At 36.3% G+C, this 144,179-nt stretch overlaps 1 protein-coding gene across 3 annotated transcripts; it reads left to right on the forward strand.

The window, feature by feature from the left end:
- Positions 1-6,860: 6,860 nt before the first annotated feature.
- On the forward strand, positions 6,861-107,569 carry LOC131164565 (probable DNA helicase MCM9). 3 transcript variants are annotated; one of them, XR_009139283.1, is made up of 21 exons: positions 6,861-7,089; positions 7,161-7,263; positions 7,357-7,456; positions 7,565-7,703; positions 15,194-15,260; positions 15,695-15,869; positions 28,688-28,787; positions 38,259-38,356; positions 39,353-39,418; positions 39,527-39,619; positions 46,478-46,594; positions 60,406-60,478; positions 76,952-77,018; positions 85,323-85,404; positions 85,710-85,977; positions 99,913-100,022; positions 100,106-100,153; positions 100,228-100,380; positions 102,641-102,739; positions 102,857-102,969; positions 107,501-107,569. XR_009139283.1 is itself a non-coding variant. In XM_058121850.1 (21 exons), exons 1-20 carry the CDS (start codon positions 6,950-6,952, stop codon positions 102,718-102,720), a joined length of 2,001 nt encoding a protein of 666 aa, XP_057977833.1. In that variant the 5' UTR covers positions 6,861-6,949; the 3' UTR covers positions 102,721-102,739; positions 102,857-103,313. The 3 variants fall into 3 exon arrangements, 2 of the variants coding, with proteins under 2 accessions (XP_057977833.1, XP_057977832.1); XM_058121850.1 differs by lacking the exon at positions 107,501-107,569 and having other exon boundaries at positions 85,710-85,831; positions 85,910-85,977; positions 102,857-103,313; XM_058121849.1 differs by lacking the exon at positions 107,501-107,569 and having other exon boundaries at positions 102,857-103,313.
- The last annotated feature ends 36,610 nt before the right edge of the window (positions 107,570-144,179 follow it).

The raw sequence follows: 144,179 nt of genomic DNA on the forward strand, positions 1-144,179 counted from the left end.
AACCGGACGTGGGACTTGGTGGAGCTTCCATCTAGGAAGTGGGTAATTGGATGTAAGTGGGTATACAGGAAAAGGAAGTAGTTTTAGAAAGGGAAAGAGAGAAGTACAAGGCTCGATTGGTAGAAAAGGGTTACTCACAGGGGAACAGAGTAGATTACAATGAAATCTTCAACTTTGTGGTCATACACACTTCCATTAGGGTAGTGTTGAGGCTGGTGGCGCAACATGTTCTGCATTTGGAGCAAATGGACGTAAAGATGATGTTCCTTCATGGTGACCTGGAGGAGCTGATTGTTGGACGGATTCATCCAACTTGGACAGGAGCATTTAGTATGCAAACTTATCAAAGTCACTGTACGGGCTAAAGCAGTCTCCAAGGCAGTGGTACAAGAGGTTCGACGCCTATATGACCCAAATTAGCTACAGGAGGTGAGTACAATTGCCGCGTCTATGTGAGGAAACTTGTGGACAGGTCTCTTATTTTTCTACTGCTATACGTAGATGATATACTAATTGCTGCTAAAGACATGACCAAGGTAAATTGGTTGAAGACTTTGTTGGGAAAATAGTTTAACATAAAAGACTTGGGTGCAGCCAAGAGAATACTTGGCATGGAGATTCGTAGGGACAGAGTTGTAGGGAGACTATGATTATCTCAGGGCGGCTATGTGGAGAAGGTGTTGGAGAGGTTTAGCATGACCAATGCTAAACTAGTGAGCACGCATTTAGCGAGTCATTTCAGGCTGTCCACCGCTCAATGCCCAAGTACGGATGATGAGGTTCGAGATATATTAAGGGTCCCCTATACTAGCACAATGGGGTGTTTGATATATGGCATGGTGTGTATGAGGCCAGGCCTAGCACATGTTGTCAGCGTGGTGAGCAATTTCTTATTGCATCTGGGTCAACAACACTGGGATGCTGTGAAGTGGATTCTTAGGTACTTAAGGGGTACAATTGGGTGTGACATAGAGTTCAGAGCACAACAGAGTGATCCGACAGTGGTGGGGTATGTGAATGCTGACTACGAAGGAGACCCGAATGATAGGAGGTCTACCACGGGGTACGTATTTACTCTTATGGGGGGGACCCATTTGTTGGAGGTCTATGGTATAGTCGCTCGTGGTGTTGTCTACTGTTGAGTTAAGAGTACATTGCAGTGGCTAAGGCTGCCAAGCGTTGTGGCTTATGGGATTGGTTAGAAAGCTAAGTGTCCAACAAGGTGGGGTTCGGTTGCGGTGTGATAGTTAGAGTGTCATTTACTTAGCGAAGAATTAGGTGTACTGTGCGAGGACGAAACACATTGATGTGCGATATCACAGGGTCAGGGAATTGATTACTTCAGGGGAATTTTTTCTTGAGAAGGTCTATACATCTAATAATGTGGTGGATATACTGACGAAGTTGGTCATGACAGACAAGTTCAAGCATTACTTGGACTTGATCAACGTCTCCAAGTGCTAGAGGAGAGACAGACCCAATCTACAGGCTCGGGAGGAGCAGTGATTGTGCTTTTAGATTTCCAAGAAAGTGAATATTCGCCAAGGTGGAGATTGTTGGAGACGTGGCTCATATTCAAAGCGAATCACATGTATTAGAGAAAGTTACATGAAGCGAGGGACAATTGCATGAGAGGAGTATGCAGCACTGGGGCAAACCGTCGATTTATTGGGCCAAATCGTTGACGGTTTCAGGCAATATGCAGGAGTTTTTTCTCAGCACCAAATAGTTGACTGTTTGGCCTAAATAGTTGACTATTTCAATCGACGTAAATTACGTGATTTGAATTCGGGGGCTTGTACATTGGGCTTATCTAGAGGATTTTCCTCTGAGGGATCACTATAAATGTAGTTTAGTTTTACTAGAACTCTTCTATAGGCATTGGGTTCGTACTTAAAACACTATTGTAACCCAAAGATGTAAGTTTTGACATTGTTCATAGTGAAAACCAAAGTGTTGCTCTTGTGGACGTAGGCTATTGCTGAACCACGTAGATCTTGTGCATTATAGTTGTGTTTTGCATGTTCTTATTATTGTTTGATTGCTTCTTTAGTATATTTCATCATTAAGTGTTTGCATTAGTGATTGTTGAGTGATTCGTGATTGATTGTGTGCTTCCGCTACATGTGTTCAAGTTAAATGAAACACCAACAAATTTGTCAAAAAATATACAAACATCTCCTTATATTTGGTAAAATGATAAACTTTTTAGGGTATAGGTGTCTCAAAAATCAAATTTCAAGGAAGATTTATAAGATTTTTGAAACATTTTGGAAGGTTTGTCTTTTTTTCAAACCTTAAAAAGGAGGTCAATGTTTTTTGCCCTTTTTATAATTGTGAAACTTTGTTTGTTTGGTTATAAATTAGAGCTAAAGATAAAACTTGAACATCAAGTAGTTAAGCCAAATATGGTTTCTAACAAAATCATAAGTGGGAACGATTAATATGTTACGTGAATAGTAAATTTTATGCAAATAATTAATCTTTTACTTATAAAAACAAAACAAGCAATTGTATTTATTATATATTTACTTTACTTTTAGGAATTCAAATTGAAATGTTGAGAAAATAATAATAAGGGAATTAAGGTAGTATATTTTATTCAACTACACGTGAATAACATTAATTTGTACATTAGTAATATATTTAGAATGTTGATATGTCGAAACTAAAATAAGTAGGACTAATTATCTTTAAATAATTAAATTTACGGGTTTTATGTAATTCTAATGTTTCCTAGGACTTACTAAGTGGATTAGTGTGAAATATTTTTAAATAGGAACATCTGAAAATATGTTTGGGAAAAGTCTAACTTTGTAAGTTGTTAGCATATAATTGGAAAATAAAATAAAGATTTGCGGTTGATTTGTAGTTATTGTGAAAGATACATATGTATGTGTGTGTGTATATATATATAATAGTTATGTTGTTTCATTTTCCTATCATCTTGGTATATGAAGTCAAAAGTTGATTTTGGGTAGCATGGAGTGGTTGGAAAATCCAGAGAACTATAACTGGTTGATGATGGGTATGATATGTAGGATCCTACAGTAGTTGACTAGTGCATAGCAAAATCGTTTATTAGTTCATATGAGCATTTGATTAGTTCAAGGCACGTGATTGATGATGGTCCTTGGTAGATTTATAGCTTAGTGATTGGTTCATGGCTGTGATTGATTAGGTCATGGCTAAACGTTATAGTGCAAGGCTTTACCAGCCCCTAAGGGTGAGAATGGTATGGGATGTACTTCCTTAGCAAGGATTTCCATTAATGTGAGATTATTGAGGATTAAATAAAAAAAGAAAATAATTAACTATGGATTTGTTTTATGTACTTTGATTGACTTTTGTTGTACCACTCTATTTCACATTATATATGTTATTTTCTTGATCTTTTAGATGTTCTATCCTTGAGAATGGTGCCGATATGACTTTATTTTTTATATATGTATGTATTCAAATTACTTCAAAAAGATTGAGAAGGTAAGGAGTTTCTCAAGAAATCGATTCAGTGACTGTAGCTAACTCTTTCAGACTATTTTGCAAACATTAAGGAAAAGAAAGAAATGAAAAGACTTCCAAACTTCAAAAATATTTTATGAGGTCAGGCTTTGTTAAAGTTTTTGTGTTACTTATGTTTGTATGTATATAAAAATGCTAAGATATTGAATAAAATGAGTTTTATTTGAAATTGAATTTTGAATCTTATTTGGACTCATTTTTGTTTCGACTCAAATTGATGGGACAAATGGAATGATAGTCCTTATGATTCGTGATAATGTCAAATATGAAAAAAAATAATTAATAGTCTGCCTATACCCCTAAAGGAGTTTAATTTTAGTTTGGTCTCGTACCTTAGTTGGATGCACTTGGCCATGGTGTGGTTGGTCACTTTTGTGGTTATGAAGTGTGACAGAAATGGTAGCAAAGCAAGATTTCAAGGATATATACTAAGGGAACAATTAATAGTTCTCTGTCTTGAAAGTGATTTTAACATGTGCCGCGCTTCATTGTGACCAGTCATGTATTTTAAGAACAATGACAACTTCCATCCTTACATGTGCAATTTTATCATATTTTTCATCTCTAATACTACAAAGGGGATTCTCCGGTGTCTTCTTTCAAAAAGTCAAATTTATTTTTATAACTATCAATTGTTATTCCAAAATAGTTTAACTATTGACAACTTGTTGGAATTGGTGTGATTCCAAGAGGGGGGTGAATTGGATATTAAAAAATTTCTTTCTAAATTAAACTAAATGACAAAATTAACAACAATAATACACAACCTAAGGTCTGTCTAAACACATATCAATTCAACAGATAAATTACTGAGCAAATATTAAAACAAACAAACAATTTTCAGTAATTCACAATCATTCAAACTACGTATGTAAAATAATTAGATCATTAAAAAATGACATATAGGCGTGAAAAATAAATTGCGGAAATATAAAGCTGACATTATATGTGTTATCGGGGTTTGGCCAAAACTGCCTACGTTCCCGCCTCAAGCTCACAAGCAAGAGGATTCACTAAATATGCTCACTTGCAAGTGGAGCGATACCGTTTACAACCTCCCTCTCCTTATTGGGTAAGGGAATACCCAAGGTTAGATTAACATGATTAACTCCAACCTTTACAACTCCTTACCATAATACTGCACCTAGGTGCTCTCTTAATTGAGTCATAGCAATTCGGGACCATTCACAAAGCTAGTTTTCCTTTTCTAACAACTCGTCGAGAATACAATAGATAATTAATAAAATATTTTCGTACAACAAAGATGCTTCTAAACTAAGCAGATGTGTACAACAATTACATCACAATGCCTTTACGTGTGATATGAAATGAAACTCAATGTGGGTGTTTGTATTTTTCACTCAACAATATTTTTCAATAAAGATTGAAGTGTGAAAAATAGTTTTCTCAATACTAAGAGTAAGTTACCTTTCAAACAAAAATATTATAGTTTAAAATATGCTCAAGGCTCTTCTCAATAACCCATATAATTTCCCAAAAATGATTTTTCAAAACAAAGCCGAAGGGAAGTAAGAGTTTTTGCTTTCAAATGAGCTTGCAAAAATAATGTGTGTGTGTAAGAACGATTGCAATAAGACTTTTCTAGTACAAAATATATGTGCTCAAGTCTTTCAAAATAACCAATATTAATTTTCTCCCAATAGTATTTATCAATAAAATATAAAGGAGATTCAAGAAGTTTATTCTAAAAAAGAATGATATTCAAAGTATGAATATTGAGAGTAAATGTTTTGAATAAAAGTGCCCTAAATAAAACCTCTCTTCCAAAATAGATTTTTCAAATAGAGAATGAAAAGAGAGTTAATGATTTGTAAAAAATAAATGCCCAACTGAATGCTAAAAAACAACGTTCTCTTGTAAGATTTATCAAAAGAATAATAAAAGAGAGTAAGAATTAAGTATATACTTTGAGAGAATTTTTGGGGTAATCAATTCCTTAATTATGAGTTATGAGAGGGTATATACAGATATTGGGAAAAATATGACCGTTAGGGACATAACGGGAATAATTAAAAATGTTTAATTAAACTTTAACTCTAATTACCGTAATAAAAATTTGCTAACTCAAGAGGTTCGGTTGACCATATACAAGATTCGGTTGACTATGAAAATTTTGAATTGTAGGTTTGGTCGACTGTCTCATGGTGATTTCGAACCCTTTGTAGATTCGGTCGACCATGGCTAGAGGTTGGTTGACCATTCATGAGGTTTGGTCGACTAAGGCCAATTTGAATTACAGAGTTGGTGAACTAATGAAGGTAGAAAACGGTACTTTTGAAGTTTGGTCAAACGAGAACGCTCAGTTAAAAAATGGATCGGTCGATCGAGCCAAGTCAAATATTTGACTTTTACCCGTTGGGTCAACCGAAGAGTTTATAACGCAAATCAGTCGGTCGACCGAGGCTTTGTCAAACCACATCATGCATGCAATGCATTATTATAGACCAAATAATAAACCAAATAAAATATAATAAAATTAAATGTCTTCTTCTTGGTCTTTTGCTCTTCACTTCATGGAGTATGTCGAGTTCATGTGCATTAAGATCCGTCTTGGTTTCTATTTCTTTTAATCCTTATGTGTGTGCCAAAATATGAATCTGTTCACATACTAAGCACATACGTAAGATACAGATGCTTTGTCAGTATCAAAATAAGGATCAGACTGAAAAAGTCATAACAACTATGCCAAAATGCTCTTATAATTATGTCAAGTTTTTTCCTACAATTATTTATAATTATCCCAAAATACCAATATAATTATCTACAAATATTTCAAAATGAACCTATATTATTTAATTATTTATTATTTTCTCTAATTTCTAATATCTAATACTATACTCTTCTGTGTCTTATTTCAAAAATGTCAAATTTATCTTTATAATTATCAATGATTATTCTAAAATACGTTTTTATTTACCCATAACTATCCCAAAATATCCCTATAACTATGTTAAATTTATCCTTACAACTATTCATAATTATCTTAAAATACTTTTATAACTATTTACAATTATTTTAAAATGTTATTATATTATTTATTTATTATAATTTTTTTTAATAATTTTTTTTAATAATTTTTTTTAAAAATAGAGAGCTGTGGAGTGCACACGCATAGTGCTTCGTTTTCTTCTCTCATCCCAAACCTAACTTGACGGTAAATGTTTGTTGGATTTTGTTTGCCTTTTTTGATGGTCTTGTCATTTACCACCTTCACCTCTGTCACGATCAAATTAACTAGTCTGGAGTTTACCCCCGTCCTTGAGATGAAAAATGATGCTCGTCTTTCCTTCCTCAATTTCCCGCCAAGTTCTCCCTGGAAAACCCAGAGCCGCAAGCTGCGAAGCAGTCTCCCGTAACAAAAAGAAAAACAAAACCAGTCTCTTCCCCGCTTTTGATTCTGAAGGTCATGGCCTCACAACCGCCGGAAGTGGATGCTCTCGCGTCCAGGAAGGCCATGGCGGACTTCCTCATACGCCACTACTCCTCGCAACTTCGCTCCCTCGTCCGTTCCCCTAATCCTCGCCTTCATTACCCTCTCTATGTCGAGTAATACTTCTCCATGTTCAACAAACTCATCCTCTCTCCATGCGTTCTCTCTCTAAATTCTCTCTCTGCAGGTTTGCGGAGCTGTTGAACGAAAATCCTTCTCTCGCTCTTCTTGTTTTCTCTGAACCCGCAAAATATTTGCCGCTCTTCGATGAAGCGGCCGTATGGGCTCAGGTATCAACTATTTCGGAGAACTTTCTATGAACAGCCGTTTGTTTGTTTGTTTTTAAACAAAAAAATATTGTTTCTGTGTCTCTGGGCTCGTAGAAAATCGTTTTTGAGCACTTTCGAAATTGCGAGAACGCTAGTTTAAAGGAGCACGCCCACGTTAGGATCGACATCAGTGGTTCCCCGCTGGAATGCCCCGGTTTGTTTCTTTTTCGTTCCTAGAATTCTATACGTTGTTTTTCTCCTTAATGAGCCTTCGCATTTTGTTCTGGATTGTATGCTAATGTGAGTGTTCGGGTGTTTGTAGAGACTTTTCCAAGCATTGGGGGTATAAGAGTGAAGCATCGCGGGATTCTTCTCACTCTGAAAGGGACTGTAATCCGATCTGGGGCAATCAAGATGATCGAAGGGGAGAGAGAATACGAATGCCGGAAATGCAAGGGCAGGTGGTTGTTTGACTTTGTCTTTTTCCAACACGGTGTATTTTTTTAACATCTCAATTTGCTTGAGGCCGGACCTTGAGTCAATGGTTAGGCTGCTCCTTTGTGACCCGTCGGTTATATATTCGAGTCCAAGGAAACAGTTTCTTTACTAAAAACTGGAGCAAGGCTGCATACACTTTGATGATCCTCTTCCTATCCTCGCTAAATGAGGATTCGTGTGGCCCAGGGATTTTTTTTTTTAAAATTTTAATTTGCCACTGCAGCAACATGAAAAAAAAAAGAAGAAGCTTTTGTCACATCTATGGTTATGAATTGTTCCTAGAGTTTGTTTTTGCCGCGTAGATGGTTCATCTTTCATTAGCATTATGATTTGTTTTAGTTTGTTTACCTCCGATTTCCATGTCATCTGCTGGCCAAGCAGTGTTCTAGCTATCTCTTGTTATGATGGTATTGTTATATGTTAGGAGCTTGATGCCTTGATCAGTTTCTAGCTTGGTGCTAGTTGTTTCTAACCCCAGATGGTTATGAGGGAGAGGGGACAGACACTAAGATCTGATTATTGCTCCTATTTGATTAAAAACGAACGACCTAACTTCAAGATAGGTCTCTCCCTCTATTTATAATACAAATTTAAATACATTCTAATGACAGTAATACCCCTACTAACTCTCACTAATTAACATACTAACACACTCAATAATAATAATACTAAAATACATATATAACCTCTAACATTTCCTCTCAAGCTGGAGTATAAATGTCATAAGCTCCTAGCTTGTTACAAATGAATCTAACATGAGCACCCCCAAATGTTTTGGTAAACAAATCGGTAAGCTGCATGTGACTTCACATAAGCGGTTGTAATGAGCTTTTGCATAAGTTTCTCCCGAACAAAGTGGCAACTTCAATGTGCTTCGTCTACTCATGAAAGATTGGGTTGGAGGCAATATGAAGAGCAGCTTGATTATCACACATCAACTTCGTAGGCTGAGAATGCGGAAAACCCAATTCTTCCAACATGTTCTTCAACCAGACAAGTTCACAGCTAGTGTGAGCCATAACTCTATATTTTGATTTAGCACTTGACCTTGCCACCTCAATTTGTTTCTTACTTTTCCAAGAAACAAAATTACCACCAACTAGTGTTTTAAAAGGCATTATTGAGGCGCGCCACTTGAGGCGATTTGGGCGTAAAATGCCCTAAGGCGTAAGTGGAAATGGGCAAATCCAAAAATGCGTACGCCTCAAATGTAAATACTCGCCTTTTACGCCTTAAATGTAAAGGCGTACGCATTGCTCGATTTAAAATATAAATTAAAAAAAAAAACCCAGAATGAATCTAAAACCCTTTTCTTTCTATCTTTGACAAAGCTTATTCTCTCAACGAAGCTTCTGCTCTCTCAACAAAGCCTCGATGAAGCCTCTAGCGACGTCTTCTCCTCGACAATACCTTCTGCTCTCTCGACAAAACCTCCGGTCTTCTCCTCTCTCGATGATTCCTCTTGACTAAGCTTCAGCTCTCTCGACGAAGCCTCTAGTCTTCTTGAGCTGACACACTAAGCTTGACTCCCCTTGAGCAACAAACTTAGGTGGTTGCTCCACATAAACCTCCTCTTCAAGGTCACCATGCAAGAAGACATTTTTAACATCTAACTAATGCAAAGGCCGGTGACAAGTTGTAGCCAAGGAGATGAACAAACATACCAATATGAGTTTGGAAATTGGAGAAAAAGTATCAGAATAATCCAGACCATACACCTAAGTGTATCCCTTAGCAACAAGACACGCCTTTAGAAGAGCCATAGAATCATCAAGGTTGACTTTCATAATGTAAACCCAGCAACAACTAACCATAGGCTTGTCAAGAGGAAGAGGTACCAAGTCCCTAGTACCATTGTCATGTAAAGCATTCATTTCGTCAACCATAGCATCCCTCCACCAGTCCACCCTGAATGGGCTAAGGCTTTTGAAACAAATTTAGGAAGGGTAGTAGGTGACAAAATTGTGACAAAATTGTAACAAAACGATAATAGGAAGCTGATAAGAACTCATAACAAACATAGTTGGAAATTGGGTGTTGAGTACATGTGCATTTACCTTTCCAAACAACAATAGGAGGATCAAAATCATAGGAAGTATAATCCTCAGATGAGGAAACCAAAGGCGTGGTAGTAGAAGCTAGAGAGGACTCTTCCTTGGTGCCACCATCGTGAATACACCTGCAAGTTAGGATGGTCAAGGCGATGAGAAGGATTCAAACTACATGGAGACTCGGATGGTTGGTTGGGCAAGGAGATCAATGTAGAATCTGGAAGATTAGGCAAAAGAAGAGACTTATTGAGCTCAGAAGCGCTTAGTGACTTGGTGTAGTAAGGTGTAGACTCAAAGAAGGTAACATCTGTAGAAATAAAGAAGCGATGCAGCACAAGACCATAGCAACAATATCCCTATTGAGTATATGAGTAGCCCAGAAAGACACATTTTATAACACAAGGATCCAACTTATCCACCCCAGGAGTTAGTTGATTAACAAAGGACACACACCCAAATATACGAGCAAGAAGAGAAAATAAAGGTGAATTTGGAAAGAGAATGGAGTAGGGAATTTTACCACTAAGAACAAAGGATGGCATTCTATTGATCAGATAACAAGCAGTAAGTACAACATCACTCCAAGACACTTAAGGTACATGTGTTTGATAAAGTAAAGTGTAAGTGATTTCAAGAAGATGTCTATTTTTTGACTTTGCAACCCCATTTTGTTGAGGAGTGTAGGCACAAGATTTTTGATGAATAGTACCAAACTGAATCATATGAGTAGTTGATTGTGCACTGAATAACCACAAAATTAGGGAAGAATGTCACTAAACAATTCATGGATTTAGTAATTTTGTTAACGGACATAAGATTAAAAGGAAATTTGGGAATAAATAAAATCGAAGGAAGAGAAATAGAAGAAGTGGGATTTATAGTCCCAATTCCCTTGACTGCAGTAGTGGATCCATTAGCAAGAGTAACACAAGGTAAATTTGCAGGATATTGAAGAGTGGAGAAAAAGCTAGGTATACCTGTGATATGATCAGTGGCAGTGGAGTGTATTACCCAAGGATTAGGACGAGAAGTACTAGATAACAGGCATACTGTGTGCTTACCAGATTGGGCAAGAGATGCAATGGGAAGAGAAGCTTGCTGTCATGCTTGATATTGCTAGAACTTGGAATACTCTTCCTTTGACATAGAGACAATACATTGCCCCCCACTTCGACCCCAAAGGTGAGGAGTCGGTGGTGGCTGCATTGGCTGTCCCCAAAGGTGTGAAGTCAGTGGTGGCTGCATTGGCAAGACATGAAGGTTTGCTGCGAAGATCCCAACATTGCTCAATGCTATGATTATTCCATCCACAATGAGTGCACTTGCGAGAAGTACCTTTGCCTCGTCCGTCTCTACCACTACGACTACTTGAAACACTGCAATAACTTTTGCGGTTGTTTGGTAGAGAACTTTCACTCTGTGTAGCAAAGGCTGTCCTCTCAGAGCCAAAAAGCAAGAAAAAGAGAATACGTGCTAAAGGAAGCACGAAGGACATGAGAATAAATATCTAAAAATGATGGCAGCTCAGTACTACTGAGTATCTGGGTTTGAACTGCCTCAAACTCAAGTCTCAAGCCTGCTAGAATGCAAAGAATTGTCAGATACTCCTTGTGCTTCTACATCTCACAAAGATCGACAGTTTTGGTTGCACGACATTAAGCTCCTCATGAATATGCTCCATCTCTCCAAAATAATTAATAATGCTCCTATCTCCTTGTTGTAACTAAAAGTATTCCTGCGATAAATCATACATACGTGTAATGTTACTGGAGTAAAGAAGTTTGACATAATCCCAAATCTCCTTGCACGTATCTAGATGCATACACATCCGTGCAATCTGTGGCTCCATCAAATTCCATAAAAGGGAAACAATTAAGGCATCTTCCTGAATTCACGTCTTTTTTCTTCTCATCAGAAGACTCGGATTTGAGCAAGTGGTCAGATTTCCGTAATCCTGCTAAATAAATCCGAACAACTTTAGACCATTGAACATAGTTCTTTCCATCCAACTTTTGAGTCGTTATTTGCGGCAGCCATGTAGGAAACAAATTTTTGGGATTCATAGATTCCATCCAAACACTGATAAATCCGCAATCACAGCAAAAACAAGAACACTCAAAACTAATCGGAACAATCACAAACTATGTGAAGCATCGACACAACAACGGACAAGGTGAACAACTCACCGATGGATATAGCGCTGCCACAGCATTCACAAACAGCAACCACACCAAAAACAAGAAGAACAATCAATAATCGAAACAATCACAAACCATGTGAAGTACCGACGCAACCATGGATAAGGTGAACAACTCACTGATGGATATTGGACTGCGACAGCCTCACAACTGAACATAGGAACGCTGCCATGACTCCAAAAAACTCACAAGGAAGCCTTCACAAACCCTGAACAGAAATTAACGGAATACCGCGAGTGCATGGTTGGAAAAGGTTGAATTTTTGAGCAAAAAACTGACCTAACAGCTTGATAATATAGTCTAAAAAAGGAATCGGAGCATGGTAGAAGAAAATAAAGGAAAAAAGTGGCCAAAACTGCTCTCACACGCCAACATGTGGGGTTGGCTCTACTGGCATCTGGCTGGCGTGTGGGGCGGCCCTCCGGCGATTGGGTTTTGTGGGGTGGGTCGTTGTTGGGGGGGGGGGGGGGGTTTGATTATGGGTATATGGTTGGTTTTGTGATTTAGTACGGGATGGAGGTGGATTAGGGAAGAACAGCCGCGAGAATGGTGTTTTCTAGTGACAACTGAGGAAAGTAGGGTTCAGATAGGATCATGCTTTGATACCATGTTAAGATTTGATTAAAAATGAATGACCTAACTTGAAGATAGGTCTCTCCCTCTATTTATAATACAAATATAAATATGTTTTAATGACAATAATACCCTTACTAACTCTCACTAATTAACATACTAACACACTCTATAATAATAATACTAAGAGACATATATAACCTCTAACAGTTAGTAATTAACTTTATTTATTTAATCAAATATTATCATACTCTCCTTCACCTGTGGGCCTCATTTCCTTATTAATCAAGTGGAGTCGAGCGCATGATTTTTTCAGTTTTATTTGGGAGGTGATGTAAGCCAGTCTGCATAGATAGCATGTTAAGTCACCACTTATCTTTTGGGGCTGATAAAGAGTACCTTAGCATGATATGAAATTCTGGTTCAAGAGGTCCGGAGTTTGAACCTATGTTACCTAGAACGTGGAACAACAGGATCACAGTACAACATTTGCCCTAAAATGTGGAACGTTAGGGTTATACTTAATTAGATATATTGATGAAATATGTGTAAATGTCACTTGTATATTTTGGAGAGGATTTTGAGCTGTATCTAAATCTAGAAGAGAGTTTCTGTTGTGGAATAGATTAATAATGACAAAAATACAATTAAAATGTGATGATTTCTCACTTTTAACCAAGAATAAGTAGTGATATTTGAAAAATATTGAACTAAAACTTTGGATTGTTAGATTTAGCATTCTGGAACAAAATGTACCATGTTTTGGAATGTTCGTATCAATATGTGGTTTGCTAGGGTGTTAGTGTTTTCTGGTAACTACTTTGAACTCTAATCCTCCTTGTCCTCATGAATCTTTTTGTGCGCAATGTGGCTACACTTAAGAAGATGGACAAATGAACGGACATGGGCAATGGAGTTTGAACTCAAGGCAGCTGGAAAATTTGGGTTCTAATACTATGTTAAGCTACCATTGATGCTAGAGGCTTAAACTCTTGGGACTTGTAGTAAATTCACTTGTTGAATGGTTAAAGAAAAAAATTGTTGAAAGCTGTAGAAATTTCCAATTTATTGTGTTGATTTAAGTGTTCTTGATGAATTCCTAGATATTTGTTTTAAACATAGTTGTCAAATCGAGATTCAAATCATTAATTGAAATTCGAATTTGGGAATTGAGAGTCGAGTATCAAATCGTAAGATTTGGTACAAATTTCCAGAATCAATTCTAAATGACATGCAATATCTACATATGAACAGCAAGAAAAATAATAGAGTACATCTAGATTTTGACAAATAACAAATCGTATTTCATGCGTATGTTTTCCTAAGACAAATGAAAAGTAAGGGTGTTTAAGAATATCAATAAAAAAATGAAGATTTGCTGCTTAAAGGAAGGAATCAAGAAAGAATAATAAAAAAAATTGAACTGTTGGTGTTTATTGAGTATTGACAATTTTTTTTTTAAAATTCCATGCATATTTTTTCTTGATTTAAGAAGGAAAAAAAAAAAAAAAAAACCTAAAATGGATAATAATTGAACAAATTATTGAAAAACCAACTTTTGAATCTTAATAATACAATGAAACATGGGTACCACCTTAGCTGACTTTTGTTCTGTCCCTTCTTTTCAATTGCAGAATACTACATTCCTCCTAGAGATGAAGAATGGTTTTGTGAAGGCAACATAAGACTTAAAGTTCGGTGTGTGTGTGTGTGTGCTTTGTTATTTTTTTTTTTTTTTTGTTTTTTTGCACAAAACTTACATAGACAAGGAGCAGAATGTAATCATGTAAAAATAAAAGAAATAAAAAGAAAAGAAATGTTGTTTTTGTTTTGAACTAGTCGGGTTTATCATGATATGATAGGTCCAGAATCGTATGAATTGATGGATTCAGATTGAATCATTAGATTCATGAGTTGAATTGATAGATTTGGCAACGACTCGATTGTTTTTAGATTCTCGAGTAAGATTCAAATCAATTTAATGTGCATCTGATATGAATTGTATGAATCAAATTGAGAATCATAAGATTCTTACAACTATAGTTTGAAATATCTCCAAACATTTTGATGGAACATTTTATTCTGGAGAAAATTTTAGCTGAACAATTTGACATCAATGTTCCTGAAAAGTAATAATGTCGAAGCTTAATGATTGAACATATTATTTTGCCTAGTATTAATTTAGAATTAATATTACTGCTAACTGATTTACTGAACCTAGAAATTAATTTGGGCACTGGTTTGGGATAAAATTCAGATTTTGGCCTCACTGTGGTGCACTGGATTGAGATTTTTCAGAGGATTAGTTTCCACAAGTTACAAAGAGATTGGAGGAACCTATTGGGATGTTGATCCTTTATTTTTTTGGTCTTGAATTGTTCCAGGCCTTTTTCAGCAGATGTCTCATTCTTCCTGATGTAAATTCTCTTCCTATTAATGAAATATTCTTTTTGTTTCTGAACCTCCATAAAGTGCATTCAGCTACTTTTGCTGTTTTGCAACCTTAGATCAGGTGATGAGTACTAATGCATTCAACTAGTGCCTTTTCCTTTTTATTTGATTCACTGCGATATATGATGTTATTTGTCAGACAAAATTTTTAGCTGATCGTCTGTTGAATTGATTGTATAGGTTCAAGGTTTGTTCTGAGGTGGAAAATAGAAATGCCATACTGCCTCCATCATCTTGCCATGCCCAGGTTTTTTCTTTACTCTATCTCACGTCATATCCTGTAGTCCTTTTTTAGAAAGAAACAATTTATGTAGTTCGAAGATAACAAAGTAGATTATAGATAACTACAGTGAAATTGCTCCACGAGGGTATGCACTATAAGAAAAAATGAAATTCATCTAGTTGTGATTTTTGAGCCCCTTTAGGATTTATGATTAATTTATTCTGTGGCTTCATCTTCTGAATGAAATAGATAGTCCTCCAAATCTTTATGATGAGAAATGTGAGAAATTTAGAGTTTTTGACTAATTTTGATGTTTCCCTCCCCCCCTTAAAAGTAGTTTTAGAATTCATTTGTGTTTTTACTGTTTTCACGGTTATGAATTTGTAAGCATGTTGCTAAATGTGTAGATTCTACTTTTTTCTGAAGTTTGATGACTAATCCATTTTCTCCAATGACAGAAGTCCAAATTCTGTGAAGGCACAACTTTCAAGGTTCTAGAAAACACGGCAATGTGCCATGATTATCAGGAAATCAAGATTCAAGAAAGTACGCAAGTGTTAGGTGTTGGGGCTATTCCTCGTTCAATTCCTATTATTATGAAGAATGATCTTGTTGATATTGTGAAAGCTGGAGGTATTGCTGTTGGATTTATATATAGATGTATGATTATTACATGGATGTGTTTGTGCATATAATTTAATTAATTCAGGATTATGTATGTCTTGGTTCATGAAATAATTGGTATCTTAACCAACTATATAATGTTTCACATTGTAATATATATAAAATTCTTGAATTAGACTAGGGAATATGTTTAATGTATATGGGAAATTTATTATAAAAATAAAGGATATAGATTTAATTTTTAATTTGGTTAATAGTGTGCTATATAATTACAAATTCAGGTACTGTATTTATTGGATGTACATGATATAATGACCAAAGTCATCGCTCTTTAATTATTAATGAATAGTCTCCCAAGATACATCGGAAGAATAGAGATACATTGATCAAAGTCATGTCTCTCTCTTATCAATGTATCATTATGGAATATACCACATTAAATGAAGGATTAAGGAATGTATCACATTAAATCATGGATAATTAATTGAAGGTGCATTCACCTATGAAGGGAAAGACCATCTACATATGATGACTCTATGATGGATTGAGTCACTTGGGCAATTGTATAAAGGGTTCTAGGTCCATACCACCAACTAGGTTTGATAGAATTTCCATCGCTAAACCAAAGAGAGTAAGGGGAGACAAGATGGAGTAGTTTCTGCATGTTTGAGACTTGATCAAAGAAGAGAGGGAAAGAAGATTGAAGGTCTTTACTTAGAAAATATTCTAACTATTTCATCCTAGGAAGTTTGTGTTCTTATTTCTAACTGAACTTTGACTCCTTAATCATAGTACATTTTATCCTCATTGGAAAAATTTCAAAAACTAGGGTTGGAGTAGAATCTAAGTTAGAATTAGGAAGAGAAGCTTTAGAATCTAGAGCTTTTAGGATAAGTAGAAATAAGACAGAATATATGAAACATAATTTTAGTCATAGTAGGAGAAATATTGGAGAAAAAGTTAAACATGATAGTCAAGAAATCAATAACGGCGGTAGATTGCGATATCTTGGATCTATTATGCAAGTTGAAAGAAAAATAGAAGAAGATGTAATGCATCGAGTTAAAGCTGGTTGGTAAAATGGAGAAGTGTTTCAAGCATGTTGTGTGATCATAAAATACCCTTAAAATTAAAAGTGAAGTTCTATAGGACGGCTTTAAGGCCAGCTATGCTATATGGTAAAATGTTGGGCAACCAAGGGACAACATATTTGAAAAGTAAAGTTGCTGAGATGAGAATGGGCGAGCCAATTATCCTTCCTTCAAACAAAGAAGAAATTACACCAAGATAACTTTTTTGCTAAATTGAGAATATCTTGGAACAAGAACTTTGCAGCCCGAGGTTGTACTATGCTTATTCATATCTTCCAAAACTGCTTTTGTTCTAATATGACGGTTATTTCCTTCCACATTAAGGAAACAACCATTTCATTTTTTGTGAAATTCCCCAAGTCTCTGCCCGCTTGGAAGATCGCATTCTACCTTTCCTTCCCAGCATCATAACTTGGTCACCATCCTTGTTTCTAAAAATCAGTCCGGTTGCTGCTTCCTTGGCTGATTGCAACAATGCAGGGTTACACCAAAATGATCTGTCTTGCACCTTTCTTTCTTCAAGTGGTTTTCCTTAATGTCCAATGGGTCATCTTCTAATGGTGCAACCTGTAAGAAAAGTTCTTTACAAGCAGAAAGAAGATGATGTGCTTCTATGAAAAATTTCTTTTCATATCATCGCCAATTATTAGATTGCTTTTTATTCTGCAATCCTTTGGTTCTGGAAAAATACTGCAAACACTGTCAGAACCTCTATCATTCATTATCATGTACTTCAAGAATTTCCAAACATTTCCAGATTGACTCTGGATTGCAGGGGAGAACTGAACCAAACTGTTTGGGCCCTACTCCACTTAAGCAAGATGTGATCAGTATTTTCAATACCATCTTCAAATATATTCCATAATTTTTTTTTATCAATTTATGCATTTTTATCAAAACATATTTTTTGGTAATTCATTTGTGATTGCTCTACAAAGAAAGAATTCAATCTTTGGCATCATTTTCTATTCCAGATGATGCCAGTGTCTTTCTCGCCTTATTATTTTCATTTTGTTGGCTATGAGAAACCTCTGCATTTGGATTATCTCTTCTAGTTCCTTTCTTCAACTCGGAGGGATCATATTTTGTTGAGAATTCACCATTGATGCAATATCTCCATATCACACTGCCGTTTTCAGCTATTGGTAATACAATGTTCAAAATTTTTCCTTGCCCTCTTCATTAATGAAATTTTGAATTGAGCTCAGCTTTCTGGATTCCCTCTATTTATCTATGAATTCTCCTACTTTCAAAGGCTCTCTTGAACAACTGCATTGATTCTATTTGGCAATGATTTCTCCCCCAGCTCTGGAATCTAGGGATCATCCCAAGGAGGCAATTGCTGGGCATTTTGCTTCCCAAATTGATGCCTTTGCAAAATATGTTGAATTGCATACTCTAGCCCATAACCTTTGAGGCCTAACAATTGATCTCCAAACTGCTTCGGCAATAGGGCTCTATTAAAAAGATTATGTTCCCTAATCACCAAACGTCCTGCTGAAGCTGGTTCACAAAATTTTCTCCATTTCGTAAGGCATGTCATTTCTCTCCATGTCTTTTTCTTTCCCGCCAAAATTCTCCACATGATTTATCCATTTACTTGCACACATTGATAGGTACTTTAAGATGACTCATGGGAACTCCAATTTCTTAAAAATTTTCTCAATCCCCTTCTTTCTAGGCCGTCATAACCAGCTCATAAGCCTTTCTCACATCTCTCTTTAGAGCCACCCCTCAATCTCTCTCCCTCTCTCTCTCTCTCTCTCTCTCTCTCTCTCTCTCTCTCTCTCTCTCTTTAAATGTATCAACTCATGTGTCAGTAGAATATTATCTGATCTCTCTTCTTGATGTTGGTACTAGGACAACCGAATACTATCATAGTTGTCATTACTAAAAGTACGCATTTTTGATTCTTATATCTGATTACTAAGAAAAATTTTTTATTGTTTTTTTAGTTGCAGAGAAAATGTGGTTTCAGGAGGATTCACTCCAATAGTCATGTTCCTTTTCCCCCCGACCCCACCCCACCCCAACCCAAAATCTCTGCTTTATCTTTTAAAAAAGGGTAAAAGGTAGAGAAATGTTCCCCCCCCCCCCAAATGAATGCTGTGGTCAAGGCCGATAGGAAATTTTTTCTCCCTTCTAAGTGATCTTTGCCTCACAGGCAATCAAGATTGTGGAGAAATATGGGAGCAACGAGTTCAGGTGCTTATTGTAAGCAAATGAAGTTAAATGGATTCAACAACAAATATTTGAATTTTGATCACAAAAATCCAATTATTCTTGGGTAAAAATGATGAGTAATCTAGGAGGGTCTTTGATCATTCAGTTTGTGTCTAATAATTTTGGACGGAAGATTGTAATCGAAAAGCTTTCGTAGATCTGTGGGCATAGTTGTTGGAATTTGTATCAATTCCATACTAAATTGATTTAGCATTACTAGTGAATCTAAAAATAACTGAATTGTTGCCGAGTCTATTGAATTAGATTACCTCGTGAATCTAATTGTTAGAGGTTATTTATGTCTTTTAGTATTATTATTAAGTGTGTTAGTATGTTAATTAGTGAGAGTTAGTAAGGGTATTATTGCCATTAGAATGTATTTGATTTGTATTATATATAGAGGGAGAGACCTATCTTCAAGCTAGGTCATTCATTTTATCAAAATCTCAACATGGTATCAGAGCATGGTCCAATTGAAACCCTATCATACTCGGTTGTTGCCGGAAAACACATTCTTGTTGCTGCCCTTCTCAGATCCACCTCCACCCTTCATTATCTCACAAAACTAACCATATAGCCAAAAATAGAGCCCTCTGAAGCCTACCTTCGCAAAACCCCATCACCAAAAATATCCCCACGCGCCCCCACGTTCTAATTCCTTCTCTAGACAGTATTGTCAAGTTGTTGCACTCATGGTAATTCGTTAGTTTTTGTTCAGTGTTTGTAAAGGCTTCTTTGTGAGTTTCATGGAGTAGTGGTAGTGTTCGTAAGTTAAGTTGTGAAGCTGTGGCAGTGCTATATCAATTGGTAAGTTGTTCACCTCGTTCGTGGTTGTGTTGGTACTTCACTTAGTTTTTGATTGTCCTGATTAGTTTTGATTGTTCTCTTGTTTGACATTGGTGTGGCTACAAGTTTGTGAGTGTTGGGATGGAGTCTATGAATCCCAAAAATATGTTTCCTTCATCGCTGCCATAGATAACAACTAAAGAGTTGGATGGAAAGAATTATGTTCAATGGTCTAAAGCTGTTCGGGTTTATTTAGTGGGATTAAGAAAATTTGATCATTTTCTCCAATCTAATCCTTCTGATGAAAAGAGAAAAGATGTGTGGATTCAAGAAGTTGCCTTGATTGTTTCCCTCTTGTGGAATTTGATGGAGCCACAAATTGCATAGATGTGCATGCATCTCTATACGTACAAGGAGATTTGGGATTATGCCAAGCTTCTATACTCTAGTAACATTACACATTTGTATGATTTATCCTAGGAGTACTTTCAATTACAACAAGGAGATAGGAGCATTGCAGATTATTTTGGAGAGATTAAGTGTATTCATAAGGAGCTTAACGTCGTGCGACCTATAACCGCCGATGTTCATGAGATGCATAAGGAAGCAGATGACAGTTCTTCGGGTTCTAGCAGGCTTGAGTCCTGAGTTTGAGGTAGTCCAGTCTTAGATACTTAGTAGCGCAGAGTTGCCATAATTTGCTGATGTTTATTCTCATGTCCTTTGTGCTTCCTTTAGCAAACATTCTCTTGATCTTGCATTTGGCTTTGAGATGTTAGTCTTTGCTACACAAGGTTATTCTAGTTCTCTACCAAACAACTGTAGAAGTTATTGGTGGTTCGAGTGGTCATGGTGGCAAAGATGGATGAGTTAAAGGCACTCCTCGCAAGTGCACTCATTGTGGATGAAGTAATCATACTATTGAGTAGTGTTAGGATCTCCATGGTAGAACTTCACGTGTTGCCAATGCAACCACCACTGACTTCGCACCTTTGGGGGCAAAAAATGCAACCACCACTGACTCCACACCTTTAAGGCTGAGTGGGGGGCAACATACTGTATCCATGTTAGAGGAAGAGTATTCCAAGTTCCAGCAGTATCAAGTGTCACAACAAGCTTCTCCTCCCATTACATCTTTTGCCCAAACAAGTAATCCGACAGTATGCTTGTCATCTAGTACTTCTCGTCCTAGCCCTTGGGTCATAGACTCCGCTGCCACTGATTAGGTCATAGGTATTCTTGATTTCTTCTCTACTCTTCAACATCTTACAAATTTACCTTGTGTCATTCTTGTTGATGGATCCACTGTTGTAGTCAAGGGAATTGGGACTATAAATTCCATTTCATCTATTTCTCTTCCTTCGAATTTTATATTCCCAAGGTTTTTTTTTCTTCAATCTTATATCCGTTAGCGAGATTACTAAACCCATGAATTGTTCAGTAACATTCTTCCCTGATTATGTGGTTGTTTAGGATTTGAAAATGAGGAAGACGATTGGAGGAGGGTGTGAAGCTGGTGGATTTTATCACTTTGAGTTGATATCTCCTTCTATCACCTGCACTGTTGCTGCCACACCTATCCAATTTCATTGTCATCTTGGTCATCTTTCACTGGAAAAGTTGAAACATTTTGGTCCAGATTTGAGTTTTATGTCTAGCCTTGATTGTGAGTCTTGTGAGTTGGGAAAGCACCATCGCATCCCTTTTGCTTCCCAAGTCAATAAACAGGCTGTAGACGCTTTCATGTTAGTCCATTTTGATATTTGGGGTCCTAGTAGAGTTGTGTCCAAGTTGAGTTTCTGGTACTTTGTGATCTTTGTGGATGATTATTTAAGAATGACTTGGCTATTTTTAATAAAAGATCGTTTCGAGTTATTTCATATATTTTATGCCTTTTGCTCTGAAATAAAGACTCAATTGGGTTTGTTAGTTCAAATACTTCGAAGTGATAATGTTGAAGAGTATTTTAGTTCACAATTTACTACTTATACGACTTAGTTTGGTATCGTTCATCAATCATCTTGTGCCCAAACTCCTAAAAAAATGGGGTTGCAGATAGGAAAAATAGACATATCCTTGAAATCACTCACACCTTACTTTATCAAATGCATGTACCTAAAGTGTTTTGGAGTGATGTTGTACTTATTGCTTGCTATTTGAACAACGGGATGCCATCCTATGTTCTTAGTGGTAAAATTCCCTACTCTATTTTCTTTCTTAATTCACCTTTATTGTCTCTCACTTCTCGTATATTCGGGAGTGTGTCCTTTGTTCATAAACTAACTTTTGGGGTGGATAAGTTGCATCCTCATGCTATAAAATGTGTCTTTCTGGGCTACTCATATGCTTAAAAGGGATATCGTTGTTATAGTCTTGTGTCGCATTGCTTCTTTGTTTCTGCAGACGTTACCTTCTTTGAGTCTATACCTTGCTACACCCAATCCTTGAGTGCTTCTAAGCTCAATGAGTCTCTTCTTTTGCCTAATCTTTTGAATTCTACTTTGTTGTCCTTGCCCAACCAACCATCAGAGTCTCCATATAGTTTGAGTCCTTCTCATCATCTTGATCATCCTAATTTGCAGGTGTATTCATGACGGTGGCTCCAAGGAAGAGAGTTCCCTCTAGCTTCTACTACCACGCCTTTGGTTTCCTTATCAAATGATTATATTTCCTATGATTTTGATCCTCCCATTGCTGTTCGGAAAGGTAAATGCTCATGTACCCAACATCCCATTTCCAACTATTTTTGTTATGACTTCTTATCAGCTTTCTATTATTGTTTTGTTACTGCTCTATCATCTACTACCCTTCCTAAATTTGTTTTGGAAGTACTAGCCCACTTTAAGTGGAGGAATGCTATGGTTGTAGAGATGAATGCTTTACATGACAATGACATTTGGGACTTGGTATCTCTTCCTCTTGACAAGTTTGTGGTTGGTTGTAGCTGGTTATACATTGTGGAAGTCAACCCTAATGGTTCTGTGTCTCGTTTAAAGGCCCATCTTGTTGCTAAGGGATATACAATATACTTAGGTGTATGGTTTGGAATATTTTGACACCTTTTCTCTAGTTGCAAAACTTACATTAGTACCTCTATTCATCTCCTTAGCTATTGCTTGTCACTGGCCTCTACATCAATTAGATGTGAAGAATGCCTTCTTGCATGATGATCTTGAGGAGATCTCTATGGAGCAACCACCCGAGTTTGTTGCTCAAGGGTAGTTAGGCTTAGTGTGTTAGCTCAAGAAGGCACTATATGTTTAAAACAACATGGTTTGGTTGTTTCAGTGTTGTAGTACTTGATTTTGGTCTTTGACAGTGTGCAGTGGATCATTTGGTGTTTTATCGTCATACTTGATTGAATAGGATCCTTCTTGTTGTTTATGTGGATGTTATTATTGTTAGATTACCGCTTTACCTAAAAGTTTAAGTTATTAGGTTATGGGCCAACAATGTAAATCATGCTTTAACACTCCCCCACACGTGCAACTTGACAATATGTGGAGAGATAAAGACACGATAATATCACCCATTATAAGGAATACAATAATTTTTTAAATACCACACAATACACGAAGGCAAAAGGACTAGAACCCAAGACCCCCAGGTAACCAGCTCTGATACCATGTTAGATTATCACTTTAATAATGCATATCTTAACAATTGTTATTACACGTGATTGATGATAAAGGTATTTAGAGTCTCAAACTTTTTCTACAGACTAAGTTTCAAACCAAAGATTTGGGACTGTTGAAATACTTATTGGTTACAGAAGTATCTAGCTCTCGTATGGGAATTGTTGTCATAGAGGAAATATTCTTAATCTATTGGATGAAACTAGATTGTTTGGATCCAAACCGGTTGATACACTCGTGGATCCTAATAGTAAGTTAGTGTCGGATATGGGTGATTTGCTGACTAATCCTGGACAATAATGGAGATGTGTTGGGAAGTTGAATTATCTCACAGTCACTAGGTGGGATATATCTTTTGCAACATGTGTTGTGAATCAATTTCTAGATTCGTTGAGGACAAGTCATTGGGACGCAGTAGTTTGCATCTTGAGATATCTCAAAAGGGCATCTAGGAGATGTCTTTTATATTGTGATCAGGGTCACGCTTATATTCATGGATATACATATGTAGGTTGGGTTGGGTCGCCTCCTGACCGGAAATCCACAACTGGGTATTGTATGTTGGTTGGTGGTAATTTGGTTTCTTGGAAGAGTAAGAAACAAATTGTGATGGTCGGATCAAGTGCTGAATCAAAATATAGAGCTATGCATCACTCTACTTGTCAATTTGTCTGGGAAAATGTTGGTAGAATTGGGTTTTTCACACTCTCAGCTTATGAAGTTGATGTATGATAATCAAGATGGTATTTGTATTGCCTCAAACCTTGTCTTTCATGAGCGGATGAAACACATTGAAACTTGTGTAGAAGCTCACTAGTACCGCTTATGTGAAGTCTGATATACAGCTTGCTGATTTGTTTACCAAATCTTTTGGGGGTGCTTGTGTTAAATTTATTTTGTAACAAGCTAGGAGCATATGAGATTTATGCTCTAGCTTGAGGGGTAGTGTTAGAGGTTATTTTTGTCTTTTAGTATTGTTATTAAGTGTGTTAATATGTTAATTAGTGAGAGTTAGTAAAGGTATTATTGTCATTAGAATGTATTTAATTTGTATTATAAAATAAAGGGTGAGACCTATCTTCTAGTATGGTCATTCATTTAATCAAAATCTCAACACTAATGAATCGATCTGAATCCATTAATTCACATGATTCTTGACATATCTTACCTTGAATGATTGGACATATTTAAAACCCTCAACACAACAATTGTCTTTTTTTTTGCTTTTGTTTTTACACGATTACCTTTCCATTCCTTGTCTATGTTAGTTTTGTGCTAAAAAATGAGGAGAAAGTAGAAGTTTAGGTTTTATGCTGCCTTCGCAAAACCATTCTTCACTCTTGAAGCAATATAGTGGTCTGCCATTGAGAAGAAGGGGCAGAACACACCTTGGCTAAGGTGATACTCATGTTTCATTGTTGTTAAGATTCAAAAATTGGGGTTTTTTTTTTTTTTTTTCAGTAGTTTGTTCAAATATTTGCATTTTTTAAGTTAATTAATTTTTTTTTTGTTTTTAATTCGAGAAAGAATATGCATGAAATATTAATTTTTTTGATTGTTGGTAAACACCAAAAGTTTAGCTTTTTTTTTTTTCTCAATTCCTTCCCTTAAACAGCATAAAGTTCAATTTTTTTATTAATATTTCTTGAGTAAATTCCTTAACCTTTCATTTGTTTAGGAAAGCATAAATATGAAATATTATTTTTTATTATCAAAATCTATATGTATTTTACTATTTTGGTTTTTGTTCATATATCAATATATGCATGTCATCTAGAATTGATTTTGGATGTGTACCGAATCTTACAATTCGATTCAATTCAATTCTCGATTCTCCATTCCTAAAACTAGAATTTTGATTCACAATTCAAATCTTGATTTGATAACTATGCCGATGGGAGATATTCCTTGAGAATTCTGGAGGGAAAGGAGGCCTCAGGCTGGTGGTAATTTTGCAAAGCATAGAACAACGGTGAGGGGAGAATACAACAACCAACTCAGGGTATCATGGGATTAGTTTGTATGACTTGCGGGTTAGTTGATTTAGTGAAAAGTGAGGGAAAAAGCCATGTATACCATAGGATATCCCATGGAGCTAGCTATGTAGAGATGGTGAAGCATGGAGCTTCTTCTAGTCTGCTATGGTGGTTTTCAAGCAAATCCCAGCAAGGCAAGACATCAAGTTTGGAAACTGCCAATTTGTGAATGAGTGATTCTCGGTAGTATCTTGGCCTGATCTTTCTTTAATTTTAAACACAGGCCTTCAAATGCAAAGGCCTTGTAAAATGGGCTTAGACTTATTGAAATTAGAACCATTTCTACATAACCCATTTCTGGCTTGGAGGACTTACTTTCAAACCTGTCTATCTGGTGGGCCTAAGGCCAGACAAGTCGGCTGGTCAGGGCTTAATCAATACAAAACCTAGAAACACAAGATGGTCTTCAATCAAGCATATTTTTTTCCCTTTTTTTTTTTTGGTTTTTTTTTTTTTGGGGGGGGGGGGGGGAGGTCTACAACCTTCAGTAAAGCCTAGAGATGCTATAGATGGTGTGACAGAGACCAAGAATCATTAGAAAATGAGGGAGGTTTAGCTTTGGTGGATCCTTGAAATGACATGGCTCCAAATCTGGGTCTTAATCTTAATCTGGAATCATGCAGGGACCGAACTTAAGACACAATTGGTTTTTTTTATTAGAACAACTCCATATTGAGACAGTAGACTGCAATGATTTAGAAAGGGAAAGAAGATGAGAATTGTATTTCTTTGATCCATCAAACCGCGAGTGATGGACAACTATCTACAAACAGAGCAATGATTGTTGCCTCAATAGAGATGGCCGGGGCTGTAGAGGGGGTCTTTACGATGATTGTCTTGAAACAGATATGGCTATGGAATGTGGATCAAAGGGAGTATACACAAATAAGCAAGTTTGCAGCCTATGAAGAAGAATGGAATGAAGAGGAAGACAATTTGCTTCAGGAACATATTCGGGAATATGAGGACAAATATCCATCTTCATATCTATAGGAGCATATGGAAGAGTCTGAGGCTATGACTGATTCTAAACAATGTCTGAATGCTATTGGAAAATTAGAATTTTTTGAAGCAAGAGGCACGTCTTGAGGATGTGGGGCCTTGTAACAGATCTTCTCTACCTTATCACTATTGTAAAGGTTTTTCATGGCTCTATAGGTTTAGAATATCTTTTTGACGAGGAAGTGTTTAGTTGCTGATAACCTGCTGGGTAATTCTTGTTTGTGTCATTCTACATTTTTTTTTTACAACCGACTATTGTGTTCCAAAATCTGTACCTGGATTTTCTGAATCTTGTAATGGATTATTTTTAATGTTGATTTTATTGAAAAGAACTACATTTCATGTCAAAGAGAGTTAGGTTCTTTAGGAAGGACCTTAACCTTAGATTCATTGAGGGATGTGAGGAACAGCTGGGTCCAATAGGAGCTTCTGACTTGGTTGGGCTGTAGTTGATCCTTTACGTTAGGTTGTTAAGGTAGCTGTTTCTCCTAGAACCTATGAATTGGGAAAAAAAAAAGAGAGTAGTGAAAGAATTGCAAAAATTGGCTGTCAATATGAACTATGGAGGAGGAGGAGGAGGAGGAGGAGGGGGGGGGGGGGGGGGGGGGGGGGGGGGGGCGGGGAGAGTAACAGGGTTAGGTGCAGTAAGATGGCAAAATGAAGTTGTTAAGCTGGAATGTTGGTATTGGGGTGCTCTAGTAAATCGCGTTAGATTAAGGAAATTATAGGTAAGCTTGCCCTAGATGTTATGCTTCAAGAGACTAAATTGGAGCTGGTGGATAGCTCTTGTTAGGAGGATTTGGGTTCTATGGAAAGATTGGATTTGGTTAGCATATTGATCTTGTGGGGGAGGCATTGTGATTGTTTTGAATACTAGATTCGCTAGCAGACTAGATGTTTTAATTGGTTCCTTTTCAATGTCTATAGGTCTAAATGGGCATTGGTGGAACTACCTCTTGCATGAGGTGTTTTTTTTTAATTATTTTTTTATATTTTATTTATAATAAATTATTTTATTAGGGAGTGTGATCTCAGGGATATTTCTCTTTTGAATGCTTAATTTACCTAGTTGGCTGATGGTAATAGGTCAGCAATTACTAGGATTGGTAGGTTCTATTTACTACACATTGGGAGGATGTTTTTCCTACTTCAACTCAAGAAGTGCTTCCTAGAGTTATGTCTGATCATTGTCCTTTGGTTCTTGAGTGTAACCTTGTTAAATGGAGCCTTACTCTGTTTATGTTTGAATAGACGTCCTGATTTTTGAAACTTGGTTAGGGATTGGTTGGGGAGTGCCTTGTGGAAGGTTGAGGGGGTTTTGGTTGCAAACGAAGATTGAAGTACGTCGATGCTGGATTCTGTCTCAGGGTGCTGATTAGGGGTTTGCATGGCGCTCCCAAACAAGAAAACCTAAGGAAAGGAAAAGACCCAGTTAAGATAAAACACGAAAAGCAGAAATTTGCCACCAATTTCAAATTTGTGGACATAGGTAGATGCTCTTTCAGAAATACTGAATGACAGCCATTATGCTTTTTATGAATACAATGTATTATAGGAATTAAATATCTTTAGTGCATTAGGATTCAAAGAAAGCTGGTGTATTTTTTTAATCTGATAACTGTGTTTGATCTTTGGGATTTCCAACACTAAAGGACTCTGGCTTCAAAGATGATGTATTGACACTAGTGAAATTATTCATTTGTGGGCTCTTGTTTCTCCTAGTTGAAGAGTAACAATTTCTAGAATGAGAAAGACCTAATATTGTTGATTGAAGCTATATCAAAGGGTTTCTGCTGTTTGATTTTTTTTTCTATATTGTTACCTTTTCTCGTTTTTGTTTTGTTCCTATTCTGTTGCTCTTTTATATTCTTCTTTGCATGTGCGTTTTTTTTTTCATACTTCATATGTGTCTATTCTGCTTTTAAAAGATTTTTTTATCTTCTGGTGTATACTCTCGACCTGTCTTTTGATTATGTATTCATTCCTAAATTTGTTTATTAACATCCCCTCCCTCCTTCTTTGGATGGGGCTTGATAATAACCTTTTTGCTTCAGATGATATAATTGTTACTGGGATATTGACTGCAAAATGGGGTTCAGATTTAAAGGAGGTGCGCTGTGACCTTGATCCTGTATTAGTTGCTAATCATGTGAGGTAATTCCTGTTATTTAGTTTTATCACTGAATTTTTAACTGCATACTAGAGAATTGTTAAGCCCTTTGGCAAGAGGAAATCCTAGTCTTTCATATTTGAATATTCAGTTCTGCTGATTTCACATCAAAGAAAAATGTATGGAATTGTTTAGTCTGCAAAGGGTACTAAGTAACATCAGAAACATTCGACATTCATGAATGCAATCGTTACACCTATATTAGTAACTGTGAGTAAGGGTATTATGGTCATTGTGATGTGCTTTGACATATACTATAAATAAGTGGGAAACCTACCGCTGTGATCAGGTTTTTCAATTACACAACATTGTTAACATGGTATCAGAGCACGATCCCGAGCCCTAAACCCTAAGTGCAGCAGCCACTGATAAACCAAGCGTAAAACCCACAATCCTCTGCATGTCTACCACCATAACAGAGCTGCTAGCACCATCGCACGCCTGAAACTACCCCAGCAGCTGCCAGAATACACAGCAGTTGTTGGAAATTTCCTGGATGATGCTGCATGTTCAGGTACACAAAATACCCGTTAAGATCTTGCAAAATCAACATCAGACCCTGCTGATCTGCCAAGCCCTGAGATCCCATTGCAGAGCCTCCCTCATGCTCCCTCATGCACTGGTTGAAGGCTGGTAGCAATGAATCTACGCACTGACTTGTGAGGCTTCATACAGCCGTGTTTTTTGTCTGAACTGGTCCATATTGTTCAAACCCCTCTATAAATCATATCATCAAAGTTTTTAGTGATGGAGTTTTCTCTAAAGGGCCAGCCTTTTAGTTGTTCATGTGCAGCACTGGTACTGCCTGAGGCTGTCTGTTAGTGGTAGCAGAGTTATTTGGGCCTGAAACAGTGTTGTATCGTTTTTTTTTTGTGATTTGTTCGAGATGTTTATCTTGGGGGCGTGTTGTGGAGATGTAGCGCATCCATATTGTTTGAATCCCTCTAAAAATCAGCTCATCAAAGTTTTTAGTGATGTAATTTTATCCAAAGGTCCCACCTTTTAGTTGTTTATGTGTAGCACCCGACAATGGTTGTATGGTACCGTCAGAGGCTCTCTGCTAGTGGTAGCAGAGTACATTTGGGCCTGAAACAGTGTTATGTTATTTTGTTTATGATTTGTTTGAGTTGTTTATCTTGCGGGTGTGTTGCGGAGAAGTAGTGCATCCATTAATAGCTCAACATCATGCAACCTATATTTCTGCAAGATGCATAGGCAAAGAGAGTAAATGACAGTTCTTCGAGTTCTTGTGGGTTTTAAACCAGAGTTTGAACTGGTACGGTCCGGATTTTTTGTAGTGTAGGGTTTCTGTCCTTTGTTGGTGTTTATTCTCGCACACTTTATGCTTCCCCCATTGCCTGTTCCTTAGCTCCTAGTTTGGTGTTCCAACCCATCACCCAGATAGTAGCAGAAGTTCTTGATGTGGTTTTAGTCGTTGAGGAGGGGATGTATATGGTAGACTCCCCCCACCCCCATCCCTTGCCCCATGCAAGTGTACTCATTATGGACAAGGGTTCATACAATTGAGCAGTGTTAGGAGCTCCATGGTAAACTACTGCACATTGCCAATGTAGCTGCCAGCCTGCCGCAGATTACATTCTTACTAGGTCCGCTGTTGGGGATTAGTAGTGTATCTATATCAGAGGAGTAATCGAAGTTCCTGCAGTATTAGGGGTTACAACAAGTTTCTCTTCCTATAACATCTCTTGCTCACATAGGTACTCCTACATCTTGCCTGTCATTCAGTATTTCTCCCACTAGTCCTTCAATTATAGATTCAATTGCTATTGACCACATGACATATATACCCAACTTCTTTTCTGCCCTCTTATTTCTAAACACTTACCACATGTTACCCTTGTTGATGTCCCTTTGCCACAGTAAAGGGAATAGTTGCATGAGTTGGAAAATGACACTAGCGCTAGTGTTCTCTTTGGAATTGATTTGGTAGTGAGGCAAAGGAAGATAAAAGCACTAGGTAAAGTTGCATTTTTACTATCTCTTTCTATCTAAAATTATTTTTGCTACTTAGCTAGAAGGTATTCATAAAAAATTTATTTAATAACAGCGCAATGGTAGATATCATTTGGATCATCAACTCCAAAGTTGCAAAAGTTTGCTGTGAAATCGTTAGCCTCACGTGTAGTGCTACTGGCTGTGAAACAAATTGGAGCATATACCAACATGTAAGTCATTAGGATATCATTGATTGAAGAACAAGAACTACCAGTCTACTACTTTTTAGAACCATTATTTACTATACTTTAAACTTCTTGCAGCTTCATAGCAAAAGAAGAAATAGGCTAGCTTAGCAATACTTGAATGATTTGGTATTTATGAAATATAACTGAACTTTGAGGCGTTGGTACAACAAGCGTGACACCATTGATCCCATCCTTCTAAAGGACATTGATGATAGTGATGAGTGGTTGATTGGTAGGATGGATGGCAATTCCAATGAGGATGATGAACTTGTGTTTGAAGATGAATTTTGACTTGGGGTTCTATTGCCAGAGCTGCTGGAGTAAACAAACCCCTGCATTGCACTAGATCAAGAATAAGTGCAAATACTTCATCATCTTCTAGAGGAAGAGCGTCATCTAGGACTGCTAGGGGCCGGATTACAGTGTTGGAACTTGTAGATGAGGATGAGAAGGAGACAGAAGAGGAAGAAGATGTTGGAGAAGAAAATTCTGACGATGAAGAGCAAAGTGTTGATATCTTGGTAGACTTAGAAGATGATGAGTGATGACTAATGATTGAGGAGGATTTTTAGATTTTAGACTTTGAAATCTTTTATTGTACTCTTTCCTTTTAATATTGAACTATGTTGATGGTTTGGGCCTTTGGCATGGCAATTTCATTTCCTTTCTAATTTGAAGCTTGAACTCTTGCATGCGTAATTACTAATGTCAAACTATGTTTGTTTCACTTTGAACTTGGTACTTGGTTTTCATAATTTCTATGCATTTATGTTTTGGTATTGAATATTTTGGCATTATATATTCTAATATTACTATTGATGTGTTCATATATCTATTACACATCAAATAGGCATTGTCCATAATTTTAATAATTGTGAGCCTTACCTTCTTCAGGGATGCGCCTTTGCCTCACGCCTTGGTCCCAAGTACCCTTTGCGCCTCAGTGTGCCTTGTGCCTTTGACTTCTATGAGGGTGGGTGGAGGCTTCTTACTCTTCAAATTGCTCAAAATGAATAGGGTTGTTTCTTATGCTTGGAAAGATTTTTCTAGAAATTGGACAAAGCCAATCTATATGTTTTCCAAAGTGTGCAGAAGCCTTAGGGTGGTGGAATCTTGGCCTTGAAGAAAATCTCAAGTCTAAAGGAAGAGGATCAACTTAGGTCTTATTGGGCAATTTGAGGATTGTAGGTCGAGACATGTGAGAAGGTAAAGTTTGGGGTGGAACTAGTGTGATTCAGCAATATTCGGGTTGACCTTGCGATCGTGTGTGGCTAAGGTCTCTACAAGAATTGGGTGAAGCTAGGATTTGAAATTGTACTTAGCACTTGGATTAAATTAAAATCCTATAAAGTGGGTCCAAGTCCTTTTTTTTTTTTTTTGAAAATATATGGTTAACACATCATGATTTTCATATGTTGGCTAGCAAATGGTGGGGAGAAGTGTAGTGTGATGGGGTGGGAAAGCTTTTACTTCAAGTTGATAGAAATTTTTGAAGATAAACATAGAACTTGGAATTTGGAGGTTTTTGGCAATGAGTGTGGGCCCTTTGAAGAGTTAATGGGTAGAAGGGTTCATTTTTCTAATAATTTTGAGCAGGTTCTTTCTAGGGAGGTGATTAATTGGAGGCTAAAATTTGGATTGAATTGAGTTAAGAAGGGAGATTGTAACATGAGACTCATCAAGTGGCAAGTGGGAGGAGGAGGAATTTTAGAAAAGAACTGGAGGATAATCAAGGTGTGATTATTAGGGACCTTATTTTTATTGCAAGTATGATAATTGAATTTTACCAAAATATTCTTTTGAGGGAGGTAAGGCTATGATTGAGGGGTTGGATTGGTGCCCCATTTTGTTGGCTAGGCTAGGCATCCAAGAAGAGGAATGGATTGATGTTTTATAAAAATTGTATTTTAATAAATTCAAACAAGGGCAACATGTGGAAGCAAAATTTAAATCACCTCAATGCAAAAGCACATAATTTTAGTGGTTTAGTTTGCATAGCTCCTCTCCCCAAGAAAATGCCTTGGGTATTCCATTATATCGACCAACTTATAAATTATGATATGCGCATGTTGCACAAAAATATGCTTCTGAATTACAATGGGTCTACAACCCAACCTTGGGTACCAAAGCCACCAATCACACAACCATCAATGGATCCTATGATCAAATTACAAGCAACAACAAGATATATGAAAAGGAATTTACATCAAAATAGCATATATCTTAAGCTCTTTAAATCAATTCAAAATAGAATTTAGTTGACTAGTGAAAAATATTTCTTTTGATCACTTAATTTTTGTGGCCTTATTTGAGCATAGGTCTTTATTGGAAACTTGAAAAATTGCTTTGGAAATAATTGAAAGTTTTGGAAGTTAAAATGTTTGAAGGAGAAATTGAAAACCTGGAATAAAGAGGTGTTTGGGGATGTTAGAATTAGAAAATCTAGTATTATAGATGAGATGGAATTTTTGGATACGAAGGAAGAGGAGACTAATCTTTTCAGAGTGTGAGGAGGCAAAAAGGATCTCTCTTAAGAATGAATTGGAACAAGTGATTTTTAAGGAAATGAGGAGCTGCAGACAAAAGATCAAATTTAAATGGGTTAGAGAACGTGATTGTTGTACTAGCTTCTTCCATAAAGAGGTGTTGGGAGATGTCAAAATTAGAAAATCTAGTATCATAGGTGAGCTAGAATTTTTGGATAGAAAGGAAGGGGAGATTAATATTTTGAGAGTGAGAAGGCAAAAAGGATCTCTTAAGAATGAATTGGAAGAGGTATTTTTTAAGGAAATGAAGAGTTAGAGATGAAAGACAAAATTTGAAGGGGTTAGAGAAGGTGATTGTAATACTGGCTTCTTTTGTAGACTAGCTAATGGAAAGATGACAAAGAATAGGATTAGGGAGTTGATGGTGGGGGAAAGGAGAATTTATTAATGATCCTGATAGGATTGCCTTAGAGACCTCTAAAGTTTTTGATATCTTTATTTCGAGGAAGAGGTTTTTAGATTGATGGTTGAGGGGTTAGAGTGGAATCCCATCTTTAGGGATTAGATACTCTAGTTAGAGAGACCTTTTGATGAGGAGGAGTTGAGGGGGGTAGATGGTTTTAATTTAGCTTTCTTTCAAGACTACTGGGATAATATTAAGGATGACTTGTGTAAATTCTTTGCTGAATTTAAGGGAATGGAGTTCTGAGGAAGAGCATAACTTCACTTTTATTACCCTTGTGCCTAAAAAATCTAGATCCATTAGAATAGAGGACTTTAGAGCTATTAGCCTAGTCTTTAGTGGCTATAAGATTACACCAAAGTTCTAGCTAATAGGCTGAGTGTGATACTTGATAAGACTATATCTACAACTTATAGTGATTTTGTGGAATGGAAAAATAGTGGATGTTATTTTGGTGGCTACTGACGTGGTGGAGGACATTCATAGGAGGAAGAAGAGGGGATTCATATTCAAATTGGATTTTGAGAAGGCCTATGACAGAGTTAGTTGGAGTTGTTTGGACAACATTTTGTAAGAAAGGCATTTGATGAGCATTGGCATTGGGGGTTAAGGGGTTGCTTATCTAATGTTAATGGGGAACCTAAGTCTTGGTTTAGGGCTTTGAGAGGCATTAGACAAGGGTATCCACTTCCCCCATTTTATTTGCCCTAGTAGTTAATATGTTTAGTAGAATTGTAGATAGGGTTGTGGATCGGGGTTGGTGAAAGGTTTGGAAGAGGGGAGAGAGGGAGTGGTGGTTGCAAATGATACTATTTTCTTTCTAGATGATCTTAACCTTCTTTTAGATGTATATTGGGTATCCTCCGTCTCTTTGCGAGGGTGTCTGGCTTAAAATAAATTTGGGGAAAAGTGGATTAGCAAATATTACTGTGCCTCTTGAGCTAGTTAGGGAGCGGGCTTCTGAGGTGGTGTGCTGTCTTTTAGATTGGCCTTTGAATTAGGATCCGTTTGAGGGGCAATCCTAGATCCGTGGAGTTTTGGAACCCGGTAGTGGGAAGAGTGGCCAAGAGGCTGGATGGTTTGAAAGGGGCACTCTTTTCCCTTAGGGGTAGAGTCACCCTTATTAAGGCCTGTTTATGTCCATTTTAAAATTCTAGTGGGAATTGCAAATAAGATTAAGATAATGAGAGATTTCTTATGGTCTGTAGTTGGGGATGAGGTCTGTAGGAATAAAATGGAGGGAGGGCTGGGTCTTGGAAATTTGGTGTTTAAAAACATCACTCTCTTAGCTAAATGGTTATGGTATTTTCCTGAGAAGCCCATTCGCTTTGGCAGAAAATAATTAGAAGCAAGCATGGGTTGGGTGTGAATAGGCGGGATACCAGTGTTAGTTTGCGATGTTCATTGGAAAGTCCATGGAGATCTATTTCTCAGATTTATCCCTTATTTCACATTAATTTTGTGGTGGAGAGGGGTTTTCAGATTCGTTTTTGAAAAGATCCATGGTTGTGGAATGATGTTCTATCCATTTCATCCTCTCTTTTGATTGAGCTCAGGGCAGGATAGTATGATTTTTTTCGTTGTGGTTGATTTGGTTAGCCCTTTGGTTTCTTGGAACTTTCATTTAAGAAGATCTCTAAATGATAGAGAATTGATGGAACTTTCCTCGTTATTGAACAATTGCCATCTTTCTTCGGCTAGGGATACTCAGTCTTGGGCCTTGGATCATTTGGGGGTATGTTCTTGTAAATCTTCTTCTTCTTCTTCTTCTTCTTTTTTTATTTTGGTTTTTTACCATTCCAACTCTTGTTATCCTCTATACTCATGTATTTGGAAGGGCAAAACTCCCACAAATATTAAGGCTTTCATTTGGTTGACTGTGCTTAATTGAATCAATCCTAATAATCTGTTGCAAATTAGGAGACCTTTGAAGGCCTTATCTAAAGATGTTTGTGTGCTTTGTTCTTTGAATTTTGAATTCGGCATCTCATTCATTCTTACACTGAGTTTGCTTGGAGCATCTGGAATAATTATTTAGCATGTTAGGAGAAGCTTGAGCTTCCCCAGTGTTGGTGGAAGGAATGTTGGCTATTTCTTTTGGGGGTTTTGGAAGAAGGAAGGTTAGGGCTGCTCTTTGGAAATGCAGTATATTTGCAGTGCTGTGGGTATTATGGTTGGAGCGTAATACACTGACTTTTTCAGGGAAAAAATTGAATTGGCAGCTGGTTTGTTAGAAGGTTCAATACTTGGTCTCTTTATGGTGCATTGGTTTTGGATGCGTTAAGTTTAAGGGAGATAGATTTTCAGACAGCAAGAATGGAGGAATTTTTTGCTGTGATATTTCATATTATTTATTTGTTTTTTTAGCTCATTTTTTTCTGTATTTTTCCAGAATTGTGATGGGGATGTCTTATGACTCTGTGAATTCTTCTCTTATTAATGAAACCTCTTATTTTTCTATATAAAAAATAAATAATTGAAGACTTTTCTGATTAAATGAAAGCTAATCCATTTAATGATAGGTGAGCTGTGAATAAATAGTTGAGGAAAGGTTTCTTGGTGCAGGAGAAGACTCACATGTGATGATGAGATGACAAACAGCTGGGGCTTTATGAGAAAATAGGGTGATGTTGAGGTAGAAAGTTGGAAGTTTGGTAGCTTGACGTAAGAAATGCTTTTCTGTGATGTGCTTAACTTAAATCCCAACTAAAGATGTAAAATCTACTAGGTGTGTAGTTAGTAGCCTCATTCAAAGAAGGCTGTTGGGCTGTACTTGGGCACACCGATGGAGCATATGCCAACTGGACAGTGCGCTTGGGACTATTTCCAGTGGATTGTAAACTAAAAGTTGCATGTCTTGCAATAGACCTCAAGCTTGGGCTTTTGTGGTTGAATTCTCACGTTCTCTAGCCCCAACTTAGGCCTCCAAGCTACTCCAATGGCATGCAATGCATGAGGTAAATCCAGCTGTCAATATTTGTGAAAGATAAGGAGCTCTGAAACTCAAGGATCCCTGGACCCTGTTTTTGACCTAGTCAGTGAGGTGCATCAGGGTGAACAAATGGGAGCATCCTTGAACAGCCCTCCCAGTGGTCTAGCAAGGCAGTAGGTATACAATCTCTGTATGTGTTCCTGTTTCTTCCTTTGTTACCTCACTTTAGTGAATATATCTGTGCCACAACCACATATCGATGTGTTCTTGCGGGATTGTTGATGTGCGCACTGATGTGTCAAGACAATCATTGGCATAAAGTAACTCCAGCTTTAATCTGAAAACTTGTCTGATTAACTATTAGGAGTTTTTGTGGCTGGAAATCAGATTCTGTATGAAACCATTTATATCTAAATATGCCCGTTTCTGATATGATTGTGATTCAGTAACGTAGCTGCTTAAGTTTTCCCAAGCTTGCTTGTTTTTTTAGTTATTTTTTGACAATGTGGCCTCAAGAATTCACTATCTCAAATTATTTTAATATGAATTTATGAGTTCCACTTGTGTACTTTTTTCCTTTTCTACTTTCCATATTTGATGGTCCTAGAGTACAGTGTTCTTTGATTGTTACCTTGACACCCTTTGGAAACGTTTGGATGATCCTGAGTTGGCTTATTATTTGTTCCTACCCACTGATGTTGCTTGGAGCATCTGGAATAATTTATTTGGTGTTTTAGGAGAAGCTTGGTTTTGTCCAGTGACGTTGGATAGAGCTGGCAGCTGGTTTGGGAGAAGATTCATTATTTGGCTTCTCTATGGTGCATTGGCTCTGGTTAAGAGAGCCAGCATTTCAGAAATTTAGAGAGATTAGAGAAATTTTTTGCTTTGATATTTCGAAGTACTTTTTTTATGCTTTAGTTTCTTTCTTTTTGTGGATGTTTTGAGAATTATGATGGGAGATGTCTTATTCTCCTATTTGTAAATTCTTCTCTTTTCAATGAAATCTCATCTTTTGCTATCAAAAAAAAAAAAAAACAATTGCATGGTCCTGTTGCAGCATCCTTTATTTTTTTTGTGTTCAGTAGTTCAAACATATGTATCTGATTATTTTTACTTGTAGTTCAATTTTACATTTCTTTTCCGTGTCTGGAATTTAGAAAGATAAGCATAGTTCTGATCCGTCGCATGTTATATCCATCAGTTAAAATAGTGAATCTGTTGCATTTTATGTTTCTCATTTTGTTGCTTATAGAACTGGAAGTGTGCTTGTGCACTACTTGGCACTTTTGCTCATTATTTTTTGATGTAAAGGAAATTGAAACCACTTTTTCTGCTCTTTCGCTTCTTTTGACTTTGGCTCTTCTTTTTAGGCGAACTAATGAGCTAAAGTCAGACATAGATCTTCCAGATGATGTTATTATGAAATTCAAGCTGTTCTGGTCAGAATTCCAAGATAATCCATTAAAAGGTAAATATAGTCATTCAATTTTTTTGAAATAAAATAGATTATATTGAGAAAAGGAAGAATATACAATACAGATGACAAGAAGTCCATCCTTAATGAACAAAAGTTACAAAAAAAAAAAGGTTAATGCAATGGATCAAAGCAATATTCAAACAAAATTAGTGTAGCAATTTCCAACCACTTTGAATATGACTGAGGAACTCCTGCGCAAGCACTAGCTATTGATGCCCAAAGAGAGATAGAAAACTAGTCTAAGAACATGAATGGGAAGGGTATTGTCCCGAAAGACCTTTCAAATAAACCACACCATGGGCATTAAAGTCTAATCCTATAGAGACCCTATAATCTTTCCATCACCCAAACCCAAAAATTAATGATAAATATCTCCTCTATAGTACTCATATGGACCCACTACTCATCACTGTCAAAGTGAGGATTCCACCATCTCCAAGTAAAAGGACAACGCAGAGTCTGATTGCTTGCACAGAACACACATCAGGTGAAAAAGCCTTATTAGGCTGCTGCCTCTGCAAAAAATAGTTGGTATTTATACTGTTCATCATCCTCCTTCCCATCATTAAGATTACAAAAGCACTAAAGATTCCAAGAAATATTTTATCATCCTGACTAGAAATCCATAGTGGGAGCATCATAAATAGTGGAAAAATTATATAACTGCAGAAATGCTTTACAAAGAGGAGTATCAATTTTCTGCCAATCCTCTCAAAAGGCCAAAGAATAAAGGTGGGATAAATTTGAGAAATTAATTTCCAAGTGACTAGCTTGAGAAACCACCGCACCCTCCCAATTGTAGTGCCCCAACCATTCCTATGGAGGCCATATTTGCTCCTGATTACCATTTGCCCAAGGGAATCAAATTCAAAAGGAAAGCCCCACATCTACTTTTCTACGCAAAATAATGTTCTTGCATTTCCTTTTTGAATTTCAATATTTTTTTATTTAATGGTTTAAATTCAGGGTAATTGAAAATTTCCTCAGGGAGAAATGCCATTCTGCGAGGTATTTGCCCACAAGTTTTTGGACTCTTCACTGTTAAGCTTGCAGGTGTGAATTAGTTTATAAAAAATTTCATTTTTTTACAACTTGAAGAATGACAATGCATTAATTTATTTCAGTTCTATTTACAACATCTTGATTCTCCCTTCAACCCAGTTGCACTAACACTTATTGGAGGTGTGCAACATGTTGATGCTTCTGGAACAAAGGTTCGAGGAGAATCTCATTTGCTTCTTGTTGGTGATCCTGGTAATTTTCTTCTTTCTTTATACATGACTTTATTTGTTGTTCTGAATATTTAATGACCGTTAAGACTACCAATTTACCTAAAAGCTTAAGCTATTAGGTTGTGGGTCAATAATGTATATCAAGCTTTAACACCCTCACACATGCAGCCTAACAGCTCGTCGAGAGATAAACACATGATAGATAACACCCATTATAGGGATTGCAATAATGTTTTAAACACCAAACAATAAACATGGGCAAAGAAACTAGAACACAGGACTTCCTGGTAACTTGCTCTGATGCCATATTAGATTACCAGTTTACCTAAAAGCTTAAGCTGTTAGGCTGTGGGTAAATAATGTATATCAAGCTTTAATAGTGACATCGAAAGTTAGGTTAGCCTGTACATTTTCTAAAAAAAGGGCAGCCCGGTGCACAAAGCTCTTGCGTATGTAGGGTTCGGGGAAAGGCAGACCACAATGGGTCTATAGTACGTAGCCTTACCTTACATTTTTGCAAGAGGTTGTTTCCACGCCTCAAACCCGTGGCTTCCAAGTCACACGGCGACAATCCTACCATTGCACCTAAGCTCCCCTTTTGTGACTCAAAAATGGTGCCGTTTCAGTAGTTTTTGGGTTGCAATCAGTTTGGAACACAAATCAGTAAATACCTCTGTGTTTCTTTTCTTCAATACTTTAAAATTATACATTTTTTTTGGTTTGCTTCTCAGCTCATTGTGATGTGGCTTAGCCATAAAACACCGTCAAACACTTGTGTTTGATGTAGGAATGCTCTTGAGGATAGTACCGATTTCTTTTATTTGTAAAGATTAAGATGCTGTTTGGTTCATGGGGTCTAAGATGCCTCTCTAGAACGATTACAAAGTTTCAAATGTATTTGTTTGTGGGAGAATATTTTGGTAGATGTTTTTTTTTTTTGGATAAAAAAAATTCCATTTAAGAAGAAACAACAGAAGTACAATGTGGGGAGGACAAGAAATCCTCTAAAAATCAACTAAAAGCAATTACAATAATGCTGCTCCAATAGTCCAATCTCTTTGGAGGTCAAACAATGAAATCCACCCCTTGCCCGTACGACACCATCCTCCCCCCTCCATCCCAAAAAAAAAAAACCCTCGTGAAGACGCCAAAAAAGGAGCATGGAAGAGAACTATATCCTAGCAAGCGGAAAGAAGTTGTTTGAGGACTAAAATCTCACAGTTCCCTTGAGCCACAGGGTCCAAAGTATAGCATCCATCTCACATGTCCATAAAGCTTTCCATTTTTTTTTTCCCTTTTCCCAAAGCCTCTAAATCACACACAATATATCATCTAGAGAGACCTCCGACACTTAACTAAAACCAGAGAAAAAGTGCATTCCAAAGCCATTTAACAATATAGAAATAGGAGTGCATTAGTATCGTTAGAATCTAGGCACATCTTAAAAATATTTGTGCTAATGGCCATATAAGATCTCCTTACATCTAAAGGTCATTTGTATTAGTCCTGTTAATAGTCAAAGTCTAGATGAAAGGCCTAATGTTGAAATAAACCTAAGCCTTTCAAATGAAGGTCTTAATAAATGAAGAGAGATTTGAAGAAAAATGACATGAAGAATCCTTTAAATAGGGTTGTGAATGAACCAAGCCACTCATGAGTGGCTCGGGAGCTCGGCTCGGTAAGAGCTCGTTTGGGCTCGTTTATTGTCTAAATGAGCAATTCCCAAGCCCAATTTTTAGGCTTGTTTAATTAATGACTCGAGCCTAAACACAGTCAGGGTTGACTCAATTTGGCTCATGAGCAGCTCGATTAGGCTCGGTAATGAGCTCGATTTTAACTTTAATAATGAAAATATTTTATTTTAATTGTCTGACCAGAAGATAGCTTCTTAGAATTGTCTGACACTATCACCTTTATCCCTTTGCTGTTTCTTGGCTGCTTACCAACCATCTGCAGCTTCACGCGATCAAAAGCATTTGTAGGGCTTGCTTCAAAATGCCAAAGTTGATTGTACACTTACCATTTTGCTTCTACGTGATGCTTCCCTCTTCAAATCTTTGTGAATTACAGATGCCTCCTTAGCTGCTTTGGATACTTGGAACACTGCCTTTTACCGGGTTCTGATTTTTCACTGCTGCCATGCTTATTCCCTTGAGCCGCCCTGACCTTTGTGAGCCCAAGTAAAACAAGCCTGTGAAGATGAAGGCTCTTGATTTTGGATTAAAATTGCGAATTCCTTAGGCCCACAAAAAAAATGATCTTTTGGGGGTTCTGAATTGGAATTTTGGGCCTTGTGCTGGAGTTTCTCAAAGGGCCAATGCTTGTATTTAAAACGTCAATCTGCCCCATCTAATTGGGCTGAGCTAAATGGATTGTGAATGAGTTGCTTATTTTTATTTCCACCCATTCCATGTCCAGAATTTAGCAAGGAATTTGAAATGCATCCTAAAGAGGAAATTGATCTGTCTGATTGAATCCCTAATCCTTGCCTTGACTGAGGTTTACAGTCTCGAAACCATTCCTCTCTTGGCTTCCGTCTCTAGCATTCTGTCATCCTCGATGAAATGGAACATTTACGCTTGTGAATATGACGACCTATGACCTATATTGGGCTTTTTCTGGCATCTAAACACCTTTGTGCGCATTCATGAAGCTAAAATCTTGGCATTTAGGCTTCAATTCATCCATGCTTGTTTATGAAGGGGATGCAACCATAGTAGTCAAAAGTGCGCCCTAGGCGCACCTAGCCATGAGGTGTAGTGGGCCAACGAGGCTAGCGCGAGGTGATCTTCAAGAGGCACTAGTAGGCACAGTGAGGTGCATTGAGGCTCCAGACACAGTTGAGTTGCGCCTAAGATATCTAACCTTTAACTTCATTGTTTTTTCAAAAACCTTCTAAGAAAGAAAACTATCCAGACCCGAACCAGCTCTTCCCTAGCCCTAGCTAGATGCTTCAACTCGAACCAGCAAGTCTAGGCATCGTTTTCACGTCTTCGAGTCTTAGAGCCTTCACCAACAAGAGAGCCATCGCAAGAGTTCTTCGTCTTTGTGGTTTGAGCCTTCGAACCAGCACAACCTTTGCGCTCAAGCCTTCAACCCAGAACAAAATGCCTTCATTTTCAAGCCTTCAAGTCTTTGAGCCTTCGTAAGAGCCCTTCATTTTTAAGGTTCAAGCTTTGAACCAGCAATACCTTTGTCTACGAGTCTTCGAGCCTTTCACCAGCAAGAGAGCCTTTGCCAGAGCCTTTGAACAAGCAAGTGGTTTCGAGCCATTGAGTCGTCATTGCTCGTCTTCGTGATTCGTTAGGCTGCGTCAAACTAGTAAGTCATCTTCTTCTTTAGTATTTTGCAGCTGCTATTGCCTTCTTCTTCTTTGGCTTCTTTTTCTTCTTCATTTATTCTTTTTCAATTTCTTCTTCTACTTCTTATTTTTCAGTTCTTGTTTTGCTTCTTCTTCTTCTTCTTGTTCAGTTCTTCTTCTTCTTCTATGTTGATGCTTTTGGGCCTCTGGCTTGGCAATTTCATTTCCTTTCTAATTTGAAGCTTGACTTCTTGCGTGCATAATTACTTATGTTGAACTATACTTGTTTTACTTGGAACATGGTACTTCGTTGTCATAATTTTTATGCATTTATGTTTTGGTATTGAATATTTGGCATTTTAAATTTGAAGCTTGAATTCTTGCATGTGTAATTACTTATGTTGAACTATGCTTGTTTCACTTGGAACTTGGTACTTGGTTGTCCTAATTTTTATGCATTTATGTTTTGGTATTGCATATTTGGCATTTTAAATTCTAATATTACTATTGATGTGTTTTCATATATCAATTACCCATCAAATAGGTATTGTACACAATTTTAATAATTGTGCGCTTCATTTTTGCGAGGCACACACCTTCTCCTGGCTACTCGTGCCCAGGCTCCAAGTACTCTTTGCACCTCAATGTGCCTTGTGCCTTTGACTACTATGGCTGCAACCCTCTACACCAGCCATCATCATTCCTAGAAATTTCTTCCACCTTGATGCCTTATTGCCATTTGTGATGTATATAATTTTGATTGCTCCCATGTGTGTAATCTTCTCTAGAGAGAGGAATCAGCCAAAACATCGAAAAGTGGTTGTGTACCTTGAATGTATTCAGTTTTCTCAAAAGGATTTGCCTTCTCTTTTGTCAAAAGAAAAAGCGCAACTCCGTCTATAATAATTGTCAGTCCTTAACCAATAGTGTGCTAAAGAAAAAATGTTGTTTATATTTCTCTTTGATATTGAGAGATCTGCCTTTGTCAGAAAATAAAAACTGGTTTTTTTTTTAATAAAATTTTTATTAATAATAAGGCTGGACTCCCCCATGAATCAATAAGATGTTATGAGAATCTTAGATTGTCAATATTGCATCTCTCGCTGCACCTCAGCCATTATCCTTTTCTCTACCATTAAGTTTTTTACTTATCTCTTTTGTCTTTCTGTGGTGCATGATGCTTCTATTTCTCTTTTATATTAATTGGTGCCTTTTTGACAAGAGGAATGTTCGAGTGTGGGTTTTGGACGCAGCATTCATCTTTTCTTGTGGATCTTCTATTTTTTTTTTTATTTTTTTTTTTTTTATCATTTGATTTGTTCTGCTATGCGTTTTCCTGTTCGTTACTGTATTTGTGTTTGGAAGGAAAAAAATTCCATCTAAGATTAAATATTTTAGTTGGTCAGTAGTTCTTAGTAGGGTTAATGCCAACAATTTTCTGGAAAGTAGTACTTTTAAGGCATAATCTCTGGATTCGTGTACATTATGCTTTGGGAGTTCTGAGACTAATTTCCACCTTTTTTGAACTGTATTTTCTTGGGGTTTATGGTCTAGATTGTTTGGTTTGTTTGGTGTGAATTGCATTTGTCTGGAGTCAATAGGAGATTTTTTGGCTAATTCTTTTCTATGCTTTCAAAGGGGCAAGGATGTTAGTAGGTATCACATTTTTTTCTGTATTTTTGAGGATATTGTTGGAAAGGAATGCACATAGTTTCAATTGGTGGGATTTAACTTTTTCATTGCTCTGGGTAGGATCCCCATTTTTGCATCTCTTTATGCTTTTTCTGCCAGCTGTTTTAAGGGTTTTCAAGCAGGGTTTGCTTGCTTGCTGATGTGACCTTGTTATATTCATTTTTTTTCTTTTTGTACCTTTTTCTTTACTTCTAAGAGAGTTTCTTATCTTCTGCCTTATATATTCCTTTCTTTCTTCATGAATTATCCTTTTTATCCAAAAATAGTAGAAGGTGGATCCCAGTTGCTTTGTGGGATTAATGTAATAGCGTATAGTGTATAAAGGAGAGAAAATTGGCGTGTAATAGACTGGAGGGAAGACAAACTGGATTTTTTATTGTATAAATGCATCCTGGAAATTATAGTGCTGTTCAGGTACTAGATGAAGTTGTATAATATAGGATCAGATCAAATGATTGAATTCCATTTTTTAAGACTTGGTTACTTGAGGTCTGAGAGTAGGCTGTCATCAAATATGGTTTATCTGCATGAGGCAAATAACTTACTGTATATAACTCTCTTTAGATCTCAAATGAGCTTGCATATACTGGATATTGTATTTTATTCATGATTTACTTCACCTTGTCAAATGGGGCATGCTGAAGCAAGCAATTTGTTCGGAAGGCTTGGGTTTTAAGTCCCTCCACATTTTCATTAATCCCCTTCATGGGAAATGGTTACGGAGATTCATTGTAGAGAAAGATCATCTTTGGCGGGGAATCACTGCCACGAAATATGGGCTTGAGCATATGGTGTAGGGGTGTGGAAATGCATCACGAAAGGTTGGAATGATTTCTTTTCTTGTATTTGATTCCAAGTGGTCAATGGGGGCATGGCGTGCTGTATGCTGTGATCAGAGGCTCATAGTGCCTTATTTCCAGCCATTTACAACTTGGTCTGCAACAAAGATGCCTGCATCACTTTGTATCTTCAAACATCAAATCAAGGATTTCTCTAGAACATCCCCTTTGGAAATTCTTCAGCTCACCAACTTCTACAGTACTCTTTACAATTTCTAACAGAAAGACATTCCAAATTATCCATTTTGAACCTTAGGTAAGCGATGGGTCTTCACTGTTAGATTTTTCTGTAGGAGTTTTTTCCCTTTGGAGTCAAAATAACACTTACTCTCCTTGGACTCAGATTTGGAAGGCAGTTGCCCCTACAAAGGTTGCCTTTTTTCCCTGGGAAGCAACTCTTGGTAATTTCTTGACCTTGGACAATTTGCAGAGAAGGGGCTTGTCTGTTGCCAACAGATGCCCCCTTTGTATGGTTGATGCAGAATCAGTTGAGCACATCCTTCTTCATTGCCCATGGACTAGAAATCTTTGGAATTTGGCTCTAACTCTGACCGGGCAAGAGTGGGTTAGCACCAGGTCTGTGGAAGGGGAGCTCTGGGCCTGGAGAGGGATTCTAGGAACAAATAAAAAGAGAAAGGCTTGGTCTCTCATTCTTCTCACATTTTTCTGATGTGTTTGGAAACAGAGGAATTGGAGAGTGTTTTAAAATTTAATCTCACTGCTTCAGATCGGAAAAGAGCAGTGATCTACTGCCATTATCAGTTGGCATAGTGGACTTGTAGTAAATGATTACAGTGTACTTTTTATTTTATTTTATTCTTGTGACACTCTTCAGGTTGGTTGATTTTCTGTACTTCAGGCTGGCATCCCTTGATGCCCTTTCAATAAAATTTCCTTTACTAATAAAAAAATATCATTTCATATTTTTTTTTTATCAAACTTGTTTACAGAGACGGATTGATGAGCTAGAAATTTTCTTTTCTTGAACTTTAAAACAGCAAAAGAACCATTTTTTTTTGGTTAACTTAACTCTCTAAATGTCACACAGGTACTGGAAAATCCCAGTTCTTGAAATTTGCTGCTAAATTGTGCAACAGATCTGTTATTACAACTGGGCTTGGAAGCACTAGTGCTGGTTTGACTGTTACAGCTGTCAAGGATGGAGGTAAATTTATTTGATCCCCTTTATGATTATTATTTTTGAACTTTGATCACTATAATATTGCGAGAATATATATATATATATATATGTGTATATATATATATGTATTCCTTTACTCCAATATTATACTTGTGGATGAATGGATTGTGGTGGCATGTGGCCCGGAACAGCTTGGAATGTATGATATGTGCTAGTTTGAAAGCTTGATGCTGAAGCATATAGTTACTGGGATTGCTGCTTCCCCTAGAACTATGATCTGGATTGTGTATACCGATTCGTGGGCCAATAATGTCTTGGATCGATGGGTGCTAGGATTCCAAAATCAATTGGATTTCTATTTAATGTGTTATGATTCCCAAATCAATTAAGATTTCTATTTAATTTATGATTCCCAAATCAATTAGGGTTTCTATTTAATGTTATGATTCCCAAATAACTTAGGATTTCTATTTAATGTGTTATGATTCCCAAGTCAATTGGGATTGAGTCCATTAAGGACTTGGATTGGGAATTTCTGCATTCCTAATAGGAGTAGGATTCCCTACCCTGTATATATGTAACCGTATGGGCTTTTCATTCAAGTAATAACTTAATTCAGAGCCCCTTGAAGTGATCACCTTATTTTTTCTTCTTATTTTCTATCCTTTCAATTTCCCCATGTCCCTATGCTAAAACCCTAGGGTCCTATCATTTGGCATCAGAGCTGGTGTTCTTGTGGATGCTGTTAACTCATTGACAAAGCAAGATTTTGGAATTCTTGATTTTCATTCATATGCAATGGCCTCAAAAAATTCAGCAAATCCCAAATGGAAGCTTGGCTAAAGGCTACAACTTAGCAATATGTTTAAGCCTCAATCTGAAGAGATCCCACCATCCCTCTCTAAACTTCTCAGTGCGTCTTCCCATAAAGGGAGAGAAGATGATGCCTTTATGTCAACTAATCGTGGGAGGCATCCAGATGTGCACAAAGGAGGTTACCAAGGAGAGCGTGATTATGGTCTTTCTTGTATGATGGTGGAATTTTCTTTGTGGGACAGTGATGACCCTGTTGGTTGTGTTTCTAGGATTGAAAAATACTTTTTCTTTCATTACACTCTAGAAAGATCTAAAGTTGAGATTGTTGCTATTAGTTTGATGGTGATGCTATTTGATGGTATGACTAGTTTGAATCCTGTTGTGGAATGCCTTCATATGGAGAATTTGTTCTTGGATTACTTGTCTGATTTAGGCACATTGGACATGAGAATATTGATGGAGAGCTTGCTAGAATACACCATACTAGCAGTGTCTTAGAGTACCTGACATGACTTGAACGACTATCAAACAGAACTAAAGTGGAATGCAAGCCAACTTTTTTGTACTTTTTTATTGAAAATCTCCTACTTGGCATTCGACATGAGGTCAAAGTGCGTTGACCATAAGCTATGACTGCTGCAAATTCCTTTGCATGGTTAGAAGAAGAGAAGTCAGGTGAAGAACGAGTTAGCTCTAGCAAGACCATTAGCAAGAAGAATGTCAGCAACACTATCGATCATACTACTTGCTCTTCTCCATCCTCCTACCAAACAATTGACTCAAGAGGAACTCAAGGAGCAAAGGACAAAGGGTTTGTGCTGGCATTATGATGAACACCTTTGAAAAAAGGGTCGATTATTGATGATTGAGCTAGTGGAGGAGCCAGAAGAGGTTGATGATGATTGTGCTGATGCAGACCAAGAAGGTATGGAATATAATGATAATTATGAATTTATCACTTCTTTGGTTCATACTTTACATGGGTATGTCAATCCTCGAACCATGAAAATTAATAGCTTCCTAAAATGCCAATCATCATTGTCTTAATTGATATGGGTAGCATTAATAATTTTATGGATACTAAAATTGCTAAATAGCTAGCTTATTTTGTGGAGCAATGTGAAAAGTTTGATGTGAAGGTTGTAAATAGAAGGACTTTGATGTATCAAAGAAAGTATCCAAAGTTACACTTACTATGCAGAATCATGAATTATATGTTGATTTTTTTTCCTGCTTCTAGAAGACTATGTAGTGGTTTTGGGTATTGAATTCTTACGGACTTTAGGTGATATAGCTTGGAATTTTTCTAAATTGGTTATTAAGTTCGCCGTGAATGATCAGAGACTAACTCTTAAGGGCAAACATTTGGTAGTGTTACTATAGTTTCAAGCCATTGTATAGAAACTTTCTAAAATGGAGTGACTGGTTGCCTACTATAGATGCTAGCACAATTCAACCAAGTGTCACTCCATATTCTTCTTGTCTTATTAGTGAAGAAGAAAGATGGTTTGTGGTAGATGCGTGTTGATTATTGAGCATTGAACAAGAGCATTGTGAAGGATGAGTATCCTATCCCTGTTGTGGATGAGTTGTTAGATGAGTTGGGAGGTGCCCAATAGTTCACCAAACTCGACTTGAGATCAGGCTATTTCCATATTTGGGTACATGAGGATGACATTCAGAAGATTGCGTTGATAACTCACGATAGTCATTACGAGTTCTTGGTTATGCCTTTTGGGTTAACCGATGCACCTTCAACCTTCTAGGGCCTCATGAATGCCATTTTTTGACCTTACCATGTAAGCTTGTTCTCATATTTTTTTAATATCTTGATATATGGCTAATTTCTCGAAGATCATTTATATCATTTGCGAACCATATCCACCACTCGTTGTAATCAACATCTATGTCAAGAAATCTGGATGGTGCTTTCCTTGATCCTATGTGGCATATTATTTCCCTAGAAGATGTTTTAGTTGATCCTTCTAAAATACGAGCAATGGCAAACTGACCGCCTATTACACAAAGAATCAAGATGCTGCGATGATTTTTGGGGTTGATTGGTTTCTATTGCGAGTTTGTCAAGGATTATGAAAAGATTAGTGGCCCATTGACTGCTCTACTAAAAAAGGCTGCATTTAAATGGAGTAAGTTAAACAAGCCTTTGTGAAGCTTAAGCACACAATGTCCACCACACCAGTTCTTGCCTTGCCAGATTTCATTTGGGTGTTCATCATTGACTCTAATGCATCAAAAGTTGGCATTGACGCAGTTTTAATTCAAGACAAACACCCTAGTGCTTTTTATTAGTAAGGATCTTTCTTCGTCCAATATTAGCATGTTTATTTATGACAAAGAGATAGTGATTGTGTATGTAGTTACAAAGTGTTGATTATATTTAATTGGCTGACATATCCAAATCCAAATTGATCACAAGGGCCTGAAATATTTCTTAGAGCAACACATCTTGTCCATGGAGCAACAAAAGTGGGCACCAAGTTTTTGGGCTATGATTGATATTATTTACAAGAAAGGGGCCAAGAATGTGGTGGCAAATGCACTCTCACAACTTGCTGAGCAAGTTGAACTTGTGGCTATTTCTATACTTGCATGGCTGCATGTACTACTCTTGACCAAATCAAGAAAGAATGGTGGCAAAATCCGGAGACTAGAGATATTATCCAAAGGCTACAAGAAGAGCGAACTTTAGTACCTCCTTACTTTTGGGACTCTTTAAATTTACTATAAGGGGAGTATTTTCTCAGTGCCTAATTTAGCTCAAAGTTGACCATATTACAAGAATTACACGCATCATTGGTTGCAGGTCACTCTGGATTTCTTAGAACCTACAAGTGGCATTTCTCAGGAGTTTTATTGGAAGGGAATGAAGGTGAAATCAAAAAGTTTGTGGTAGAATGCAATATTTGTCAACGATCAAAGGTGAAATAGTGGCAAGTCAGGCCTTCTATATTCCTATAGATTTTGTTGAGGGAATTCCATCTTCTCATGGCAAATCTACTATTTTTGTTTTTTTGGATTTTTGGACCGTCTTATAGAGTACACTCATTTTTGTGCTATGAATCACCCTTATACTGCTACAAGTGTTGCTTGTACTTTTGTTGAGAACTTTGTCAAGTTGCATGGAATTCCTCAATCTATTGTTATTAATCTGGACAATACAGGAGACTTGTTGTAAAGTTGAATATGAGCACTGCATATCATCCACAACTAGATGGGCATATTGAAGTTGTTGACATGTGCATGGAGACTTATCTTTGTTGCTTTGCTTCTAACAAACCGATGGATTGGGTGCGATGGTTCCATGGGCAGAATGGTGGTACAATACCACTTATTAGTCCTCCATCAAGTTGACTCCATTTAAGGTTGTTTATGGTTGATCTATTCTTATCCTCGCGAGATATTCAGCTAGATCCTCCAGAATTGATCAAGTTGAGACAAAGTGCTTCAAGCTCGTAGGAAACAAGCAACTGATAAGCATCGTAGTGAAAGGGAATTCTAAGTGGAGATTTGGTTTTCTCAGGCTATAGCCTTATAGATAGATATCTATGATTGTTTGTTCTTCAATAGAGTTGTTTCCTCAATTCTATGGGCCTTGTAATACCCTAAAACATATAGGTCTTGTTGCTTATCGTCTTGACATACCAACAGGTTTGTAAGGGACATCCAGCTCTTTATGTCTTTAGCCTCAAGAAGTTACGGGAGCAAGTTATTGTGCAATGCCAATAACTGATCTTCATGTCTTTGGTATATAAGTTTCCCAAAACTGATCTTCACTACTCTCTTTTCTCTCCCTGAAGATAAGTTTGGTTAAAGTAAAACTGATTTTCAACAAAAACTACATCCAATATTGATGTGAATTTTTTTTTTGTGTTTTTGGATTCAAACATTTATACCCTCTCTTATTGGGAGCGTATCCAAGAAACACACTTTTTTCAGCTCTAGGATCAAGTTTAGATCTAAGGTGAGCTGGAATATGAACAAAAAAAGTGCATCCAAATACTTTTAGAGGCAGATAAGAAATTATCCTATTATCGAGAAAGGATTTTTTTAGGCATGCCAAAGGAGTGATATACTGCAGCACACGGGTAGGCATTCTGTTAATAAGGTAACAAGCAGTTAGAATAGCATCTCCCCACAAATATTTTGGAATATGCATTGAAAACATTATAGCCCGTGCAACCTCAAATAAATGACGATTTTTTTTTTTCTTTTAGGGATGCCATTTTGTTGTGGGGTGTCACGACAAGTGGATTACTGTTGAATCCCTCTTTCTTTCAAAAAATTTCCCAAAACATGGTCGAAATATTCTGTACCATTATCCGTTCAAAGTATGTTTTTTTTTTTTTTGTGTGTGAAATTGGTTTTTGATCATACTATAAAAATTCTTGAATAATATTTCAACTTCAGATTTTCCATTCATCAAATATACCCAACAAATCCGAGTATGATCATCTATAAAATTCACAAATCATTTTTTCCTGCATAAGGTAGTAACCTAAGAGGGACCCCAAACATCACTATGAATCAAATAAAAAGGTTTTGATGCACGGTAGCTTTTTGAAATATAAGGAACTCAATGATTTTTTGATAAATGACACACGTCACAATGAAGAGAAGTACAATTCAAATTTTTAAACAGATTAGGCAACAAATATTTTAAATAAGAAAAACTAGGATGCCCTAATCTAAGATGCCAAAGCATTATTTGATCACGCACAGGGATTGAACTAGTACTACCACTCAAGCCCCGAGCTTGTTTACTGCTGAATAGGGTATCATCAAAATAATAAAGGCCATCGATCATCCTAGCACTGCAAATCATCGCCCTCAAGTTCTTGTCCTGAAATTCAGTGAGAATCAAAGAATATGATATGATAGTTAGTCACGGGATAATCTACTTACAGACAAGAGATTGTAAGTAAGTTTAGGAACATGAAGGGCAGATTTTAATTCTATTTTCCCAAAAATTCTAATTGAACCTGCTCCTGCAATGGATGAAAGACTCCCATCTGCAATCCTAACCTTTTTATTACCCACACAAGGATAATAAGATTGAAACAATTGAGATATACTAGTCATATGGTCGGATGCACCTGAATCAATAATCCATGGTGCAAAGGCTAAAGAGCTGGAATAGGCACTCGACATATTACTTGTTTGGGCCAAGGAACCAATAGAAGTACTGGTATCAGATTGGATTTCAGCAGTTGAAGAAGCTGATCCATCTGCATTGAACTTTAGAACATTGGTCTGGGCTTTATTTGCTCTAGGAATCACTTGGTTGTTTCCAGGTCCAGGTTTGCCGCTCTTCCAAGTTGCTGGTTTTCCATGTAGTTTCCAGCAAGTTTCTCGGGTATGGCGTGGCTTATTACAATAGTCACACCATACTCGAGATTTTTGATTGGGACATGACCGCTGTACAGAGACATTAACAGCAACCAAAACAGTAGGATTAGCAGCAACCAAAGCCGAGTTCTCAACCGTTCCATCAGCCCCTTTTTTCTTTAGCATAACATTCTGGCGACAATCTTCACGTCTCACTTCATAAAATGCCTCTCCGATTGGAGGCAGAGGCTGTCTACCAAGAATCCTACCCCTGACCTCATCAATTCATCATTGTGTCCAGCAAAGAATTTAAAAATTCTTGCATTTTCCGCCATCTTCTTGTTGTAGTTGCAATCATCAGGGCTCTTCCATTCATAATCATTGAATAGATCGAAGTCCTGCCACAGTCCCTTAAGGTCATTGAAATACTTAGTCACACTATCTTCCCCTTGTTGGGTCTTGCCAATTTTTTTCTGCAATCATAAATCTGGGAATAATTTCCAAGGTCAGAATACATATGACTAACATTATCCCAGAGTTCTTTTGCACTGGGATAACACATGTAATTAGTACTAATATCTTCACCCATTGCATTTACAAGCCAAGCCATAATCATGGAATTTTCAGTATCCCATATAGCATATGATGGGTCTGCTCTGTCAGGGACCTTGGTTTCACGAGTAAGGGTACCCAATCTTACCTCTCCCGCGGATATACATTCTAACTGACTGAGACCATCTCAAGAAGTTGGCTTCATTGAGACGGATATTTGTGATTTGGACTGAATGGTGTTCGGTATGAGCTACCTCGGTTTCAGTTATGGTGTTGACCACAGGTTCAGGTCTGGCCATAGTGGAAGTTTCAGAAATTTCAGACATAATGGAGGCTGAACAGAGTTAAGGCAGTGAGGCCTAGGTTTTAGAGGCTATGACTGCTGAAAGGAAAAGAAAACCAGCTCTAATACCATCTAGAAGTGGAGAAGAATTGAAATAGTATTTCTTCTTATTATAAAATTAGGTACAATCTGAATGTCTTATAAACTACAAGGATAATCTAAAAGGAAAGAATAATAAAGGAAAGAATAGATAAAAAAAAGGAATGACAATTGCTAACAAATCTCCTAGAATATCTCCTAAGAATACATTCTAGAATATCTCCTAAGATTATTTACATAATTACAGAAATTTCTCCTATAATCAAGGAGAGTAGATTTACATAATTACAGAAATTTCTACTATAATCAAGGAGAGTTGATTGGATAAATTTTGATGGTCTTCTTGACTGATTGTGCCCAATTGACATAATTTGTGGAATTCAGCTTCTCAAACACCACCAGGAGGATGGATTGTTCATGCTGGCTGTTGAATTGCATAGCTGACACGAGATGTTTACTGTCAAGAGACATGGTGATTTGTAAGGTTTCTGGTTGCAGGTGGGTAGGGACATGCGGCAGCTAGGGCTTTTCTTGAGAAGGGGGTGGTGGCTGAACTTCTTTCTCAGCATGTGAGGGTTGCAGCTGAACCTTGTGGCTGGACTTCTTTTTCAGCCTGATAGGGTGGCAGCTGAACCTCTCTCTCAGCCTGAGTCTATGTGCTCGAGAAGCTTATGGTGGCTAGGGTTTTCTCAGGGATAAATTGTGTGTCTAGGGTTTTTTTCAGGACTGTGAGGCTAGGGTGTTAAGAATCTTAGGCTCTGATAGCAAGTAGAAAAAACTAACGAATGACTTTTTTGTATTATGTTGTGTATAATGTCATTACAAACCGCTGCTTTTATACATAAAGTCAGGTGCCTATAAATAGAAAGAAATCAACTCACACTCTATACAATTAATTCTAGGAAATTATAGCTAATTAGGCAAGTCTAATTTAGGACACACTAATTGTGATTCTCGGCACAGTCTCTATTTAGAGTTTCCGAGAATGGTAGCTTTCCATATGTGACAGATCTTCAATAATAAATTTACAACAAGTTATATTGTATAGCTATAGCCCAAGCTTAAAAATTATGATGATTACATATCATAAAAAAGGTACTAATGACCTGATCACGACAAAAAAAAAAAAAAGAAAAAAAAAGAAAAGAAAAGAATGGAAGATTAAAGTTGAAAAATACAGAAAAGTACCAAATTACTAACATTATCAAATAAAATTTTTTAACAAAATAAACTTGTAATTAATGCGTCTCTTTTGAATATTAATAAAAATAAATAATTTTTGTATCATTATCATAATCATTATAGTCTTCTCCCCCTCTCTTTGCATAGCTTATCAAGAATGATTTATGAAAAGGGAAAAAACAGAAAAATGTGATGAAAAGATTATAAAGTTATATATATTTTTGCTGTAACAGTCCACAATAGCTGTTACATATTAGCTGTAGCAGCCATTATGTAACAGTAGCAGTCTGTTATGGCTGTTACAGCTGTGAATTTTCTTTCAGCTGATTTTGCAGCATGTAACGGTATTGGGAACCCAAGAAACCTTTACGTAATGGCATTATGTAACAGTCATGGACGCTATTTAAAGCTATGCATGAGGACTATCAACCACTATATAGTTACCTTGTTGAAAACTGTAGAATGCATCATTAAGTTTCTTCTTCCTTCTATGCTGAAGCACTTTTTTCTTGAAAGCATATCTTCAACTTCTCCAAGCATTTCATTGTGGGTGTGTATTGGGTGTGTATGGTCTCCCACAACATGAGAGCATCATGACTAAGCCTACTGAATGGGTGTAATCAGGGCTAGAAAATCAGGGATTTGAATCTGCTCTGAATCCAATAAATTAGAACAGCAAAGATAAGAAGGATTCTTGCTATTAACCTCGCACTTACAGGCTCTAGGAATCACTCTTAGGAAAAGAAAGCCTGTGTCTCTAGGGCTAAATTGGTCAATTTGCAATAATGTTATGAATAATACTTCAGTTAGCAGTTATGTATTATTTTTTCCCAAACTGTCAAAACCATCGATCCACAACACATGCATGTAAGACACATACGCCACATAGAACCTTAGTTTATTATTGTTGCGGAGCAATATATAGGCTTGCAGCAACTTGAGTTTACTGTAGCTGCATCAATCATGAAACAAGCTTGAAACAAGTTGATTGCGGTTGAAACTGAAGGCCGGTGAAGGGGTTTAGGGGTGTTGGAGTCTGTTAGGATTGAAGGAGGCCATTGAAAGAGCTTAGCAGTGAGGTTGATTAGCCTTGAATACAAGTTGGTGGCATTCATTTGATTCAGGTTGTGAAAGAGTGGGTTTTGTTTTGTTTTTCTTTTTTTCCTTAATTCAAATTGTTGAAATGGGTGATTTTTTTTAGTTGACTTGATATTTGTTATTATTGTAATTTCTTGCCACAGTTCCTTAAAGAAACTGAAAACATGGCTGTGTTAATATAACAGCTTCAGTTGTGGTATTTATAAATCATTATAGCTGCTTGAGAAACTAGCTCAGCTTACTTCTTGATGCAGTAGTGCACCATCTTTTTACTGCAGTGTCTCCTCTCTTTTTATTTACTATTGCTGTCTTTGGTGTGCAATAGATGGGAGGGGAGGTAAGAGATAGAATCATCAAATCACAAGATGTGTTTTCGTTATTTAAGAACAGTCCTTGGGGGAGTTTTTGGGGTGGGGTAGGGGGTGGGTGGGGTGTAACTATGATTATCAAGGACGAAAATGTAATTTCTTAAAAGCTTTTAAACCCCCCCCCCCCCCCAAATCATTGCCATAGTTGTGCTGCTTTTGAAGGATTGTCTGCTGACCTAGTGATTTGAACCTCCAATTTTTACTTTGTTAATTTGTTCCCATTATTGGTTACATAGGTCCTTCATGCCACCTAACAATAGGCAGCTTAAAATACAAATGTTTAATACATGTTAAATTAGATGTAAAATTTTTTAAAAAAACACGCGACCAACAGACCTGTAAAGACATCCTGGCCTGTCCAAAATAAAGGAAAAAAACAAAAGCGTCATTTGGTGCACTTTGAGTTCACCAAACTCAGATTTCATATAGTTCTATGGATGTAGATTTGCCATGGTCACCCATGGTCATGTGTATGTCACTATTTTGTGCATTTTCCCTTGATGGTTGTCCACTGTCCCACACATGTAGAATCCACACATGCACAAAAGTGCCTCTCCTCCACTTGGAATGAGAGAACCTCCAAAATTGCACCGAATGTTGCTCTGGAACATGAATGAAATCTGTCTTAATATATGCATATACCTACTATCTCTTTCTCTCTCTGCCTTGGATGTGAGTTCTGGTTGCCATGAGGGAGAGGAGTACCTGGCGCTCTGGCAAAAAGTTTCCCTTCAATTTGAGGCTGGATATGGCTGGTTGGGTAACTTGTCTTTATGTTTAAGGAAAATTAGATGTGCAATTGCTTGGTGAGGGTATCTTTGTTGGAGAGGTTCTTCATTGTGTAACTTGGGTATGGATTTGGTTAGGAAATTTCTTGAAGTAGGACTTAGTTGAATGGTAAGGGCTACTTGATTTTCGTTCTTGGTGTTTGAAGGGGGATAATATGAGAAGCTTTGTGGAGGGATTACAGGGCCATGTAGTGTTTGAGGAATTGAACTTATTTGAGCTTTTTGAGTAATAGAAATTCAGATATTGATTTGGTTAATGAGAGTGGAATGAGATAGTTGAATGGGGAAGGATTTAAAATTACCAAATTTTGTTGGCACTGTGCAAATGGCAGTGGTCCAAGGTATTTCATTGTTGAGATTGTTTGGCTGGTTGCTGGGTTGGCTTGATCTTCCATGTTTGACATTATTTTCTTTACAAACTGCCATGATCACTCACCACCCCCTGATCTGCCATCAGCCAGAGTACCAATGCTGGAGGCTTCTTGCGGCGGCACATGCACCCTATGTGCCAGCAATGCGCATGAGAAAACTACCAGAGTTCTGCATTTTCCATATTCATGAGAAATTGTTTCCAGCTAAGATAATTTGGGTTTTCTCCTTGAGATGTTGAAGCTGAACTGATTAAATTTAAGTGTTAGTATAGAGATGCTTTTGGAGCATAATTTCAATGCGAACGCTGGATTCAGACCTATTTGATGCTGTTTGAAGGTTGTATGAGGATTTGAGAAATTGCAATGACTATGCAGAGAGCTTGATAATCATTGCAATTAGTGCTTAAAATTTTTGGTGAGATAACTAAAACTCTCTCATTTATCATGATTTATGCTTACATGATTAGGAAAATTAATAATTTGCTTAATTCCAAGTTTATTGTTACCATTAAAAAAAAATAAAATATGCCTTTTATCATATGACTTCCTCTAGTTCATTCATTGCTTGTATCTTGTTTATACCCATACAAGGTTATGACTAAAAAAAAAAAAAACATGCCCTTTGTCATATAAGTTCTAGTTCATTCTTGCTTGAATCTTGTTCGTACCCATACTCCCTTGTTGTCATATTATTAGGACCATGTCAACTTATGTGCATTATGTTCAATAGCTTAATGTGTGTGTATTGTAGTAAATTTAGAATTTAGATCACTTGTAGTCAAGTTGATTTTGCTCAACATCATTGTACCATATTGCTTTACCTGTGGCCACCAACAAAACATTGAAACCATCCCCATTGAGCTTGCAACAATTGATGCCCAATCTCTGTCTGCCTGGTTAGAAGCTCTTCTAGATTCTGTGGAACAAAATTTTAAGTATCTCACATAACAATTTGCATGAATCATGAAGTTGTTGGATAAGCGCCTCGATGGCTTAGAACAAGCAATTTGGCATCCTATTGAGTCCTGTTCTATGCGGTCAGCCTTGGGCATCCTCCCGAACAAGATGAGTCAAGCCCCAAGACAAACTGGTAGACCAGTTCATCCCCTCAAGCCTCAAGCTAATCTAGAATCTAGGTTTGAGGAGGATAGTTTTGATGAGTTTGGCAATGTAGGGACCAACCTAATGCTAGACACATTCCACATTCCCCTGGGCAAAATCGGGAGTTCTATGGAGATGTTACTAAGAGGGTCAAGGCATATGTATGCACCTATGATGGGAACTTAGATCCAAACTCCCTTTTAGATCCAAGTTCGGTTTGCCAAGATGAAACTTATAGGACTAGATAAGAAGTCTCAAATAACTATTTGATGAACCTCATATTACCCAATGGAAAGTGATGAGACTGTTGAAGCTTGATATACATTGTTGGACCACAACCTAACAGCTTAAGCATTTTGGTGAAGTGGTTGTCTATCATGGTATCAGAGTTGGTTACTAGGAGGTCCTGGGTTCAAGTCTTGTTGCCTAAGTTTATTTTGTTGTATTTAAAAAATTCTTGTATTCCCTATAATTAGTGATATTATCATGTGTTTATGTCTCCATGTGCTGTCGGGCTGCAAGTGTAGGGGAGTGTTGAAGCTTGATACGCATTGTTGGCCCACAACCTAATATCTTAAGCTTTTAGGTGAAGTTGTTATCTAACAGAGACAATGGTTGAAGGAGAAGTACCTCCCTCCTTCCTATAAGAACCAACAATTTAGTAAATTTTGAACCATTGACAAACCACCACTGTAGCAAGCTATATTGAGTGATTCAAAGATCTATTGCTTAGGAGTGGTATTGTTGAAGTGCTATTTCTTGAAGCATGACATTCTCAAAATTGGAAAGCAAATTAGTATTGTCTGACCCACAAAAATGAAATAGGAAGTTGAATCTCACATTAATCAGCAGCGACATAGAAAAAAACTCAATAGTAGGCTTGTAGTTTTCTATTGCTTTTTGTTTATTGATATTCATCTTTATGCATTTTTTGAAAACTTGCAAATCAACTCCATAACAACACAAATTCAAGATTTGATGCTTCAATAACTTTGCTTTCTAGCATGAGCGAACCCTACAATGCTTTTCTACTAGGAAGCATGACCATAGAGACGAGGGAGACAAGCATGATATGACACAGACAAGGGAAGGGGGGGTGAGACAAATTCTAAAGATGTAGGACATGTTGCAGCTAGGTCATGGCAATAAAAAATTTATAACATTAATATAGCACTGCATATCCAAAGGAATCTTCAGTTTATGTCACTGCCTCTATTGTAAATATAGTCAATTTTATTTTAAATAGATGATTTTATAATTATTTTTATGAATAAGTTAAAACAGAACTCTAGTTAAAATGTGCGATTTGTCTTGTTTAAAGTGTGTCAAAGAAGCATAGAGTATGTATTGGAAGTGAATGAGTTTTGACACTGCAATACCAGAAGTGTTCCTGCTGCATAGGTTTGGAGGCCATTGTTTTCTCCACAATCTTTCAATTATTGAGGGTAATTTTTAGTGTTTTATGACTTTATATAAGATCTTTTCAGAAAACTTTACTATGAATTTGATGCTGATGTGGTTGCTTTATTTAGTTTTCCGAATTCATGCTTATCTTAATACATATCTAAGATTTTTGATAGGACGTACATTGAAAAATATTGGTGGATTGAAATTCTCTCATTTGTTTATTTAGAGTTTGACATGTCTTTACATTGTTGCTGTTACTTTTTCATTAGGTCTTTAGAGGTATTTTTTTTTATCAAGAAATATCAAACTGTATATCTCAATTGTTTTTAGCTGCAGATTTTTTTATTTTTTTATTTTATGGATTTTTTTGGACATGAATATTATTATTCAGCTAAAAAATGCTGACATTTTGATGGAATTATAGGAGAATGGATGTTGGAAGCTGGGGCGCTTGTTTTGGCAGATGGTGGACTTTGTTGTATAGATGAATTTGATAGGTACTTCGTGTGAATGGATAGAGGGTGGGCCTTGGATTAGCTGTAAGGTTGCTCCTTTGTGACTGGTTGGTCACAGGTTCAAGTCCAAAGGAAACAGCCTCTCTGCATAAAAGCAGGGGTAGGGCCTGCATACACTGTGATGACCTTTCCCTTACCCTCGCTAAGCGGGGAGCCTTGTGGCCCGGGACTCCCTTTTTCCTGTGAATGGATACATAATGTTTTTTCTTTGCTTTAATTATCCTGGTTCTAGTGGATCATAATTTTCCTGCTCTATTTGCTAGATATCATTGTAGTTGGTGTAATCATTACTGTTTCAGTTTGTTAGTTGTGTTGTTATGTCAGCTGAAAAATGGTTCAAATTTTTAAGAGACAAACACACTTTCTCCTCTTCCATGGGTGAAGAATGGGATTTACAAATATAGCTTGTCTTTTGTTAATGTACCACGTAGCCCCAAAGGCTTATACCAGAGTGCGCTAATAATTCATGTGAAGCTTGACCAACCTAGAGAGAGAGGTTCAGAGTGACTTGGGGTCTCAGGCAAGGGGATCCGTGTCTCCTTTTCTGTTCTCTCTAGCAGTGTTAAGTGGGTTGCATATGCATGCTTAGGGTTTGGGGATGATCAGAGGCCTTCATGTGGGGAGGGAGGATTTCTTGAGGACAATATTGCAAAATCCTGCAAAATCATTATCTTGCTTAAAATCTTCGACAAAATATTGGGTTTAAAGATCAACTTGTCCAAAAGTGGGTTGGCTGCTATGAATTTAGGTGTTAGGGATCTAGAGAGTTTAATTCCTTGGTAGGGTGTGTTTCCCATCAAGTGGTTGCTTACCAATCTTAGTCTTTCGCTTGGAGGAAATCGAAAATCCACAGCCCTTTGTGATCTTGTGATTGAAAAGGTGGGCAGAAGATTGGAGGTTGAAAGAGGGGGTATTTTTCTCTTGGGGGTTGTTTACACTTACTTGAGTTTCTCTTTCCAACATTATTGGATACTTACTTTCTCTTTCTAGAGTGCCTCTGAAAATTGCTAGGGATTTTAGAGAGGTTGTTGCTTGACTTTCTTTGAGCATTCAAGGTATGTGGTGTATAAGGTGCAGTAACTGTAATATAGTAATGATATTAAACATGTCCAATTACTATAAATGAAATTCATAAATAAATTAAATATCATTTATTTTAAAAATACGGATGATTTGGACATAAATGGTCAAATTAAATGTTGTAGCCAACATCTAAATTTATTTTTTCTTATAATTTGAAATTTCTGAAAGCATTTCATATCCTTGTAATATTCTCTAGTTTCAACAGGAAAGGAAGTTGAATGAAGCAAATTTTCAATTTGGGTTTTAGATCTCAAATTTGAATTTCAAGGAAATTTCATTCTATGAGTTAAAATTTTAATGAATTTCACTGAAATTTGAGATTTCGAAAAATTTTGATGTAGTGGAAATTTCATTCTATAAGTTGAAATTTTAATGAATTTCGTTGAAATTTGAGATGATAAATTTTGATGTAGTGTAAATTTCAATAGAAATCTTGTAAAATGGAAATTGACTTCATTTTGATTCAAGGGTGGTGGAAATATTTTGTGGGTACAAGACCATGGGTGGACCATTTTATCCCTGCGGTAGAAAGAGAGAGTGTGGGAGAGTGAACCTTTGAGGCTGTTCTCTTCTAAATCTTTTTTCTCTCACATTTTTAAAACCCCTTCTCCCATCGATTTTCCTTGGATCCATTCCATTTGGAAGGCTGAGGTTTTAGAAAATCTAGAACTTTATCTAGACTCTGATATTGAATAGGATTGATACGCATGATATGTTATAGATATGAAGGCCCAATATGTCCCGTAGTCTTGACTTGTGCTTAATGTGCCATGGGTCCAATGAAATGGATGCACCCTGCGTTCTGCATTGTAAGGTGGCGTCCTTTTACACAGGTGAAGCTTGGGTGGTGCCTTGGAATGTGGGAGATTTTTTTCTTGTGAAGCGTAGGGTTTTTGCTCGTAGAAAGGGTTGTGAATTATGGAGTGGAACAATATTCACTACCTTATGGGTCCTTTGGATTGAGAGGAATAGGAGAATCCTTAAGGGTTGCAGTGTCGTCTTTTATGGGATAGAGTGGTATTCTTGGCTTTGTTTGGGGTCCATTGTTTTGGTGTCTTTTGGGTTTATAGTCTTTAAAGGATTGGAAGGCAGCTTTTTTGTAATATTTTTGGTTATAGTTTATTGTACATTGAGAACATCTTGTCCTCTTTTGTTGTACATTGTTTTGAGTGTCACGGTCCGACTATTTTCACACCCTTGTGAAGGACCGTGCGGTGCTAGCTAAAGCACTCTTGTTTAACTAACCAGTCAATCGTTTACCAACATTCATCCACGAAACACTTTCATTAGCATTCAATCATATGGCAGTGGAAACAGTAAGCATTCATGAAAGCAGTGGCAAGCAAGCAGTAAACATTGAATCTACTCAATTCATTAACACCTCCGTTGACATTGTGTGCTTAGCAAGGGAGGCAAGTAGGCTAAACACGTTGACAATAGCTAGTGAGTTTTACAATGATTGATGAACACTCACCCTCCCCTAAAGAGGTTTTTATGTAATTATCATCCTGGCACTAGGAAACATCAAAGTGACCGAGGAGTCATACTGTCTTATTTGGCATACAAATAAATTATTAGCAGAAAATAACCCTACACTAGTATTTACATGATGGAAACCCATCCCAAGCACATGAGATAAGCGGTCACAGGCAAGCATAATGCCCTGAACAAGCTTAGCTCGTGACATTTTGGTTCGTAATACAATTTTTTTTCTCTCCCCCCCAACCCCACACCCCCCCCCCCCCCCCCCCCCCCCCCCCCCCCAAAAAAAAGCATGTGAAGCCAAAACCAGTGCTCAAGCGCAACTCCTTTGCACATGGAGAGGTTTACAAAGAAATGATATCCAATAACGGAAGGAAGGTAGGGGAGATGAGGTTTGAACCCCAGAGTTGTAGAAAAACATATCTTTGATACCATGTTAGCCACCTTCCTTAGCACCAAAAGGTTATAGCATAGACCAACAACATATATTAGACTAACACACACCTCGCCTATACTCCTGGTGTGTGGAGGCTAACAAATGGATAGCCAATGCAAACAAATGAAGAATGAGGTTCGAAGTCTCTTTGTATTACCAAAGCTATGATACCAAATTGTTTTTTATCAATAAAACAACCACCACTACTGCGCCTTAACCCCCAATAGTTGGGCCGACTATAAGAATCTTCTTCCGCCGTTCCACACAATCTAGTGCAATATCCTCCACCATTGGGGTGGTGTCAAATCTGTACATCTCAATCCAAATTATTCAAGGTCTACACCTTCCCTCTCGTTTCCATGAACATTAACTAGCTTACTCCTCATTAGTAAATTATTTGGCCCAAGCTGCAAGAACGCAAACCATCTTAACCACCCTTCCCTTATCTTCAGTAGGTGCTACTCCTAACTTGCCTTGAATTTGTTCATTCTTTACCTCTTAGTGTTATACCATTCATTTTCCATAGCATTCTCATTTGGGCAACTTATATTTTTTTGAAAATCTCTTTGTTGCCCAACATTCTAATCCATATAGCTTAGTTAATCTTATAGGCATTGTGTGTGTGTGTGTGTATATATATTTGTAATTTTAAGGGTGTTTTACGATCACACAACATGCCTGGTGCACTTTTGCATTTTTCCTACTTGCTTTAACTCTGTATATCCATCTTTCAATTTCTTGACCATTGGCACTCCCAATAGATGTCTATAAACCAGCTTTGGGGTTTTTTCACTCTCGCAATGAACTTTCCTTCCTTCTTTTGTAGAGCTTACTCTTTTTCTTTAGGTTATTTCTTGCTACTCTTTATGTTTGTGTTTGATCACGATTTTAGGGGTTCGTTCAATCTAGATCAAAGGGAAACCTCTAAGTTGAGATTGGATAAAGTGGGGGTTGTTCTTGCTTTTTTCATTTTTGAAAGAAAAATCAAGTGTGCCATAGGTGGGTGGGGCTATAGTCACTTGTGGCAAAATAGTTCTATGATGGATTCTCATTGGTTGCCTAGGAAGTTTGGGTAGGTGTTTTCATAGTTTTCAGGCTGGAAATGGGGCTTATTGAATGGCAATTAATGTGACTAGGGTAGGGAAGTTTTTTGGAGCTAGGGCATGGTTGGTGAGATGGGAGGTTTTCTGCTGTAGCTTATGGAGGTTCTAAAGGTGCTAGTTGGATTAGATTTGGGGGAGAATTCAGTGCAATGATGAGTTCTCTTCTTCTGGACGCTGATGGTAAAGGTAATGACAAGATTATTGATAATCGTTCTTGGAGTCAAGTGGTATTGGGCCAAATGAAGCTTGTAAAGGGAAATCTCAGCACGTCGGAGGATGGTGTGACGACATATTTTAAGAAGGTTAGTGTTCATTGTGGGGGGAAGTCCTTGGGATTTTGTTGCAAGGAGTGAACAAAGTCAAAGACTACTAGGGTTTTTGATGGAAAGAAAGGTTTCTAAGGCGGCTAGGGTTTCCCTCATGGAAGATGGGGCATTGAAGGCTGGGTGATGTGGGTCTGGGCTATGATTATTATTTTGGACCTAGGCTGAATTTTAGATAGGAATGGGGGCTTCTCTATTCATTGTTGGGCCAGTATTTTGAGCAGGCCCACTATCAAGTTGAAGATACCAATTTGGGCCTGTTTAGTTTAAAGGAGAAAGATATGGTTATTGCTCAGTTGCGCTGCCTTAATACGTAGGTTGAAAGTCCTACTCTTAGAGCCCAAGAGCATTTTACATGAAGGGAGAGCTGTCAACCACAATTTCCTCTCTTGAACAAAACCCAAATTCATTATCTAGAAGTCCACACCTGAAATTGATCTTGTTTTGGATTGAAATCTTGAAGGCAATCTGGCAGTGCATTGCTGGTCTTCAAAGCAGATTTTTGGTGGGCAAGAGGATAAAAGCAGCAGCTTCGGAAATAGTAGAGAGAAAAAGGAGGACATAGAAAGGTTAGCTTCAAAAGTATGGGCTAGTTTGGCTGATCATTTTGTTTCCTTAGATGGAGGGTTTTCTACTGTAGGGGATGGGATACTCAGTGGGATGTTTGGGGATGAAAAATGGAAGTTCCCCCTCAGAATCAAAACTCCCGTGTGGACGAAATTCAGGTTATTATTGTTGGTTTGAAGGGAAATACTATTGGAAAGGAAGCAAAATATTTAGGGATCATAAGGTTTATGCTTGCTGAGAGGAACCGTGGGCTTTGATTTAAGGGAAAAAAATTTGAAGAAACTTGAGATTCTTCTGGTGTGAAAACAAAGAAATTTTTTTAAAGAAATTTAGGAGGAAATTTTAGTGTAGTGGTACTATCAATTGTTACTAGTGAGGTTTCGCATTTGCAAGGAAAAAAGGATTTTGGACAATATAGTGAAGGCATTAGTGATTTTGAATGCAACAAGGGTGGTGAGAATTAGGATCAGCATGGCCATATTTTTGACTCTTCTTCTAATCATCTTGGGGATTTAACTTATGTGCCGCCACCTCCAAAATGATTTGGAAAATGGGTGGCACGGTTATAAATAAAATAGTTAATGGTTGAATTTTTCCAACACAAGTTGATGGAATTTCTGGGAAGGATTTCAAGCTCGACTTTCAATAGATAAATTATATTTCTGATTGTTTGATTGTGGAGGAAATGGAGTTTGGCTTGATGGTGGAAAATAAAAGGTTAAGAAGGGTTAGAGGGAACTAGCAAATTTGAAGTGCTTGGTGAATTACGATGGCTTAAAGAGGGCTTTTCTTTAGGTAAAGTGATATCCTGACATGGTATTAGAGCCAAGTTGCTAGGAGTTTTTTTGTTCTAGTCTTGTTGCTTGCGGTTATTGTTTGTTTTTTAAGAGTTAAGAAGGGTTAGAGGGAACTAGCAAATTTGAAGTGCTTGGTGAATTACGATGGCTTAAAGAGGGTTTTTCTTTAGGTAAAGTATATTCTGACATGGTATTAGTGGCAAGTTGCTAGGTCTTGGGTTCTAGTCTTGTTGCCCGCGGTTATTGTTTGTTTGTTAAGAATTATGTTATTCCCTACAATTGGTCTTGTTTATAGTTTGTTTCTCTCTCCACATGATGTTGGGTTGTATATGTGGAGGAGTGTTAAGGCCTGATATACATTGTTGGCCGGCAACCTAAGAGCCCAAGCTTTTAGGTAAAGCTGTATTCTAACATGATCATATGACATAGAGGAGTTTAAGATCATATCACAGGACTAATTTTTATCCCCATGTCTATGTCCTCCATGTATTCATTCATAACCTTTATTGTCCTTATCCAATGGTGACAAATCAAATCCACGCCTATGAATATTTTCTCACTCCGTGATACCCCTTGTATGATATTATCCATATCTTTGCAAAACCTCTTTTAATGATTTTTTGTTAGCTTACCTGAGGAGCATAAGCACAAAGACCATCTGGGTTTTTATTATTCTACAACATTATATTTTAGGTCTTTGTCTACAATGATGCCTACTCTAATTGTACACCAAAATTTTAATCCAAAATTTTCAATTTCTCTTTTTTTCCCTTCCTATTTAATTTCTCCAAGACAAATCATGTTAATTTTTCTTATAATAATTGTGTCAACTACCTCCATTCTTTTACCCATGAGGGCCACTATGTTCCAAGCTGCTAATCTAACCTTAGTCCCTTGCACTAGCTTCGTGACCTATCCACACTCAAAATGATGTGGGACCCTTACATATTTGACATTGTAACTGGGTGCCAGCATCACGTATCTCTTTAGGGCGATGATCATTGCCAATTTTTCACTATACCGAGGGGGTAAAAAAGTGCAATGAGTCAGTCATAATGGATGGCCCTGTGAATAATCAGTTATGATTTAGTTCATAAAGATCTGAAAATTCCGTTGGCTGCAGCTGTATAACTAGGCTGTGCAATCGGTAGGATTGAGTAGAAAAAATAGAAAATCAAAATTTTTTGGTTTAGTTGGAGGGTAAACTGAACCAAATTGAACAATTTCTTAGAACTGAAACCAAGTGAACCGAATTAGTTCAGTTTGTGATCTTAAAAACCGAACTGGACCGAATTGCTGTGACCAAGCATTGCTTGAGGCAAAAACTGAACTGACCGAATCTTAGCAAAAAAAACCTAACAAATCGATTTCAATATGAGCATTAAAACTATTGTCAATTGCTAAATAACAAACATCAATATTCTTTCAAATTGGAAGTTTCAATGAGAATTTTTAATTGGTTTCATAAGTGTTCAATTTTCTTTGTAACAAGAAGTAAAAGGCAAGAAGACCCAAGATTTTCAACTCCAACATCGACAAATAATGTGTTGTTTTATTAGCATTAGAAGACTCAAGATTCCTGTCAAGAAGGCAAGAACATACTTGTGACTTTTAAATCTTTAGATTTAGGCTCTTCGGTCCTCACTCTGAATCTCTAGTCCCAGATTCACGGCTCATGGCTATTAGATGAGTTGATAGGTGGGCTGATGAAGGAGGCTGGAAGGAGAGGAGGCAGTGGCGGAAATGGCCAGTCCGAGTAGTGTTAGAGTGGAGAAGAAACCATTTGACTATCGTTCAGCTGACAGTCTTGCAAAGTGTGGCTACTGAAGGCTTACGAGAATAGAGGATGATTTGGTGATTTGGGGCTGGCCTTAATTTCCTGTAGCCTAAAAGGTAAGGGACTAGGAGGGGCTTGGCTAGCAGAATGGGCTGGGATGGCAAGCGGAGGCCTGCAAGGAGCTTGTGTTATTTATTTTGGTTTCTTCGGTCGGTATCTAGATTTCAATTGCAAGACTAAGGATCGAATTGAACATTTTTTACCACAACAATAACAAAACCAAGCCTTAGTCCCACTAAGTGGGGTTGACTATATGAATTCTTTTCCGCCAATTTATGCGATCATGCGCCATTTCTTTTGATAGATTCAAGGATATTAAATCCTTACTCACTATCTCCTTCCAAGTTATTTTAGGTCTACCCCTACCCCTTCTATTGCCCCCATAGTAACTAAGTCACTTTTCCTCACAAGTGCACTATGTGGCCTACGTTGCAAGTGTCCATACCATTTGAGTCGTCCCTCCCTTATCTTATCTTCTATAGGAGTTATACCTAACTTACCATGAATATGTTCATTCCTTAATTTATCTTTCAATGTTATACCACTCATCTATCTAAGCATTCTCATCTCGGCAACTTTTACTTGTTGGATATTATGTTTCTTTGTCGCCCAACATTCCGATCCATATAGCATAGCTGGTCTTATAGCTGTCCTATAAAACTTCCTTTTAAATTTTAAAGGTATTTTATGATCACAGAGCACACTTGAAGCACTTCTCCATTTTAACCAATCTGCTTTAACTCTATGCATTACATCATCTTCAATTTCTTTTTCAGCTTGCATAATAGCTCCAAGGTATCAAAATCCACAAGTGCTATTTATTTTTTCATCATCAAGTTTAACTTTGTCTCAAATATTCCTCCTATTATTACTAAAATTACATTTCATATATTCTTTCTTCTTTCGACTTATCCTAAAGCCTCTAGATTCCAAAGCTTCTCTCTATAAATCTAACTCAGCCTCCACTCAGTCCTTAGTTTCGTCAATTAATACAATATCATCTGCAAACAACATAAGCCATGGAACTTCCTTTTGAATATTCTTAGTCAATTGGTCCATCACTAAAGCAAAAAGATAAGGACTCAAAGCAGATCCTTGATGTATACCTATGGTGATTGGAAATTCTCTAGTTTCTCCATCTATAGTCCTTACACTAGTCATTACTCCATCGTACATATCCTTAATGACATCGGTATACCTACTACATACACCCTTTTTTTCTAAAACCCACCATAGAACTTCCCTAGGTATCCTATCATATGCTTTCTCAAGGTCAATAAATATCATATGCAAGTACCTCTTCTTTTCCCTAAACTTTTCCATTAATCTTCTTAAAAGATAAATAGCTTCTATGGTAGATCTCCCAGGCATAAAACCAAATTGTTTTTTTGAGATCTTCGTTTCTAACCTTAATCCTTGTTCAACTACCCTTTCCCATAGTTTCATCGTATGACTCAGAAGTTTAATTCAACAATAGTTATTACAATTTTGAATATCTCCTTTACTCTTGTATATAGATATTAAAGTGCTTTTCCTCCATTCATCTGGCATTTTCTTAGTTTTTACAATTTTATTAAATAAATTAGTTAACCATATAATTCCGTTATCACCTAAGCATTTCTAAACTTCAATTGGGATGTTATCTGGTCCCATAGTTTTCCCATTTTTCATCTTTTTTAGTGCAAACTTATCTTCATTAACTTTAATTTTGCGAATAAATCTTATATTTTTAGTCTTTTCCTCATTTGACAATTCTAAGTTTAAGCCTTCTATTTTGTTTTTATTAAACAACTTACTAAAGTAACTTCACCATCTTTCTTTAATGTCTCCATCCTTAACCAAGGCAATATCATCCTCACTTTTTATACATTTTACATTTCTTAAGTCCTTGCTCTTCCTTTCTGAGTTTAAATATATCTCTTTCCCCTTCTTTTGTACCTAATCTATCATACAAACTATAAAATGATCTATATTTAGCTTCACTAATGACCTTTTTTGCATCTTTTCTTGCCTGCTTATATTTTTCAAAGTTATCTCTGTTTCTTTATTTTTTCCAAGTTTTATACCAAATTCTTTTTGTCTTTATGATTTTTTGTACATCTTTATCCCACCACCAACTCTCTTTGCTATTCGAGAATCTTTCCCTTGATTCACTTAAAATCTCTTTTGCTATCTTTTAATAGAGTTAGCTAATCTATTCCAAAGAGTATTTGTATCTATCTCATCCTCTATGGTCCAATCCTCATCTTTGATCATTTTATCTTTAAATTTTATTATATTTTCTCCTTTTAGGTTCCACCATCTAGTTCTCTTACATTGGTTTATTTTATCATTTTTCTTCAATTTTTTAATACATATATCTAACACTAAGACTCTATGTTGTGTGGTTAGACTTTCACCTGGAATAACTTTACAATTCTTGCATGATAAACGATCTACCCTCCTAGTAAAAAAAAAATCTATTTGGCTTCTATTTTGTCCACTTTTAAAGGTTATTAAGTGTTCTTCTCTCTTCTTAAAGCAAGTATTCATTATACTAAAATCATATGACATAGTGAAATCTAAGATCATCTCCCCAGACTCATTTTTGTCTCCATGTCCATATCTTCTATGTATCCTCTCATAATTTTTATTATCTCTTCCAACGTGTCCATTCAGATCTCCTCCTATAAATATTTTCTCAGTCCTTGGTAAGCCTTGTATAATACTATCCATATCTTCCCAAAATTCTCTTAAGATTTTCTGCTAAGCCGACTTGAGGAGCATAAGCACTAATGATATTTATTATCTCTTGTCTTAATACCATCTTGATTTTTATAATTCTATCCCCTACTCTAGTTACATCCACAACGCTATCTTTTAAGTTTTTGTCTATAAAGCTTAGTCCATTCTTATGTTTTTCTTTTCTAATGTACCAAAGTTTAAATCCTGATTTATCAATTTCTCTAGCTTTCTCCCCCACCCACTTAGTTTTTTGAAGGCAAATTATATTAATTCTTCTTCTAATCATTGTATCCACAATTTCCATGCTTTTACTCGTAAGTATCCCTATATTCCAAGTTGCTAATCTAATCTTAGTTTCTTGAACTAACGTCTTTACCTGCCCACATCTAGAATGATGCAGGAACCCTCGCATATTGGACACCGTACCTGGGCACCAACACGACGCGTCGCTTCGGGGCGACGACCTAGCCCACCCTTGCCCACTTTTCGCTACACTTAGGTGGTTCATGTGCAACGCGTCGCTTGTAGGGGACGCCCCAACAAATATTTGGTAAGAATTCATATCATAGTGATCTTACAAATTTTATGCTAGCTGTCAGCTACCTAACACAACCCTCCTCCTTCACCCAGGCTTGGGACTGGCTGTGTGTGAAAAAATTAGGACATTAAGTGCATCACAGGCGGAGTTGAATCGAACATTTTTTGGAAAACAAAATTAAGATCGAACCAGGCAGAACCAGTTTTGGGACCAAAGTACATGAGCCAAACTAGTTTGGTTTAGTCGGTTTTTTGGTTTCCATCAAATTATGCACAGCCCTATACATAACACAATCCTCGTTTACGCTGGGTTGGGACTGGAATGTGTGAAAAGAATTAAAGCACTTATTATGTGCAGTTCTTTTGTTAATAAAATAAGAAATTTATAGAAGGGAGAGGAAAATCAAGGTACACAAGAAAAGAAGGATGAGACAACCTCCTAAATATTAGTCAAGTGAAATCCTTTAAAACCCAGCAGTGGAAGCCCACAAGAAGCAAGAAACACTATTTTATCCCAAGGGAAGCTAAAAAAAAGAGCAATATTGTATGTTAAGCTGGCAAGTCTTCATGTGCAGTCCCATTGCACATGTTGCTGCAGCAAACAAACAGCACATAACAGATGGTTGGCAATATGGTTTGAGTCAAAAATCATTAAAAACTGGAAGATCATTTTTTTGGTTTGTGTCTACTTCACTTATGCTACTAATTTATTGTGTTATTTGCCTTTGGTAAGGCTAGGTAGGATCCTGGTGAATCCCCAAAACTTGCTCCCATCATTTTGTCCCTTTTCTCCATGTTATTTCTTAATCCATTTTGTTATATCTAAAGAATTTCAGTCAATGAGAAATATTTTTCTGGATTCAGTGTCCATGTTGTGGACAATGTATATTCACCTTGAGGACATGATTTAGTTGGTTCTCAAATGTAAACCTCTTAGTGACTTAGTTTTATGCTATACAAACTTATCTTATGCTAGAAGAACTTCTAAGGAGAAACTTGGGTGCTGTAGAATTACTTCTGATGGGGGTTATGTTTATTTCATTTGAGTGCAACTTGCATGATATTCCTCATTCAACACAGAATATATTCAGTTTTATGCTATAAGAACTCATGCTAGAAGATCTAGTGAGAAACTTGGGGGCTGTAGAATTACTTCTGGGAGCGGTTATGCCAATTCCATTAGGGGGTGCAACTTGCATGATATTCCTCATTCAACACACAATATATTCTGTTTTGCTACTGGTGGTAGGTCTGTAGCTACTCAGATTGAAAGATTCTTGATCACTGCAATGTGGGTTGACTCCTTCCCCAGTTTGGATCATCATCATTAGTCCTTGCATGTCATTTGGTGAAAAAATATCAATCATTTGAGTTTGAGATGAGAATATGTGGTTGTGACATTCTACTTTTCTTGGTTGGTGTTAAAGCTTGATATACTTTGTCAAACCACAACCGAATAGCTTAAGCCTTTAGGTAAAGTGGTCATCTAACAAGGTATCAAAGCAGGATACCAGGAGGTCTTGGGTTCTAGTCTCCTTGCCCGCATTTGTTGTGTGATGTTTAAGTAATTATTTATTCTCAATAATAGGTGTTATTTATTGTGTATTTATCTCTCCACGTGTTGTCGGGCTGCATGTGCAGGGGAGTGTTAAAGCTTGATGTACGTTGTTAGCCCACAACCTAATAGATTAAGCTTTTAGGTAAAGTTGCAATCTAACAATTGGATTAAGGATTGGTGGAGGGGGAGTGAGGTGAAAGGTTAAGAGCGATTTCAGTTTATGAAGTTAAAAGTATGTGAAAAAAATGTTGGAAGTTTGGGATGCTGGGGTGTTTGATGATGATAGGAATAGAAAATATGACTATTTTACAGGAGCTAGGCACTCTAGATAGGATGAAGGAGGGTTCTCATTTGGAGGATTTAGCTAAGAGAAGAAATCTTTACAATATGGGCTTGTGGAGAGTTTTGAAGAGAGGAGACTAGCTCGTGATAGAAAGACTAGGTTGAAGTGGGCTATGGAGGATGATTGTGGTACTAGGCTTATCCATAAAGTGGCTAGTGGCAGGAGATCGAAGAATTTTATTAGTTGGAGAATGATGATGGTGGTTGTTAAAGATCCGCAGTTAGTTGCAAAGGAAATTGCAAAGTAATTTAGGGTTCTTTATTTGGAAGCGGATGATGATAAGCTTATAATTGAGGGTCTGGGATGATGCCTTACTAGATATAGAACTTTCTAATGGGGGAGGAAGTTGGAAAGGCTCTTTGATGGAGAAGGAAAAGACCCCTGACCTTGATGGTTATACTTTTTCTTTTATTATTATTCTTTAATTTGTGTTAGATATTTTGAATTTTCATCTCTTGAAAGTGTTTAATGAGTTATTTGAAAATGATATGGTGATTATAAGTATTAATTATGCTTTTATTACCTCTTTGGCGAAGAATGATTGCTTCATTAGGGTTAGGGATTTTAGGCTCATAATCCTCATCACAAAGGTTCCTTTTCAAACAAGCATAGTGAAGTTTTGATTGGTACAGTTTTTTATGTGCAGAATGCTGTTATTGTGACCATTGCAATTTGAGTGGAGTCCCATTGTTTATTGGTGTTCAATGAGATTGTAGAGGTTGCTAGGATGAGGGAAAAAAATTGGAGGGGGGAGGGGGGTTTGGAATTGATTAAACCCCCTTGGGACATTAGGCAAAGGCATACATTATCTTAATTTCTTTTAACGCTTGTGATGAAAGATGGACCCTTTGAGTAGGATGATTGATAGAGGGTTGTATGGATATCTAATGAAAGCAGGGTGGGTTGCATCTCCTAAGAAAAGTCATAATAAAACCATTCAACACCTACCCTTTATCTCTTTACACACCAAAAACAAGTTTTCTAATCTCTTACCAAACTACCTTACACTCAAAATAGGACACCAATACATTACAAACTCTCGGTCATCTTAGAATCTCTGTAGCATTAGTTTCAGATTCTTTAATTGTGTTCATCCTCATTTTATTGTTAGTGACACAGTGGAAAAAAGGATCTAGTACTCTGTACTCCCTTCCTAAACCCTTGTAAATCTAAACTTTTGGGTATATTTGGATAAAAGATTTTGTTTGGAAAAAAGGAAGGGAAAGGAAAATTAGAAGGAAATTCATTTTCCATTGTATTTTCTCTCTATTTGAAATCATATTGAAAATGAAAATTTATTTTAAAATGATTAAAAATTAAGAAAAATCAAATGTTAGTGGTGTAAAATCAAACTCTTCCTTCATTTGGTTTATTTTAATTTCTTTTTTGACTTTCCTCGATAACCAAACATGATAAAGTAGATTCTTTCGTATTTTCCTTTTCATTCCCTAATGCCTCTCGCGTTTCAAATGTGGCCTTCATGTCCAACACATATCTTCCTCAGCAGGAAGATCCTCAAGCTCATTCTTGAGAGAGAACTCTTTTCAGATCCAACTTTCTAATAGATCATTTGAGTCCTCCAACCTATTTATCTAATTGTATGTTTATGTTCTTTTATTTTCTTCTACAAGTAAGCGCACCTTGAAAAATTATTTGTGGTGCACATTTGGCTCAATTATTTTTTTGTGATCATGCTAAGTTCTATTTAGATATATAAATTGAAACTAACGATGTAATCCCAAGAGGGGGGGGGGGGTGAATTGGGTATTTAAAAATTATTAAGTGAAATCTCAGTTTATTTTAAATCTTTTAAATTAAACCAATCACATCCTCACACCAATAACAAACACAATCTACTAATCAGCGACAGTACTATACCAATCGACAATCCTAGATATATATGAAACTGAAAAATTCGATCTGAATTTTACCTTCAGCAATTTCAATAATCAATCCTGAATTCAGCAAGCAACCAGTATTTTCTTAAGACATAAAATTCAATAATATAAATCAGGTAAGTTAGCTACTTATGCTTTGAATAATTAACCAACCATGATAGCTTTACCTCAGCCAACCATGACTGAATTCAAGTATCAGCACTTGTCTGAATTTTCAGCCAAAATATAAACCATACAAATCACCTACAAACCAATTTAATTACTTGAAGCAAACTCAATTAAATCTCAGTGTTCAGCAAATTTTCCCAACAAATTCAGAACATACACAGCAAATATAAAGTGCAGAATTTAAAGAGATAGGGAAAGAAGATTGAACACTATTTTTTACAAGGTTCAACTTACTGCCTTGGTCCTTGCCTCAAGCAACTTGCTGTGAGGATTTCCATTACTACTTCGTTCAATAGGTGGAGTATCCATCTCTCCGTTGGCAGGTGGAGACCCCTCTCTAACGAGAACACCCTCTCACTGGGCAACGATTCAAACCTTGAACCATCAAATTGCAAAACAAGTAATACAAGTTGTTTGTACAAGAAAAGCACTCTCAGCAGAGCAGAGTTTGTACAAGTTAAAGCACTATATACTTCAAGAAATCAATATAGAATTGAAGCTCACAAAGATTTCTAAGGTATTCTGATTGTAGGATGAAAAAATTGAGAAAATCAAATCAGAATTTCGTCTAGGGCTTTCAGCAAAAACTCACAACAGTTTTCAGAGTATGAATCAAGAGTAGAACAAAAATTTGAATTGTATGTGTGTATTGGATTACCCTAATTGCATAAAAATCATCCTTATATAGAGTAGGAATTATTTTTACCGTTTTCCCCAAGTTTGGAAACCAAATCATTTGAATTTGGAAACAAAATCAGAGCTGTTAGAAGTTTAAAACATAGACTTCAATCGCCTGAACTAATTCAAAATAGCGCTCCAGAACAGGCAATAGCAGTTCAGTCGTCTGACCCTTAGAGTTTAGTCGCTTGACCCTGTTCTGTTTTCGTATTAACACTGGTAGTAGCATATCAGTCGCCTGAGTGTTAATCCTTAGTCGCCTGACCACTGTGCAACTTAAAGTTTTTCCCATTTTGATTCCGAAACTCATTTAGATTAACTTTGAAAAGTATTTTGGACCTTTTAAAAATATTTTTCATATTCTAAATTAGGTCTCTAAGTCCATAGGTAAATCCTAAGAGCTTCAGTCACAATATTGAAATCAGAAGTACTTACATGAGACTCTAAAACGATAAATTCAATTAAATTCCTAAGTCTTCATGTTGTATAGCTTCAATAATTTTCTGAGCTTGATCAACACTTCAATACGCTTCATACTCCTCATGACTTGTAGCTTTAAGTTTAAGCTTCATTCAATCTTTTCAAGTAGAACCATTTTACTTTGTAAAATACTTGATTCCTGAAACTTAACTTGAAAACACAGTTAGTAACATTAATTTATTATCATCAAAACAAGATTAAGCCTTGTTAGGCCAACATAAATAGTATTTATGCATATTAATATAAATAGATATTTTGCATACACACGCTGTACTGAGATGGCATCTTTTCCTGAACGCTTATCCATCTTAAAATTGTCCAGTAAATGGTTATTGTTTGCAAAATGCATGAATGGTTTAACATGGAAATTGTTGTTTTCTCATTAAATGCTTCTTGGTATTGGCTATGAAACTAAGTTTAGGTTTTGTTGATACTTGACAGCATGAGGGAGCATGACAGGGCAACCATACATGAAGCAATGGAACAACAGACCATAAGTGTTGCTAAGGTGGATAATTATTTATTTATTTTTAAACAATTAACATACTGACATTAAGAAATCTCTATAGTATTTGTCTCTATCAGGTTTGTGAACATTTGGCTTTGTGTTGGATGTCTACCTTCTGTAGTGCTCCTGTTTTAGGCTTGGGACCAGCTATGGAAAACAAAAGTTTTTTTTTTTTTTTTTGTGTTAGAGGTTATTATTATTATTATTATTATTAAGTGTGTTAGTATGTTAATTAGTGAGAGTTAGTAAGGGTATTGTTGTCTTTAGAATGTATTTAATTTGTATTATAAATAGAGGGAGAGACCTATCTTCAAGTTAGGTAATTCATTTTAATCAAATCTTAACATGGTACCAAAGCGTGATCCAACCTAAACCCTATTCCCCTCAGCCATCACTGTAAAACACCATTCCCGCTGCTGTCCTTCCTAGATCCACCTCTACCCCACATCATTTCACAAAACCAACCATACACCCCTAAATAGAACCCCATGAATCCTACCCAGCAAAACCCCATCGTCTGAGGAGCCTTTCTTTATCTTTTTTTGTCTCTGCCAAGTTCTGATTCCTTGACAATATTATCAAGTTGTTAGACCTATTTTTTGCTAAAAAATTCAACCTTTTTTGACCATGCGTTCACGGTATTTCATTAATCTCTAGTCTGGGTTTGTGAAGGCTTCTTTGTGAGTTTTTTTGGAGCAGTGGCAGCATTTGTATGTTCAGTTGTGAGGCTGTGGCAGTGCTATATCCATTGATGAGCCGTTCAGGTTGTGTCGATGTTTCACATAGTTTGTGAGTGTCCCAATTAGTTTTTATTGTTCTTCTTGTTTGACATTGGTGTGGTTGCTGATTTGTGATTGTTGGGATGGAATCTATGAATCCCAACAATTTGTTTCCTACATCGCTGCGACAAATAGTGACTCAAAAGTTGGATGGCAAGAACTATTTTCAATTGTCTAAAGTTTTTTGGGTTTATTTAGCAGGATTAGGAAAATCTGACCATTTGCTCCAATCTGATCCTTCTTATGGGAAGAGAAAAGGCGTGTAGGTTCAAGAAGATGCCTTGATTGTTTCCCTCGTATGAGATTGCACAGATGTGCATGCATCTAGATACATGCAAGAAGATTTAGGATTATGTCAAACTTCTATACTCTAGTAACATTATACGCATGTATGATTTATCCTAGGAGTACTTTCAGTTACAACAAGGAGATAAAAGTATTTCAGATTATTTTGGAGAGATTAAGCGTATTCATGAGGAGCTTAACGTCGTGCAACCTAAAACTGCCGGTGTTCGTGAGATGCAGAAGCAAAGGGAGTAGATGACAATTCTTTGTGTTCTAGCAAGCTTGAGACCTGAGTTTGAGGAAGTCCAATCCCAGATACTTAGTAGTGCCGAGCTGCCATCATTTGCTGATGTTTATTCTTGTGTCCTTTGTGCTTATTTTAGCACGCATTCTGTTGCTCTTGCATCTAGCTCTAAGAGGATAACCTTTGCTACATAGGGTGATTCTAGTTCTCTACCAAACAACCGCAAAAGTTATCGAGGTGGTTCGAGTGGTCGTAATGGTAAAGATGGACGAGGTAGAGGTACTTCTTGCAAGTGCACTCATTGTGGATGGAGTAATCATACTATTGAGTTGTGTTGGGATCTTCATGGTAGACCTTCATGTGTTGCCAATGCAACCACCACCGACTTCACATCTTTGAGGGCAGCCAATGCAGCCGCCACCGGCTCCTCACCTTTGGGGCCGAGTGGGAGGCAACTTACTATATCCATGTCGGAGGAAATGTTTTCCAAGTTCCGAAAGCATCAAGAGTCAAAACAAGCTTCTCTTCCCATTGCATCTCTTAACCAAATATGTAATCGCACAGTATGCCTATCATCCAATACTTGTCTTGGTCCTTGGGTCATTGACCCGACTTCACACCTTTGAGGGTAGCTAATGCAGCCACCTCCGGCTCCTCACCTTTGGGGCTGAGTAGGGGGCAACGTCCTGTATCCACGTCGGAGGAAGTGTTTTCCAAGTTCCAACAGTATCAAGCTTCTCTTCCCATTGCATCTCTTAATCAAATATGTAATCGCACAGTATGCCTATCATCCAGTACTTCTTATCCTGGTCCTTGGGTCATTGACTCCGCTGCCATTGATCATATCAAAGGTGTACCTAGCTTCTTTTCCACTCTTCAATATTCTCAAATTTACCATGTGTTACTTTTGTTGATGGACCCACCACTACAGTCAAGGGAATTAGGACTGTAAATCCCCCTTCTTCTATTTTTCTTCATTCTGTTTATACATTCCCAAATTTCTTTTCAATCTTATGTCCGTTAGCAAAATTGCTATATCCATGAATTGTTCAGTGACATTCTTCCCTGATTCTGTGGTTATTTAGGATTTGAAGACGAGGAAGATGATTGGTGGAGGGCGTGAAGCTGGTGGACTCTATTACTTTGAGCCTCTATCTCCTTGTATTGCTTGCAGTGCTGTTGCTACACCTTTCCAAATTCTTATCTGCCTTCGTCATCCTTCATTGGAAAAGTTAAAATGTCTTGTTCTTAGTTTGAGTGAGTCTTGTTAGTTGAGAAAGCACCATTGTGTTCCTTTTGATTCTTGAGTCAAGAAATGGGCTGCAAGCCCATTTATGTTCATTATGATGTTTGGGGTCCTAGTAGGGTTATCCAAGTTGGGTTTTCGGTACTTTGTAACCTTTGTGGGTGATTATTCAAGAATGACTTGTTTATAAGATGGTTCTAAGTTATTTCATATATTTTGTGCCTTTTGTTCTGAAATAAAGACTCAATTTGGTTTACCAGTCGAATACTTCAAAGTGATAATGCTAAAGAGTATTTCAGTTACCATTCACTACTTATATGACTAACTTTGGTATTGTTCATAAATCACGCTGTGCCCACACTACTTAAAAAAATTGGATTATAGATAGAAAAACTAGACATCTTCTTGAAATCACTCATGCCTTACTTTATCAAATGCATGAACCTTTAGTGTTTTGGAATGATGTTGTACTTACTGCTTGTTATTTGATCAACAAAATGTTATCCTCTATTGTTAATGCTAAAATTCCCTACTCCATTCTCTTCCCTAATTCACCTTTATTTTCTCTCCCTCGTATTTTTGGGTTTGTGTCCTTTGTTCATCAACTAATTCCTAGGGTGGATAAGTTGGATCCTCGTGCTATAACATGTTTCTTTTCTAGGCTACTCATATACTTTAAAGGGGTATTGTTGTTATAGTCCTATGCTGCATCACTTCTTTGTTTTCGTCGATATTACCTTCTTTGAGTCTACACCTTACTACACTTAGTCACTAAGTTCTTCTAAGCTCAATGAGTCTCTTCCTTTGCCTAATCTTCCATATTCTACTTAGCTATCCTTGCCAAATCAACCATTCGAGTCTCCATGTAGTTTGAGTCCTCATCATATTGATCATCCTAATTTGCAGGTGCATTCACGATGGCAGCTCAGAGAGTCCCCTTTAGCTTCTACTACCATGCCCTTGATTTTCCTCATTTGATGATCGTACTCCTCATGATGTTGATCCTCCTATTGCTTTTTGGAAAGGTAAATGCACATGTACTCAACATCCCATTTCCAAATATGTTTGTTAGGATTCATTATCATCCTCCTATTATTTTTTTGTTACTGCTATCATCTACTACCCTTACTAGATCTGTTTCGGAAGCCTTAGCCCATTTTTGGTGGAGGGATGCTATGGACAGAGATGAATGCTTTACATGACAATGGTACTTGGGACTTGGTACCTTTTTCCTCTTGAAAAGTCTATGGTTGGTTGTTGTTAGGTGTACACTATGAAAGTCAACCTTGATGGTTCTGTCACTCGTCTAAAGGTCTGTCTTGCTGCTAAGGGATACACTCAGGTGTATAGTATGGATTATTCTGATACTTTTTCTTCAGTTGCCAAACCTAAGTTAGTACGTTTGTTCATCTCCTTGGCTACTACTTAGCACTAGCCTCTGCATCAGTTAAATGTGAAGAATGCCTTCTTGCATGTTGACCTTGAGGAGGAGGTTTATATGGAGCAATCACATGGGTTTGTTGCTCAAGGCGAGTCAGGCTTAGTGTGTTGGCTCAAGAAGGCTCGATATGGTTTAAAAAAATCTCCTAGAGCATGGTTCGGTCATTTCAATGTTGTAATTACTTGAGTTTGGTCTTCGACGGTGTGCTGTGGACCATTTCATGTTTTATTGTCATGCTTCATCGGGTAGGATACTTCTTGTAGTTTATGTGGATGATATTTTTATTACAGGTGATGATGATGGAAGGTATTCAGAGTCTCAAACTTTTTCTATAGACTAAGTTTCAAACCAAAGATTTAGTACTGTTGAAATACTTCTTAGGTATAGAAGTATCTAGATCTTGTATGGGAACAGTTTTGTCATAGAAGAAGTATGTTCTTGATCTATTGGATTGAACTGGATTATTGGGATCTAAACCGGTTGATACACCCATGGATCCTAATAGCAAGTTAGTGCCAGATACAGGTGATTTGCTACCTAACCCTAGACAATACTAGAGACTTGTTGGAAAGTTGAATTATCTTGCGGTCACTCGGTCGGATATATGTTTTGCAACAACTATTATGAGTCTATTTCTAGATTCTTGGAGGACAAGTCATTGGGATGTAATAATTCACATTTTGAGATATCTCAAAGGTTCACTCAGGAGAGGTCTTTTATATCATGATTTGGGCCACAATTTTATCCAAGGATATATAGATGCAGATTGGGTTGGGTCACCTTCCGACAGGAGATCCATAATCAGGTACTGTATCTAGATTGGTGATAATTTGGTTTCTTGGTAGAGTAAAAGCAAACTATGGTGGCAAGGTCAAGTGCTGAATCAGAATATAGAGCTATGGCTCACATTGCTTGTGAACTCGTCTTGTTAAAGAACATGTTGGAAGAACTGGGTATTTCTCTTTCTCAGCTTATGAAGTTGATGTGTGACAATTAGGTTGCTCTTGATATTGCATCCAACTTGGTCTTTCATAAGTGGACAAAGCACATTGAAGTTGATTGCCGCTTTGTTCGTAAGAAACTTGTGCAAAAGCTCATTACTATTGCTTACGTAAAGTTGGATATGCAGCTTGCTGATTTGTTTACCAAAGCTTTTGGGGGGGGGGGGGGGGGGTGTTGTTCTTGTTACATTCATTTGTAACAAGCTAGGAGCATATGACATTTATGCTCCAGTTTGAGGGGGAGTGTTAGAAGTTATTTATGTCTTTTAGTAATATTATTATTTAATGTGTTAGTATGTTAATTAGTGAGAGTTAATAAGGGCATTATTGTCATTAGAATGTATTTAGTTTGTATTATAGATAGAGGGAGAGACCTATCTTCAAGTTAGGTCATTCATTTTAATCAAATTTTAACATTTTGAGAGCAAAAGAAATTTCATTACTAAGAGAAGAATTCGCAAGAGGGAGAATGAGACATCTCCTGAAGAAAACCTGGAACAAACCAGGAAATGAAAACTAAAACTACAATAAGAGAAAAAATCAGCAAGCCGGCACATTCCTCCAATCATTTTTCTAAAAAATTATTTTTATGTGAGAATAAGAATGGTAGCTTTTTTGCCTTTTGAAATTTTATCTAATATGAACTTGTAGATTAACTACAACTTATTTGACCTTCTATATTCTAATGAATTGCAATCACATGTGAAGTAATATTTAGTACATTTATGAATTGCACTATTTATCAAATATTTTAATTTGTAAAATTTTATAGCTATTGCACCAATACACTGTGTACATGTCATTTATTTATGTGTAATATTTTAGTTCTAGATCATGCATTATATTCTCTATTAGTAGTTTTGGAAGTTTGATAAGACAAAATTTCCAAGTTCTACTATGAATTTGCATCATTTGTAAAATTAAACCAACATTGAAACTGAATGGAAATTCCCCTGAAAATTTCCATATTCTAAAATCCTTGAAACTTTAGTCAAAATTGAATTTTAAAGCAATGGGTGGTCAAAAGTGGATATTTCAACACTTCTGTGGAATTTACAAATGGCACATAAAAATATCACATTATTGAAATCCAATCATCAACATTGAAATGCTACAATTATCTGATATAGTTCCTGCGTTCTTTTTTGCATGTAAAAACGTTCAAGTAAATGCCATTTGACTTTTTTGCTTTCTTTTGTTTAAGGGTTTTTTTTTTAAAGAAAAATAAAAAATTATAAAAAATAAAAAGTCAACTCTCGCTTTCTGTAACAAAATTGAAAATTTTCATGAGAGTCTGATTCCGCTCCTTTCATGCTTGAGGACATCTTGTCAAAATCAAGGCTCCAAAAAATTTCATTAGCCTAGAATGATTAAAGCTAGAAATGCTGGGAGAAATTATTTAAAAGGAAATTCCTTAGAGCTAGTGGGACTAAAGGCTGTTGTTGTTGTATTTGTTCTAAATTCCTTAGAGCCTCAATTCTTTCATGCCACCTTACTAAATACCAATGACTGCACTTTTGAACCTGAATATTATTTAAAAGGAAATTCCTTAGAGCTAGTGGGACTAAAGGCTGTTGTTGTTGTATTTGTTCTAAATTCCTTAGAGCCTCAATTCTTTCATGCCACCTTACTAAATACCAATGACTGCACTTTTGAACCTGAATACTGATGTCTTATGGCTGACTTAAGCACTGACAAGTGCTGATTTCAGCACTCTCTTTGAGCAGAAGTGATGTATGGATGATTGGGTCAAGAAATCAAATGGGGAAAGTCAAAGAGGGGAAGAAGATTTGGAACAACGTAAGGGAGAAAAAAAAAATAAAAAGGGGGGTAAAAAGGACACCAATATCAATTTGGGAAGATCATGTATTGATAATTGGACAATGTTCTGAATACCATGTTTGAAATTGTGAAAGAAGTAGAATGAGGAAGCGGATAAAGAAGAGATTTTATAAAGAAATGTTTGAATGAACCCTAGGTATGTCTTTGACTTATATTAAACTTGTGTGCAAAAGACTAATATACCTTCAAGCAGATTTATGAATATCATCTTATTTGAGTTCAAGCCTTGACCAATTGTGCAAGGGTGTTGCACTCGCAGGTGATTCTTGAAAATATCCTTCCCAAATGTGAGTGTAAGGCTGCATGCATCATGCCCTACGTACAATGTGGGTGCTTGGTGTTGCATTTAAAAAAAGATTATTTGAGGAGCTTGATATCAATGTTTATCAGGAAAGTGTAGAGTGGGGGTGGTCGCAGGGGCAGGAGATGATTGTTCTTATGATGTTGAAAGGTTGAGAACATGTAGGAGGCTTATTGTGCAAAGAATAATTACGTAAGAACTCACTGTTTATTTAATATATTAGATATGCTGTAGTGTAAATGTGTTTCCCTCCTTGCATTGTCAAGCATGTTGGGTATGGCCCTCGTTTGTTTCCATACTTATTTATACTAAGTCCTGTCATGATAGACTTTTACTCCCATCCCAAACGTTTTTGACATCTTGAGTATACTGAGCTAGAGGAAAACTACAGTTCTAGAGGGAGTGTTGCCTAATGAGAACATTTCTACAAATGAAATCATTATTGTTCTTAAAAAACTCTACCTTGCTAGTAGCTGGAAGCTAACTTGAAAATTTGGTTTCAGTTTTCTGTATATGCATTTTATTTCGTAACTTTTCACACGGATAAACTACATTGAATACAATATGGGAAAATCTAGTGCTTAAGAATTAATGTGTATTATAAGAAAGGATAATTAGTTAATATTATTATCGATGCTCTATTGCTCTTCAGATACTTGTCTCTAAACCTTGTGGATATGTGAAAGTAGGCATTTAGGTATTCATGTATTGTTGTTGATAGGGCCTTAAAACCTTCTTAGGAGCCATGACTCGAAAGGTATTTCCTAGACAGCATGCTCGTATTGCTTTCAAGTTCTAAGAGTTCTGAAACATTGAGTTGTACATTGGGAGCTTCTATTTAAGAATTCTTTTAGTTTTCACACACTTAACTGTTGGGTGCCAAATATCAAGTTTGAGATTTATCAATTAGACAATTTTTACTTTTATATATTCTGCTTGAGCTTATAGGTTTCTATTTTTAGTTGTTCATTAGATATTGGTTCCCAATTTGTTTATCTGGTGCAGCACATTTTAACATCGTTACCCCTTTTTTTTTTTTAAAGTTTAGAAAATTCAGATTCCTTTCTTTTTCATTCATATATGGTATGTATTTTGCTTTTTCAAATGCTTGATGGAAGCATGACTTCCATATAATTCTGTTTCTTTTTTCTGTTTGCTTTTTCAGGCTGGTCTTGTAACAACTCTGAGTACTAGAACAATTGTCTTTGGTGCAACAAACCCAAAAGGACATTACGATCCTGGTCAATGTATCTTTCCAATTTAGATTTTCCACCAAGCTTTAACTTTTGACTTTCTTCTTGCATGATAATGTGTAGCATTAAATGTATATTATAAATTTCTTCCTAGATTTGCAGAGTTTGGCTGCAGATGAACTTGAAATATGATTGCACATAGTGCTCTTAGATCTTAATGCTTATTAGCACTTCTGTTTTCAATATTTTCTCGTATTTGGCACTGCAGTGGTGGGGCGGGGCGGGGCGGGGCGGGGTGAGTTTCTTTTGCTTGAATTCTTTTATTTTCTTTCAATGTTGACATCCTTAAGCCTGTCTAGCTCTTTCTATCAACACAACTCTCTCCGGACCCTTGTTGAGTAGATTTGACATAGTCCTTGTCCTTTTGGATACAAAGAATCCAGAATGGGATGAAGTGGTTTCTTCCCACATTCTTTCTGAGGTGATGTGCTATCAAGATAAATTTGAATGTTTCCTTTTAAGTCCTAAGTATGAATGTTCTGAATTTTTTTATCAGCAGGAAGTACCAAAGAAAGGCACGCATGATGAAGATCTCAAAAATGGTTGGCCATTGCCCATGCTTAGGAGGTAAGTTATTTAATGAACGATTGAAACTTTCGAAAAAATCTTTGGTTCATATAGTAAACACTATTAACATGTCCAAACAATAGGAACCCCATTAATAAAGGTTGGATGGTGGCCCATCTAAGTCATGGATTCCAAGCAATAGGAACTGGAATCATGGGTGAGGACCTTTAACCTAATAAACCAAAGTAATAAGGATCTTCATTTCTTGAAACATGCAGCAGCTATCTTGTTATTTTTCATGAAAAAAAAAATTAGAAAAAAAATACTCTGTTGACCTTAATACCTATGAAGGACAATGAACCCAAAGGCCTTGTCGAGCAGTCCAATCTGTCCTTTGTCTTCTTTATGGACAAGTATATTTATTTCCCCAGTTCAGAGCCATGAGAAGGGAAGAAAATCTCAGCATGACTAAATCCAAATCAACTCAAGAAACCAATCAAAATATAATCTACATTTTCAATAGCAATGGCATGCAACCAAACCACATTATCTGATGCTCTATTTATCAAATTGTTTCAGAAAAGCATTAAATATTGAATTTTGATTGACAACCAAGCCCATATCTAGTGACTCTTTCTTTTCATTATTTTTGGGGACCAAGGACCTTGAGATGCAGCATAGAAACACCAGCTATTCACTTTTGAAATTTTTTGTGATTTTGTAAATTTATGGTGTTTTTTATTATGTATTAGGATTTAGGATCGTATCTTTTAAATTTTAGGATTTTTTCTTTAGGAAATTATTTTGTGTACGTTTCTTTATTGATTATGTTTGTTCTCCAAGCATTATAAACCTATTGAAGCCTCCTATATACTAGTTTTATGAGAGTTGAATTGGAATTAAAGTTGCATCAGATATTTGGTCCAGTATCCAGTGGTATCAAAGCATCATGGTTACTGAGTTGTTTGACAGGGTTTGTGGTTCAACTCAAATCGCGATGGCTGAGTGTTTTGATAGATTTGTCTACAAGTTCGCTCAAAATTTGTTTTTCAACTTAAGTTGCATCTGCCACACGACCACAAGTTTTTTATCGATGCACCACTCTCTATGCAACTCAAATCCCTCCCTCTTAACCAAGTTTCATTTCATAAACCTAAAACAACAAAATATTTTTCTGCAACACAAGAAGGCAGGGAAGTCATTGCCGCCAGTCAACAACATCAGTCCCAGAACTGGAATTTGACATTAACGGATTCCAATAACTCACCTAAATGCTCTTCATCATCTATACGGTGTTGAAAACATTGCCCAAGAACTCAATTGCTTCATCACATTGATCTCACCGTCATCATTTGCAGCCGTTTGGGTTGTTTGGCCATCGTGCTATTGAGCCTAGTTCTGCTATGCCATCATTGTTTGCTGTCATTCATTGTAGTGCTGTCATCATCCTCATGCTACTGCTAGATCAATGGTGATTGAAGAAGAAAACCTTATCTTGTCTAGTTTGAAGAAAGAAGGGATTACAGAAAAGAGAGGTAGCTGATTTGAATCCTTAACCAAATACATATCCAAAGCTGCCCAATTTTTGAACCAGATCCTTCTGAACTGTTGGTCCATCTGGATCGAATCATATCACACCGGATCAAACTAGACCATTAGAACTAGATTGGACCAACTGAATCTGACCAGTCCATGTGGACCTTCTTGTTCAAACTGGGCAGAAGGTGTAAAACAAAGGAAAATGGTGATTAACTTTGCCTATTGAATAGCTGTGGAAAAGTTGGATTCTAGGATGAGCAAGTTGATTCCATTCTTTGCACTTTTATATCGATATTTTATCCTAATTATTGGGATCTCAAAGAGCATGTGATTAATGAAGCTACCATTGAGATTGAAGAACCACAAGGTGATTTCTTCAAATATTTTCTTACTGTGCTAGAAATTTATGAGTGGATGTATACTCTGAAAATTAACATGGGTAAAAAAGCAACATCATCGCATTAATTTTGGTTGTGGATAGGTCTTTAGGAGTTGTTTCTTTAGCAAGCTGTTGCCTTTTAAATTGGCACTTATTTAGATGTTCCCAAAGGTGGTAATCCTAGGTCATTTTCTTTTTGTGACTTAGTTGTGGCTAAAGTTTCAAAGGCCTCTTCAGTTATGGAATCAGTATTCATTTTTCATTTCCATTTTTCTAAATAAATACAAAACTGCCACCTTGCTTTTTTTTTCTCCATTTTTTATCTAAAAAACTGAAAACAACCAAGTTTCCTTTACAACTGTAGAAAAACTAGGAAACAAGTAGGCAATTCTGTATTTGAAAAAATTGAAAATGGAAAATGAGAACAATTTTCCACAACAGGACCCTAAGTGTCTCACGGGTGGATGTTACCTTGTTTTCTCTGGGTGTTCATATTACTTTAATTTAGAAATATCGTGTTGCTATTCCTCTTTATTTCTGACTTTGCTTAGGATTTGTAAGAGAACATTATGGGGGATTTCTTTTGGTCAAGAATGAGAGAGAAGAGGGATCATTGGTTAGTTAGGAGGTTGTTTGTAGGCCTAAGGGTAAGGGAGCTTTGGATATCTACAAGTTGACATCTAAGAACACTGTTATTGAGTAAATGGTTATATGCTAGTTTCCCTTGGAGTTAGATACCTTCTGCTGAAAGTGATTAAATGTAAATTTTTCTTGTCAGATAGGATGCTAATATGGGTATTAGAAATACTTCTGAGGACCCTTGGTGGTTTTTCTTGCATATTTATCATTTCTTTTTTCCTTTCATTGGATATAAAATGGGAGGTGGTTCTTACATTAATTTTTGGAGGATATTTAGCGGGTGATGCTTCTTTCTCTTTCCTTTTCCTCATCTTTTTCACCATTCCGTGGGTCTTGATGCCTATATTTCTTCTTTTATGGTAAGGGTGAGTGATTTTGTTTCCTGGGACATCCATTTTGAGAAGGAACTTCAATTATCGGGAGGTTAAGGAGCTTGCATCTTTGGTTTCTATATGGGATAGTAATTGTCCTAACAGCGATATTCAAGTGTGGGTTTTGGATGCTTTTGTACAGGTTTTTTTTTGGATCATTTGGTTTGCTCTTTCAAGTCTTTCCTTGTTCGTCAAATCATCATTATATTTTGAAGGCTAAATTTCCCTCTAATGTAAATGCATTTATTTGGTTGGTAGTTCTTGATAGCGTTAAAACCAAAAATTTATTGTAAAGTAGGAGGCTTGACAAGGATCTATCCCATATGTGTGTTCTTTATACCATAAGAGTTCTGAGAATGCATCTCATATTTTTTCCATTGTTCTGTTGTTGCTTTGGGATTGTGGACTGGATTGTTTGGTTTATTTGGAGAGAGTTGGTTGTTCCAAGCCATAGGCTTTTTCTATTTCTCTCAAAAGTCTTGTGAGGAGTAAGGATGCTAGTAGACTGGAGATGTGCAGTTTTCGCTGCTTTGTGGTGAATTTGAATAATTTTGTTGGAGAGGAATATTTGAGTATACAAAGGAAGCAGTTTGTCTATATCATTGCTTTGGGATGGAGTCTGTTTTTTGGCATCTCTTGTGGTGCGCTCTCTGCTGGTTTGTTTGTTTTTTAAAATATTAATCTGCAGTGTATTTTGTCTGGGGCTCTATCTAGCAAAACCTTAGATTTTCATTTATACAATAAAAAAAAAAAAAAAATTCATGAAAAAAAGAAACTCCTAGGGGCCCTAGATTCCAATGCACTTGCATACACAAAAAATGAGAGTTTTCAGTGAGTAATAGGTTAATGAATGTAAATAAAATCAAATGTAAAAATCGACCAATCAATAGCAATCACTATTATTTGTTTTAAAATTGATTGGTTATTTTTCCCCTTTGCCTATATATAGAGCTTCTTAAAGAGAAATTGGGGAGGAGGTAGAAGGATTTCCTATATTGAGAAAAGAGAGACAAAAAAGTAAGATTGGGAATTGCCAAGGGGAGAGAAAAGAAGAAAGGGACTAAGACAAAAGGGGCTAGAGGGATTGAAACAAAGTAGTGGCTGCTCAAAGAAGGTGTTTTTTTTTTTTTTGGGGGGGGGGGGGGGGGGCGGCACCTCCTTTGTTAGAAAACCCCTCACTTATGGCAGAGGAAAACCGTGGTTCTAGCGAAGCAAATTACGGCCAAATAGAAACAAAACATAACGAAAAGGAAAACGAAGACAAAACAACACATTAGACTCTTAAATTAGGGAGACCAATTTTGTCAAGTCGTATCATGCCTCTAACTAGATGAGATAAAGAATCACACTCCAGATATCTCATAATGGTGCCTTCCTCTCCCTGATGTGCCAAGAAATCCGCAGCCTTATTTCCTTCTCTGAATTGGTGAGTGATGGTAAAGATTGGAAGACAGAAAACTGAGGACTTTGGCTGAAGAAGATTACCGAGGAAAGCGTAAAGACTGCAGAAAGGAATTCAAGCATAAGCAAACAAGGGCCTAAGAGGTAAGTGTTGGAAATGTAACAGAAGGAAAAATATTTACTAATAAAATTAATATTAAAAAAATACAAATACTTATTAGAAGTTGAGGCGTGGAAGAACCACTGTCCTTAAAGCCGATTTTGCGCTGATGGAGAACATTTCTCGGTGCATATAGTCACTGCGTGCACAACCTCCTGGATTACTTAGCTGACTTGGTTTTTTGTGCAGTCATAAACACTAAAGCTATAGGAGATATAGTGTTATTTAATTACCCAACAGAATATAAATCTCAAGAGAGAATAGAAGATGAGTGATGGAAAGTTTCAAAATTATCCACTCAACTCTCCTTGATTATAGGAGAATTTCTGTAATTATGTAAATCTACTCCTCTTGATTATAGGAGAAATTTATGTAATTATGTAAATAATGCTACAAATCAGGCAATGTGCTGGCATTGAACAGGTGCCTGAAATTCTGGCACATGTTCCTGAAATTCTGGCAGCATTTAGGTGCTGGAAATTTGCCTGAAAATATGGCACCCACTATGTAAATTTCTTCTATATAATGATAATGAAATTAAGAATAGCTTCCCAAGAGGGGGGAGGGGGGGGGTGTGAATTGGCTTTTAAAACTTTCGTTTTAGTTCCTTTTAGAATTCTTAAACTTATTTTATTTCTTTTAACCAATTTGTGACTTATTTGTTTAATTTGTTAAGCACTCAAGAACTTAGTTTCTTTATTTAATCTTTAACCATACAAACATCCAATCATTCAACCAAACCAATCAACTATAATTATAAAGTAAACAAACAAGCCAATACACAGCACTTAAAAAACTCAAGATGGTTGTTTGTTTATATAACCCTAATTTGAACCAAGCCCTGTAGTGAATGAGAATTTATGCTTGCTGATGTAAAGCCCTGTATAGATGAATCCAATCACTCTTTCCAAATATTTAGAATTCAAATAAATTCTTGGTAAATTTATCTTTGGGATGTTAACCAAGTAACGTACTCCCGTAAGGTTTCCGCAAGATACGGTGTAACCAACGTACTCCCTTTCGGTTTCCGCAACCCAAATCAAAATTAAACCTTAAGTTTGTTTGATTTCCAAATATACTTAGTTTATATGATTTTCAAATTTAAACCATCCACGCAATTTAAATATGCACTAAAAATAAAGAATAGGGAAAGAGAGAGTGAGATGGAGATTTTTACGAGATTCGACTTCAACACAGCCTATGCCCTCGCCTTTGGCAAACCACCAAAGGATTCACTAAACCTGTTCCGTTGACGGGTGGAACAAACCTTTACAATACTCCTTTGTTAAGGCTAAAGCCCGCCTCTCCAAATGATATCCCCTCGTTTGGTCACTCCTTTAGGCTAGAGCCCGCCTCTCTAAGCAATATCCCCTTGCTTAGCCAACGATCCAAACAATTCTTGGAACGTCATAGAATTACAAGAAACACAAGATAAGATCTGCGTACAAGTATAATCTCTCGAAGAGCAAGTTAGTACAATTTCAGCACTATATACTTGAATGTAAAATATCAATATGAAATAGAATGAAGCTCAAGTGTAGAATTCACCAATATCCTTCTTAGAAGAGGATTAGCAGTAGGAATTCAAAGGAAAAAGGATCAGCACTTCAGAATATCTTAGCAAAAGAATTTTGCAATGAGTGAACAAGAGAGTTTTGGAAGAACAAGAGTGCTTTCAGTTTTACAAACAGATTTTTCAATTCTTGGATGTATTTTGATTTGCCAAACCATATATTTATAGGCTTTCAAACTTGTTTCCATGTTGCAAAAGTTTTCTTTGAGAGTTTCCCAAATTTTTAGAAAGTTTGGAGCTCAAACGGCTATATTTTAAAATATTAGAATTTAAAAAATTTTCTCGTTGAACAGTGTTCAGATGTCTGAAGATTCGAGTTTAGTCATTTAAAGTTCCTGAAACCCCTTAAAAAATGAACTAGACACAGGGTTAGATGTCTAAAGTAGGGTTCAGACGTCTGAGGTGAAGTTCAGATGTCTAAAGTGCCTCGTTCAATCATCTGAACAGCTACTGCCTGCTGTATTTTTGCCCCAGAAAATCTTCAGACGTCTGAGGTGTCGAGTTCAGACGTTTGAAGTGGTTCTGTGTGCTGTTCAGACGTTTGAAGTCCCTCGCGTGAACAGTGTTCAGATGTCTGACAGCAGTGACCCTGCTTCAGTGTTTTAGCCATAACTTTTTTTGTATAACTCCAAATAAGGTGTTCTTGGTGTCAAAAGAAAACTAAGAGAAAATACTACAACTTTTATGTTGACCACTTTTTAAAATAATGAGTTTTTGATAGAGAAAAATTCATCTCAATGTGGATGTATAAAAACTGACAGCATTTGGGAAAACTCTTTTTGGTGCTTTTCATTCCAAAAATGATTCTAACCTTTTTAAAATAATTTTTGACCTTATAAAAATATTTTCCAGGTATTTTAAAAGGTATCTAGGTCTAAGAAGTTAACCTAAGAATTTCAAAATATTTCAAACGATATTTTAAATATTAAAGCATTTACATGAGACTTCTAAGATATTAACATTCTACGTTCTTGAGTCTTCATGCTTTGTCATTGGATTGAGTCCATCTTTTCTTCAAGCTTCCATATTCTTTGAGCTTTCTCACTTTGCCTTTCTTTGGCTCTTTGGACTTTAATATGCCTTGGCTTTCAACAACTCATTCATGTCCTCATATTCTTCAAGGTTTCATATATCATCTTTAAATCCATGCTTTGACTCATTTAAGCTTCATTTGATCCTTGTGAGTACTTTGATCTTGCTTTCTCATATATGAGCCTTGAAATATCATTACTCACACAAATACATTAAATTTTACTTGTTTGTTAGCATCAAAACAAGATAACAAGATTTTAAGCCTTGTAAGGCCAACAGATAGCAAAACTCTATGGAAGGGTAAGACATTTCAGACCAAAAACATGCATGGTATCAGAGCTTACTGCTGCTTCTTTGCTGCTTTACCCTGGTTTTTAGTTCAAATAAAAACAAAGTATATTTGCACTTTTTCTGTTCAACCTTCATTGCTAAAATTTCTTAGAAGCAGTTTCAGTTCTTATTTCTACCATTGCCAGCCTTCATTGCTGAATTTTCTTCAGCAGTCATAGCCTCTAAAACCTAGGCCTCACTGCCTTAACTCTGTTCAGCCTCCATTATGTTTGAAATTTCTACCCTGGCCAGACCTGAACCTATGGTAAACACCAAAACTGAAACCACGACTTTGGTTGCTGCTAATCCTACTATTTCGGCTGTTGCTAATGCCTCTGTACAGCGGTCATATCCCAATCAAAAATCTCGAGTATGGTGGGACTATTGTAATAAGCCACGCCATACCCGAGAAACCTGCTGGAAACTACATGGAAAACCAGCAAATTGGAAGAGCAGCATACCTAGACCCAGAAACAACCAAGTGATTCCTAGAGCAAATGAAGCCCAGATCAATGTTATAAGTTTAGAGCAGATGGATCAGCTTCTTCAATTGCTGAAATCCAATCTGATATCTGGTACTTCTATTGGTTCCTTGGCCCAAACAGGTAATATGTCAAGTGCCTATTTTAGCTCTTTAGCCTTTGCACCATGAATTATTGATTCAGGTGCATCTGACCATATGACTAATACATTTCAATTGTTTCAATCTTATTATTCTTGTCCAGGTAGTAAAAAGGTTAGGATTGCAGATAGGAGTCTTTCATCCATTGTAGGAGCAGGTTCAATTAGAATTTTTGGGAAAATAGAATTAAAATCTGCCCTTCATGTTCCTAAACTTACTTGCAATCTCTTGTCTGTAAGTAGATTATCCCGTGACTTTAACTATCATATCATATTCTTTGATTCTCACTGTGAATTTTAGGACCAGAACTCGGGGGCGATGATTGGCGGTGCTAGGATGATCGATGGCCTTTGTTATTTTGATGATACCCTATTCAACAATAAACAAGCTCAGGGCTTGAGTGGTAGTACTAGTTCAATCCCTGTGCATGATCAAATAATGCTTTGGCATCGTAGATTAGGGCATCCTAGTTTTTATTATTTAAAATATTTGTTGCCTAATCTGTTAAAAATTTGAATTATACTTCTCTTCATTGTGACGTGTGTCATTTATCAAAAAATCATCAAGTTCCTTATATTTCAAAGGGCTACCGTGTATCAAAACCTTTTTATTTGATTCATAGTGATGTTTGGGGTCCCTCTAAGGTTACTACCTTGTCCGGAAAAAAATGGTTTGTGACTTTTATAGATGATCATACGCGGATTTGTTGAGTATATTGGATGAATGGAAAATCTGAAGTTAAAATATTATTCAAGAATTTTTATAGTATGATCGAGAATCAATTTCACACAAAAATAAGCATACTTCATATGGATAATGGTACAAAATATTTCAGCCAAGTTTTGGGAAATTTTTTAAAAGAAAGAGGGATTCAACAGTAATCCACTTGTCGTGACACCTCACAACAACATGGCATCGCTGAAAGAAAAAATCGTCATTTACTTGAGGTTGCACGGGCTATAATGTTTTCTATGCATATTCCAAAATATTTGTGGGCGGATGCTATTCTAACTGCTTGTTACCTTATTAATAGAATGCCTACTTGTGTGCTACAGTATATCACTCCTTTGGCATGCCTAAAAAAATCCTTTCCTCATAATAGGATAATTTCTGATTTGCCCCTAAAAGTATTTGGATGCACTTTTTTTGTTCATATTCTAGCTCACCTTAGATCTAAACTTGATCCTAGGGCTGAAAAGCATGTGTTTCTTGGATATGCTCCCAATAAGAGAGGGTATAAATGTTTGAATCCAAAAACAAAAAAAATTCACATTAGTATGGATGTCGTTTTTGTTGAAAATCAGTCTTACTTTAACCAAACTTATCTTCAAGGAGAGAGACTAGTGAAGATCAATTTTAGCAAACTTCTATACCAATGCCTAATGTTTTCCTTGACATTGACATCCCTATACAAAACATTCAAGGAACTAAAATTTTAAATAGTGAAAAAAATGGAAATCTCAATCAGCCTATACAAAGCATAAGGGAATCACAAACAAGGGAAGAATTGCTACGGAATAATCCCTCTTCCGAGCTTCATGTTTATACTAGAGGCAAGTATCGTTCTAATACTAAGGATCATCCCACAATTTTAGAGCAGAATCAACGATCACCTCCAAAAACTAGATATTTGGAAATCCCAAGGTAATCTTTGTACTTCACTTCCTGTTGATCGATCTACTGACCTTGATATACCTATAGCCATTAGGAATGGAGTTAGAACTTGTGCCACACACCCCATTGCCAAATATTTATCGTACCATAGACTCTCTCATAATCGTAAGGCCTTTACATCCAATATTTCTCACCTATTTGTTCCAAGGACCATTCAGGAAGCTATGGATCATCCAGATTGGAAGTTGGCAGTTCTTGAAGAGATGAATGCACTACGGAACAACAGTACTCTGGAAATTGTTGATTTTCCAAAGGAAAAGAAAACTGTAGGTTGCAAGTGGGTGTTTACAGTTAAATGTAAGGCTGACGGCAATATAGAGAGATATAAGGCAAGACTCGTTGCAGAAGGGTATACACAAACATACGGTTCAAGTAACTAAGTTATTTGGTAAGGGCAACAAGTTTGCATTTATTTTAAACCACCATTGATAGAAAAATTACGTGTGCGCGTATTTATACTTCTCATTGTTCTTATCAGTGATAAATTCTTATGTGTGCTAAATTAATTAATAAAAAAAAATACATTATACGATCCATTAATCTATTAGACACATAAGACATACGAATAATACAAATATAAAATAGCCAAAAAAGAAAAAAGGTTGAAGTTGAAAAATATAGAACATAAATATCACATTACTAATATTATCAAAATAAAATATTTTCTTAACAAGTTAGTATTCTCAAATTGTTAATTAATGCATCTTTTGTGAGTATTTAAAGAAATAGTAAATATTGTATCATTATCATCCTCATTGTAATCTTTTACCCCTCTCGCCACACGGTATATTGATGATGATTTGTGAAAGAGAGGGAAAAAGCGAGAAGAAAAAGTAAAAAATAAAATAAATTTTTTGGCGCAACAGTCATGTAGCGGTTACGTAACGGTTGCGGTCCGTAACGGCCGCTACAGCCTGCCATGATTTTTTTCCCATTGATTTTGCGGTGTGTAACGGTATAGGTAACCCAAAAAACTGTTATGTAATGGTCGCGGCTGTTATTTAAAACCATGTCGATGACTGCAATGTCTGCTAGAATCTCCTCCTATTTCCAGTCTCGTGAAAAATTTCCCAGCCACAATATTTTGGGTTTTCTTTGTGATATTTTGAGTGGGAAGGAGATATATTGATTGTAGGTACAATATATTGCAAGCAAGCACGACAATTGGCACAAAACCCTTGAAATTTTCACTGCCAGCATTGGAAAATCAGGTTTATTGCTGCAATTTGAGAGTTTTGTAAGTGAATTTGTTTCATTTCAGCAAGACACTCAAGATCTAAAGTGCATGGAAGATATTTCTTGAAAATTGGGAGTTAAGTTTATGGTTTTGCATGATTAGATTGAGAATTGTGGCGAGTGTGTTAAGAACTTTTGGTGATATATAGTAGCAGTGTATATAAGTCCAGCATTATGGTGGCAAATTATTGGGCAAAGGAATGTGATTTATCATACCTTGGGCACAATTTCAAGCTTTTCCACACCTTTCTCAAGTGTGGAGGAAATGTTTGCAAAATCATATTTGATCGAAGATAATTAATGAATGTGGTTTCCATAAATGGGGTCACTCGTATGCAACTTCATCTAGAACCTTATCAAGAGCCTTATATGATGTCTTGGAATGATATCACTACCTTATGTGTTTATGAAAGATGTTTGGTTCCTATCCAAATGGGTGACTATTTTGATAATGTTTGGTGTGATATCATACCTACAAAAATTGGCCATGTACTCCCCTTGGTTGGATGATTTGGGTGTGGCTCAAGGACATAAGCATACATATGTCTTCCACTATAATGGTAAGAAGATCATTTTGTAGCCTGCTTTACCAATCAACCAAGACAAGGAATCAGGCTGGATTACTCAACTTGAAGACACTACAAGGAAGGAAATGAATGTGTATGAAGACATCCAAAGTCTTCCAGACATAGTAATTGTTGAGTTTGTCATTCCTAATATGTTCATTGATCCTAACTCTCAAGTCAAATCTATGGTATTGCCAATGGAACATTGTCTCTTGTATCTCTTAAGTGTTGGCTTTCAAAGAATCCAAGTTTACTTCTCACTTTTGATCCTCCAAAATTTCAAAATTCGAGGCCGTATTTTTTTTAACTTGGAGAGAATTGATGTAGGACAAGAAGCAAGACCTTAGGAAGACCTTGCTAAAGAATAATTAAGAAGAGTAGGGTAAAGGAAGTGTGGGTTAAGTTAGTAGTTTATTATGTTTTTAGTTTAATTAGTAGAGTATTATGTGTATTTGGGGGCTTGTTTGTAGTATTTGTGTATTCTAGGGGTATGCCATGTAATTTAGTTTATAATGTGCGAAACCCATGTTGTAGTTATTGTTGAATTTGAATTCGAATTGAATGTGAGTTCCCCCGTGGTATCTCCTCTCCCCTCCTTTCCCCTTCTTTTCCCTCTTCTACTTCTTCTAAATTCTCCCATGTCTGCGGAACCTTGATGCCGCCCCTACATCACGTTGTCTACAGTTTTGAGAGGAGTACAATAAGATGACCCTGTGCCCCTTTTTTTTTTTGTTGCAGATGTTTTGACTAGATTGATTCATTGGGATATGGATAGAGGTGGTGTGTGTGGATTGCTGCAGGGACTGAGGAGGTGTTTGTCTATCATTTGTAATTTCTGATGATACCATATTTTCACTGGCATATGAGGGATTCATTTTGCAATGCTTTATGCTTTAAATTTTGAGAGGGTTTCTGGCTTGAGGATTAACAGGAAAAAGTGTCATCTTTATGATGACCTGGTTGATATTAGGGAGTCTTTTTGCTATATTCTTACTCTTCTTTGGAAATTTGTGAGTGTTTCTGGCCTAAGGATTAATATGGAAAAAAAGTGGTATAAATTTAGTTTGAGCTTAATTTGGATCTTAGAGCTTGCCTCTTTAGCAGTTCGTGGTGTCTGCAGTAGCCTTTGACTTACGTTGGGTTCTTTGCGTAGTAATCCTTGGTCTTCGATTTTTTGGGATCCAGTAGTTGTTGAAATGTGTAAGCATCTTGATAATTGTAAGGGTGCTCTGTTTTCTTTAGGGGGAGTGTCACATTGATTCAAGCTTGTCTTTCCTTTGCTCTTTATTTTTTGTCCCAGTTTAATGTTCTAGTTGAGGTTGTGGCTAAGATAAAGAGGATCATGAGGGACTTTCTTCAGTTGGTAGTGGGTGAGAGGAGGGATCACTTAGGAGGTTAGCTAGGGAGGGTTTGGGTCTTGGTAACTTGGTGTCTAAAAACATTGCTCTTGTGGGTTAGGAGTTATGATTTTTCTTTTGTGGAGATTAATTCCTTTGACGTGACATGGTTAAAATCAAATTTTGGATTGCATAAAAATTGTTGGAATGCTCACATTGGTGTAAGAGCTATTCATGGGAATTCTTGGAGATTCATTTCATAGATTTATTTCTTTGTTTTTCCCCTTTCATTAGATGTAAAGTGGGTGATGGTTTCTTTCTGTCACTTGCCCTCCTCTTTATCAGCTATCATTGCTATATGATGCCATTTCTTTCATGATTGTAGAGGGGAATTCTATTTCCTGAAACTTTAATTTTTTCCGGAATCTCAAGGATTGGGCACCTTTTTTTATTGCTCCATTTTTTGGTTGCTCTTCAACTTACATCTAGGAGGGATTATTGGGGTTTATACCTTGAATGGTTTTGGGTCATTTTCTAATAAATCATTTTTTAATCATTTGATTTGTTCATCCATATCTTTTTCTCTTGTTAATCGTTTTTGGAAATTGCAATGATAAAAGTTCCTTCTGAGGTCAACGCATTTGTTTTGTTAGTAGTCCTTAATAGAGTTGCAATTTGTTTCAGGGTAGGACTATAAGGCTTTATTTGCAGCTGTTTGTATCTGACTTATTTTGTCCTGAGAATCGCTCTTATCTTTTGTTGCACTGGCTGGCAGCTCAGGAACTGTGGAGCAAATTGTTTGCTTGCTTTGGAGAGTGTCGTGTATGCTATGACTTGACATAGGCTTTCCTTATTTCTTTTAGAGGGATTGGGTGGGCTAAGGTTGTGAACAAACAGTGAAATTGTGTGTGTGTGTGTGTTTTTTTTTTTTTTTTGCCGTCTGTTGGTGCATATGATGGAGTGCCCACATTTTTGGACGCTCTTTGACTATACCATTGCTTTGGGATAGAATTGGATTTCTTAGATCAATATCAGCTTCTCTTGCAGTTGCTTCAATGGGATTTTTTTTCAGATATTTAGAACGCTCGGTTGGCGCTACAGAAGCTTCTTTTAATGATGCGTAGGACATTTGACAGGTACATTCACTTTGTAAAGGGACACTTCAAACCAGTACTCACGAAGGATGCTGAAAAAGTAATTTCAAGTTATTATCAACTCCAAAGAAGGTCCGCAGTTGAGAATGCAGGTTCTACTTAACAACCTTTTGATATATTGCTGTCATCATTGATTTAATTGCTTGCATCATGCATTCCGAATCTTGTAATGCAGCAAGAACAACTGTGCGTATGCTGGAAAGTTTGATACGACTAGCTCAAGGTTTGTTGCTACCCATTGGACATCGACTCCCTAATTTTGTAGCCACTAGGATTTTGAATATGTTCATATTGCAGCACATGCAAGACTGATGTTCAGAAATGAGGTCACTCAATTAGATGCCGTTACTGCCATTTTATGCATAGAATCATCCATGACTATCTCAGCCATAGTGGACAGTGCGGGGAATGCCCTCCATTCCAATTTCACTGAAAACCCTGATCAAGAATGTATCCTTACAACTACTTTGGCATTCATATTTCTATTAACATTTACACAATGTATACAGAAAACATTATTTGCATGCAGCAAGGTCTAAAATTTTGCTTTTGACCAAATTTTTTAAGCATAAAAAGTGAAGGATTCACCTTCAGAGTTCATTTTGATGTTTTCTCTTTTCCAACAATGATGAAAATTACCAGTAAAACATGCAAATATTTTAGGAACCTTGGGAAATATTCATGGATAATGATTAAAGTTTGAGGCTAAAATTGCAGCAACTCCCATTTTTCAATAAAATGATGACTTACATTGGAGAAATCTAAAATTTGAAATTTCTATATTAGACCATTTCATTTCATGATCAACTTTCATCAAATTTTACTAGAAATTTGGGATTTCCACATATTTCAACACAACCTGTAGAAATTTTGAAGCCTACTTTGAAACGGGGAAAGGGAGACCTGTGATTCAAATGTTACCAATTAAAAAATATATTTTAAGAGGGAAATTTTTCATTGCAAGTGTTGGAAATCAGAAACTTCAATGAAAATTTAGGCAATTTTGTGTAAATTTTAGGCCGTGCATGTAAGCAGAGATCCGTGTGCACGCAAAATGTTACTAATGACAAGCTGATCTTAATGTAATTTATGCAATGCGAATTGGCATTATTTGGTAGAATGAATCTTTGGTTTGCTTCATTCAATATTACAATGGGAATAGTTGCATTTGATCAAATTTTACCCTACCAAGACAAGCTTCACATGGTTAAACTTATGTTGGAAGGGGAAAACAAAAAATTCAACCCAGGCTGAGGTTGATTAGGTCTTTGGTTGTGGAACTGGCAATATAAACAAATCACACCCAAGTTGATTTGTACTTGTATTTATTTATTGTTTTAAGATAAATTATAACACAAGTAGCATCAACTGAAGGAGAGGATGCAATGCATTTCTGAACATAGTTTAGACTTTGAATAGTGGCTTGTTTCGATAACAGTGGTAGTCCTAGTGGCATGGGCATGACAGCAAAGATGACTCCACAATTTTTTAAAATTACAATTTCAAGTCTTATGCTGTATTTTGGAGTATGGATTTTGGGCCTTCAATTTAGCTTTGGGTGGATTTGGAAAAACTTAATACAATTTTGTATTATAGTTTGCCTAAATCCTCACTAATCCAAATCCAATGCCTCTCCCAAACATAGGGCTAATGTTTAACTCAAAAAAACCGACCTCACTACTACTTAGGATCAGGCACTGGAATCCTGTTTAGTGATTCAGCTCTTTTTCAGGTCACACCCTCCATTGAATCCTTACAAATGATGCTGCTCTGTTTTTTGGCAATTTACTTGCAAGTGCCCTGAAATTATGCCACTCTTGCATGTTCACTAATCTTCATTATATTGTTTCTGCATGGTGAAGCCATTTCATACAACTGCCCATGTCATCCATTGTTGCTTTCTATGAATCGTGGCGAATGCATTTGTTAGATTATCAATTTGCCCAAAATCTTAAGTTATTAGGTTGTGGGCCGACAATGTATATCAAGTTTTCCCCCATGCGTGCAGCTTGATAACATGTGGGAAGATAAACAAGTGACAAATATCTCCTATTACAGGGAATATAATAATTTTTTAACACCACACATAAATGCTTGCAACAAGACTACCCAAGACCTACTAGTAACCAGCTCTAATGGCACATCGAATTACCATTTTACCTAAAAGATAACTAGGTTATGGACCAACAATGTATATCAAGCTTTCAAGTTTTAAAAGAATTTATTTCATTCTATTATTATTATTATTATTATTATTATTATTATTTCAGCAGATCATCACTCTTAATGCACTTGTTTCCACCACAATTTGAGTTTCTTCCATGCTTCTTCAGATTTGATAGGCATTCTTTGGTTGCACAACAATCTGGAGTTACTTTTCTGCTTCCTCCACCCATAAGCAACATCCTTAATTTTCCTCTGCAAAATTTTAGCTGTTAAATGCACAACTGATAATATAGCTTCTTTTGTTGATTTTCTGTACATAATGAAAAATAGCTGTGAGAGTTGTCAGGTTCATTGCCTGCCCATCGATGCCTTTTATCTGGCTTACTGAGGCATTCTTTTAAAAAAGTGCCTACATGGCTCAGGGATGTATTTTGGGGTGAGGGGCAGAGAGATTCAACTCTTTTAAGTAGCTAGATATTCATATCACCTGATTTTTTTCTGTTTTATTTAGATTATCTGTGATTCTTGACCATGCATATCTTAGATGCAAAGCAAGAAAAGCTGATCCTTGAAAAGCTGAGATCGATTGACGAATTCCCTTGCATAGACAATGCAGAAGGATGATTAAAGCATTGAGATTAGGGTAATCTACAAATAGCAGCGACAATTTCTTTTGACATTATGAAGTTAACCCTTAGGCTGCTGTTTATAAGCATGAGCTTCTCCACTCTGAATGATGGTCTGATCTTGCAATTGTCAGGCTGCTCTAACTATGGCAATTTTTTGCGCACCAGAAGACCACAATTTTGTTTCCTGAAAACTTTACGAGTTATAGAGATGAGTTCTGGAAAAGTTGCTCGGAGCTCTGTTGAGGTAAGCTTATAGTTGGTTTTGTGGCAATGATACGGATTTGAAAGATGTATGTTTGTAATTCTGCTCACCTTTTGATGATTCCCCTATATGGCAATGCTCCTTGAGAAATATATTACATTTGTTTCCTCACGTTAAGCTTGGAAGAAAAATGAGAATTAAGTAGGTGACGAATGCAAAAACAGTCCATTGTGACATCGTTCTACTTAGTTTGATTTTGTAGAAATGCATTTTTTTTTTATTATTATTTTCTGAAATTTGAGCTTAAAAGTTGTGCAACTTTATTGTAATTTGATGAAGTGAGTAGAGACTCGCATTGTATATGATTTACATATAAATTTTGTTTTTGGGGCTAACTCTAATTTGTTATTATTATTTTCGAACAATAGTGAATTTATAAATTAGTTACTTTATATTGTTTCGTTAGTTGTATCTATTATATCAGGTTGTTTTTTCACGGGAAGAAAGGGTCCCTGCTTTTTTGCCTTACAATTTCTATATATTTTTTTATTTTTATTTTTGCCGCTTTTCCAATTGCTGTTATAATTGTATCATAATAAATTTAAAAAAACAAAAAGGTAAATGCTACGTGTTTTTTTTTTGGTTGCTTGCTGGAGCATAGCTATTATTTTAAGTTATTTTTTCTCCAACTTTTTTTTTTTTTTTATTAGTTTGCACAATAAAATTTTCCCAATGTTGTGTTATAGCGCTTATATGTTTGTGCAAATGCTGCCTGAAAGTCTACTGTTTAAGCATTCAAGTTTCATTTAAATTTTGCTCAATTGTTGTTAATTGTTAAGTGCATGTTGAGTAATGTAAAATTAGATTTATGTGCATAATTCGGTAGTTCTTAAACATAGTTTATATATTAGTAGTTTTGAGTTAATTGTGATTTGGCAACTTTTTTTTTTTTGTATGGTAGTTTTTTTTTTCTTTGCTCAATTGTCAATTATTGAGTGTTTCTTGTTTCAAATTATTTGACATTTGTTATTTGTATGACACGAATTTATGATTTTGCTTGTAATATTTTTCTTCGGAAGTTAGGTTTATTGTTCATCAAAATGATATTAAACACTTGAGTTTTGAAAGATACCAAAAGGATTTACATATTTTTAAAGGTATATTTATTATTAAATATATTGTCTCTTGGACCATCTCTTAGGGAGATTTACATATATAACCTCTTCAGAAATACTATTTTATCATCTCTTCTAGAGATTGATACTCTTTTAACTTTAAAAGACAGAAGAGAATATTATATTCCTGTGGAGTAAAACTTACAATAAATAAATAAATTAAATAAGAATTAAAGTAATAACTTGGTTAGAGTTTGTGCTAATAACGTGTTATAAAAGATGTAGGAAAATAAATAGAGATGAGACAAAAATTTATGTGGATAAAAAAATTCATTATCTCGGAAAGAATTACAAGATGATTTAGAACCAATCCTTGTACAAAATATATTCGGCCTTGTGCAAGATATCTCTTTTCTCTTTATCTCTTATTTTCTTTTCTTTTTTATTTTTTGAATATCGCCGGGTGTCCACACCTGTCAACGTTCGTTTTTACGGTCCGCACCGGTCGTGACTAATCCCACGCCCTGTGGAGATGGCCCCACATTACCACGAGGGGGGTAAATTCGGGAGCCTATCGCAGGAATCGAACCCGGGAGGCATTTCTGCTAATCGTCAAGCGGCACTCCACAAGATCTGCCCTACCAGCTGAGCTACGGCCCGGGGGCTTATTTTCTTTTCTCTTTATCGTACTTTAAGGAGTAGGGTTTCTATTTTTGGGCAGTATGAATAATAAGATATATATTGGGGTGGAAAAATCAAAGTGGTGGAAGATGGGATAGTAATTTTATTATTAGAATTAAAATTATAAGTTTTCATTTTCTATAAAAAAAATTATAAGTTGTATTTTTTTTTTTTCCTGATAAAATGCGGAACATATCATAAGAGTATGGAAATGCACAAAAATAAGCTACAAATGGATTGCTTTTATATTCTGGGAATTTTATTAATTTTTCTTTGTTTTAAATCATTTTTATAATTATTGAGATTGGCTTTTTATTATACGCTATCATCATTCTTCTTTAAGAAAACTGAGCATGCACTAGGGCTGTCAATATTTTTCCCTTAATAAAGTTCAGTTGTTATCCACTAGCACCATCCAACTCTTACCTCTATTACCACTCCAAAATTGACCTCTAAGCAAACTACCTCATCCATCCCAAAGATAAAGGAATAAGGAGTTGCCTCGGTAGAATTGTAAACTATTATTGTACACATGCAATGCAGAAGGCAATATATCATGCAACTCTTTATATGTTCCTATCATCTTTCTCAGTATATCCTTGATTTTTTTATTAGTCAGTTCAACTACCACATTTGTTTTTAAATGGTAAGGTGTTAAATCATACTGTCAGATCTTGAATTTTGCATAGCTTCGTCACAAATTTGTCGTTAAGATTTTTGGCATTGTGAGAGATTATGTGCTTGCAACCTACATACTAACAAATGATCTCCTTTTTTTATGAGCTTGCATATTAATGTCCTATCTGATATAGGCATAAGATGTTTGTCTCAGCCCACTTGTGCAACCACAAAGATGAAGAGGAGCACATGTTAAGCTTTTGGAGTGATGGGGTTGATGACACCTTGATATTGCAATAGACTAATCATCATGGATTTTTCAGCCTTTAACTACAAGGCTCCGATTTTCACCTTTTTTCTTTCCCCATCCTTTCGCAAAATTGTTGCTTCTCTAGGGTCCTTGTTGGGTTCCACTTGATTGTTTTTCCACTCCAACATTCTTGATATCTTGGGGGTAAATTCTCCTTCTCTTATTCAACCAATTTACTTCATTAGTTGGGATTTCAAAACTAAAGTTCCGGTAATTGTCGTTAAATTTGGTAAAGTCATGATCTTCAAACCTACATAGAAGCACTAACAAAGCAAAACGTAGGTGGAATGATGTCTATAAAATGATATGCTATGAAATGAAATATATTGTTGGTTAAAAATGAATTATTTAAAGTTTGCATCCAATCTTTCAAAGGGGTATAGGCGTATACCCATTTTACTCTTTTTTTTTCAAAAAGAGAAAAATAGGAAAAAAATTTAAGAAAGCATGCTTTAGGATTACTTTTAACAAATGGTTCAATATTCAAAAACATACAGTTGGTGAGAGGCTCATTGGCAATGACAGCATTGATTCTTCCGTAATATTCACTTGAATAGTCCATCATATGTACTAAAAGTTGAACCATACCACTCATTACGGATTGCTCTTCATTAAAGATTCTACCTTTCGCTAGTCAACATTATGGAAAGTATCTTGATACACTATTAAAGTTACTTCATATTCTTGCCTGCCCACTCACCTGAACCTTCTTTCATTCTTCTTTTCTACCATTAGTTTTAGTTATCTTCTTTGGTTGAAGAATACCGTAAGCAAAATATTTCTTCTGCTTTTAATAGTATCAAAGGTTAAGCTCTCCCATGAAGGTTTTTACTCAATCTTTCTCCTATAATAAACTAATTTTCAATTATTATCTTGGCTACCATCTTAGCATTCTTGGAAATTTGTAGTTTAGTGATTAGGGCCCCTCTCCTCCACATAGGTGACATTCACTTGACAAGGGCTCTATCATATCTTGCTCACCCATAACACATACCAACTTCCCTTTTAAAGTGAGTTTCTCTTTCTACTATAAAAATGATGGCTTTGCACCTATCAGGTGAATCTAAGGGCGCCCAAAAAAAAAAAACAGCTATGAGAATCATCCAATACGTTAAATTTAACATTAAAAATGATTAATTTAACCTAAAGTGGGATCTCCAAAACTCTTACTAGTTCTTATTGTCTCATCAAAAGCTTTGGCTACTATGTTACTATATCGCATAGCTTCTATAGCATGCCCCTTGGAATGACGTTAAGAAACAACCTATTGTCAATTAATACCTGAGCCACAACATGATCCTTGTACTTCATGGAGATATGCAGAGCATTCACATAGTCTATACCTTCCCCAAGTGTTTCATCATCAATGAACATCATATAATTTGCTACAATTATGGTCCCATGGTGTGATTGAAATTCTCTATATTAATTCTTCAATACATGCTCTTGGTTCAAGACTTTCATCAAAGACCTCCTCAGTCCACCATAGTAAACCCAATAGTTTCTTGGTCACAACAAGTTAAAGCTAAAGTTCCATTAAAGAGCATTGGTAGAACCTCGGGAATATAAGGCAAGACCCATATACCATTTTGTATAAATAGGCTATATGGGATTCGGAATTAAGCAAAGGTATAGAATGGAGATTGTTACTCTGAGACAATTAAGTTATTCGATGACACTAAATGATTACACCTCAAAGTTGCATAATTAGACGTTTAAATTGATGCATTAAGGATTATAATTTTAATTAAATGTCTAATTATGTTCAATATTTTAACATTGTGCTCAATTTATAATATTTGGGCTTTATTCAATAATTTATGAATTTTTGGTATTTTATTATTGCAAGGTAATTTATGGACATTAAAGCCAACATTACTTCGTAATCTGGGCATAACTCTCTCATTTGAACACCGATCAAGATGATTCAAAATGTTGTGGAAAGTCAAGAAAATCTTCTACAACTTTCATGTTTTGAGTTTTGAGAGCTACGGGCTGTAAGAAGGTCAAAATTGAGATTGAAAGTGCAAAACAAATCATGTGTTAACAAAAGAAAAGAAAAAAAAAAAGGAGGAGAGACTCAAATGGGATAGGCTCCACGGTGATGTGACCACGTGAGGCAGCCCTTGCCATGCGCCGCGAAGAGCCGGTCTGCTAGGTGATTTTGAATTGGAATTGGAATTGGAATTGGGCATTTAATGTAAAGGGGAGTAGGGTTTAGAAAAAAAGAAAAAAAAAAAGTAGGCTAGGTTTTAGAGGATTAAGTCTTTCTTTTTTGGAATACGCACCGAGTATCCACACATCCGTTTAAAATAAAAGTGGAGCTCGGAAGAGGATTAAGTCTTTCTTTTTGGCTGAAAAGGAGGCTTGGCTGGGGGCAGGAGGCAGCTTCGGGCTGCTGCAAGCTGCTATGGGCTGCTGTTTTTTTTTTTTTTTCTCCTCTCTCTCTCTCTCTCTCTCCTTGAATTTAATCTTATGGTTAAGTTTAGTTATTTTTTTTAATTTAAAGTTAAAGTAGGGATTGAATAATAGTATTTATTTTAATTTATTGTTGGAGAATCCTTTTAGAGATTAAATTTTATTTAATCTCTCTCTCTCTCTCTCTCTCTCTCTCTCTCTCTCTCTCTCTTTCTCTTTCTCTCTCACTATGTTACTTTAATATTTATTGGAGCATTGTTAATTTCAATTTGTTCTTTCTTGCTTTAAAATAATTATTGAACTTTAAATCGTGGTTGGATTATTTAGTAATTTGTTCTTTTTTATTTATTTATTTAAACATCTTTGTAGGATTTAAATATTCACTTTGAGTATTCTTTTTGTTAAAGTCAGCTTTTTTATTTTGTTTGATCTTGTCTGGGTTTGTTATTAAATTTAGTATTTTTATTTAGTTAAGCTTTATTAATAATTAGTTTAGTTTGTTTTTTTATTCATTTTGATGATTGTAAGGTTTATTTACTTCGTTATTCTAGTATTGAGTTTGACATCTATTTAGTTAGAGTTTACGTTGTTTTAAATTTCATTGTAAAAAAATCTCAAAAATTTCAAGAGCCTGAATTTGAATTTTGTTAAGTAAACTTTTCGTCTCTTATTTTTTTTTTGGATTACACAAAATTTGGAATTAAATTGCATTTCCTAAGGAAACGATCTAGTCCTTTGGCTAATTATTACACGACTGAACTCTTATACTTTTGATAGCTTTCGAATTGCTCATTTTTAGAATGAATCAAGTTTTTGGCGCCATTACCATGGAATGTCAGTTTTAGTTTCAAACTAGTTTTTTTTCCTATTATTTAAATTTTCTAATGAAAAACGAAAAAGAAAGAGTTTTGAAGAAAATATTACTGCACTTGCACCATGCACACTTATGGATTTTTTGCAGCCCATACAAATTACACGCTATCTTGCATCATATTGTCTGAGAATGCACAGAATTTTAACATTAATCTTAGAATGATATATGTGATACCTCAATTTTATGGGATGGAGTGTGAAAATCCGTATCAGCATTTAACTGATTTTGAGCTTGCATGTGTAATATTAATAGATGCAAAATGAATTTCCTGCATAATTTTTTTCCCTTACAGAAAACTTAATTTTTGTAGGAACAGATAAGTCGATTCATGCAAGGAGTTAATGAGACATTTAATGAAAGTTGAAAGAGATTTAGAGATCTAATTAACATGTGTCTCCACCATGGATTTGAATCATGGCATCTAGTGAACTATTTCTACACTGTGTTGACTTCTGAATCGAAACAGTTCATTCATACTATATGTTCAGGATATTTCTTCGACAAAGAGCCTTATGAGACATTAAATTTTCTAGATCATTTAAATAACTATGCTCAGCAGTGGAACACTAGGATTGACAGAAGACCAATTGCAGCTCAACCATTGAGAGTAATACGTGGTGGAAAGTGGTATGAATTGAATGATGATTTTTATGTTGAGACTCGTATGGTTGAACTCACCAGGAGAGTGTAGGCTATGGAGATGGAAAAAGAAAATAGTATAGAACAACTTTGAAATCAACCTTCTCAGTCCTATGCACCTCCTTATCAGCCGTCATATCATCAGACTGCCTTTGAGCATCAGTATTAGTCACAACAGATCTCTCAGAGTTATACACCTTCAGGATTTCAATCTAATGGAGCACCTACTCCACCGAAGAACTCTCTTGAGCATGCTTTTCAGCAGTTTATGCAGATTAATACTCAAACCATGAATACATTAGGGGACACCATTAATGAGACGAGCACGTAGTTGAACATCTTAGAAAAAGGGAAATTTTAGGTAGAATCTTAGCCAAATCCTCAAGAATACCGGTACCAACAGCAACAAATACATAATGTTTCTCTTGAGACAGGGAAGACCGTTATTACTTCGAGAAGTAGAAAAGAAGTTTTCTAACCTGAGATACTCATCAACAGACCAACAGTTGTCCTGACACTTAAAGTTACAATTGAGATAGATGAGGTCAAAGAAAAATCAAAGGAAGTGAGCACAGAATTGAAGAAGTCAGTTAACGTGGAGACCGAGACCAGTAAGGAGTACCAACCTATGGTACCTTACCCTCAAAGATTGACAGTTGTAGAACCATTACTCCCTATTGGAGTAAATGTCAAGGAGTGCAATACTGAAACAAATCCACACAGTGGTAAGGTGATGGGTACACCCAATAAACAGGGTGAGCAAAATGGTGAACATTTAATTTTCAAGGAACCAAGTAAAAATTTTAATACTGATACTTCTAAAGAACCAAAGGTAACAGTTTTGACAACTTTGCCTCAAAGACTGGTTCTTAAATAAGTGAATTTCCTGGGAAATATACTAAATACAGATCTTTTTTTGTTAAAACAAGTAAGACAGTCTATACATGTTTTGTCTGGTACCTTAGAACGTATTGATTTATTTGAGGCTAACTTTTATGTAGGTAACAAGGCTGATTCATTATGGTGACTCAAATTTGGAGACTCACCGATTCAATTTATAAACTTGGACCCACTAGATGAAATTCTTCAAAAGCCTCCGTTAGACAGACTATGATGTTTTTCTTTCCTTTCTTTTCATTTAGTTTTACCTTATTTTATTTTTAGTTAATTTTCAGGTACATTTTTTCTTAGTTTCTGTTTTTCTTTTCCCTTACTTCTCCACCTAGGTACGCTCTACTTCTCTTGTGCACATCTTTTCTATTTCCCCTATGCTTTCACACTGAAGACAATGTTCCACTTTAGTTAGGGGGGATGAGAAAATACATTGAAAAAAAAAATTAAATATGGATGATTAGGCCATGATTAACACTGACTTATATCATTTACATACTTGCATTTAACCTAAGAGTTACACACTCATGTTGTGTAGTGGGTTATTTATATATAGTTTCTCTTTATATGACTAATTTAAAAAATTGTAACTCTATGTTGGTTGACTAGTAGTTCATTCGTGTTAATCTGACTATATAAACTCTTATATTTACATGGTATCTCATGAGACTGAAAATACACGTTAATGTGACTTGTAGCACTGAGGGTTCCATGTGAGCACTAAGAGAGCGCCTGTGGCGACTTTGACACCTTGTGAGGTACTGTTGAGTCATTTATCTTTTTTTTTTTTGAGTTTTTGACGTCAGCTCAGCGTTCATGAAACTCAACTCCCCCCCCCCCCCGGGACTTTTTTCCTGGATACTCTTTGTACAGTAGTCTCAGTTTTTAACTTGTTAGGCTAGAGGTAACATCTAGTGGGGAGATAGAAACCTAAGTCTTGTAGCCTACTCAAGATGTGAAGTCTGAGTCACTCCTAGAAATAGACTTAGTTTATGGACTACTGTTTGAACTTAATTTACATGAGTGGTATGAAGACAATAAAAGAAGTGTAATAATTGTCCTAATTGACCATGAAAAGAAAGAAACTGAAGAATGAGCAGAGGAAAGAGAAAAACAAATAATATCTGCTCCACACAACTACCACAAAAAGTCAGAGATACGACACATGTTCTCTACATATGAAGACTCTTCAACCACTTAATTCCTCGGATGTATTTACGCCTGGTTTGTGAATAAGTTGATCTAGGGTGGCCTTGGTTGGATATAGCGAGTGGGTGAGAAGATGTTACGGTAAAGGACCTGACACCTCACAAATAGGTTTGTTCCTTTTCAGACTAGTTCACTCTATACATTTAGTGTTTGTTCCTTACAATATGTGGGATGTTTGATCATGAAACTCCTCACATGTGACGAGTGAACCCATCCTTTTTAACTATCTTTAATGGTGTATACCAGTTAGGTCAAGTCAAAACAACCGTTCTGTAGGTATCCACTGGTATCCTATATGTAATGAGTCATACACATTACACATGTCTCGAGATTTCACCTATTTATACTCGAATTTATATGGCTACATTAACTCTGAATTATAATTTTTGGTTAACTTTATGTGAGTATACTGTTCTTAATGGTTATAGAGTGATAAAACTTGCATGAGTGACTTGTTTCGGAGTTGCGTGAATTGTGTATGAATGAGCTTGTGTGTAATCTGGTGATATTCTTGTATATAAAATGATATATTTGTGTTGCATATGCATTCATTTAATATTCATTGGAATTGGTGTTTGTGGGTGTCACTCTGAAAACTCTCACGAGACTATAACTCATCCACTAGGATCGACCTAGGAGTTTAAAGTCTTGTTGCATTTGCTAATGCAACTGTGTTTCCCGCGAAAGAGGAGGTAAATAGGATTTAATAGTTTTCTTAATTTTTTTTCTTAGTTAGAGACTAGTAAAACTTTAATTGGGAAATGTGATTACGCGTCAAATTTGCGTAATTAGGCGTTTAAATTTATGCATGAAAGATTATAATTTTAATTAAATGCCTAATTATATTCAATATTTTAACAGTACACTCAATTTATAATATTTGGGTTTTATTCAATAATTTATGAATTTTTGGTATTTTATTATTGTTGGATAATTTATGGACATTAAAGCCGACATTACTTCGTAATATGAGTATAACTCTCTCATTTGAACTCTAATCAAGATGATTCAAAATGCTGTAGAAAGCCAAGAAAATGCTTTACAACTTTCATGTTTTGAGTTTTGAGACCTACGAGATGTAGGAAGTTCAAAATCGGGCTTGAAAGTGCAGAGCTTACCATGTGTTAACAAAAGAAAAAAAAAGAAAAAGGAAAAGACTCAAATGTGTGGGCTCACGGTGATGTGATCACGTGAGGCAGCCCTTGCCATGCGCTGCAAAGAGCCAATTTGCTGGGGGATTTTGACTTGGAATTGGAATTGGGCATTTAATGTAAAGGGGAGTAGGGTTTTAGAGGATTAGGTCTTTCTTTTTGGCTGACAAGGAGGCTTGGCTGGGGCAGGAGGTAGCTACGGGCTACTGGAGGCTGCTCCGGGCTGCTGTTTTTTTCCTCCTCTCTCTCTCTCTCTCTCCTTGAATTTAGTCTTATGTTTAAGTTTTTAGTTATTTTTTATTTAAAGTTAAATTTAAGATTGAATAATAGTGTTTATTTTAATTTATTGTTGAAGAATCTTTTTAGTAGATTAATTTTTATTTAATCTCTCTCTGTTTTTATGTTACTTTAATATTTATTGGAGCATTGTTAATTTTAATTTATTCTTTCTTATTTTAAAATTATAATTGAACTTTAAATTGTGGTTGGATTATTCAGTAGTTTGTTTGTTTATTTAAGCATCTTTGTAGGATTTAAATATTCACTTTATGTATTCTTTTTATTAAAGTCGGCATTTTTATTTTGTTTAATCTTGTTTGGACTTGTTATTAAATTAAGTATTTTTATTTAGTTGAGCTTTATTTATTAATTAGTTTAGTTTGTTTCTTTTATTTAGTTGGATGATTGTAGGGTTTATTTACTTCGTTATTCTAATATTGAGTCTGACATCTATTTAATTATTTTTATGCATGTTAATATCTTAGTTAGGGTTTACATTGTTTTAAATTTCATTACAAAAAAATCTCAAAAATTCTAGGAACTTGAATCTGAACTATGTTCAGAAAACTTTTCGTTTCTTATTTTCTTTTGGATTACATAAAATTTAAAATTAAACTGTATTTCTTGAGAAGACGATCTAATCTTAAGGCTAATTATTATACGACTGAACTCTTATACTTGAGATAACTTTCGAGTTACTCATTTTTAGAGTGAATCACTAAACTCGCTTTATTTAATAATTTTCAAGAATTCATAAGCATCAACTAGCACCCTGCCTTATTTGAGCATCTCTTTCTCAATTGGTGATGGATTTATAGTATTCTCCTTTTCTTGCATGCCTTCAACTTCTTTGGATTTTCCTCCAGTTAGTTGTTCTTAGTTGTTCTAGCATCTTAGGGATTGATTAATATCGTCCATTGCGCCTCAAACCTCCTAACGTGGTTATATTGGCTTACTTCTTTGCCATCACTATTCATTACTTTGCACTTATATTTCTTGGGCACCGCACAAGGGAAAGCCTATGGTTTCTAAACCTTGGGCCTTAGTGGGACTGACCCTCGTCCCCTGATTATAACTAGCTTTGATGTAGATCAAGATTGAAAGTCATGGTAATCCTTTTCTTATCCAATGGTGGGTAACACAAGCTCTTTCACTATTACATTAATTCCTACTATGCAAGAACCCATTAGTTTATGTTTTAATCATCTAAATTGGGAATTAAGGTGTACTCCCAAGAGGAGGGTGAATTGAGTTTTTAAATTTTCTTTTTAAACTTTGGTTTGCAAAACCCTTAATTAAGTATTACCCTTTTCAAATTAATTTCTAATAGTCACACAATCCCTTTTCAATTTAACTTGATTACAATCACAATACCAACAATATCACAATCCAACTTATAATGAAAAATATCAAGATAGACTTTCATAAATTTGATCTTAAATAATCTTTATTTTATCTTCAATAAGATAATTTAAATTCACAATGTTTATTCAAGCTGTGTTTTTAAATTTCAATATTCAGAATTTATCCAATCAAACAATCAATAACATTTGTTGATTTCAAATATGAACTAAATCAGTATTTCAGCAAAACTTCCAATATGTAGCAAATTCTCAACAATCAAATAATAATACACACAGATTATATGTTTGTAATAAAGTAAAGAGATTAAGGGAAGAGAAACTGAAGAGCATATTTTTTATAAGGTTCAGCCGGCGGCCTACGTCCTTGCCCCAAGCAACACACTGTGAGGATTCCTTTCCAACTTCGTTACTAGGTGAAGTTACAACCTTTCTCTCTCAAAGGTGGAGTTCACCCCCCTAACAAGAATCCCCTCTCACTAGGCAACGATCCAATAATCCTGAATCGTCAAACAAACAAGAAACCAAGAAACAACTTTGTTCGTACAGAAAATACTCACAATTAGAGCAGATTTGTACAATTGAAATTAATATACTTCAATCAATAAATAATATAAAAGATGAAGCTCAGATGAATATAACCAGGGTTCTGATTAGATTTGAAAATCTTAGTATAATAGATTAGAAATTCATGGATTAGTTCAACATTAGCACAACAACACTTTTGAAAAGATTTCAACAAGATAACTCTGAATTTGTAATTCGTATGTGCTTAATTGTTGTATGTAATTTATGAAAATAACAAGTATTTATAGAGTAATATAGCATATTACCGTTTTCCCAAGTTTCTTGTCGTATTTCCCTAGAATTTTCGAAGTTTGGGAGTCAAGAAATCAGTTTTGAAAACTGTCCCAATGTTGTTTTAAAGTTAAAACATAAACTTCAGTTGACTGTGACCAGAGGGTTAGTTGCTTGAGCCTTTTAAGTTCAGTGTATTTTGAAAACTCAGTGTTGAGTCAGTCGATTGTGCTATAAATTGTCAGTCGCCTATCTTGGCTCTGATTGCTTAAAATTATCAACATAAAAATATCAGTCAACTGATGAAAATCCATCAGTCGCCTGTCCTGCTTTCAGCTTATGTGTTTTTCAAAATTTGATTTCAAAACTTTAACTTTGATCTTGGAAAATGTAAGTAAGACTTTATGAAAAATATTTTCCATAATTTTAAAATTAGGTCTCTAAGTCAATGAAATATCCTAAGAGCTTCAAACGTCCATATTGAAATTGTGAAGTACTTACATGTGACTTATATATGATAAATATATCTTAAGAACTAAGTCTTCATGCTTTGGCTTGCTCTCTATATCCAACTTGAAGCTTTCTATCTTCATTAAGCTTTAACTTCATTAGTCCTTATAACTTTAAATACAAGCTTTGTTGAAACTCTTCAAGCACTTTATCTTGATCTTTATGAAAGCATTTGAGCCTGAAAATTTACATAAACAACCATGTTAAGTGCCCTTGATTTGTTATCATCAAAATAAGATTTTAAGCCTTGTTAGGCCAACAATCTCCCTCTTTTTGATGATGGCAAATAAGTTGCAAAAATGATTAAACCTTAATAAGGCTCCCCTTTTCAATAAGCATACTCTCAACAAGATTTGTAAAGTAATATGAGTGCATATCAGAGTTGTATATCAGAATTCATATGAACACAATGAACATGTATCATGATATCAATAATTGTTAATTATAACTCCCCTTAAACGAAACATATAACATATTCAATAAAATTTGAATTTCATTCATGATCAGATGTCATCATACTCAGATTTGTTTTATCATTCCCAGATTCATCATAATTTACATCATGCTCAGTTCGTATGTGCATAACCCTTGCATTTGCATAACCTTCATGCTCAGTTTTCATGATGCTCAGAGTGGAATAGTGGAACAAATGTAAACTCAGTTTTGCCTAAACTTCTCCCTCTTTTGACATCAATAAAAAATAGAAGGGTATCAAGAGAAGTACACAAAGTTTAGTGCATTGAACCATCATAAGCACAAAACAAAAATGTAGCATTCAACATGCACAAAAGATAGGCAATAAGTCCCAAAATAGCACGAGAAAATACATAAGGTAAAAAAAATAGTAACAAAGTCAAATATTTCAACCAAAGATTGTTTATGTAACGACCTGGAAAATTTTGACTATTTAAAATAGTAAGAAAGATAATAAAAGGAAAAAGAGAAAATAGGGGAAAAGGAAAAATAAATTGGAAAAGGAAATAAGCAGGCGCTCGTCGACAAGCAACCTATAGAGCCTCGTCGTCGAGTATGCTTGTCTCGTCGACGAGGGTTTACCGAGAGAGGGTTTTTGAATACCTGAATTTCGTCGACGAGATCTCAGTCTCATCCACAAGTGGTGTACTTGGACTCGTCGACGAGTCCAGATGTCTCGTCTATGAGGCCACTTGGCAAGTTGCTTATAAATAGGGAGAAATCAGTTTTTTAGCGAGAATTTTATTTCTCCTTCACTTTCTCTCTCAAAGCCACGAGTCCTCTACCTTCTTTCTTCGATTCCAGGCCGAATTTAGCTCAATTCGATGATCGGGATTTTCCACGGGACTCCTGGGAAGATTCTTTACAATATAAATGGAGGAGATTTTCGATTTGAGAAGTTTAGGAAACATCCCAAAACCAGGGTAAGTGAGATAATTTAAAATTTATTTATTATTTTGAGATATTTGGAGCTTAGGAAGTATTATATGAGTATTTTTCTAAGATTTGAGGAATTTATAATTTTTGGAATACAGGGTCTCGTTTTGTTGATTTTAGGCAGGAATCCCGAGGAACAGGTAAGGGGAAATATTTTATAATAGCTCTTTAATAATTTTAAACAACTAATTTTGGGTATAATTTTTACATATTCGGGTATAATTGTTCTGAAACTTGCTAGTATTGAAAATTCTAATTATATATATATATATATATATATATTATATTGGGAAAAATCATGTGGTTGAAACCATTATTGTTAATTAAATGATTGTGAGTGTTGTGGAATGATGAATCATTGAGATTGTGAATAATGTTTGGCTGTGATTTCTGCCTGGTTGATTATACTGGTTGATTGCAGATACTGATGTTGTGTCTGCTGTGGTAGAACTATGGATGTGTTGAATGATTAGTTCCTCTTGACTTGTGTTGTGGTTCATGTAAATTACGATATAGAGTTGACAGTGGTATGAGGAGGTCGTTATATCGTACTTGGTATAACCATCATATAACGTTGGTAGTGGTATGAGGAGGTCGTTATATGGGCATTTATATTGGGGGGTAAACATTGACAGTGACATGAGGACGTTGTTTACCTATTTACCATGAATGAAGTGTTTATTTTGTAACTTGTGTGGTTTGATTAGTCCTGTGTGGACCAATCCTGTGTGGACATATATGTTGTGTGATTGATTTGTCCTATGTGGATTGTGTAATCTGTGTGATTGGTTAGTCCTGTATGGACTAGTCCTGTGTAGACATGTATGTTGTAATTGCCAGTCCTGTGTGGACATGTATGTTGTAATTGACAGTCTCGTGTGGACCAGTCCTGTGTGGATATGTATGTTGTAATTGATAGTCCTATGTGGACTAGTCATGTGTGGACATGTATGTTGTAATTGACAATCCTATATGGACCAGTCCTGTGTAGACGAGTATGATGTGTGTGTTAGAAGTCTTGTGTGGATGTGTATGATGTGTGTGTTAGAAGTCCCGTGTGGACAATTTCATATTATGTGATCTAAAGCCCGTTAGAACTTCATCACGAAGATCAATGATCTGCTGCTAATAAGAAATGAACCAGGAGGGGGTGTCATATGCCGAAGGAGCAGGTTGCAGAGCTGGTTGCTGAACAAGTTGCTGAGGTGCAGGAGCCTATCATTGCCGCCAACCAAATTTAGGAAACCACCCTTGATCATGTCGCTCATAACCTATCTGTTTAAGTGTGGTAGAAAAAAAAGATGTCATAATGAGTTCTCTTAATGAACAATGTGGAAGGAGTGGCTATGCCAAGATGTACAAAGACAAGGTTCAGAATTCTGTCATATGGAAGAATTACTCGATGAGCTTCTTCTCTAGAAATCATCCATTTCAAAATTGAGCTTGGCAAATCAAGCTTCCTACCTTTAAGAATGCACCATAGTACAAAGCAATCCAAATAAGAAACGTGGTCGTGTGATCCTACCCTAGGCAAAATATTGTAAGCAATGAGCTTTTGTAGGATTTGAGACTGTAAATTCAAAAGATTATAAAGAGGAGGATGACCAAAGTAGACAAGATCTTCAGATATAACTAGAGGTAGAAATTCCTTAGGGGAGAAATCTTAAGCCATAATCCATGATTGACCAAGGGATGGACAATCAAACTCTCATTGTTTAATATTTAGAATGGTTGAGAGGGATTGCGGAGTAATGGAAAAAAGTTTGTGCATGACTTGGGTAGATGTCACAATGTCCCCTTTGATGATATTGGTGTAAAAAATTTTAACCAAATTTGGATACACTCCCTTTGCTTGATAAGTAATAAACTTGTCCCATCCTAAAGTTTTGAACATAGGTAAAATGGCAGGAAAGTCTTCTTCAAAGAAAGTAGTATCTAAGACCTTAACGAAAATCGGTTCAGTAGATCGAAGATGATCCCGGTATAGTTGCTTTGCGTGAGGAGTCATAAGTCATTGCTCTATGTTATTGCTATCATCTTTCCCCAAAGTAGAACCACGTTTCGCCATTTATTTTGTTCTTGGCATGATGATTTTGATGAAAAACGACTAGTGAAAATCTTGAAAATAATGTGGGAATGAAGAAGGAAGATGATCTTCAAGGTTTAATCAAAATATTTTGGGTGAGGGAATACTTGAGAATGAAGGATAAAATCTTTTGGACAAGAGAGCAATAGAGTCAGGAGACTGAGGATTTAAAAAGTTAGGGTTTTACGTACTATTCGTATTTAAACCACCATCAGTCAGTCAACTAATCTCAATGTGTCAGTCGCCTAACAAGTGTGTTTCTTTGAATTTTCACAAAATAGTAATGAGTCAGTCGATTGTGCCTCATTGAGTCAATCGCCTGACATTCACTCATCCAATTTTCCTCTTCAAACTACTTCTCTACTATGCAATAATCCTAGTTCACATCTTAAAGAGATGAATCTATCCTCTAAAAGAGATTTTGTAAAAATGTCAGCCCATTGATCATCTGTATTCACAAACTCAAGTATGATATCCTATTTTTGCACATAATCTCTCAATAAATGATGTCTAATATCGATATGCTTGGTTCTAGAGTGAGAGATAGGATTTTTTGGAAATATTTATGGCGTTGGTATTATCACACTTAATTGGTACAGCCGAATATTCCAAATTGAAATCCTTTAACTGTTGTTTCATATAAAGAGTTTGTGCACAATAGCTACTTGCCACTATATACTCTGCTTCCACAGTAGATAGTGCCACAGAATTTTGTTTCTTGGAGAACAATGACGAATGCGTATTGCTTTCCTCCTAGACTCTGTGTTCTAGTGGGGCCAAATAAGTAAGTGAATAAGTTCTAAAGGCCTACTAGTGGAGATGTGTTTCTTCTTTTTAAAACTTGTCTTAATTTGCTTTCCAAGCTGACAAGCATCATGTACCTTGTCCTTTAAAAACTTAGTGTTGGGTAGTCCTTTGACTAAATTCCTTTTTGCTAATTTGGATAATAGATCCATACTAGTGTGTCTTAATCTTCTATGTCATAGCCAACTAGCTTCATTTACTGCTGTGAAGCATGTGACTTCCTGAAATATCAGGTTTTCAAAATTTATGCAGTATATGTTGTCAACCCTATTTGTAATGAACAAGGTGTCATGTTTTTCTCTTTGTTCAACTATGCATTTATCTTGTTTAAAGGTTACATAAAAACCTTTATCACTCAATTGACTAATGTTAAGCAAATTGTGTTTCAACCCATCTACCAATAAAACGTCATCAATTATTAAAGAAGGTTCCTTACGGACTTTTTCGATGCCGATTATCCTGCCTTTAGCATTGTCTTCGAAGGTGATATGTCCACCATCTTTTAATTTTAATGAGGTAAACTTGGATTTTTCTCCAGTCATAAGTCTTGAACATCCACTATCCAAGTATCATTTGTCTTTTGTTGGGGTGGACCTAAAATGTAAGAACCCGAATTTGTATTGTACAGTTTAAGTATGTAAAAGAGGGGTAAAATGGGAATTCTGCAAACTTCGTCAACGAGGCCATAATTCGTCGATGAAGGTAGTGGATTTCTCATCGATGAAATTCAAAGCCTCGTCGATGAGAAAAAGCCGAGAGGCGGTTAAAATTGGAAATATCAGGGTTCATCGACGAGGCCACCGGTTCGTCGACGAATTTTTTGAAGACTTCATCGACAAGAAGACTAATTCGTCGACGAAATCCCTTGGGTCAAAGGTCTATAAAAGAGATATTTGGGTTTCTTCATGGCTAAGCTATGGATATTCTCTCTCTCTCTCTAGATTTCGAAGCTCTCTCTCTCTCTCTTCGATTCCTTCACCGTTTTTCACCGAATTTACAAATCCAAAGTGATAGCGAGGATCAGCGAAGGATTCTCCACATTTCTATTGGATTGGAATCTATTTTCGAGCGTTTTTGTGTTTCGGGCCAAAATCGAGGTAAGGCTCGTTTTTCATTTCTGATTTGGTATATGTATAGTATTCGAAGTTTAAGTAGTTAGTATGTTTTGTAGAGTTCGGAGTCTTCAGTTCATAGTTTTTTTAGGACCGTAAGGTTCGTAGTGGTTTCCGGGTTAGGTAAGGAGATTCTGTTTTAATCAATCCGTTTTTGAAATCATGATCGGTAAGCTTTTAGGCCCTACGTCTATGTATGTTTTTTGACTACTTATTTGGGAAAATCTATTGGGTAAAAATTGCGGGATTTTCGGGTTACATTTTTGAAAAATTGGGGATTTCGGTATCATCTCTACTTTGGTTGGAAAACCACTTGTCTTGTTTAAAATTTATTATTGAGGTGAATGTAATTCCATATTTGCATAAATTGCATACTTGGATTGGAAACAATATGATTTGCCGCAAACAAATAAGTGGTGGGACGTAAAATGTAGTATGTTTGTTTCCAGATATTTGGAACACTATGTGGCAGTTTATATTACTGTACGATGAATGTATAGGGACGTGATCTTCCAAAATGAGTCAGGTTTTGTGAAATTGGAGCAGTGCCTAATTACCGTACGTCGAGAGTGGATGGCTCTATATCCAGGGTGTGAAATATCACTAGTATGGTTCAGCTGGTCACCGAAGGTGTGATCTACACCGTTTGTAGCAATGGATTCACAGTGGGCGTGGGTCGTCGCAGTGTAGTTGTCACATGACAATGTGATCAGGTATGAACTAAATCAGTATTTCAGCAAAACTTCCAATATGCAGTAAATTCTCAACAACCAAATAACCATACACGCAGATTATATGTTTGCAATAAAGTAAAAAGATTAAGGGAAAAGAAGTTGAGGATCAGATTTTTTAACTTTGTTTGTACAGATTATACTCTCAATTAGAATAGATTTATACAATTGAAATCAATATACTTCAATCAATAAACAATATAGAAGATGAAGTTCATATGAATATCACCAGTGTTCTAATTAGATTTGAAAATCTCAGTAGAATATATCAGAAATTCATGGATTGGTTCAGCAATAGTACAACAATACTTTTGAAAAGATTTCAGCAGAATAACTCTAAATTTGTAATTCGTATGTGCTTGATTGTTATATGTAATTTGTGAAAATAACAAGTATTTATAGAGTAATAAAGCATATTACCGTTTTCCCAAGTTTCTTGCCGCATTTCCCTAGTATTTTCCATATTTGGGAGTCAAGAAATCAGTTTTGGAAACTTTCTCAACGTTGTTTTAAAGTTAAAACAAACTTTGGTCAACTGTGACCAGAGGGTCAGTCGCCTGAGCCTTTTAAGTTCAGTGTATTTTGAAAACTCAATTTTGAGTTAGTCGACTATGCTCTAAATTGTTAGTCGCCTGTCTCAACTTTGATTGCTTAAAATTATCAACATAAAAATGTCAGTCGCCTGATGAAAATCCATCAGTCGCCTGTCTTGCTTTCAGCTTATGTGTGTTTCAAAATATGATTTCAAAACTTTAACTTTGATCTTGGAAAATGTAAGTGAAACTTTATAAAAAATATTTTCCATAATTTTAAAATCAGGTCTCCAAGTTAATGAAATTTCCTAAGAGCTTCAAACGTCCATATTGAAATTTTGAAATACTTACATGAGACTTATATATGATAAATCTATCTTAAGAACTAAGTTTTCATGCTTTGGCTTGCTCTCTATATCCAACTTGAAGCTTTTTATCTTCATTAAGCTTTAACTTTATCAGTCCTTATAGCTTTAAGTACAAGCTTTGTTGAAACTCTTTAAGCACTTTATCTTGATTTTTACGAAAGCATTTGAGCCCTGAAAGTTTACTTAAACAACCATATTAAGTACCCTTAATTTATTATCATCAAAACAAGATTTTAAGCCTTGTCAGGCCAACATAAACATCAAGAAATTTTGTATTAAAAAGGTCACCCCTACGTTATGACAATCAAAAATTTTCATCATGTTGTATAAGTTAGCTGCTGACATTACCCAATAGATTACAATTGTTCTGAAACTATGTTCAATAGCATCTTAAATGCCCTCCACTTCTTCCCTTTTGTGCTCCATCTCCTCCTTAATTGCAGCAACTTTTGCCCCACCATGATTAAGTAAAGGGTTTCATGCACAATGGTCTCATTTAGACTATTAAGTCAAAGCACTTGACATCTTGGAGCAACTGCACCTTATTTTTTTAAGGCCACATAGTGTTCTTGGCATGACATTTGCAATGGGCATAGGTGTACCATTTGGGGTATGGCCACTACGTCGAAGTAGATGTGATAGTAGCAATCGAGTGATTATTCACCAGTTGTGGGAATAACTCAACCTAAGTCATATTGATCCTCCTCCTTTTCCTTTCATTTCTCCATTCCAAAGGTTGTGCAAGCAATGAATTTTAGCTAAATGCTTGAAACGGCTATTAGAAATCATTGGAATAAAGTGACAGAATATTGATACCCAAGACGTCTCTTTCACTTTCACAATGGTGTTGTTTCTATTGGAACATCCCTTGGTGGCATGTATCTCTCCTTTTTTTTTTTTTTTTTCTCGTTCAATACTCCTTTTTGGGAGCAAACTTTCTTAGTATTTGGGTCCATAATTCTGCCATTTTTATTCCTTTCTTAATCCTTTCTTCTATGACTATTAGGTCAGCAAAGTTTTGGGATGTCGAATCTCTAATCTATCATATCAGGGAAGGGAGGTGTTGACAAACAGAGCTACAATTTCTTAATCTACGAGTGGCGGTTGCACTTGTGTAGCTAACTCTCAAAACTTGTATGGACAACTTCTGAAAAATTGATCTATCCATTTCTTCATATTATATAAACTGAATTTGTCATGTGTCATCTCCATTACAAGCTTATGACACGCAACAAATGCATGTACTAGATCCTTCTAAGTCTCGATCCTCACTTAATACGTAAAGTATGAATAACTAAATAAACATAGAAGATTCATAAGTCATGTTTTGATTGAATTCAAAGATAATCATTAGTTCATTAGATACTATTTGTTGAATGAGTGTGTAAGGGTGCTTCCCTTTGCATAAATGTACTCTTAAATCTTACCTTGGTTGTGTAGATTGAAATTACAAGTTCTCTAGACTTTGGTTTAGCAGCAAAAGCAAGAAACCGATATTAATTAGACGATCTAACCATATTTGGACAAAAAGGGTTAGTAATGACTGATGAATTTATTGACCTACTATCTCATCACATGCCCTCTTTTGACCACCACCCAAGTCAAGACATCGAACCTAATAGTTTGAACCTCATGATAGTTTGCAACTCGACTATAGATATTTAGAGAGTCAAGGTAAGGATCAACCTTTGATTGCCTTGTATTTGTTAGCCCCAAGGTCTCATTAACCTTCTTTTGATGATAACAAACTATTGTGGACTAATGGTTTTGTGCTTAATATGTGTTGTACATGATTTAAGCCATGGAAGTTGGAGAAAAGTTGAAAATTTTTTAGAAGATAGTGAAAATTAATTTACGTGTAGTGTTTTTCTTTCAATTGTAATGTACTTTAAAGTATAAAACTATGAGAACAAATAAGGCATAAAAATATGCAAAATGGGAACAAAAGGAAGACTAAACCTTAGCCTTGTACCAGAGGCGATCGACCAGCCCAGGTAGAGGCCACAGGCGGTCGACCGACCCTTGAAGGCAGTCGACCGTTTTGGCAGCTTTTTCCTGCAATGGTCTTCTTCTTGTCTCTAATAGCTACTAAGCGGGCGATCTTACCTTGTAAGCAATCGATCTATATGAAAGGCAAAAGGCTCCAGTGGATAGAAAACAACTAATTTTCATCCAAAGTATATATATGAACTCCTAAGCCTTGATAATGTTATAGAAACTATCCATGTTGAACTACCAAGTGTTTTTACTTTCAGTTCTCTCTTATTCTCTCTTTGTGCTCTTTATTGCCAATTTTTAAAAGAAAACTCTAAAGCTTTAATTTGATTATTCTTTAAGATCTCATTTTGTGAGCTTTAATTGTGTATACTTCCTTGTGAGGAATTTTCTATCATAAAGATTTCTTTATTGATTCCTTGGTCTCCGAAAATAAGTATTGTATTTTTGTTATCTTGTCTCCGTTAAATAAGGGGTGAAAAATTGGTTCTTTGATCTTCATTAAAAAAGGGAAAAGTAAAACCTCAAGACAGTTGGTCTTGAGAGAGTGAACATTGTCAGAGATAGTCAAACCATTATAAAAAGGAATTTGCAATTTCTCTTCCCTTCTCTTTTTAAATTGCTTTCATAGTTAAGTGTCCTGCTTGATGTTTTTAATTGCTTTAAATTTTATCTCAAGCACATTTAGTTTTACTAAGCCTAATTTACCCCCCTTGGGTTGCCACTTGGGCCAACAATTGGTATCAGAGCTAGTGCTCTTCTTTTAGAATTTTTTTTCACTTAATCGTCGTAAAGAGGATCCATGGCAACCACATTTTCATTCAAGAGGTATCACCATGAGACCACCATTTTTTGATGAAAATTATTATATTTTTTTGGAAAGTTAGTATAAGTATATTCCTTCGAACTTTAGATTTTGAAATATGAGATATTATCCAAAATAGATATACTCCTCCAACAATGGTGGAAAATAATGCTACAAAGTTTAAACCTAAATGTATACAACAACAACAAAACCAAGCCTTAGTGCCATTAGGTGGGGTCGGCTATATGAATTATATTTCGCCAATTTATGTGATCATAGACCATTATTAAATCCTTACTCACTATCTCCTCCCAAGTTATTTTAAGTCTACCCCTACCCCTTCTACTGCCCCCCACAGTAACTAACTCACTCTTCCTCATAGGTGCATTATATGGCCTACGTTGCAAGTGTCCATACCATCTGAGTTGTCTCTCCCTTATTTTATCTTTTATAGGAGCTACACCTAACTTATTGTGAATATGCTCATTCTTTAATTTATCTTTCAATGTTATACTACTCGTCCATCTAAGCATTATCATCTCGACAACTTTTACTTTTAAAAAATATTATGTCTGTTCGTCGCCCAACATTCCGATCAATATGGCATAGCTGGTCTTACATCTGTCCTATAAAACTTCCCTTTCAATTTTAAAGGTATTCTACGATCATAGAGCACACTTGAAGCACTTCTCTATTTTACCCAACTTATTTTAATTTTATGTATTACATCATCTTCAATTTTTCCTTCAACTTACATAATAAATCCAAGGTATTGAAATCCACAAGTGCTATTTATTTCTTCATCATCAAGTTTAACTTTGTCTCAAATATTCCTTCTATCATTACTAAAATTACATTTCATATATTCTGTCTTATTTCTACTTATCCTAAAGCCTCTAGATTCCAAAGTTTCTCTCCATAATTCTAACACAGCTTCTACTCCGTCCTTAGTTTCGTCAATTAATACAATATCATCTGCAAACAACATACACCAAGGAACCTCCTTTTGAATACTCTTAATCAATTGGCCCATCACTTAAGCAAAAGGATAAAGACTCAAAGCAGATCCTTGATGTACACCTATGGTAAATGGAAATTCTCTAGTTTCTCCATCTATAGTCCTTACACTAATCATTACTCCATCGTACATATCCTTAATGACATCGGTATACCTACTACATACACTATTTTTTTCTAAAACCCACCATAGAACTTCCCTAGGTATCATATCATATGTTTTCTCAAGTTCAATAAATATCATATGCAAGTCCTTCTTCTTTTCCCTAAACTTTTTCATTAATCTTCTTAAAATATAAATAGCTTCTACGGTAGATCTCCTAGGCATAAAACCAAATTGATTTTTTGAGACCTTCGTTTATAACCTTAATCTTTGTTTAACTACCCTTTCCCATAATTTTATCGTATGACTCATAAGTTTAATTCCAAGATAGTTATTACAATTTTGAATATCTTCTTTATTTTTGTATATAGGTATTAAAGTGTTTTTCCTCCATTCATTTGACATTTTCTTAGCTTTTAAAATTGTATTAAATAAATTAGTTAACCATATAATTTCGTTATCACCTAAGCATTTCCAAACTTCAATTGGGATGTTATCTGGTCCCATAATTTTCCCATTTTTCATTTTTTTTAGTGCAAACTTAACTTCGTTAACTCTAATTTTGTAAATAAATTTCATATTTTTAGTCTTTTCCTCATTTGACAATTTTATGTTTAAGCCTTCTATTTAGTTTTCATTAAACAACTTACTAAAGTAACTTTGTCATATTTCTTTAATATCTTCGTTGTTAACAAAGACAATATCATCCTCACTTTTTATATACATTTTACATTTCCTAAGTCTTTACTCTTCCTTTCTCGAGCTTTAGTAAGTTTAAATATATCTCTTTCCCCTTCTTTTGTACCTAATATATCATACAAACTATTAAATGATTTACATCTTTTCTTGTCTCCTTATACTTTTAAAGTTATTCTTATTTCTACATTTTTACCACGTTTTATACTAAATTCTTTTTGTCTTTATAGTTTTTTGTACATCTTTATCCCACCACCAACTTTCTTTCCTATTCAAGAATCTTTCCCTTGATTCACCTAAAATCTCTTTTGCTAACTTTTTAACAGAGCTATTTAATCTACTCCAAAGAATATTTGTATCTATTCCGTCCTCTATAGTCCAATACCCATCTTTGATAATTTTATCTTTAAATTTTATTATATTTTCTCCTTTTAGGTTCCACCATCTAGTTCTTTTACACTGATTTATTTTATCATTTTTTTTCTATTATTTAATACATATATCTAACACTAAGAGTCTATGTTGTGTGGTTAGGCTTTCACTTGGAATAACTTTATAATCTTTGCATGATAAATGATCTATTCTCCTAGTTAAAAAAAAAAAAAGACTTCTATTTTGTCCACTTTTAAAGGTTATTAAGTGTTCTTCTCTCTTCCTAAAGCAAATATTCATTATAATAAAATCATATGACATAGTGAAGTCTAAGATCATCTCTCCAAACTCATTTTTGTCTCCATATCCATATCATCTGTGTATCCTCTCATAATCTTTTGTTATCCCTTCCAATGTATCTTCTCATAATTTTTAAACCTAAATGTATGTGAGATAAAAAAGAAATATTTTTGCACACAACAAATGCCAAGGCAATGAACACCTCATTTGTTGCCTTAGATTGTAATGAATTTTATAAAATATGTATTTGTAATACGACTAGGGAAATTTGACTTTCTCTTGAAATGTTGCATGATGATACGTATGATAAAAATACTAACTTTTTTGTTCATCAATCTGACAAGTTTGAAATGGAGACAGGGGACAAAAAGGAGACTAAGGACAAAGAAGAAGAAGAAGAAGAAGAAGAAGAAACATCAACTCATTGTCTCATAATTATTAAAGACAAAGAAGAGGCAAAAAAAAAAAAGAGGTAAATTTCTTTCAAAATGAGCAACTCTCTTATGATGAGTTACCCAATGCTTTAGTCGAAAGAAATGATGATCTTGAAAGTGTTGGGTTTAAATACAAAGAACTCAAGAGAAAACTAAATTTTTTAACGAATGAAAATGAAAATTTGAAACTAAGATTATGTCAAGCTCTCTTACAAATGAGTTGAGATTACAAAATCAATTTTTGGAAAAAAAAAAATGAAAATCTCAACCATATTCTTTCAAAAATTATTCAATTAAAGGAAAACTTTAATGAAGTATTAGCTAATTAAAATGTCATTCTCAATAAATTCAAAAAGAGGCATTACTCATATGAAAGACATTCGTGCATTAAAAAGATTTGGATACAAAAAGAGTTAAAGTTAATTTCACATGACAATACCCTTAAATTTGGGACTTAATTGAAAATGCTTCTCTTTTAAAAATGAAACTTGAGCCTTTTCAAATCTTTTAGTTTTTTTTTAACATATTATTTTTGCCCAAGGTTTCATCTAAAATAAAGGATCAAAACTACTTTCAAACTTGTGTTTTTCCTAGAATATGTTTAATATTGTTTATGTGACATTTCATGCAAATATTATGCCATCTCTTGGAATTTGATGATAAGTGAATTTTGAACGATTGACCATGTTGATGAAATCTTGAAATTTTCTTATGTTAAAATGATCATATTGTAAAAATCTTGCTTAGATCTTGAGTTTATATGCTTTGGTTTAGTTGGAGCATGCTTAATTGAACACTGAGTTGGGAATGTTGTGCTCAAATTAAATATCTCATCATGATTGAAATTACTGGATATTTTGGTTGAATGTTTCATTTTGTGCTCAGTGAAAATTCTTAATAATGATGATCTCTTGAGCATATTGAAAATCTTACTGTGAATATTGAGCTTGTTAAGAGAATTTAGTATATTGTTGAGCATAATTGAATATCATGATGAGTTGAAGATATTAAATTTATTGTAAAATAAACTTGTTATGATTATTGAGTTTGCTATGGATTTGAATATATTGAGCATATTGATTGATCATATTAAATATATTGATAATGTGAAAGTACTTTTGCTTAAATGAATATCATATCTTGTAAATTAAGTGCTTAAGAGATATTAAATGCTTAATTGAATATTTGCTAAAATACTTAAGAGATAGACAAAGGTTACTATCTTCTTTGGTACTCAGACTGGCACGATCGAGGGCTTTGCTAAGGTTCGATTCTCTCTCTCTCTCTCTCTGAAAAGTTAGCGATTTAATGTGGGATGTTGACTAAATCAGACTTGAAACTTGAACCTCAGGTCTCTGCAGCTTTGGAGAATTGGGGATATTTTGTTCTTTCGAGTGCAAATTTCATCGTTGAATATGTCTCTGTTTCCGCTTTTGTGCTTCTCTCTCTCTCTCTCTCTCTCTCTCTCTCTCTCTCTCTCTCTCTCTCTCTCTCTCTCTCTCACACACACACACACACACACAAAGGTCACTGAAAAAAAAAGCGTTGATGACCCAAGATAGGTTTGGTCAGACTATCGTATTAGAGATTACATGTTTACCACAATATCTTATTTCCAACAAAAGAAAAAAAAAAAAAAAAACTTATTTCCACCAAATGGGGAGGTACAACTACAAACTTTAATGAATCTTTGAGGACATGGCAACTGAGATGTGGAAAAAATTGACTAGGAACATGGTCTTAAACTATGAAATTTCAAAGATTGAATTTGGAAACTTTGGCAGAAACTTTGGATATACCGATCAACATTTTGGATGTTTGTTTCAAAATTATTCACAATCATCTAATTTAATATTTCCCAAAGTTCGATTCATAATTTCTACAATTCACTAAGTTTCTAGTGTCTCTTTCCATATCATAATCAAGAGTTCTGTTGAAATTGAAATTTAGTCCTTGACTAGGAGCAAGGATGCCTTGAGACTCTGAGTGGATTAGTTTCTTCCTTAATGAAATCATCTTCATTGACTAAAATAAAAAAGAAAAAAAAAACCTTGGAGTAGATTGACTGTTGAAAGGAGGAAGGTTTCATTTCTTATTTGACGCATTTAGAATGAATTCTATCATTATAATATTAGAAGATTGAACCAAATTAGGCAGGCAACGGTTCTTGTTGAGTACAAAAAGGGAAATGGCTAGGTACTGATGAAATTCTTCTTCATTATTTTTCATTTATCTTGCAACCTTCATATATCCTTCAAAAAAAAATCATCTTTGATTATTTTCATCATTTTTTTGATTCCAAACTTTCATATTTCCTTCAAAAAAAACTTCATCCTTGCAGCTATAATGAAGGTGGCTACCCGTCTCCCTCTCCCCACGGGTTCTTATACCTTCTAAAGCTTTCATGGGAAAGGAAAATTCATTGGAAAAGGAAGTGACCAGCTACTATGTATATTTGACTCCATAGTGTCTGTTGTTAAAATTTTATGTCTTTCTGTTTTTTTTTAGGTAATTTTTGTGGCTTCTGACCGTTATATAGCTCTTTTGTACTTGGGGGACTTCTCCTCAAAGTCCCTTTTAAGAATGTAGGCACATTTACTTGGAATATTCCCTTTCAACTTTGAAAAATTGAATGGGTTATAGTCCGAGTCTCATCATATTTTCTGGAGTGTAATTTAGTCTTTTCATTCAAGGCATAAATGAAAGAGAATGCTCTTTGTGTTTTAATTTCAACTGTTCATCTCCATCTTCAATAGCTTCTTCTTTTCTTTTTTTTTAATTAAAATAAATAAATAGATCCACGGTTATGAGTAAACTAGCAATTCTTGATTATTGATATCTTAATAACAGGGTTCGTTCATGCTTTCCACCTTTCTCAATTACATGTAATGATGTATATGGCAATCGGATTCCATTCATATCCATTCCAGATTTGATTGCCAAAATTGATTTGAAATGCGATGAGTCTACCCATGTAGACAAAATGAATTTTAATCTTTCATCTTGTAGGTTGTCTCTTATAATTAAGGTATGATTTAAATATTAATTTTCTTTTTCATGAATCTTGATGCTCTTCTTGCAGTCATCGCATCCACTTGCCTTATTTACAATAATTTCTCACTTGAGTCTTTGAAATTTTGTAGAATGCTCTAATTGAAAGCAGTGACTTGGACAAGATTTGACCAGATTATAGACCTAATTTAGTTATTTGTACACAAGAATTTTTATTAAAACTTCTGCACATAAGGTTGTTGTACAAGAAATTGATTTCATCTTATTTTTAAATTTTTAAAATTTAAATATAAAAGTTTAAAAAAAAAGTATTTTTAATTATTTACTTGATTTTTAACTCTTACTTTGTATATGAAAGCATGAAATTCGGGTCTTAGACTTTAATTTGTATGTTTATTTGTTGAATTTCTTCCAAATTCCCAAAAAAAAAAGTTTCCACATACTATCTTGTATCATTTATTTTTTAAAAAATTGAAAAACAAGTTGAATTTGTTGTAGCTTTTTTGAAGTCCACAAATAAAAGATAAAAAATTATTTTGTACAACTAAAAAATTCTTAATCTTGTGTCTTTTGAATATGAATCTTGAAAAACTTAAAAATAGCTTAAAATTTTTATAATTTTTTGGAAAACTAAAAAAACAAAAATATAAATTTTTTTTTTCCTAACCCTAAATTGCCTTCCCTTTTTATTAGGTTGATTTTTATTAACACTGTACTTGATAGAGTCTAGGTTCTAGGATTGAAATTGTTCCTTTGGAACCTGTTAGATGAAAATTAATTTTGCTGAAACCTTTATGCTCAGAACATTTGTTTATATAGATTTTTTTGCTAAAGTTTGTTAAGGTTATGCTGAAAAACATAAATAAATAAAGTGTGTTGTGTTGTATGTTCATGTTTGGTTTATGTGTCAGAGATGAGTCCACGATAACAATACTTGAAAAATTAGTACACCTTCCTCCTCATAGGTTTGTGGTTAGTTGTTGATAGGTTTATATCATAAAAGTCAATCATGATGGTTCCGTGGCTTGTCTGGAGGCCTCCTTGTTGCTAAGGGATATACTCGGGTGCACATTTTTTATCAGTGATACACATTCTCACTGGTTGCCAAGCTTTCCCTCGCTCATCTCTTTAGTCGCCACCTGTTGTTGGCCTACCTTGGCTATAAATTTCTTTTTCTCTTTAAAAAAAGAAAAGAAATATCCAAAAATGGAATGAGATGAAATATAAAATGTCTAGTGAAGGAAAATTTATAAGTTGTAAGATAGTCAATTTGAACTTAACAAAAGCAACTTGATGATTGAAAGAGGGAGACTTGAATTGCAATCCTAAAATTATCCAAGTCTTATGACTTTCCTAGCAGTGAACGCTCCTTCCCCACCATCGTGCCTGGTTTTTGGGTGTAGTGAATATTGGCTGAGAAACCTAATTTGCTCCTTTCTAGTCATGCACGTTGCAAAACATAGTAGGATTTAGTTTCATTTTTCGTCTCTTTTCTTTTCCTATGGACTTCTTATCCTCTACTTTGTATAATATTTTCTTTTTGATGAATTTTTATTTGTTTTTTTCCTTAAAAAAAATTGCATTGTTTAAGATGTCCAAGACCATATCTAATTCTAAATGTCAGTGATAGGGTTATATAATTCAATTTTTGCTCACATTCATTTAATTTTAAAGATTTAGTATTGGGTTTTTGTGGAGCCTAGTTGTATTTTAATTTGGATGCCGACTCGACCCCTATTTAATTAGAGATTTTTATCCTAAGGCTTAGTCCATGGAGCGAAAGCTTGGGACCATAAGGCCCAAGCTGCAGTACTCATGGACTAAGTGGTACAAGTTGTACTCGTGGGGGTCCGGGGGTAACGCCCCCGGAAAAATTTTGGAGCCCATTCGGAACGAAACCCTATGCGCAACATATAAAAGGATTGCTTTCGGGTGATTAGGGTTTGTGTGGTTGTACCTGCGAAAGAACAAGAGAGAGAGCATTGTATCACCACATTCTCTGTGTTTTCTTCTTGATAATATTGAAATCCTTGCAACTCCGTGGACGTAGGCAAAATTGCCGAACCACGTAAATATTGTCTTGTGCGTGTGATTGATTTTTCTTTGGCGTTATTTTCTCTATTTTGTTTCTCACAGGTTTCGGGAATTTGTTGTTTATTCCCAACAACTGGTATCAGAGCCTAGGGTTAGGTTCGAGTGGGAGCAATGGCAGAGGAAGTAGGAAAGGCGTCTGGAATAGAAAAGTTTGATGGCACAGACTTTGGATTCTGGAGGATGCAAATCGAGGATTATCTCTATAGGAAGAAGTTACATCTACCGCTTCTAGGAGAAATACCTACGCCTATGAAGGACGAGGAATGGACTCTCCTTGACAGACAAGTACTGGGAGTTATAAGATTAACTCTGTCCAGGTATGTTGCACACAACGTCGTGAAGGAGAAAACTACAGTAGATTTGATGAAGGCTTTGTCTAGTATGTATGAAAAGCCATCAGCAAATAACAAGGTACATCTGATGAAGAAATTATTTAATTTAAAGATGGCAGAAAACGCATCTATAGCACAACATCTGAATGAGTTCAATACTATCACAAATCAATTATCGTCGGTAGAAATTGATTTTGATGATGAGATTCGTGCACTGATCGTTTTGGCTTCGTTGCCAAACAGTTGGGAGGCAATGAGGATGGCAGTAAGCAACTCTACTGGAAAGGAAAAACTGAAGTATAATGATATACGGGATTTAATTCTGGCTGAAGAGATTCGCAGAAGAGATGTAGGCGAAACCTCAGGATCCGGCTCTGCCCTAAACCTTGAGACCAGAGGCAGAGGTAATGACCAAAATTCAGATCGGGGTAGATCAAAATCCAGAAATTATAATCGAAACAGAAGTAAATCCAGACCTGGCCAAAAGGGACAATGCTGGAACTGCGGGAAAATGGGTCACTTTAAGAGACAATGCAAAAGTCTTAAGAAGAAGAGTGAGGATGATTCTGCTAATGCTGTAACAAAAGAGGTACAGAATGCACTACTTCTTGCAGTAGACAGTCCACTTGATAATTGGGTTTTGGACTCAGGAGCTTCCTTTCATACTACTTCACACCATGAAATTATACAGAACTATGTAGCAGGAGATTTTGGTAAGGTGTATTTGGTTGATGGTACAACCTTGGATGTTGTGGGTATGGGAAACGTCCGGATGTCATTGCCAAATGGGTCTATTTGGTTACTAGAGAAGGTACGACATATTCCTGACTTGAGAATGAATTTGATTTCTGTCGGACAGCTTGATGATGAAGGGCATGCAATGCTGTTTGCTGGTGGCACTTGGAAGGTTACAAAGGGAGCCAGAGCATTGGCTCGTGGAAAGAAATCTGGTACTCTATACATGACCTCAAGTCCAAGAGATACAATTGCAGTTGCTGAAGCAAGTACTGATACAAGCTTATGGCAGGTCACATGAGTGAGAAGGGGATGAAAATGCTGCTGTCAAAGGGGAAACTACCGGAATTGAAGTCCGTTGATTTTGACTTGTGTGAAAGCTGCATCTTAGGAAAGTAGAAAAGGGTGAGTTTCTTGAAAAGTGGCAGAACACCGAAGGCTGAAAAATTGGAGTTAGTGCACACAGATTTATGGGGTCCTTCTCCTGTTGCATCCCTTGGGGGTTCAAGGTACTACGTTACTTTCATTGATGACTCAACCAGAAAGGTATGGGTTTATTTTCTGAGAAATAAATATGATGTATTTGAAACTTTTAAGAAGTGGAAGGCTATGGTTGAGACAGACACAGGTTTGAAAATAAAGTGTTTGAGGTCGGACAACGGAGGAGAATACATAGATGGAGGGTTCAAAGAGTATTGTGCTACACATGGAATCAAAATGGAAAAGACCATTCCTGGGACACCACAGCAGAATGTGTGGCTGAGCGCATGAACAGAACTCTCAACGAGCGTGCTAGGAGTATAAGGCTACATGCTGGACTACCAAAAACTTTCTGGGCTGATGCTGTCAGTACTGCAGCTTATCTGATAAACCGAGGACCTTCAGTTCCTATGGAGTTTAGACTTCCTGAAAAGGTTTGGAGCGATAAAGAGGTAAATTTTTCTTACTTAAAAGTTTTTGGTTGTGTTTCTTATGTTTATGTTGATTCTGATGCTCGTAGTAAACTTGATGCAAAGTCCAAAATATGCTATTTCATTGGCTATGGTGATGAGAAATTTGGCTATAGATTTTGGGATGAACAAAACAAGAAAATCATCAGAAGTAGAAATGTGATATTTAACGAATAGGTTATGTATAAGGACAGGTCAACCGTAGTGTCAGATGTCACAGCGACAGACCAGAAAAATTCTGAGTTTATTAACTTAGATGAGTTGACTAAAAATACTGTCCAGGAAAGGGGTGAAGATGATAGGGAGAGTGTAGAATCATAGGAAATTCAAATTACACCTGTAGCTGTGGTCCGTAGATCTTCCAGGGCCACTAGACCTCCACAGCGTTATTCACCTACTTTAAATTATCTTCTGCTAACTGATGGTGGTGAGCCAGAGTGTTATGATGAAGCCTTGCAGGACAAAATTTCAAACAAGTGGGAGTTAGCCATGAAGGATGAGATGGACTCCTTGTTGGGGAATTAGACATGGGAACTAACTGAATTGCCAGTAGTGAAGAAGGCTCTGCACAACAAGTGGGTATACAGAATAAAGAACGATTATGATGGTAGCAAGCGCTACAAAGCCAGATTAGTTGTCAAAGGGTTTCAGCAAAAGGAAGGCATTGACTTTATAGAAATATTTTCTCCAGTTGTGAAGATGTCAACAATTAGACTGGTACTAGGAATGGTGGCTGTAGAAAATCTACATCTTGAGCAGTTAGATGTGAAAACGGCATTCCTTCACGGTGACTTGGAGAAAGACATCTACATGATTCAGCCAGAAGGGTTCATTGTCCAGGGACAAGAGAATTTAGTCTGCAAACTGAGAAAGAGCTTGTATGGTCTAAAACAAGCTCAAAAACAGTGGTATAAGAAGTTTGATAGTTTTATGCATAAAATTGAGTTCAAAAGATGTGAAACTGATCACTGTTGTTATGTTAAGTTCTTTGACAGTTCTTATATCATTTTACTGCTATATGTAGATGATATGCTTATTGCAGGGTCTAGCATTGAGGAGATTAATAATCTGAAGAAGCAATTGTCAGAACAGTTTGCAATGAAGGATTTGGGAGCTGCAAAACAAATCCTTGGAATGAGAATTATTAGAGACAAGGCTAATGGTACATTGAAGCTTTCACAGTCAGAGTATGTGAAGAAAATTCTCAGCAGATTCAACATGAATGAATCTAAACTAGTGAGCACACCCTTGGGTAGTCATTTCAAACTAAGCAAGGAACAATCACCGAAGACAGAAGAAGAAAGGGACCATATGAGCAAGGTGCCCTATGCTTCAACTATTGGCAGCTTGATGTATGCTATGGTGTGTACAAGGCCAGACATTGCACATGCAGTGGGAGTTGTGAACAGATTCATGAGTAGGCCAGGAAAGCAGCATTGGGAAGCAGTAAAGTGGATTTTGAGATATCTGAATGGTTCATCAGATACATGTCTTTGCTTCACTGGTGCAAGTTTGAAACTGCAAGGTTATGTAGACGTTGATTTTGCCGGTGATAATGATAGTAGAAAGAGTACTACTGGATTTGTATTTACTCTGGGTGGTACAGCTATATCTTGGGCTTCAAATTTGCAAAAGATTGTTACTTTGTCTACTGCAGAAGGTGAGTATGTTGCGGCAACTGAAGCTGGAAAGGAGATGATTTGGCTACATGGTTTCTTAGAAGAATTGGGTAAGAAGCAGAAAATAGGCATTCTACACAGTGACAGTTAGAGTGCAATCTTTCTTGCCAAAAACTTGACTTTTCATTCAAAGTCGAAATACATATAAACAAAATACCACTTTATCCGTTACCTTGTTGAAGATAAGCTGGTAATACTTGAAAAGATATGTGGATTTAAGAACTCAGCAGACATGTTAACTAAGGGTGTTACTATTGAGAAACTGAAGCTGTGTGCAGCTTCAGTTGGTCTTCTAGCTTGAGGAGAGGAGGTTGAGTTGCAAGGATGAGGGATTGTTTGTTTAAGAGGATTGCAGTTGATAATGGCGATTGAACTAGTCTCCAAGTGGGAGATTTGTTGGGCTTTTGTGAAGCCTAGTTGTGTTTTAGTTTGGATGACGACCCGACCTCTATTTAATTAGAGATTTCTATTTTAAGGCTTAGTCCATAGAGCGAAGGCTTGGGACGTAAGGCCCAAGCCGCAGCGCTCATGGATTAAGCGGCACAAGCCATACCCGTGGGGGTTCGGGGGCAATGCCCTCGGGAAATTTTATGGAGCCCATTCGGAACGGAACCCTAGGCGCAACATATAAAAGGATTGCTTTCGGGTGATTAGGGTTGGCGTTGTTGTACCTGCGAGAGAGCGAGAGGGAGAGCATTGTATCGCCGCACTCTCTGTGTTTTCTTCCTGATAATATTGAAATCCCTGCAATTCCGTGGACGTAAGCAAAATTATCGAACCACGTAAATATTGTCTTGTGCGTGTGATTGATTTTTCTTTGGCGTTATTTTCTCTATTTTGTTTCTCACAGGTTTCGGGAATTTGTTGTTTATTCCTAACATTTAGTTGTAAATGCATGCAAGGGGAAGCGGAGGGTATGGGATGGTGAGGATGTTAGTGGAGACTTCTTTTTTTTTTCATGGATTGTTGAGGCAGCAGTGTGACATAAAATGTAAAGCATATGTGAGCTGCCACACCATTTAGGGTCACTCAAAAATTGCAAACAACCCAAAAAAAATATATATATATATATATATATATTCATTTTATTTTCAAGATTTTATTTTAATTTCATTTGTGTTAACTAAGAGTCCCTTTGGTGGATTAGGATTTCCCAATTAATTTTTGTTTGGGTTCCAACTCCAAGGCTGTTTGGTTGTGAACTGCCCCCGATAATGAATTGTGCTTGGTTGTAAGTAATTGGAGTGTCAGTGTCTTATCTAAGCACAATTGCATAACTGTAATTAATTTATAATAAACTATGTTTTTTAGTAATAGGACAAACATGGCAAGGGTAAACATGCTAAGAGTGTACAGGACAGTGCTAAATTCTTAGGGGGCCTTAGGAACCTTACTATTTAAAGAGCACTGCTTTTATTTTTTTTATTTTTTTATTTTTTTAAATATGGTAGATGTTTTGTTTCTGATTTAGGTCTTGTGGTATCGTTGTGTTTTATACTGAAAGTAGCTCGTCCCTGTAAACTGTGTTTGTATATTGTCATTCTACTTCTAGATTTATTAAGATTTAAAATGATTTAGCTGCTAGACAGTTGCTCTGATCTTGAGAACCCTTCTTAATTGTTTCATGGTTCAATTCCTTTTGCAGTTTGCCATTTCTTCTGTGGTCATAACAGCTTGTATGATGAGCACCCTTTTCAAGTATAGCGATAAGTCGGTGGTGTTCATATATTTCTTTTCATTTGGACTCAGTGCTATCATGCTCTCCTTTTTTATCTCAACATTCTTTACACAAGCAAAAACAGTTGTGGCTGTTGGCACCCTTTCTTTTCTTGGAGCTTTCTTCCCTTATTACACTATGAATGACTAGTCTATCACCATGTGAGTATTAACACTATTGTTATTTTATGCTAAAGTTGTTTGGAAAATTTGTACTCTAATTATATTGAACTGGTGGCTTTTTGTATTTATAGGCTATGGAAGGTCATTGCTTCTCTGCTTTCACCTACAGCTTTTGCTCTAGGTTCAATTAACTTTGTTGATTATGAGCGTGCTCATGTTGGACTCCGTTGGAGCAACATATGGCGGGTATGTTGTTTATGTATTGCTTTCTTTGCCACAAATTACCGTAATCTACTTTTGGACCTTACGAATCTAAAGACAATAACCTTTGTAGGCATCATCTGGAGTAAATTTTTTTGTCTATCTCCTGATGATGTTGCTCAACACACTATTATACTGTGCAATTGGTCTTTATCTAGATAAGGTATCTCTTTAAAGCACTTAATTTCTTTTCTTTTCTTTTTTTTATTTGGAAAGTTTGTTTATGCATGCTGTTGTGAGATAAAGTCGGTGATGACCAATGAGACTGTTCTCAGATCTCCGATCTCCGATGACCTGAAAAGGATGAAAGCAAAAAGGCTTGGAGGACCCGAGGTGTACTCCGGGAGATCACTCCGATGCTTAAGTAAGGGGATTGCTCTAGAGAGGCTGAATGCAACAGTAAGAATGAGTGTCAAATCACTTACCTTGGCCTCTTCCCCGCATCCCTTCTTATAGGGGTTAGAGTTGACCCTTGGGTTGATTCGTCTTTATTGCGCGGGGGCGCGAATCACTCCTGGGTCATAAAGTGTCTGCGTGCATCACTCTGATTATTTAAGCCGTTAGCGTGGATCTCTCCTCCTTTTTATTAGCTTGGAGTTGATTGCTCTCGCCAGCAGGTTTGACTTGGGGGGGAGGGGTGAGGGCTAGGTGTTGACCCCCTCTTATTGGCTGATTTATTTTGGGCATATCAGTTGTTCCCCTTTCAGTTTCAAATTTTTGGATAGAATTTTGAAAAGTTGTCGCGTCCTTGCATTTTCTCTCTTATCTTCAGAATATATATATATATATATATATATATATATATATATATAAATATTATACTCCTTTTTCTTTTTTTTTTTTGGCCGAACTATTGCTCCGAGTTGAGCTGCTACATGGAGCAAATTTGCCAAGTCGAGTTCTACTGAGCTGTTCTCTGGGGCCGCTTTTGCTAAGCGGTTGCTCCAAGGCTTTTTGTCGGGAAGGCTTTTGTTGAGCTACTCTATGGAACCCTTTTTGCCAAACTATTGCTCCAAGGCGTTTTGTCGAGCCGCCCTCTGGAGTAATTTTTTGCCGAGCTGCTACATAGGGCAATTTTTGCCGAGCAGATTATGCCGAGCTGCTATTTGGAGCAATTTTTCTGAACAAATTTTGCCAAGCTGCTCTCTGGAGCAATTTTGCCGAGCAAGTCATGTCAAGCTGCTCTATGGAGCACTTTTGTCGAGCAGGTTCTGCCGAGCTACTCTATGGAGCAATTTTGCTGAGCAGGTTCTGCCAAGCTACTCTCTAGAGCTATTTTTGCCGAGCAAGTTCTGCCGAACTGGTTTATGAAGCAATTTTGCCGAGCAGGTTCTGCCAAACTGCTCTCTTGAGCAATTTTGCTGAGTAAGTTCTACCAAACTACTCTTTGGAGAAATTTTGCCGAGCGGGCTTTGCCAAGCTGCTTTATGGAGCAATTTTGCCGAGCAGGTTCTGCCAAGCTACTCTTTGGAGCATTCTTTGTCGAGCTGCCCTTTGGAGCATTCTTTGCCGAGCTGCTTTATGGAGCAATTTTGCCGAGCAGGTTCCACTGAGCTGCCTCCTAGAGCATTCTTTGCCGAGCTGTAGGTTCTGCCAAGCTGCTTTATAGAGCAATTTTGTCAAGCAGGTTCTGTTGAGCTGCCTTCTAGAGCATTCTTTGTCGAGCTGCTCTTTGTAGCATTCTTTGTCGAGCTGCTCTTTGTAGCATTCTTTGCCAAGCTGCACTCTTGGGCATTCTTTGATGAGCTGGTTCCTCCGAACTGCTTTATGGAGCAATTTTGCCGAGCAGGTTCTACCGAACTGCCTTCTTGAACATTCTTTGCCAAGCTGCCCTTTGGAACATTCTTTGCCAAGTAGGTTTTGCCGAGCTACTTTATGGAGCAATTTTGCCAAGCAGATTCTACCGAGCTGCCTTTTGTAGCATTATTTGCCAAGCTGCTCTCTTGGGCATTTTCAGCTGAACTATCGTCTTGGGCATTTTTTTTCGAGCTGCTCGTTTTGGCATTTATGCCGAGCTGCTTTCTAGAGCATTCTTTGCTGAGCTGCTCTCTGGGGCACTTTTGCCTTGTCTGACCAACGAGCTACGCACATTTGTTGGGTTTGATGGCCTCACGAGTCGTGCTCGTCAGTTGAGCATGTTCTGCTCAACAAGTCATGCTCATTTGTTGGGCTGTTGTTGTTGGCCTCATGAGCTGTGCTCGTCAGTTGGACCTAGTTCGTCTAATGAGTCGTGCTCATTTGTTGGACTGTTGGTGGCCTCACGAGTCATGTTCATCAGTTGGACATGTTTCGCCTAATGAATCGTACTCATTTGTTGGGCTGTTGGTGGCCTCACAAGTCGTGCTCGTCAGTTGGGTCTGTTTCGCCTAATGAGTCGTGCTCATTAGTTGGGTTGTTAGTGGCCTCACGAGTCATGCTCGTCAATTGAGTCTGTTTCGCCTAATGAGTCGTGCTCGTCAGTTGGGCCTGTTTCGCCTAATGAATCGGACTCATTTATGGGAAGTGTCAGTCTGACAGCCTCAATTGAGTCTCACCTGCCTAATGAGATGTTCTCATTTATGGGGGGAGGGTCAGTCTAATGTTTTTTCCTAAGTAACATTGTGGTCTTATAGCGACGTTATCCTTCCTGCCAAAGTGTAATGAATGCATGTTAAATTGGTCGTACCTTGGGAAGCTGCGAATTATGGTATTGGCGTCATGTCAGCGTACATATAGGGCTTTTTCGTACGTACAGGGATTTTTCATATATTTTTCCTCGGGACGCAATCCCTTTTCTGCAACTGAACCTTTTCGAGATTCCATCTCCCTCGAGGATCCATGTAGGTTTTTCTCTATAAAGGCCAAGGGCTCCTTCATTCGCTTCTTATCTCACCCAAAGGGTTCCTTCTTTTCGCTAGGTACGTTCTCCTTCGACCCCTTTCTGTGGTTGTTTTTCTTGGCCTTTGTGTTGAATTGTTGTATGTTTGTTTTGTTGTTCTTCATGTTCTTCGCTGTTCTTGTTAGAACTTTGCCTGTTTGATCTATTTTTGTATAGTGGTTTTCCTGTTTTCATGCGAAGCCTATTCGTTTGATCTTTTTTGGCACCTTGTCTTCCTTGTTTTTTTGGGAGGCTCACTTATTTGATCTTGTTTGCATAACTTCTTCGTGTTGTTTGTTCCGCATTCTGATTTTGTGATGGTGTCTTCCTTGCATCCAGCCAGGGCTCCAGCCACAGTAAAGAGCGCCCGATTTGACTTGTCTTCCTCTTACTTACAAAATATTTGGTACTTTTTTGCTATTCCCCCAAGCATTACTATTAGGTTGTCCAACAGCTCAGAGTCGGCCCTTGATTCGAGCCCCGCCGAGCTCTGCTTGTACACGAACTACTTGGACTTAGGTCTTAGACTCCCTTTCCCCTCTTTTGTTTCTAACGGTACTACGTTTTTACTGCATAGCTCCCTCCCAGCTTGTCCCAAACTCCTATCTCTCCCTGGTGTGCTTTGCCGTTCTCCTGCTTAAACAGTGCCATCAGCCTACAGTTCCCCTTTTTCGGAGTTGCTTCTAGATGAGGACGCACTCCGTGGAGAAGGGGCTGTACTATTTCAACTCTTTGTCCAGCTACAAACTTTTTACTCCAGGCAGTTCTTACATACACAACTGGAAGTCCCGATACATTTTCGTATCCTGAGAGTTAAAGTATAATGGCTCTCGCGTCTAGTCTGCTCCTCTTAATGGTGACGTTCTCTCCCTTTCTTTTATTTGTTATATATGCACAGGCTGCGTGTAGGGTACTTGTTTCTCACCCGTTTTTCCTTCTTTTTTTTAGCTCCGGTGCATCATGTTTCTCCGACCCTTTCTCCTGGCGAGCAGGCCATCTTGAAAGAGCTACGAGCCCTTGGCCAGCAGGGGATCATCCCACACGAAGAGCTGCTCAAGGAGAGAGTCCTTGTGCTATGCGGGATCAGTCCCATTTCCCCAAGTCTTAACTTGCCTTTAAGCTCAGTATAGATATATCCAAATATTTCCGCTACTCTCTGTGTTCTTACCTCCTCTTTTCCTTTTGCAGCTATGGATTTTAACAAATACGAAACTCTCATGGGAGAGGCCAAAAAGCAAAGGGTGAGTAGGAGCAGGAAGAAGAGAAGGGAGCTCGAAGAAGAATTGTCTCAAAGAGAGGCGGCCGCTGTGGGCGACAGTGATGCTCCCCCCTTGAAGCCCTGCATCCCCCTATCCCCACAGTTTTCAATGAGGTTATATTCCACGAGTCGACTCGTTCTGCTTCTGCGCTACGCAAGGCGGTCCATGTGGAGGATTATGTACAAGTCCAATGCTCTCTACCTGACGTTCTTTCGGCAAAGATCCAGTATACCTCGTACTAGGTATCGGTTTAGTTTATGCCTTTCAACTGTATTATCCTTCTTATTTGGCAGAGTTTTTTCTAATCTGTTCTCCCCTGTTTCTCTTCTCAGCTGGCGACAATGGCCTTGGTCCAAGAAGAGAAAGTTATCGAGATGTACCGACAGACCTTGGATGCCCGGGAAAAATATGTCATCGCTCAGAATAAACTCCGTGATGCTGAGATCCGTGAGAGTGCCCTTTAGGCAGAAATTAAACGGATCAATAGGGAGGAGGTACCTACTACTACGGCTGCTGCTGCTGCTGATGCTGCCCGAGCTGCAGTAAAGGAATACAAGGATTCTACACTGTTCATCATGGATACCGTCAAAACTTACCGAATAGGGTTCAGGAGG

Source organism: Malania oleifera, chromosome 9, assembly GCF_029873635.1.
Source record: "Malania oleifera isolate guangnan ecotype guangnan chromosome 9, ASM2987363v1, whole genome shotgun sequence".
In the NCBI taxonomy this organism is placed as follows: Eukaryota; Viridiplantae; Streptophyta; class Magnoliopsida; order Santalales; family Ximeniaceae; genus Malania; species Malania oleifera.

Coding starts and splice junctions, on each gene's coding strand:
- LOC131164565 (XM_058121849.1), top strand. CDS start 6,950: ATGGCCTCACAACCGCCGGAAGTGGATGCTCTCGCGTCCAGGAAGGCC. Junction 7,264..7,356: donor AAGCGGCCGTATGGGCTCAG/GTATCAACTATT, acceptor CTGGGCTCGTAG/AAAATCGTTTTTGAGCACTT. Junction 7,704..15,193: donor TGCCGGAAATGCAAGGGCAG/GTGGTTGTTTGA, acceptor TTGATTGTATAG/GTTCAAGGTTTGTTCTGAGG.